General features: G+C 41.3%; 2 protein-coding genes and 1 non-coding gene across 6 annotated transcripts; all 3 read left to right on the top strand.

Moving 5' to 3' along the window:
• Positions 1-14948: 14948 nt before the first annotated feature.
• UBN2 (ubinuclein 2) lies at positions 14949-105397 on the top strand. Of its 4 annotated transcripts, none has more exons than XM_037049099.1 (17): positions 14950-15832; positions 20278-20367; positions 36135-36236; positions 40721-40858; positions 41757-41860; positions 43499-43988; positions 54687-54757; positions 58659-58788; positions 62482-62600; positions 63181-63294; positions 63866-64009; positions 64748-64798; positions 66725-66767; positions 71258-72808; positions 79367-79598; positions 80027-80116; positions 82986-88829. In XM_037049099.1, exons 1-17 carry the CDS (start codon positions 15362-15364, stop codon positions 83033-83035), a joined length of 3990 nt encoding a protein of 1329 aa, XP_036904994.1. In that variant the 5' UTR covers positions 14950-15361; the 3' UTR covers positions 83036-88829. The 4 variants fall into 4 exon arrangements, with proteins under 4 accessions (XP_036904996.1, XP_036904994.1, XP_036904992.1 ...); XM_037049097.1 differs by having other exon boundaries at positions 20275-20367; XM_037049100.1 differs by lacking the exon at positions 36135-36236 and having other exon boundaries at positions 20275-20367.
• Positions 105398-110557: 5160 nt separating this feature from the next.
• On the top strand, positions 110558-110630 carry TRNAR-CCU (transfer RNA arginine (anticodon CCU)). Its single transcript has one exon. It is a non-coding gene; the product is annotated as a tRNA-Arg (tRNA).
• A 419-nt stretch (positions 110631-111049) lies between these two features.
• FMC1 (formation of mitochondrial complex V assembly factor 1) lies at positions 111050-114477 on the top strand. The gene is made up of 2 exons (XM_037049096.1): positions 111050-111329; positions 114184-114477. Exons 1-2 carry the CDS (start codon positions 111192-111194, stop codon positions 114385-114387), a joined length of 342 nt encoding a protein of 113 aa, XP_036904991.1. The 5' UTR covers positions 111050-111191; the 3' UTR covers positions 114388-114477.
• The last annotated feature ends 6742 nt before the right edge of the window (positions 114478-121219 follow it).

Genomic DNA, 121219 nt, shown 5'->3' with positions numbered 1-121219 from the left:
AAATCATATTCCAGCCCCAGATTCCTGAGCTTTCACGACATAAACCTATTACAGGACCGAGCATTCTTAGGCTCGTGAACTATTTTCAGAAAATAGAACTATTTTCAGAAAATAGACCTGTGTTATTATATACCACATTACTATTGTTTCTTTTTTAAAAAAATATTTTATTTATTTATTTTTAGAGGGGAAGGGAAGGAGAGAGGAAGAGAAACATCAATGTATGGTTGCTTCTCGTACATCCCCTGCTGAGAACTGGCCCCTGCTGGGAACTGGCCTGCAACCCAGGCATGTGCCCTGACTGGGAATCAAACCGAGATCATCTGGCTCGCAGGCCCGTGCTCAATCCACTGAGCTACACCAGCCAGGGCTACTATTGTTTCTACACCATATTTTTTCACTATGAGTGTAAGGCACCCCGTACTGCAGCTGTGGAATGTGCAGGGCCATTTCTCTGGGTGCAGGAGGTGCATAGAATAGAGATGGGGCCATGGCAGGGGTCAAAGGCAGCCGAGGACAGAGGACCACAGACCTCAGATAGCCTTCACCTTCTGGGCTGTCGCCAGAGGCTCTTACGGCTCTACTCAGGAAGATGTTCCGTTTTCTTGTTTTATGTTAGACCCAGATCTAGTCGGTTCAAGGCACACATCAAAACAAACTGGCCAGAGTGACTGAATTTTCCAAAATGAAGTTACGTCCTTTTTCACATGCCAAAGCTTTTCTGTTTCCTCAAGATGTTTCTACTTTTTCAATAATTGGTTCTCAGCATCTAAAGTATTAGGTGGGTCAGAGCTGGGAAGAACCTGCTACCATTGTTGGAATCCTTCTTGTGATTCTTAGCTTAACCTCACTTAAAATATTAGGAAACACAATAAGAGAAAAAGGGCAGATGGAACTCCTCGGTGGCTCTTGGCAATGAAATTTGTCTTCCAGTTAATTGCTGTTATTTTCAAATTTCCTGTACTTGAAAAGCTTTTCCACCGATGGTGATTTAAGTGAGTTTTTGTTGAATTTAGCCCTCCCTACATTGTCCTGTCTTTTGGGAAAAAATCTGATATTCCAAAAATAGCAATTCCCAGAATTTTAGACTAATTTTTTTTAAAAAAAGTTTTTAATCTATAGAATTGAACCCCCTACTCCAAAATAAAGCACCCCAAAGACTAGTTCAGAAAAGATGCCGGGCCACTCTAGCTGTGCCGGTCAGAGTAGCCACCTCGGGCGTCTTGGCGGCATCGCAGGACTGCGGACTGATCTGCACAGCTGCTTTTCCTCTGGCGAAGGTCCGGGGACAGGAAGGTCCAGGTCTGGGAGGGTATGGGGTGTGTACAGTTCCCGTCATCGACCTACCGTTTACAGTCTGTAGCAAATACCACTTGCAAGTGAGATAAAACTTATGGTTATTTTTGTACTTCAGAGTAACTCTTCTACTGTCGTGTATTCGAATTAAAGCTTCTTATCTGGTTCTTATTATGATATTCCATGGGTGGGGTGAGTGCGAGCCCTGGGAATGTCACGTGCCCCCTTCGCTTTCTTTCTTGACCCCAGAGTGAAGGGAAAAGGTCAACAAAGTTTGGGGCTCCACAAATTAGTCTTTATAAGAGAGTGAAGTAGAAATTCCCAAAGAATCCCTGTCCATTGAAGCTCACGGTTCCTGCTAAAGCGCATGAGGTTCAGCTCTTTGCAGAGTCGTGGCCCCACCCCGGAAACTGTGTAATCAGCGCACACTCCCGCACCTCACAGGGAGACATTTTCCAGTCACCTGTTGACTGCACAGTGAAGCACATAGTAAGTGGTGGAGCAGGGACTCGTGAGACCCGACCTCCTGCGTGGGTTCTGGTCCCCATCTAACTGCCGTTTGATCACGTGCTGGGCGTACACCGGTAGGTACTAGGTGCTTGGGATGCAAAGGTGACGCACAGTCCTGACCCTTCAGGAGCTCAGCCTATGGGCACACAGTGCAAGGTGCAGACGATGACGCTTGGAACCTGTTATCATTCTACTAACCAGTCCCACCCCATTCCATGTTTTTAAAAAGCAGCTCAGTCTAACAGAAGCCTACACACGTAAACAGTGAGCTGTGGTGGTTGTCATCAGTAGGAACAACGTCTTGAAAGGTAAGAGGCAGCAGTGGGGGTGATCATATCCATGTAAGTGGGGCCCCTCCTGCCTCGTTTGGGAGAAGCAGTCAGAATGGAGCCTGAAACTCAACGGCCAGCAAGATCCCCAGGCTTCTGCCACGTGGACAACACATGCGCCGTCCACCCAAGGGCACAGAGACCAAAAGACTGCTTTCCTCTTTGATGGCTTGACACGTTGCAAAAGGTGCAAGCGGGTGGGTGGTGTATCACATTCGTTTTATCTACTTTCTAATGGCGAAAATGAATTAGTTATGAGTTCCTAAACTTAGGTCTCCGTCTGACTTAGATGAATAGTCCTCTTTCTCTTCTTCATACTGTAAAACACATCTGAGGCTTATACATATTTTATGATTATGTTCAAACCATATTTGGCCTATTTAGGGATGCTCTCAAAGAGCAGAGCTAGAAACCTGGTGATGGGCCTGTATCCCACCCTAACTCTGGACTGCAGGAATATGAGAAGATTATAAGACAGCACACTAAAACGCTGGGTGAATTAATCAGCTGCTGTTTGCACTTTTTTTGCAGTAAATCCCTTTCTTTAAATAAAATCTAAATGCCAGATACAACTAGGCACTGCCCTGTTGGGCAGGGCAAAGGGGAGGGAAGGAAGCAGATGCCACCCAGGCTGCCCTTCACACGACAATACAGTTTACAAACCTCAGATACAGGGAGTAAGTACCTGCTGGGTGTACCTCAGGTGAGAGGACAATGGGTCCGGTTTGAGCATGCGTAGCACACACTGGATGCATTTATCTAAGCTGATTGATCCTATTTTTTGTGTATTCATTCCCCTGCTCATGTATTTTTTGGGTGCGCTACTTACATCCCACTGTGTTCCAGAAGACATTTGAGATAATTTTCTAAAATACAAACAGTCAAAAATGCTTTTAAAGAATAAGGGATGCCAAGGGTAGAGTTACACATAGAATTACTGAAGTTGGACCTGAAATTCACCTTCAACCTGCTTATCAACCAGAGTGTAAAATACAACCAGATGGAAAATCCACAGCCTCTGTATGTGAACAGGGGCCCTAGGGGGAAGAAAAACCTGGATTCTCAGTGATCTCTGATAGTTCATGGCTTCCAAGCTGGATTTTATGCATGACAGCTAAGACGTAACTACGAGCTCAACAAAAATTTCAGGGAAGTCTCTCTGCCCTCTAAACAAGCACAGGTCTTTCCTACTATGCACAGTTAAATAATTAGACATGTCCATCTATTTCTAATTTATTCTATAAACATAAACTCTTCACCAGTTTTTGACTGGAGTAGTTTTTTTTTTTTAAGATTTTATTTATTTATCTTTTAGAGGGGAAAGGAAGGAGAGAGGGAGAGAAATATCAATGTATGGTTGCCTCTCATGAGTCCCCTCCTGGGAACTGGCCTGCAACCCAGGCATGTGCCCCGACTGGGAATCGAACCGCGATCGTGTGGTTCGCAGGCCCGCACTCAATCCACTGAGCTACACCAGCCAGGGCTGGAGTAGTTATTTTTTTTAAATATTTCATTTATTTTTAGAGAGTGGGGAAAGGAGGGAAAAAGAAAGGGAGAGAAACTTCAATGTGTGGTTGCCTCTCAAGAGCCCTGCTCCTGGGGACCTGGCCCACAACCCAGGCATGTGCCTTGACTGGGAATCAAACCAGCGAGGGACCCTTTGGTTCTCAGACCAGCAGCTCAATCCACTGAGCCACACCAGCCAGGGCTGGAGAGTAGCTATTCATGTGGTGGAACTGAGACAAGTCATTCAAGGTTTAAAAATTACAAGTGTTTATTAGGATGAAGATACGGGTAATAGTGGCCAAAAGAATAATTGCCAAGTACTGTAGAAGCAATGAAATGATGGACTGGTATAGCTTATACTTTTTTTTTTTAAACCAAGCTCTGGCCAGTTTCATTACAGAACAATTTTGCATGATTTACTTTTCACCCGTCTCTGTTGGAGCACGTTGCTAATGATAGCAGTCATGGTGGTGGACCCCAGACTGGCCACCGTTACAGAACACACTACTCCAGATTTCCTCCAGGCGGGACAGTGGTGACAAGGGCGACCGGTTTCACTTTGCCTCGTCTGACCATCTTCGGGGTCTGTGTGTGCCCCAGCATGTACTGGCCACTTTTCGTAATGAGTTGGAGCCTAGAGTTGATGGACTCCAGTGACTTTTTCCTACTTTGTGGCCATCTTCCTGACTTAAGTATGGGACAGTCCCCAACCAAGAGCAGCCACCACGATGGTCAAGGTTAAATAGAAGAGGCTAAAGGGGGAAGTGAATTGAAAACTGAAACTGGATGTGTAGAATTTAACGAGGTAGGGGACGAGCAGGTGTCAGATGTTGAGAGCAGCATACATGATGCCATAAATAACATTTACATACACTCAACCTTAACTTTAATTGTTCTTATTCTTTGCTTTCATGTAGAAGTTAATTTGTTCTTTGAAAACCAGTATGGCCTTATTTGTAAACTTGTGGTTTCAAACAACGACCCAGAAATTTCTCTCCTCGAGATATATATATATCCAAGAGACCCCCCTGTACATGTACACCAGGAGAGAGGTACAAGAAGGGTCCTCACAGCACCCCCTGGGAAAAACCTGAGTACGCCCCCCAAACCCACTGGCAGGAGAGTGGACAAATGAACTGCGGTGAAGTCAGAATGGAATATTGCACAAAATGAATGACCTGCACTCACCACAGCTTGAATGAAACTCAGCCATGGATTACTTACAACAGTGACTTTTTGTGAGTTGAAGACAGCTCAAACATAAATATACAATCAGCAGTGAGGCAGGATCATGAAGAACAAAGAGATCAGGATGGTGGTTACCGGGAGTCGGGTAGGAAGGTGGGGAGACAACACAGATTCCACAAAAAGTTGATTCAACGGCAGGGGAGGGTGTGGTGAGTGGGGGAGGGGGGCTGGAGAGCTGTTGAGGGGCCAGGGTAAGGAAGAGCTAAATCTTCATATTTCAGTGCCTTATGATAGATGGAAAAAAGCCTACATTTTTAGTCCTGAGAACCAGAGGAGGCCGAGTCAACTAAAGCATCACAGAGGCCAGCCGTCTTTGCAGAGAGCACTCCAGAGGCCAGCCGTCTTTGCAGAGAGCACTCCGTCCTGTGGCACAGGAGAGGTCGTGGCGATCGGCTCCATGGCTGCTCACCACAGGGAGTGGGGAGAGTAATGCAAACGCCGAGTCAAAGGCAAACCCCTGCCCGGCGGGCCCACAGCCCCGGGGTCCCCTGGCATGCACAGTCACCACCATGACTGGTCCAGGAAAACGCTTCTTCCTCAAAGGTGAGCAACCGAAACAGACAACACGGATAAGGGGCTATAGGAAATTAACACAAGAGAAGAAGGAAGGAAGGAAGGAAAGAAGGCAGGCAAATGGTGGGCAAAAATATCACTAGAAAGTTGGTGGCATGTATATGAAAGCCATATCCCAATATAAAATAGTAAAACCTACAGAAAGGTAGAAAAGAGGTACTTTATTGCCATTTTACCTTTAAGGTATCATTAAGGGTGATAAATCAAGTAGTAAGTATATGAGTACATTTTACAGTACAAAGGTAAAGTGCAGAATGAGAAAATACATAAACTTATCATTGGTCATAGCATATGACTTACAGACAATGTCCAAAGAAACTGAGGATTAAGTGCATTATAAAATAATCCTATTAGAGCGAAAATATAAACCTTCCAAATTAACAGAAGTAACATACATAAAACAAAGCAAACATCCGTTCCTGGAGGATTGCTTTACAAGGCTGAAAGGAGAAAATGTGACATCCGATAATGTGGCATATCTATGCTCAGACACACATCTCACGTCAAAAATGGAAATGGGCTTAGCTCACCTATTAAGTAAAAAAGACAGGCAGACTAGATCCCTCAGCAACACCTAACTCTGTGCTGTTTACACATAAACGCCGACAGTAAAAGATGTGCAACAGTAGAATCGGGCAAATGTAAATGAAAAGAGAGCAGGTGTCACAATCAGACAGGGTTGACTCCAGGTCAAAATCATGAAGCAAGTCAAAGGAACACACTTGGAATGACAAAGGGCCCATTTCTCAATGAAGTCATTAATATAACAGGAAAGGAAATAGCATCAGTATTCAAAAGACAAAAAAGATAAGAGTTTTGAAGACAGTGGCAGATTACAGTTCATGGCAGTGGAAATGAAAAATAAAACGTAAGTAAAGCAGATAGATAAATATCATGATGACTAAGGAATATACTGACAATATAGCTTATACCTTGAAAACAGAGAACAGACTTCCTTTTCAAGGACCCATAGGACATTCAGTCACTAAAGCTGATGGAACATCATGCCACCAGGAAAAGACTGTCAAACAACACACCAGCCACGTATCAACACACTTCACATACTCACTTCATCCCAACAGATTTAAAAAGTATGTATATTATAATTCCTGTTTTTCAAACTGAGCCATAGGATGCTTGAAGGTGCTTGCACGGAGCAAAGTCAAGTTAGTAAGAAGGAATCTCAAATAGAGAATCAACGTCAAGTCATAAAAGTAGTAGTTAATGAAACTAGAACACTAAGAACTCTGCCACCTAAATATTTAAGAAAAAAAGAAAAGAAAAGCAATTAACCAACCACCCAAAACCCCAAGTAGTCAACCAATATGAAGACAAAAATCTTCTCTTAGGTTTTGGGTAAAGGGGAAATCCAAGCTGCAATCGAACTGGATTAGAGATGAAGATCGAAGGACAAGTTGAGGTTTTGAATCCTTATAGTAGTAAACGGAAAAAGTAGCCCTGGCTGATGTGGCTCAGTTTGTTGGGCATCCTCCTGCAAACCAGAAGGTCGCAGGTTCAATTCCTGGTCAGGGCACATAGCTGGGCTGTGGGTTCCGTCCCCAATCAGGGCTTGTGCAAGAGGCAAATCAATCGATGTTTCTCTCTCACATCAGTGATTCTTCCCTCTTTTCCCCTCTCTTCCCCTTTCTCTAAAATCAATAAAGAAAATTAAATAAACAGAAAAAGTAAACATGAGTGACTTAAGTATCTTATCAAGAATAAAAAGAACATTGAAATAAAGACTCTACAAAGAAGAATCAATAAACTCTGAAATTAAATTTAAAACTAGAAAAATCGATACAACGAGTAAGTCAATGAAGGAGTTAGTTCTTTAAAAAAAAATGTATCTACTGAATCAAGGGAGGGGAGAGAACACAGACATACAGAATATTATAGGCCTTGGGTAAATCCACAGGAGTGAAAGTACTGGGTTAGAGAGTATGCACATTTGTATTTTGACGGCTATTGCTGACTTGCTGTCTACCGAGGTTACTCCAGCTCCTGTCTCCACCAGCAATGAATGAAACTGTGTTTCTCCATTCCCCGCAGCAGTGTTACCAATTTCTCTGTGGTATTTGTCAGCCTGATAGATGAAAAATCACATCCCTGTATAGGTTTCTATGTCTATATTTCATTTTGTTTTGTGGGTTAGAAGTGGAATCAGTGCTTTGCTGGAGTCATGAAGTTTTGTTTCTATTAGAAGTTTTTCTTTTATTATATAGGATGGGCCACTTTCTTTTTTATTTAAATTTTATTTTTCAGTTACAACTTACCTGTAACATTATTTTGTATTAGTTTTAGGGGTACAACATAGTGCTTAGACAACTATATACTCTACTATGGTGGGCTAGTTTAGATAATTTTAAACCTACGGTTCAATAAATGCTTGGTAAAATTTGCCTGTGGAACTGTCTGGACCCAGTCTTTTTTTTTATGTTTTATTTACTTATTTTTAGAGAGAGGAGAAGGGAAGGAGAAAGAGTGGGAGAGAAACATCAATGTGTGGTTGCCTCTCATGTGTCCCGTACTGGAGACCTGGCCTACAACCCAGACGTGTGCCCTGACTGGGAATCAAACCAGCAATACTTTGCTTCACAGGCCTGTGCTCAATCCACTGAGCTACACGAGCCAGGACTTTTTTTTTAAGTACGGGTTTGTAACCCTGGCTGGTGTGGCTTAGTGGGTTGAGAGCAGGCCTATGAACCAAAGGGTCACCGGTTCCATTCCCAGTCAGGGCGCGTGCCTGGGTTGCGGCTGGGTCCCCAGTGGGGGCCGTGAAAGAGGCAAAAACATGTTGATGTTTCTCTCCCTCTGTTTCACCTTCCCTTCCCCTCTCTCTAAAAACAAATAAAATCTTTAAAAAAAAATAAATCTTTTTTAAAAAGTGGGAGTTTGCTCTTTGTCAGCAAAATTCTTGATTTCTTCTATATTAATTGGTCTGGATTTTTCTGTTGTTTCTGAAATCAGTTTTATTATACTCATTATATTTTTCCCTAGGATAAGCCAACATTTTGATTCTCAGTCATTTTAGCACACAGTGTCATCCACGATTTTGTTCTGCCATCCTATGAAGTGGACATCAGGTGGACTGCCCGACAGGCACACCCCTTACCCTTTTCTGGAACTGTGTCCTTCCCCAACCCCAACCCCAACCCCATCCACCTCATCGTGAGCTCCTGGAGCAATACCTTCCTCCCGTTGTTTACCTTGGGGTGAGTAGAGATTCTGTGTGAAAGTAGAGATTCTATGGCTCTAAACTAGACCAATCAGGAAAGCTTCTCTATGATGTTGGGAATAAAAGTTTCTTTCCTGTCTTATTCTAGGATAGTCTCTCCAACAAAACTGTTTCAAAAAAAAAGGAGCAAGTACTCGTCTGAAAGGCCATAGTTTCAATGACATCACGTGGGGAGCAGAGAAAGCTAGTCTACAGAGAGCAGGGAGCAAAATGAACCATAGCAGAGAGAGAAGCAGAAATGAGACAGAGACAACACTGTAGGTTTCTAGTTCCTGATTCTGGTTCCATCTTCTTGTGGCCTGATCACATTCCTTCCCCTGGGTTCTGGGAAATACTTTGACATCTGCTTTATAAACTTTTCTATATATTCAACTAGCTTATGATGTTCTTTTATGGTACTTGAAATCAGAGGTCCCAATATTATTCAGTTCTAATTCCTACCCCCCTTCTTTCAAACCTGTTGGGGCAAGGCAGCTCACCCACCCTCCAAGGCCACCACAGCTGGTCTCTAACTCTATGGTCACGCCTTCCCCCTTGTTCTCTTTATGCATATTTTTTAAAATTATATATGTGTTTTTAAAAAGATTTTATTTATTTATCTTTAGAGGGGAAGGGAAGGAGAGAGGGAGAGAAATATCAATGTATGGTTGCCTCTCATGTGTCCCCTGCCAGGAACTGGCCTGCAACCCAGGCATGTGCCCTGACTGGGAGTCGAACAGCGATACTCTGGCTTGCAGGCCCATGCTCAATCCACTGAGCTACACCAGCCAGGGCTTTATGCATATTCCCATTGCCCTTAAAATTGAAGCCCTTGTTTCCTCCACAAAATTTTCCTAACGATTCCACACCTCTTTGATTTCTTCCTTTTCTAAGTGTCCATCTAACATTTGTATATTGGGGGAAGAGCTGAAAATCGTTTGTCCACTCTGCCAAGTAACCCTCAGATCTCAAGCACCTGACTTTCACACAGAATCTTTGAGTCTTCCTGCTTCTGCAGTGTGAAAAGCCCATAGCCTTGCACCATGGTTACAGCCTCACGAACCTGTTTTTAATACCAACTCTACCTTTAGTTTTAGTACTTCATTACCTAGAGTGCAATTTGCAACAAACAGGTTCTGCTCAAGGGAACTGTTCAATGTGAATTCCTTAAAATTGGAAAGCATTCAAGTGTCACACTTAGAAGCTTAAAAGTTGAAGACGATGTAGAATATTTATTAATAAGTTCATTGGATAAACAAATTTGTGGTATATTCGTAAATGGAGTGCTACACAACAAGAAAAAATAAACTACTGATAGTATACAATACTATTGGGTACTAGTATTATTATGCAATAATGTATTATTATGCATACTAGTAGAGTATGCAACCATACAGTACTGCATAGTGGATGAATTTCAAAACCATTATGTTGATTGAAAGAAGCCAACATAATTCATATATGAGTACAACCTTTACCATTCTGTATCCATGGCATTCAGGCCAGTGTGGATGGAGCATCTTCCTATAAACCAAAAGGTCCTGGGTTCAATTCCTGGTCAGGACACATGTCTAGGTTGTATACTAGCATTCGAGAACAGGCAAAAGTAATCTATGGTGATAGGAATCAGACTGGGGGATCCTTCCATGGGGGTACTGAGTGGAAAGGGACAGGAAGGACCTTTCTGGGGTGAAGAAAATCTGTATCTTCAAGTGAGAATTGTTAAAGGGATATATATACAAAAAGAAAAATTAAATGTTGTGTACAGTTTCCTGTAAAGAATGGCTTAATGCAAAAATTTCAAGACATGCAAATATTGCCCTGGCTGGTGTAGCTCAGTGGATTGAGCAGGAGCCTGCGAACCAAAGGATCGCTGTTTGATTCCCAGTCAGGGCACATGCGTGGGTTGCAGGCCAGTTCCCAGCAGGGGACACACGAGAGGCAACCATACATTGATATTTCTCTCCTTCTCTCCCCTATTTATTTAAATAAATAAAATCTTAAAAAAAAACACGAGCAAATATTTAGCTCTGACCGTTGGCTTTAAATCAAAACAAACACAGCTAGATTGTCTCCAGCTGACAGTTAAACCTCTCCTGCCCCTAAAGCCGTCTACTCTGTGTCCCTCCCCAGATCACTTCCGAGTCTGTGAATATACAGTGAGGTAATTTGTGTATATAAACAATATATTATTTCTCCCTTTATTTTATTTTTTAAATATTTTATTTATTTATTTTTAGATAGAGGGGAAGGGAAGGAGAGAGAGTGGGAGAGAAACATCAGCGTGTGGTTGCATCGTATGTGTTCCCTACTGGGGACCTGGCCTGCAACCCAGGCATGTGCCCTGACTGGGAATCGAACCAGAGACCCTTTGCTTCACAGGCCTGTGCTCAATCCACTGAGCTATACCAGCCAGTGCTGTTTTTCCCTTTTAACAGTGTCTTCCTCTTTTTGCATAAATGGTATGTTCTGCATATTGCTTTTTTCACTTAAGGATAGAGATATGTGATATTTAAAACACTGCATATTGAGCACAGGCCTGTGAAGCAAAGGGTTGCCGGTTTGATTCCTAGTCAGGGCACATGTCTGGGTTGCAGGCCGGGTCTCCAGTGGGGGCCACGTGAGAGGCAACCACACACTGATGTTTCTCTCCCACTCTTTCTTCCCGTCCCCTTCTCTCTAAAAATAAAAAAAATAAAAACACTGCATAGAATTCCATTGTATAGATTGATTTATCATGAGATGTACACTAAAATCATTTAAATAAAATATCATTTATGTGTGAAAATATATCACAGATAAAAAAGCTTGACAACATGTTGCCATGGTATAGAGATACAGAGAACCTCACACATTATAGATAGAATTTAAATTCAATACTTTCTATGGAGGCAAATTTATCAAAGTCAGAAATGCACACATTTTTTGATACAATTGAGCCAAGGTGAGTGCATTTCATTTACCTAAGGGATGTTTTATTTTCTTTTCTGTGAACTATTTGTTCCTATCTTTTCCCATTTTTCTATAAGGTTATTATTGTTTCCACTTGGTCTATAGGAATTCTTTATAGATTAGGGAACTTTACCCTTTGTGAAATGTGTTGCAAAGTTTTTTAAGTTTGTCATATGTCTGTTAGTCAAAAGGCTGTTTTCCTGTCATCAGAAATTTATTTTAAATAGAAGTTATCAATAATACTTGTAAATGCCTTCCCTAGTGTGAGATTTAAAATTCCAGCTCATTTTTCTCTCTTTCTCCCTCCCTTCCCCTTTCTAAAAATAAATAATAAGATAAAATTTAAAAAGCCATGGCTGGTATGGTTCAGGGGATGGAGTGCTGGCCTGCAAACCAAGAGGTCACTGGTTTGGTTCCTGGTCAGGGCACATGCCTGGGTTGGTCCTGTGCCCAGCTGGGGGGCATGCAAGAGGCAACTGATTGTTTCTCTTGCATATTGATGTTTGTCTCCCTTTCTTTCTCCCTCCCATGCCCTCTTTCTAAAAATAAATAAATAAACAAACAAATAAAACAAAAATAAAATCAAACCTCAGCTGATTGCTTCTAAAGTTCTCATGGTTTCGTTTTTTACATGTAAAACTTTGATTCACTAGAAATTTATCTTTTCATGAGGTTTGATACAATTTTATTCTTGCCCAGATGCTTCTTTAGTTATCTTAAACCGTTTGTTGAATAATTCATTTTTTCCTCACTGATCTGAAATTAACTGTATATTCAACAAGAGAAAGACAGGAAATGGATAATCAGAAAAATGAACGATAATTATAAACAGGAAATTTACAAAGAAGAAACTTAGAAGACTAACAGGTATATGAAAGAGATGTTCAAATGCCTTAATCACCTGAGAAATGCAGATTAAAATAATGACTTGCAAAAATTAAACCGGATTTGATGGTGGCAAGGTAGTGGAGGCAGGAAGGGATACAGGAAATCACAGGCAGCAATGCAAACAACGTGCAGAGCAGCCCCTCACTCTGCACGTGTGTCCTTGGACCCAACAGTTCTCATTTGAGTTTTTTTCCAAAACACATTTGCACACAGATCTAAAGGGCACATGAGTGTCTTCATCGCTGCACTGTGATGGTGAGGAGGAGCAGGAGGCAATTTGAGTGTCCATCACTAAGTTAATAGGCAAAATACGCTATTGCAGATTACTTCTCAAAAGTTATATACCCAATGTATTATAAACAGAAACACAGATGGATCTAAAAATGTGGGGTTGAGTAAAAAAGGAAACAGAATGAGAAATATAAAAATTCACAAATTAATACTATATGCATATAAAATAATACACAAGCTCACAAAATTTTAGACTTTAGAATTTCTGTTGGAGATACGGGATGATGAGAGAGAGAGAAGGGTCTTGCATAGACCAATGATGGTAATGCACCATAAACTTAAGTATGATTATTTCAACCTTCTACCCTGAAATCAACATTAAAAAAGAGAGAAAGCTCCTCAAAGTCACCAACCATCGCCATCTTCATCTTCTCAGACTTGGCAGTACTGAACACAGTCAGTCAACTATTCTCTTTTTTGAAATGCCTTTTTTCAAAAATCACGTTATTTCTTTAAAGTGTTTCAATGACTCCGTTTTTTTAATTAATAAAATCCAAACTCTTTTCCCCATTCTATGACCTGGCCCCTACTTCCTGCTGAGTTCATTGCTTCTCTCTCTCCCACTTCTTGCTCCCTGGCTCCAGCCATTCTGAATTTTCTTCCAACCCTCCAAGCTCACTCCCTATGCAGACTTTACTCTTGCTTGCTTTCTCCATGATAACCTTTCCTTATGATCTCCTCAAAACATTCTGGTCTTAATTTAAATGTGTCTTCCTCAGAGAAGACTGACACAAGAAGTCAGGAACTGTGATCCATTCTACCAATTTACATTGATTCTGTTTGTCTCTGCTATTGTCAGTGAAGTTTTCCCTATTGTTTCATTCCAGAGGGAAACCATGTTACTTTGCAGGAAAGATGCAGCTAGGACAGAGAATGCTATAATACCGGAGTGGGCAAAGGCAGGTTTACAGAGTTGCATTACTTTACAGACAAATAATACAAATAAATGATACAATTAATAAATGAATAATACAACTCACGTTGTATTAAGCCTACTTTTGACCACCCCTGTACAAAATGAGTGTTTTAGAAGCATGCATACAGCCCCTTTACAAGACCCGCAGGAGAAGTACCAGAAAAGAGAGGTGAATACAGTGCTACAAAGACAATCCCGAAATGACCTCTTGCAGATTCGGAAAAGGAACAATGGGAAAGAGGATACTGTAGGTAAAACAGAGTGCCTCCCCCCCCAACCCCCCAGCCAAAGACAGCATTTTAGAACTGGGAGGGACCTGTGGAAACATTTATTCCATCACCATCTTCCTACAAATAGGGAAAGTAATAGAACAAAAACCTGCTCAGAAATGGTCTGTGACGTCACACTGACTCAAAGAGTCAATAGATGACCTTGTTCTTATCCGGTCAACGGACTTAACAGGATTCCTTTTAGGATGGGGAGGGCAAGCCCTGAAATTCACTTTCTACAGAATGGTTTAAAACGGGTAGTAATCGTAATTCATTTAATAAGAAATCCAATTAGTTTATCAAAATGTACCTAAAAGGCAATGCCCAATCCAGTTTTCTCCTCACCCTGAAATTGATTAGTTAGCATCAACTTTCACGGAGTACGTTCTCTAAAATATTACCAAACCCTCTTGAGAAGTTTGCGATTAATATCAACAGCTCAGGCTTTATGAACGAGCTCAGAACTGTTTACTTGCTTGTTCAATTCCCCAACTGCAAAACGCTGTTGAGCATTTTACGACGGTGTCACACACAATGCCCTCCGCGGCCAGGAGAGAAAAACAGGAGTCGGTCTACGAAAGGGAGGCCTGTGGGAGTCAGCGTGGCGCTTTGCGGAAGGAAGCCGAAGGGCGAGTCCAGTTGGAGTTAGCCATTTCCTTTCTCCCCTCGATAACGTAGGGCTGCCGGGATCCTAGGAGGGCAGGTACACTCGCTAGTCCTCGTACCCCTCCTCGCACCCCTCTAACCTTTCTCCGAAACCACCTTGAATCACCAGCTGACAACCCCAATTCTCTAGAGACGAGAGCAGAAAGCACATGCCGGGCTGGCCCCACCGCCATTTAATAGGTCAGTCCCCGGAACATCCAGACGCTCGCCCTTGGCAAGTGCCTCCGATTTCCGGACGTGAACGGGAAGCTTCTCTGGAGCTTTTAGGAAGCTCCTTCCTTTTAGGAAGGGCGCAGACGGCGTCTTCCGTTTCCACGGAAACAGGTCCTCCGTGACGCCACTTCCGCTGACCTGTCTGGACTCCCAGACTGTTGGGAGGAAAAGAGGAAAACTGAGCCACAGCCACGACGGTGGACGCGAGCGTCTCCGGTCTGCGCATGCGCCCGCTTAGTGGCCTGCTTCTATTTATGTGGGGGATCCAACATGGCGGCTACGGCGATCCTGGCGTTGGCTGTGAAGCCTATTAGAACATAGTGGCGGGGAAGGGGGCACGGTCCGCACTCACGGTGGCGTCGGCGGAGACGGCTGAGGGTGGTGGAGGGAAGAAAAGCGACGAAGAGCAAAAGGAGGGGCGGGCAGGCAAAACACTCGGCGTAGAACCGAGCGCCGGGGCGAGCGAGGGCAGAGGGCCAGAACAGTAGGGATGGCGGAGCCTCGCAGAGTATCGTTTATTAGCCTGTCACCGGTGAGAAGGCGCGAGGCCGACTACCCAGGGGCCGAACGCGAGCCGGAGTACCCTCGCGAGCCCCCTCGGCTGGAGCCGCAGCCGCACCGCGAACCGGTCCGGGCGGAGCAGCCGGTCCCGCGGGAGGCTGCCCCCCGGTCGGACGCGCAGCCCCCGCCGCGGGAGAAGCCGCTCCCCCAGCGCGAGGTCAGCCGCGCCGAGCCGCCCATGTCGCTGCAGCGCGAGCCCCCGCGGCCTGAGCCGCCGCCGCCGCCGCTCCCGCAACTGCACTTGCAGCCGCCCCCGCCGCGCGAGTCGGCTTCCCGGCCGGAGCCGCAGCAGAGGCCGCCGAGGGAGACGGTGCGCTTGGAACTGGTGCTCAAGGATCCCACCGACGAGAGCTGCGTGGAGTTCAGTTACCCGGAGCTGCTCTTGTGCGGAGAACAACGGGTACAGAAGGTTCCTCCCTCATTCCCCAGACCCCGGGAGCCTCAGGACCTGACCGTCTCCCTCTCAGTGGTTTGCACCTTCTGACCCCCACCCTGCGCGCCTTGGGTCGCCCTAGAGGGTGGGCTTGGGGGGGCAGAGGCTGAGTGAGTAGACGAGTGGTTGCTGCTGCTTCCGTCTGCTTCCCAGGGTTGGCCGAGGCTCCCACCCGGCTCCATCGATCCACCCCACCCCCCGCCTCGTGCGCCCAAAGCCGCTCGGAGCCGGTTTTATTCTGCATCTTTCGAAATCTCAGATTAAAATCTGAGGTCCCTGCAAGTTGCGTGGTTAGGTTTTTCGTGTGGAGCTCCGGCTGTCCTTTCCAGTAGAAAGGAGGAGAAAACCTTGGGGGACACGCCCCCCCCCCACCGCCCCGATCAAGCAGAGAAATTGTGTAACCCCCTCCAGGATTACCCTCATCTTCATCTCTCATTTGTTATGCTTGGCGCTGTGGCTGCTGAGATGCACTTGCGGCCGTGGAGGGTTTTTCTTAATTGAAGGAGGTGTAAAAGTAATCTAAACATTTCCAGACTAAGAATTCCACTTTAAGGATGAAGGAGAAGTGTTAGTTATCTGGTTCTTTATTTTTTCAATCTCGTGTTGGTTTTGGTAAACCTTTTAATCTTTATTTTCCTCCGGAGTCTGTTCATACTGTAATTGAATGAGGAGGTGACTCTCCTGTTGTATACGGTGCCTGTTACATTTTCTTATTTGAGTTCATGTCATTAGTTTATAGGTCCAAGTTGGATGGAGTATATTGCACTTGGCTATTGTGATTTTTTGGAGAATGATGGAAAAAATCTTAGCTTTGAATTTTTAAAAACTTCATTGAAAATATGTAGCTATGCCTTTGATGGAACCGGTGAACAATGGAGATAGGAGAGCGGTTTGTTGGTAATCGTAATTTTTATTGTGTATTTGTGATGTTAGAAGTAAACTAAGTAGGGAAATGACAGTAACAGTAATTAGAGAACATTTTCTTCTGTTTAGAAATTGTGTTCTTTACTAGGTTCTGCTTTAGCACAGGTCTAGCTAGTGGACTCCAGAAGTCGCCTGTTTAGTTTTTATCCTCAACTATCTTTATAGATGAAATCAATGACTTCTGAGTTTAAAAATATTTTAAACCACGTCACTAGATTTTTTTCTGTGGCCAATTAATCTTTCGATTATTATTTACAAATATTGTTGTGTTGTCAAATCATTACTAAATGTTTTCAACAAAAATGAATTAAGGGGAGAGATCGTTTTGGTCACTTCGTTATAACATTTTGCCCTTTCAACTCATTTTAGTGCCCCTGTTTTTTATAAATGTTATTCCCCCATCCCTAAATTTTTGAAAATATTAGAGCATTTTCCACATAATTGTATTTCATCTAGTAATCCAAGTCTATTTGCAGTTTTACTCCCAAATCTGTTTAATAAATTGCAAGTGAAAAGCATTGTATTGGGGTTAAAATATGTAAGAATGGCTAGTATTTACTGAGTTCTTCCGTGTGCTGGGCACAGTTCTAAGTGTGGTGCCTAGTTTATCCAGTGCTGTGCAGCAGGGCTCCCGGAGGGAGGCGCCCTTATCTGTCCACTTTACAGAGGTGGAGGCCTATGAGTCTTTGCAACAAAGATCTGTCAGATTTTCCTATGATTGCTCCCAATGAACACATTCATTACATAACTGCAGAAAACACCTTTCTAAAATAAAGTTGCCCCAGACCTGTGAAAGGAAATCCTAGGTAGAGAGACTGTCAAACAGCAAAAAGCAATTCTAATGAATTGGTCTGGAAAGTGACAATCCCCAAAGATGGATTTTCTTCCCCTCAAGGCAAGCCCATCAGTTTTAGGGATGTGGTAATATTTTCCAAGTAGCTTTAACTTTGACTTGTCATTGAGCAACATACTATACATATAGCAGGGTGAGAGCAGAGAGTGGAGAAAAAAAGATCTTGTAAAATGAAGAGAAAAAGATTCTAAAATTTTGAAATAGCCACCTATCACTGAATAAGATGTGAGCTTCAGATCCTTGAGTTGATAGATATAGGAATAAAAATGTTACCCGTGCATACCATCTATTTTGGGGTGTATTTAAATCATCCTCCTTCATAAATACATAATGAACAATAACACCCAGATTAACTGAATGCAATCAGAGTCTTTTCTATACTCTGTATTTTATTAATGAGGAAAAGCACAATTAAATGAGCCTGTGTTGGCAAAATATGACAATCAGAACCTCCTTCCAGGTTGTCAGGACACAGGTTAGCTAAACCCTTAACCTTTGTCACCTCTGTAGTGTGTTGAGTCCTGTCTGGGTGGTTCAGGTTGATGACTGAGGCATCACAGTCATCTCTGTCCTGCAGGATTAATTTGTGCACCACTCCTGGCCGAAGGGAAATAGTACAACTTAGAAATATATTTTGGCAGTAATTGATACACAAGAAATTTTTTAAAACTCTTAGTAAATGAAAAAAAAAAGAGTTAACCAGTTCGTACATTTTTGGACCTTTTTTCATTTTTTTGTATATCCAGAATGATAATTGAACGTTTACTGTCAAAGGAAAAAAGACATGATGATAAGTATTCATGTGATTATACTATTGCAGACTTCTATGGTATTCCATTGCTTTTTAGATTGCATATTTTGGATAACATACATATATAGAAGATTTTTTGAAAATGATGTCAAGTTACAGTCAGAGGACAAAATTATTGCCTCAGTTTTGCCTGGTGGCAGCTGGTTATTTTGATATTCATAATTTTCCCATCATTTTCACCTGAAAAGCACACGGTTTACTTAACAGCCTTGATTGTGGGTAGGGAATTATTTCATAACTGTGAAAGAAAAGTGAGCCAATTTTTGTAAATTTATATTTTTACACAGTCAAGCTAATACGAGATTTACTTTTGATGCCTACATAAAATATGTTAGGATGCCACATAAGGTAATTCCTATTAAAAATTATATATCCATGCATTTATGTTTGCACATGGAAGTAAGACCTGGTACTGGGACTTCACACTGACGTGAAGGAACCATTTGTAAAGGCAAGGCATGGTGGTTGCTCACCGGCCTTAGCTTTAGTCTCCACATAAGGCTGTGCCCCAAGCATGCCTTGAATTTATTTTATCATCAGTCTGTTCCAGCTAGTTTACTTCCTTTCAGATTATGTTTATATTTTCCATTGGTATTCCTATTGGGATAAAGGATTCTGTAAATGTATTACTTATTACAGTAATTTAAAAAATTGAATTAAAATTATTCTAATTATTCTATGATTCTAAAATTATTTCCTTTAAGCTTTCAGGTATATTCTGTCCATTTTTTCCTGTCATAGTTTTTAGACTGATCATATCTCAGCCTTTGTATGCAGAATGAGGTGCCCCAGTTCCAAAGTGTGCAAATATTTGTCCCCTTCTGCATTTTTTCTTGCCCTTCAGGGTCAGCCAAATCTGTATCCAGTATTTCAGCTTGTCACATACTTTCATTTTTAGTTCCTTGAAGATGCTACTTCAGTATGAACATCTAGCCTTCCTTAAAAAAAAACAACAACTAACTTTCCAGTCAGTTGTCTTGTGGCTCTTTGTTTTGGCTTTTCTTTGTATCTTGAAAAGTCATATAAATGGAATGTGTCTGCTAAAATAGTAAACTTGAATAAAGGAGTAAAGGATGTGATTTATCTTTTCTAAAAATCTTGTTTGTTTCGGTTAAAATGAAAAATATGAGATCCTAGCTGTGTGGTGGTTTTTTTTTTTGTTTGTCTATTTGCTTTTTTTTTTTTTTTTTAAGAACATGTATTACAATAAACTTTCACTCTCCCCTGCTGGGTGAATCATGTAGTGTTTTCTGTTTGCAGCGACTTCACTTTTCTCACTTTGAGTAAAAGTGGGACAGATTCCCTGTTATCCATTGACAGGATGTAGCTGATGTGGAGGCTGATACTGGGCCTCAGCAGAAAGCCAGGGCAGCTGTAGATGATGTGATAAATCAGGGCAGATGATTAAACACCGACTCTAAAATTAATAATCTAGCGATCCCTTTAGAAACATTTCTGGGCCAAAGCAGTTAATTTTTGTTAGGAGGATCTCAAACGAGAGTTATAAGTGGGATGTTTTTAACCTAATTTTCTTGGGGATCTTTTGCCGTATTTTGGATGGGGTGACCACACAATGACTTTACAGGTAGAGACAATTTGACTTGTTAAGTTCTTATTCACCAAAATAACTATAGAATGTGCAAGAATCCATTAAAACTGTAAATATTTTTTTACTACAAACCAGCATTTCTTTCTAGGTACTTTTAATGCTTCTAACTGACTAATATTTGGAAAAAGTGACTTACTATTAAATTTAAGGATATATTCAACTCTGAATTAATACTAATACTTCTGTTTCTTTTCCCATTCACTTTAAATCAGAAGAAGCCCATTCACACAGAAGACCCATTTAATGATGAGCATCAAGAGAGGCAAGAAGTGGAAATGTTGGCTAAGAAGTTTGAAATGAAATATGTAAGTATAATAAAGTGTTCACTTAGGTAATTTTATCCTGTTGGCCTGTTTTCTTTCTGTGATTGGCTGAGAGGGCTTACAATGTCCATTGAGCACCTTACCTGTTCTCACAAACTGGATCCAAATACAGTAAATGGTTGTAGGTTTGTGATGGTTATAATAGCAGCCATCATTATTTTATTCTTTCTAGAGTCAGGCAGTTTGCTTAGCATATATTATCTTCAGTCCTTACAACTACAAGGTAAGCACTGTTGACCAAGGTTAAGGAACTGATCTAAGGTCACACAGTGTCAAGAGCTAGGCTGCATATACAGGCCTGTCCGGCTCTAATCCTTTGCCCTTCCCACTGCCATTGAGAATGCTAGTTCAGTGTCCTTGGTGTAGTAGTTCTCAACCCTTCCTGCCCCCTAAGAGTGAAGAGAGTGAATGTGTGTATGTCTAAGGCCCCAGTGATCAGAATTAGAAGCAGCCTGAAATTTCTTTGAAAGTGTTTTGTTTACCTTAAAAATGTATGTACTTTTGCCCTGGCTGGTGTAGCTCAGTGGATTGAGCGCAGGCCTGCGAAATAAGGGATCGCGGTTCGATTCCCAGTCAGGGCACATGCCTGGGTTGCAGGCCAGTTCCCAGCAGGGGACTCACGAGAGGCAACCATACATTGATATTTCTCTCCCTCTTTCCTTCCCTTCCCCTCTAAAGATAAATAAATCAAATCTTTAAAAAATGTATGTACTTTTATTATTCTGTGCCATAGTAGATTGGTGCTTTTTTTGTTTGTTTTTTGGAACACAGCTTTTCTCTCTTTTTTTTTGTATTTATTAGTGAAAGGTGTACTTCACATGGAAGCTAAGCAAATTAAAAGTCAATACTTTTTAAAAATCAAGGCTTAAAAACAAATGCAATATACAAAGAACTTTATTTTTTGAGGCTGCATAATATTCCACTATATGGGCATATCACAATTTATTTAACCAGTCCCCAAATAATTTAGATTTTTTCCGAAAATTTGCTATTGTAACCAGTATTATAGTAAGTTATTAGTAGCATGGCATTAAATCTTGCTGGGGAGTCCTTAGATAGTACTTGACATAGAAAAACCAGTGTTCTGAATTGGTTGAAGTGTGAAATTGAGTTCCAAATAATTAAGGTGTGTCCGGGCACTGCCATGTGCAGGGGTTAAAATGTTACTCTTGGTCTAATCCAGATTAAGGGGCTGTATTTCTTCTCTAGGTTTTTTGTTTTTGTTTTTTAGATTTTATTTATTTATCTTCAGAGGGGAAGTGAAGGCGAGAGGGAGAGAAACATCAAGATATGGTTGCCTCTCATGCGTCCCCTGCTGGAAATTGGCCTGCAACCCAGGCATGTGCCCTGACTGGGAATCGAACCGCGATCGTGTGGTTCGCAGGCCCGTGCTCAATCCACTGAGCTACACCAGCCAGGGCTTCTTCTCTAGGTTTTTATTTTAGCTACTCACTCTCTTATTTTCATTCTCATTTAAGATTTAAAATGCCTTTCCTCGTGAAGGCTTTATGTGCCTAAACCTGAAAGCATGCTGTGAATATTATGAGTATCAAATATATATATTATAAAAAATTATGTGGGAACTTTTAACAAAATCATTAGGCTAAGAAAGACCTGGCTGAGGTACTGCATCCAGCTCTGGGCTGTCCCAGAGGATCACTCTCCAACCACAAGGGCTCATATTGCTGTTCAGGGGCAGTAATTCAGGTGTCTGTGTGTGTATTTCTGCACATGCTATGTATACACATCTATGGATAGTCCTGTTTTTAAGTAAATGGTCTTTTCAATACTGTGAGTAAAATCTTAACAATATGTGACCCCACCAAAATTAAATTTTGTTTTTCTAATTTTTATTTTTCTGTTGAGGAGGAAGAGGACTTCATTATTCAAGGCTTGTGAAACACAAAACTCATATCCCTTCGCATTACTTTTGTTTCCTTCATGTTATAATTCAAATGTCTTTATCATCATTTCTGAAAATTGCTGAAGGTTGCTTCTAGCCCTTTGTTTCTTGGAATGAGAGATGCAATTACTGTTAAATTTTGTGTATAGATAATAAAGTACTTCAGCATTTACACAGGATACACAAAGGGGCATAACAGTTGCCCACTCCTGGAAAAACTTCCAAAATAATTGGTCAGACAAGAGATGTATGTATAACATACACATGCAGTGCCAAGCAGTTCCTATAGAAATGAATGGCTCTTTGGAGATTTGAAAGTGAGTGAAGGGCCATTTCAGTTCTTGAAATCAGAGTGCATTTTGGAGACTTTGGTGCTATAATTAAATGGATCCTTACAATCCCCTGGGAACCACATTTCTCTGTAATTCCTGAAATAGCTTTTCTACCCTTTGGAGGATAGTCATGGGTGAGAAGCCGTGTGTTGGAAGGGAGCGGAGGACTTAGGAGCTAACCCAACTGGACTCTGATCCCGTCTTTGCCATTTCAACTCGGGTGACCTTAGTGAGGACTCCGGGCTTTTTTATGTGTTGGTACCTGTGAGAGGCAATAAGATCTGCCTAGCCAATCTTGTAGCACAAGGGTTTTATCAACATCAGGTGAAAAAATAGAATATTAGTGATTGAAATATTGAAAGGGCTGTCTAACTGTGAAGTACTATTTAATCACTGAAAGATATCACTCTGTTGGAGAACTGCTCTCATTCTGTACATGTGAGTTATTTTTTTTTAAGATTTTTATTTATTTATTTATCTTTAGAGGGGAAGGGAAGGAGAGAGGGAGAGAAACATCAATGTATGGTTGCCTTTCGTCTGTGCCCTGCTGGGAGTTGGCCTGCAGGGAACTGGCCTGCAATCCAGGCATGTGCCCTGACTGGGAATTGAACCGCAATCATCTGATTTGCGGGTCCGAGCTCAATCCACTGAGCTACACCAGCCAGGGCGTGAGTTATTTTTTTAAAGATTTTATTTATTTATTTTTAGAGAGAGAGGAAGGGAAGGAGAGAGGGAGAGAAACATCAAAGTGTGAGAGATACATGGTTACCTCTCACAAGCCCCCAACTGGGGACCTTGCCCACAAAGCAGGCATGTGCCCTGACTGGGAATCAAACTGGCAACCTTTTGATTCCCAGGCTGGCGCTCAATCCACTGAGCCACACCAGCCAGGGCTCTTTTTAACATCTGTGGGATTTTAGCCTCTATTAGGTGAATACCCCACTGATGTTGATCTTTTGGTTCAGGTATTCTGTTCCACATGGCCTCTTGTCTTTGGCCCTTTAGTCACTTTTAACTGATTCTTAACTATTGTGGTCTTCTTAAAGACTACAGTAAATTTCCCTGGCTGGTGTAGCTTAGTGGATTGAGCGCGGGCCTGCGGACCAGAGGATCACGGTTCGATTCCCAGTCAGGGCACATGCCTGGGTTGCAGGCCGGTTCCCTGCAGGCCAACTGCCAGCAGGGAACGCACAAAAGGCAACCATACATTGATGTTTCTCTCCCTCTCTCCTTCCCCTCTAAAGATAAATAAATAAAATCTAAAAAAAAAAAAGACTACAGCAAATTATTTGGAACCTTTTAAGAATATCATCAGGGCAGAAACGACCTGGGAAAAGATAGTGTCCATTGTAGGCTCTCACAAAAGATCACTCTGAAACTACAAACGAAGGTCTTAATTGACCTATAATTCCCTGTCCTGTAGTTCAGGAGTAGAACAGTCAGATGTCCCCAGGAGTTTTGCTCCTGTGTCGGGGAAGCAGGCCAGGTAGACAGAGTGGGCGGCTGTCCCAGACAGCAGGGAGCATGTGCCCGCGCCGTGGAGTGCCAGCGGCCACTCAGCGCCATCCCCTGGTGACTTCGAAGGGACTTGGGCTTGGGTTCCTCTAACATCTCTTTTCTTATTTTATTTTTGTTTTTTAGTTTTTAACCTTTGCATTGATTTTTATTGGGGTGACATTGGTTAATTGTATAGATTTTAGATGTACAATTCTACAATATATAATCTGTCTGTTGCACTGTGTATTCACCAACCCAGGTCAGGTCTCCTTAACATCTCTTCCTTTTAAATGTTTGTTTTTAATTAGAACACCTCGTGGGCTAAATGAAATGCATCCGTGGGCCACATTTTCAAGATTTCGCGTGAAACCTTGGTATACTTGCTTTTCTGTGTCTTTCTGGTATATTTAACTCATCATTACATGTACTTTGGCATTTTGCCCTTTCCCTGCTGTGAGCAAAGTGGTTGGTGGTGTGCGTGGGCGGGGCGCCATTTCCATTGTGGAGGAAAACGTGTTTTTAAAAGTTTCAAAGAACTGAGCAAGTTAAATTCAACTGGGGGTTTCCAGATTTGGGCAGAGATAGTGGGTGATGGTGATGATGAATTCTGTGGTTGATGGAAGGCCCGAGTGGCAAGTTTATGGGCTTTTTGTGGTCTTTGGCATGTGTCTCTGATGCTTGTGCTGGAGAGGAGTCACATGAAGTGCAGTAGGCTGCCTCGTGAGGGAGAAGGGAAGGATGGCCTAGAGTACAGGATGTGTCCTTTCTCCTGAAGCCCTGGCTCTGGGTGGAAGGATTAAGGCAGATCTGGTAGCTGAAAAGCAGTGATAACAGAAATTGCAGGGAATGTAAACTTGTAGAAGGAGCACACTGTATTGAATGGTCTCTGGTTTCTTTCCCTCTTCTGCCCTACTTTTATTGCTTACGTCCTGTTTCCTGTTGTCTTGCTCCTTCGGTGACATGACAGTGCATATTCAACATCAGCTGCTAGGTATTTTTTCGGGGGAAGGGGCATCATGACGTAACATTTACTAAATTGGTTGTTAAATATAAATCCTATTAAATAGCTAAGTCCAAGTTTTGGCATTGCTATTCCTCTGTTAGGAGGAAAGCAGGGTACAGTTTAAGTAGGCTCCCTGGCTTTCCTTATTAGATATTTTTTTATAATTGCCTTCTTTTTTAAAAAAATATTTTATCTATTTTATAGAGGGGAAGGGAAGGAGACCAGAGGGAGAGGAACATAAAGGCATGGTTGCCTCGAGTGCACCCCCTACTGGGGACCTGGCCTGCAACCCAGGCATGTGCCCTGATTGGGAATGGAACCAGCAATCCCGTGGTTAGTAGGCCAGCACTCAGTCCACTGAGCCACACCAGCCAGGGCCCTTATTCCTAGTTTTAAGGCTCCAAATATTTAGGCTAAATATACTAATTTCCGATTTAGTTTTTAGATGTTTTCTAGGTTGAGGATTTTTTTCTGAGGTCATGTATATTCTAGAACAGGGAATGAGGTTGGGTTTGATGGGTATAGATCTGTTCTCCTAGGCCTTATAGGTCAGATGGTTGTAAGATTTTAGAGGGTTTTTTTTCTCTCTATTAACCCAGCCATCTTGAAAGATCATGCTATCCTAGAATTAGATAGAAATTCAGTAATAAATGAAAGCACTTAGCATGGTACTTTGTACCTAGCAGGGGCTCAATTAAAACTGATTCGATCGGATGACCATGTATTGTGCCAGGCATTTATTAGCATTCATGAAGTCACATTATGACTTTCAAATCTACTTACTGTACTGTGTAGACTTTGAATACCACCTTTGATACTTCATTCAGTGTGATTTTGGACTCTCAGAGCCTGGTAGCTTCGTATTTATTTTAAAGGGAAGGGTAAGGGTATTTGATGGTGTGAAACTAACTTCTGAGTAGTCTTGTAAGTAAACAGTTGATCGAATGGAGTGAACATTGTTTTGACTCAAAGACAAAGTATATTCATAAAAAGTCTTGATTTTCTTTCAGTGTGGCTTTTAAAACTGATTTTGTCCAGATAGGTTTTAAAGAATGGCAGTATCTTAGAATGACTTTATTATTTCCCATGAGTGACTTCATGGTAAGTACTACTCAATTGAGTGGAAAGGATTTACATTTTTATACTTAAGCTAATTAGGGATTGCTTAAAAAGTGTCCTCAAATATGGGACTGGCACAAGTGGATGTTAAAAAGCGTCTGTGTAGTCTTCCTGGGAGTTCTAAGAATTCCGTCATTTATTTGTGTTGTTAGTTGGTCATCTACACTTGCTGAGGGGTTACAGCTTTTTGGGGAACTCCTTGGCTCATTTTCCTGTTTGGGCCTTAATGTTGTGTCTGGTCACTAAGGGTCAACTTGGTAGGGCTTTGGGTAAAGTGGTTTGGGCAGACTTGCTACCACCACCACAAAATAAATTCTACTTACAAAGCACAAGTAACCATGTATTTAGTTTCTACAGACCAACAACATGATATTGCACATACAGAAAAAACATAAAATAACATTTTGAAATAAACTAATGGGGGTTGTTAAAGCAAGGAGGAGTTCTCAACTTGAATAATAGTTTCTTTATTTCAGTTACTGATTGTGATCACTTGCCATGACATGCCCTTTGAATTCCTTGGCCTCTGAGCTGAATAGCTCTTCAACTTCATTAAATCCCTTAGGAACAAATGAGAATCAGCAGTTTTTAGGGTATTTGGGGGAGAGCCCTGTCTCCATAAGTGGTGATTATGGAAATCTAGGTATTCTATTTCTGTGCTGTGAAATCAGCTCTTGGCTGTCTTTCCACTGGCTTAAATCTCTACCCTTCCCTATCGGCAGGTTAAGAAAATCAGCAGAGGTGCTGAAAGGTTGGGTTGTGACAGGGCTGGGACAGACAGGGAAGCTCTGTGACCAGGGGCTGTTTTCTTCTCAATTACAAGACTGGAGTCTTAGCAATTAGTGTCCTGCTTGCTCTGTCTCCTCAAGGTCATCAATGAATGTTTGTTATTAGTTAGATTTCTTCATGCCCTGGAGGCAAGAGGTGGTCCTGTACCTAGAATATCTTGTTTATTTTATGTTTTCCAGCTTAACGTTTACAGTGTGATCAGACTGCATTGGCTTGAAACACTGAATATCGAGTTAGGCAGGTACTAATGACTCAGTAATTTTCTTCTGAGTCATAGTCCTAGGGGAGTAGATTTAAAGGGGTTTCTTGATTTTAGATGTAGCAAAAATTCAATTTTTTTTAAATTTGGAAAATACATTGTATGTTTTTATAAGATGGATTTATTGTGTAAACTGTTGGCGTTAACCACAGAGATCCAGAGACTTTGTCAAGACTTAATTCTGCTGCAAGGAGTGTTCTTGCTAAGGATGCTGGAAAAGAGCACTTCAGAATAAGCCTGCTCGGGAGACACTGTAAGATAATCCTTTGCCAATCTAGTTGGAGTTCAAGTCCTTCAGGTGAAATTTTAATAATTGTGAATTAACTGGTTTGTGTTTTTTGGCAGCTGCCAGAAGTTTGGTTCCACTTTATACCATTTGCATGTCACTCACGTTTTGCATAATTGGGGAACTAGAGAACTGAGGTTGGAGAATATAAAAGGGGAGGGAGGGAAGGCAGGGTCAGGGAAATGTGCCAGGTGAGGCTGGAGGTGAGGAAAAGTAAACTAAGGCCAGAAAACTGGTGGCCTCTGTTACGCAGGAAGCCACTGGGTGTGCCTGGCAGTGAGTGCTTGGGCCGAAAGCCGTTGCTGTGGGTAACCGAAGACTGCGCAGCCCTGCTGTTGGAGAGGGAGCGCAGGAGGCTGCTCAGTGGGGTGGGTGTGTCAGATCAGGGTTGTCCAGGACCCTCTTCCCACAGTGGGATGGCACTCGCCAACCGAATGCTGCTGAACGCGTGGTGGGCCAGACCTAAGAAAATTAAATATCTTGAATGGGTGATACATGCACTTGATAAAAATTGAAAAGATATGGAAGGTAATATGATGAAAAGCACATCTTCCTGCCCTCCTCCCAGCTAACTGGTTTTCCCCCAGAGGCGATCATCCAAGTTTGAGTTTTTTGTCCCACAGACCTGTGTGTATGTAAGCACTCACAAGTGTCAGAGATTTTGCTCATGGTGAAGAATGTATAAATACAGGTAAGAAAAGAGGAGAAAATAAAAATCCCCTAATCGTCTCTAAGCCCCCTGCCAGGCATAACCACTGTTAGTAGTTGGATCATTGTCCTTCAAGAGCCTTTAATAATGTGTTGCTTACGTATGTGCTCCAGCTCGGAAGGTTTGTAACCACCGTTTAATCGCCTGAGTAGTGCAGGACTACAGCCCTGTGATCAGAAACAAATTTGAGTACACGTATTCAGCCTGAGTTTTCCTTTCCCACTGTCTCCGGTTACATCCTTTGTCCATTGGTGATAACCGTAGTTATTATCTGTTATGATTCTTTGAGCAATTTATGTGTGTGGTGTTGGCATGTACTGATGTGTTGTGTTTTTCATAAATGAGTTTCCACTGTTGTATGATAGTTGAAAAGGCAATATCTTGTTATTTTTTTTAATATAGTTTATTGATTATACCATTACAGTTGTTCTATTCCCCCCTTCATTCCCCTCCACCCACACACTCCCTCCCCCACCCTTCTCCCCCCTTAGTTTATAACCACGTGTCTCAACTTCTTTAGATTCTATATTTCCCCCGCTATTCTCGCCCTCCCCCCTATTTTCTACCTACCATCTATGCTATTTTCTGTGCCTTCTCCCCCCTTCTCCTCCTCCCACCCCCCTGTTTCTAACCCTCCATGTGTTCTTCATTTCTATGGTTCCACTCCTGATCTAGCTGTCCTCTTGGTTTGCTTTTGTTTTAGGTGTGGTTGTTAATAACTGTGTGTTTGCTGTCCTTTCACTGTTGATATTTTTCATCATCTCTTTCTTATATAAGTCCCTTTAGCATTTCATATAATAAGGGCTTGGTGATGATGAACTCCTTGAACTTGACCTTGTCTGAGAAGCACTTTATCTGTCCTTCCATTCTAAATGAAAGTTTTGCTGGATAAAGCAATCTTGGCTGTAGGTCTTTGGATTTCATGACTTGGAATACTTCTTTCCAGCCCCTCCTTGCCTGTAAGGTCTCTTTTGAGAAATCCGCTGACAGTCTGATGGGTACTCCTTTGTAGGTGACTGTCCCCTTATCCCTTGCTGCTTCTAGGATTCTCTCCTTCATTTTAATCTTGGCTAATGTAATGATGATGTACCTTGGTGTGTTCCTTCTTGGGTCCAACTTCTTTGGGACTCTCTGAGCTTCCTGGATTTCCTGGAAGTCTGTTTCCTTTGCCAGACTGGGGAAGTTCTCCTTTATTATTTGTTCAAATAAGTTTTCCACTCGTGGCTGTTTCTTTCCCCCTTCTGGTACCCCTATAAATCTGGATGTTGGAACGTTTAAAGATGTCCTGGAGGTTCCTAAGCCTCTCCTCATTTTTTTGAATTCTCATTTCTTCATTCCTTTCTGGTGGGATGTTTTGTTCTTCCTTCTGGTCCACTCCCTTGATTTGAGTCCCATTTTCCTTTCCATCGCTATTGGTTTCCTGGACATCTCCCTTCATTTCAATTAGTTTAGTCTTCATATGTTCCTCTAATTTGTGACTTTGTTCCTCTAATTTGTGACTGTACTCTACCAATTCTGTGAGCATCCTGATAAATAGTGTTTTAAATTGGGCTTCTGAGAGGCTAGCAATCTGTTGGTCACTTAGAGTTATTGGCTCTGGGACTTTGAGTTCTTGCGCCATCTTTTGGGCTGTTCGTGCCTGTTAAGTAGCAGGATCGGAGCCCTAGGTTTTCACCAGAGCAGGGCCACTCAGTCGCTGGGTTGTGACGCTGTATGTGGGGGCGGGGTCAAAGAGGGACAATGTCTTCCCTCCGGCGCCCGCCGCTGCGACCCCCACCAGCACCGCAGCCACTACCGTCACCAGGGCCACGCGCACCGCTCCACTGCACGCGAGTGTGCCACCGCTGTCAGCCCTCCACCACTGGGTTCGCCCCCTGGGGCCTGCGTGGTCCATCTCACTGCGCGCAAATGTGCGACCTTGGTCAGTCTGCCCCGCACCCTGACTAGGTCCGGGCTGCCTCCGCTCCTAGGTCTGTCCTTCCCGACCCTGCTCCGCTGCTGGCTCTGCCTCTCTTACCGTCCCCGTTGAACGGTTCGTAGCTGTCGGACTTCCGTATAATTCCGTTTTCTGGTCTCTGGGTGTGTGTTAGTTCTCCAAAACTTTTGTTGTATCCAAACTTGGTTGTGGGAGAAGGCGCAGTGTTTCCACCTATGCCTCCATCTTGACGGAAGTGGAATATCTTGTTATTCTGATGTTGTCACTAATATTAACGATTAGGTTGAACACTTTCGGATGATTAGAGGATTTTAATATCCCCTTTTCTGTGAATAGTCTGAGCTCTGGATGACATTTGGTAAACTGCTTATGTTGCCTCCTATAATATGACGTGTTCCTTGACCATGTTGTTTTAAAATGACTTAACATTGAATGAATGTGTCACAGTATATACAATTTATACCTTTATCATTGTTATGGTACCAGAATTGATGTGATATATGGTAAAGATCTTAAATTTGTATGATCTTTTGAGAAGCATTTTTGTCAGATTAGTACAATTATAATTAAGTAAAGCAATTTAACTTTGTTTACTATCATTGAAAAGATTCACATTTACTTTTTTAATGTACTGTGTATATTAGATTATGGACTCAGAACTGTTGACGACAACCGTAGTTTCCTCTGATGACTACTGGTTGCCTTGAAGCCTTACTGTATTTTGCTGTGTGTAATGTGCATCCACTGTTTTTGTGTGCATTATACATGGGATTATTATGCCCATGAAATGTAATCATTATACCCATGTATAATACACATCCTTATTTTTCCCTCAAAAATTTGAGCAAAAAGTGCACATTATACATGGCAAAATACGGTAAATGTTCCTAAATCTGTAGTTAGACACAAGTCACTTGTACTTCTGCATATGTCAGATTCTGCCCATTACAACAGGACCTGTTCCGTTTTTTTAGTTTTCCCCGGGTAAATCTTATAGGCAGCTAGGTATGCCTAGATAAAGAAATATGTTAGGACAGCAGAAAAAGACCATTTTGATTTTTAAGTAGAAAGCGTCAAGGAGGAAAGATTTAAAACTTTGCTGAGTTGTGAAGGTGGAAGAAGTCAGAGAGGATTAAGAGATTATTCCAAATGAGGGGAAAGGAAGAAGAAAGATAAGCAGTGTGAGGGAGGGTGAATAGGTAGATTGAAGGGATCAAAGGTGGAAAACTAAGAAAAATGTTGGAAAGGTAGTTTGAGTCCACGTGGAGAAAGCGTTTTACTAACCCCTTAGTAAGGGTTTTGGGTTTGTCTCATAATGGGCAGGATGCTTCCAGGGCATTTGGGGCAGAGGAATGACAGGAAATCGTATTTTAGACGTGTTAATTAGGTGATACTACGTAGGATAAATTGAGGATAAAGGTAACACAGGGGAGGCTAGTTAAGACATCTCTTACATTTAAGTGAAACTCAGCAGCCAGCGCGACAGCCATGCGGGATGGAAGGACAGCTGTGGGTGTAGATAACGGTGTGAACACAAGTTTGTGGGGGGAGCGTTTTGACATAGAAATTGTCACAGGAGGCTTTAAAAATCAGCATTATGGAAATATAATCAAAGTAAATACAATTCATCCATTTTAAGTGTGCAGTTTGAGGCCTGGCTGGTGTGGCTCAGTGGATTGAGTGCTGGCCTATGAACCAAAGGGTTGCTGGTTTGATTCCCAGTCAGGGCACATGCCTGGGTTGTGGGCCAGGGCCCCAGTAGGGGGCGCATGAGAGGCAACCCCACACTGATGTTTCTCTCCTTCCCTTTCCCTCTCTCTAAAAATGAATAAATGAAGTCTTTTTTTTTTAAAGTGTGCAGTTTGGTGAGTTTTGACAAATGACACAGTCCTGTAACCACTACCACAGTCATGATCTAGGACAATGTCATCACCCTAGAAAGTTCCCTTTTGTTTCTCTGCAGATCAGCTGCTCCTTCCACCTCTGGCAACTTCTGATTCTTTCAGTCTTTTGTGCCTGGCTTCTTTCACTTAGCATAATGCTTTTGAAATTCATCCATGTGTTGTATGTATCAGTAGTTCCTTTCTCTTTGTTATTATGACATGCGTATCGGGCTGTCTTCAGTTTGGGGCTGCTCTGAATAAAGGTGCTTTGCATACACACACACAATGGAATATTACTTGACCATAAAAAAGAATGAAATCGTAGTATTTGGGACAACGTGTGTGTGGACCTAGAGTGTATTTATGCTAAATGAGGTAAGTCAGGCAGAGAAAGACAAATACCTTGTGATTTCACTTACATGTGGAATCTAATGAACAGAATAAATGAACTAACAAAACAGAAACAGACTCAAAGTGGCTTTATCATTTTGTACCACCCGTGTAGGATAGTTTCAGTTCCTTCCCTTTCTTGTTAACACTTGGTGTCAGCAGCCTTTATTTATTTTTAATCATCAACTTTTTAAATTTTAGCAAATAATACAGTGTGAAGGCAGGTAAATAGGATGTATAACATGAGAATGTGAAGCAGAAGTTAATCTGTAGACAGGTGGCAGTGGGGACAGCTTACAGTTTGGGTATCGAGCAGGGGTCTCTGAGGGGAAAAAAGACCCGGAGGCTCCCCACCTTCTCTGATAGAACTTGAACGGTACTTGGAGTCAGACAGTCCTGGGCTTGAAGATTGGCCGTTACTTTCTGTGTGAGCCTAGACAAGTTAATTGTTCCAAGCTTTAGTTTTTCTCCATTTGTGAAATGTGAAATAACAGGTCATTGTACGTAGTATAGGTGCCAGTGCAAAGCCAGCATTCAGTGAGTGGTAACTGTCATACTCATCGGGTCTGGTACTTAAATACAAGTTTAAGCCCCCATAACTTGTGACTTTCTTGTAAATATCTGCTGCACGTGTTTCCTTCATAACTGGTCTCTTCCCCAACTGTGTTCATTCCTCACCACTGTCGACAGAGTGATTTTCTTAAGCACTAATCTTATCAGGTTGTTTTTTTCCATTCTAACACTTTGGGGTCCCTGTGGGGGGTTAGTTCCACTAGCCCTTGTCTGAACATAAATATTTCTGGAAAGCCCTGATTAGGTCCTCTGTTTAAAAAAATCTCAGCACCACTTACATTTTTCTTTCTTCCATTTATCACAACTGTAATTATTTTAAATTTTTTTCTCCTCTCCACAATACTATAAAATCCATGAAGGCTGATACTTGATAGGTTCTCAGTAAATTTCTTAAGTAGATTGTGTTGTTTTAAATTGCTTAAGGATAAGACTTTGCACTTAAATTTAAATTCCTTCTGATATTTAATGCGTTGTTTTTTTTTTAAGATTTTATTTATTTGTTTTTAGAGGGAAGGGAAGGAGAAAGAGAGGGAGAGAAACATCAATGTGTGGTTGCCTCTCATGTGCCCCCCTACTAGGGATCTGGTTTGCAACCCAGGCATGTGCCCTGGCTGGGAATCGAACTGGTAACCCTTTGCTTCACAGGTCCGTGCTCAATCCACTGAGCTACACCAGCCAGGGCAACTTTCTTTTTTTAAAAAATATTTTAAAAAGTTTAATTGTTGTTCAAGTACAGTTTTCTATGTTTTACTCCCATATTGCATTGCTTTCTTTTTTTTTTTTTAAAGGTCACTCTTTTTTTTTTAAAGATTTTATTTATTTATGTTTAGAGGGGAAGGAGAGAGGGAGAGAAACATCAATGTATGGTTGCCTTTTGTGCATCCCCTGCTGGTAGTTGGCCTGCAAGGAACCGGCCTGCAACCCAGGCATGTGCCCTGACTGGGAATCGAACCGTGATCCTCTGGTCCGCAGGCCCGCGTTCAATCCACTGAGCTACACCAGCCAGGGCCTGCATTGCTTTCTATAGCATGAGTTAACATACTTTTGCATGTAAGCATTGATTCAAAATAAGCTGTATAACTAAATATAATTATCATATTAAATATGGCTTTAAAAATTAGTATGTGTCCATTATGACATTCATACCTCACAGAACATTTAGGAAACATGGAAGAGGCAAAAGAAGAAAATGTGAAAATGTAGCAAAATTTCTTGGCAGATGTTTTCAGATGCTTTCCAAAAGTTTTTCTTTTAATGTCCCAATTTTTAAAAGATTTCATTTATTTACTTTTTTATAAAGAGGGGAAAGGAGGAAGAGAAACATCAGTGTGTGAGAGATACATGGTTGCTTCTCACAAGCCCCCAACTGGGGACCTGGCCCACAACCCAGGCATGTGCGCTGACTGGGAACTGAACTGGCAACCTTTTGGTTCTCAGGCTGGCACCCAATCCGCTGAGCCACACCAGCCAGGGCTCCAAAAGACTTTTTACTGGTATACTCTCAGCAACAGTTTGAACAGTCCTATTTCTTCTCCATTTTGTCAGAGTTTTTTCAAAGTTTGTGATTTGATAGATGAAATTGGTATCTTCATTCCATTTATTTGATGTATTAATTGTGCTCCATCGAGTTGTAATGCTATCTTTTTTATGTTAAATTCTTATATACTAGGTTCAGTTACTTAACATCACTGTCTATTTATCTGTTCATTCTTAACTTCCTGCCCTATCTGACACAACTTTAACTTTAAACTCATATAACTTTAAAGACATTTAATATGTCACAAAACTAGTCCTTTTCATTAGTTTTTGTCTGTGGGTTTTTATATTCTTCCTAGAGCTTTTTCTTTTCTCTTTTGGGGGGTGAAACAGTTTCTCATGTATTTGACTGCTCGTATGTGACTTTTTCAATAAAATAATTCCTATCCTAGAAATAGCTCTTTCCTTCCTTTGACTTCTGATTCTCACTCGTTTTTTCCCAGTGGTAATATCTTTTATGTAAGTACGTTATCAAAACTAGGAAATTGACCTTGGCACAAAAGAGGTAATGACTATGGACTTTATTTAGATATTGGTGTTTGCATGCACTCATTTTCCATTTTCTTGTATGTTTATGTGTGTAATTCTGTAACGTTTTTAAAAAATAATAATAGTTCGGATTAATGGGAAAGTAGCAAAGATAATAAGAGTTCCTGTATGGTCTTCACCCACTCTCCCCTAGGACATCTTCTTTTTTTTTTTTAAGATTTTATTTATTTATCTTTAGAGGGAAAGGGAAGGAGAGAAATATCAATGTATGGTTGCTTCTCGTGAGTCCCCTGCTGGGAACTGTCCTGCAACCCAGGCATGTGCCCTGCCTGGAAATCGAACTGAGGACATCTTATTTTTGTATAGTACATTCGTTACATCTAACAAACTGACATCGGTACATTAATATTCATTAAACTTTATGCTTTCTTCAAATTTTACTAGTTTTATCCTAATGTTCTTTTTTAGTTCCTGCATACTATCCATGGCATAACATCACACTTAGTCGCTTGATCCAGACTGTGACAGTTTTTCATATTTTCCTTGTTTTTGACAGTCTCGACAGCTGTGAGGAATACTAGTCAGTTATTTATAGAATGTCCCGTAAATTGGTGTGTCTGACGTTTTCCTCGTGGTTGTTTGTCATGATGTTTTTCTCATTGTTAACCTAACTGGGATTGTAGGCTTTTGAGAAGAAAAGCACAAAGGTAAAGTGCCATTTTTATCGCAAGATACCGAGGGTACATACTATCAACGTGATTTACCACCGTTGATGTTGACCTTGATCACCTGGCAGGGGTAATGTTGGCCAGGTTATTAACTGTGAGGTCACTTTGGCTCCTCTTTTTCCTACTGTGCTCTTTGGGGTCAAGTCCTTAAGCAAAACTTACATTGAAGGTGTCAGGGACTTAAGTTCAATCTCCTGGAGGTTGTACAGAAATTACTTCATGTACGGAAATTACTTGGGATTCTTCCAGCAGGTACATTTTAACTTTATGGAAACAGCATGGGTACTGAATCAGTCTAACGTATTTGTTCTTTGCAGGGTGGGAAACCCCGTAAACACCGGAAGGATCGGCTACAAGATTTAATTGATATAGGCTTTGGCTATGATGAGACAGATCCATTTATTGATAACTCAGAGGCTGTGAGTAATGTATCTTTAATATAGCAGTAATTCTTTGTTTGTGTGGGATAGTAGAGGTCAAGGGTAGAGTAAAGTAAGTAAAATAGTTCATTGAATGTTTTTACAAACTAATCTCCTATTGATGTCATCTAAATTGTTTCCAGTTTTATGTGCTTACAAATAATTGGGCACCTGTGTATGCTTATCTTTGTGTACTTGAGTAACTGTGTAGGATAATTGCAGAGTGCAAATAATATGTATAGGGTGAAGTTTTGGCAGTGGAATTTATTGATCCAAAGGGTAGTTACATTTTGAATTTTTATTGATATTCCCAAACTTGGGCCAGGTATATTTTGAAATGACTTTCATGTAAGAATCATGTGATCTTGAAGATTGGAGCTGCTGGGTTAAAGTTAATCTGGCAGACATCACTAAAATGTGCTTAATTTTTTAATTGATGCCAAGACTTAACTACAGTGGTGGTAATTCAACGCCAGCCTTTATCACCAGCCTGTTTTGATCAAGCCCTATGGCTTTCCCCCTGGAGTCCTCTTTCTCTTATAAAAGGAAGAGAAACTGAAGGGAAAGGAAAGTGAAATAGAGTAGAATTTACGGACTGTGGGTAGGGTCCTACCCACAGTGTTTCTGTAGGTAGGGTCCTTATGGTCTTCTCAGTGCGCCCGCGTAGTCTAAATGCTGAGGTCACGTCCTTCTCTTCCGCGTGCAGTGACTACGTAGGATGTAGGGACAGCGACACTAAGGTGATGATTATGCTCCCCACACATTAATATGTCTCTTTCCGGTTACTATGGTGCTCGGTTGCATAGAAGACGACAAAGCGTATGGTGGTAGGAGCAAGATAGGGAAGACTTGGAGCATGAGGCGGACTGGGTACCCTGCCATGCTCTGAGTTACTTCGGTGTCCCCACGTGAAGTGGTTCACCAGACCAGGCGGCCTGGTCTGTAGCAGTAAAGTACAGACAGCGCTGTTAGAGTGGAGGCTGTTAGTGGGTGAGCGTGGGCACCACAGGCAGGGAGCAGGTGCTTCACCCACTGTTCTCTGCTACGATTGGCTTGCCCAGCAGAATTGCTCTGAGACTCGAAAATAATGACATGCCAAAAAGCATAAAGCATGTATAAAGCATTAGTATTAAAGTTAACACTATACATAAAGTAGATTTTGAATTCTAAGTAACTCCAGAGGGAACTTAGCCATACAGAAATGGACATTTCATGTACTGAGACCTACATAAACAGCATTTTTAAAATTAATAAACTTAATCTAAGAGTAGTTTTAGGTTCACAGCAAAATTGAGCAAAAGGTTTATTTTCTGTCCTTACGCGTGCACAGCCCGCCCCGTATCAACATTCCCCCACCAGAGTGGTACGTTAGTTACAGTCAAGGAGCCTGCCTTGGCACATCACCAGCCAGGGTCCATAGTTTACTGTAGAGTTCACACTTGGTGTTGCACATTTCATGGTTTTCACAGACATATAGTGACATGTACCCACCATAGTAGTACCAACAGAACAGTGCCACTGCCCTAAAAAGGTGTCTGCCCTGTGTGTCCCTCCCTGTGTCCTGGCAACCACTAACCCTTTTACTGTCTCCATGGTTTTGTTCTTCATAAATAGCACTTTAAATATCTTCTTTTGTAGTGTACAGAATTTTAAAAAAAAGTGTTTCTCAAAGTAGCTTCTGCAGGCCGTAATTGGATTACACACCAATGTAGAGAGAGTAGCCAGCATTTTTAAAGAAAGTGAAGTAGAATAGAACAGGGGCCGTCACATAAAACCTCTGCTAGGATCTGTGGTATTTGTTGTATGCACGTGTGTGTGTGTGTGTGCGCGCGCGCTCGCGCACTGGGTTTTGATGTGTAATGTGTTTTCCACCTGGGTTGTGGTGAAGGAAATTTGAAAACCACTGCTTTAATAAATAAGGATAAATTTTGTAGGTGGAAGTTGTATAAAAGTTACATAGTTAGTTACCTTATAAAGGACAAGGTATATCACTGTTTAATGACAGGAAATTGGACTTAAATTGGAAAATAATGGTGTATTGTCTTTAAGAGATTATTTGGGTCTTTTTATGAGATAATTCAGACATAAAACAGTTATGGTCCAATTAAATGATTCGCTGTTCTTTTCTTGATTATTATATTGCCAATAAGCTTTTACTATTCTTATATTGTTTGGTAGAGAGTGAAAATAATCTGGTTATAATGAATTTTCAGAATCTTGTACTATTTACTGCTATAAATACCTAAAAATAAATGATTTTCAAGATTACTTTTAGTCTCACACTTAGATGCTGTCAAATTTTTAAATGACTAAAAGTGTCCTTTTTTTTTTCTGGCCTACTCCCTGAAAGTATTCTTTATTATTAATAAATAATATTATACCAGGGACGAGTAGCACTCTTATTTAGGTTGTCTCTTAAATTTCACTAGAACTTTCTCCTGTTTTACAGTCCCAGAATACTGATGCTAAGTGATTTGCTCTGGGTCACAATAGCTAGCCGTTGGCAAAGGATCTAAATCCAAGCCTTCTAATTCTCAAATTCAGTGCTCTGTTGCCTCTTAACACATTCTCCCTGAAAGGATAATTAAATTAGCATAGTTTGTTCTTCTGCGGAGTGCTCTGGTAGGGAAAGTTCAGCAGAACACTGCAAAAGACACTCGTGAGCACGCCCACACTTCCCAATAACCTGGTGATGAGGGTGCTCCCGCGTGAGAAACTGCTTGGCGTTGTGGATGGCGAGGGAGTCAGCCAGGGATGCTGCCGTGAACCAATAAAATTACTCTGGCAAAATTCCGGACCTCTCTGAATCTGGTTTTCACTTATAAAATGGGAAAATATTTGCCTTTCTTGCCTTACGAGAGTGCCAGGAAGACCAAGTGAAGTAATGTTGATGAGGAAACACTGAACATTTTAAAGCCGTGAACAGGTATATGTAAGCAAAAAGTGCAGGGGTGTTTATCCTATCACAATTACACATTTTCAAAATAATACAAAATAAGACTCTTTGCACTTTTTTTTTTTTTGACTCTTTGCACTTTTAATCCTTTACTTTTCCTATCACTCCTTTACTTGTAGGTAGAACTGGACCATTCTGGAGATTTTACCTCTAGATTTTCATAGCAGCCCATGGTGTGGAGCAGCAAGAAAGGAGTTCATGCCTTATTTTTTCTTTTCCTTTTCCTTTTCTCACTTCATTTCTTACTGATTCTGTATGATGAAACAGACATTTTTTCTTATTTCCATTTCCATTATCATTTGAAAGCTAAAATCACAACTTTTGTGCAATACTTAGCCTTAATATTCTTATAGTAATAGTAAGTTATATACATTTCTTACCCATGGCAAAGAATTTTCTTTAAAAATCTGACTTTCTGCCCTGGCTGGGTGGTCAGTTGGTGGGCGCATCCTCCCATGTGCTGGGAAGGTGTGGGTGGGATTCCCGGGTGGGGCAGCACAGAGGTGGCCAGTCCGTGTTTCTCACATCGCTGTTTCTCTCTCTCTGTGCCTCTCTTTCTCTCTCAAATCAATGAGCATGTCTTCGGGTGATGATTGAAAAAGAAAAATATTTGACTTTCTTAAAGACTAGTTATAATATAATATGAAGAACCCTTAAGTAGAGCGCTTCATAAGAAGAAGAAACAGGTAGCAGATACATTGTTTCTATTAGATAAGTAGTTGCCTTTTGCTCTCCCACTATAAAAACTTTCATTTGGTTAAATTGACCTTCATTCAATGGTTGCATTTTATCCATCTTCATCAAGAGAAATAACGATGAACTTGAAAATCCAGGCTCAGAGGACATCAGCTTTAAGGATATTCCCCTCACACGTTCAGTCAGATTTGGGCAATTCAAGCCTCTCACTCCGAGCACAGTGCCTGGCACACTCCGCCCCATTCTGTGCTTGCTGGAGGGGGCGGTTCTCGTTCTGCTCACCTTTAAAACATGTACATGCTATTTTTCTTCTAAATGCTTAAAAATTTTTCTCCACTTTAAGGTTAGGGCTAAAACAAAAGAAATAACTTTGTTATTTTTTTCTTAAACACGTTGTTGTGTCATAGAGGGGTTTCTTTTTACCTTTGTTAATTTTTTATAATCTTGTGAATAAAATTACATAGTGATAGGAAATGAAATATGTTATCTGTCTGGACTTTTAGTCGTCTGTTTTAACTTGTTTCAGTTTCTCATCAGAATCATTGCCATTAAGAATAGTAGCAGTGATCCTTAAATTTTTCTCAGCAAAGAAAAATTCAAATGTGAATTTATTCCATTATTCTAAAAGTGCCTTTCTAATAAATACTGAATGGTTAGAACTCATTTTTATTCCAGAATTAACTTTTTCCAAGCTTATTTCACAAACATCCTCATTGCTGTCAGTTTTACAGTTAGGATTTGAGGAAGATGCTGACGTGGTGATTGAGTTTCTTTGGTGTATTTATAGAATTAAAGATACTAAAATGTATCTGAAACTTTTTCTTTAATCTAGTATGATGAATTAGTTCCTGCTTCTCTAACAACAAAGTATGGAGGCTTTTACATCAACACGGGCACTCTCCAGTTTCGCCAAGCTTCAGATACTGAAGAAGATGATACTACAGACAACCAGAAGCACAAACCGCCCAAAGTGAGTTGATTCAAAATTGCATCAGTAATGAGAGCACTCAGTCAATAGGAGACACTTTCGGAATTTTACTTGTGCTTTACACCATGAATGTAAGGAAAAGTAGGGTGCTAGCCGTTGTTTACCTGATGGATAGTTAGTTACATTCTTTAAAGTAAAATTGTGTACTTAAGGGGACGTGATATTTATATCAAAGCAGAATTTGAGTTTTAAAATTTCTTGCTCCATACATGGTCTAACAATCTTCTGTTTCTGGCATGCAGTTAAATTTCTAGGATGTGTTAAGATTTGGTATAGAAGTGACTTTTTAGTAGCCGTTACTTCTCCTAAGATGTAATTTGTAAAACAAATTTTATAGAATATATACATTGTATTTGGGTAATGGAGAGAGTGTCCTTAGAGAAGTGTTCTTTGAAGTGTGGTTCAAAGACATACTTGTACCAGAATCACCAAAATGTTTGTTTAAAAATGCAGATTATAAGGCTGCACCCCATATTACTGAATCCAGACCAGAAATGGGACTGTTCGTGGACCCCCAAGATTTTGCATTTTTAACAAACAATTCTAATGCGGACTGCAGTTTGAGAAAAACACTGGCCTGCATGCTGGACTTGCTGGCATCAGAGAAGAGCCTTGAGCCCTGGCTGGTGTAGCTCAGTGGATTGAGCACTAGCCTGGGAACCAGATGATCCTGGTTCGATTCCCAGTCAGGGCACATGCCTAGGTTGCAGGCCAGTTTCCAGCAGGGGACACATGAGAAGCAACCATACATTGATATCTCTCTCCCTCTCTCCTTCCTTTCCCCTCTAAAGTTAACTAAATAAAATCTTAAAAAAAAAAGAAAAAGAGAGAAGAGCATTGAGACTTACCTAAGTGATGCATTCTTTTTATCATTTTGCAGATTCCCAAAATAAAAGAAGATGATATTGAGATCAAGAAGCGGAAGCGGAAAGAGGAAGGGGAAAAGGAGAAGAAGCCAAGGAAAAAAGTGCCCAAACAGCTGGGGTATGTGGATCAGACGTGAGGGAACCAAGTGCCATAGCATGACTAGCTCTGTCTTCAGAGCGGTACCTTTAGTATTAAATAATGTAGCTTAGCTGGGTCTAATTTAATAGAATATTTATAAATATCAATGGCCTATCAACCTATATTTTGATAATATTAATTAGTAATTAGAAGGTTTGTCATCTTAGAGACTCTCACTGTGTATTAGATCAGGTTTAGAAATTGGTTCATTAAGTATTTTGCTTATTACAACTTTTTACCAATAAGAACCAGTTTGAAAAGATGGCATAAGCACTGAACAAATTATTTTAATCTTTTTGCACTAAAACTAAACTTAGATGCCTGGGGATTGAGGATTGGCACTAGTCTGTGTCAAATGACGTATGGTTGTTTTAATATTTGAAAAGTCATTTATTTTATTTAGCTCTCACTGGTGACTTTAGCTACTGATATTGCCTCTAAAAACCAAGTAGGACTTCTGAAAAACCTTACATCAGTCATCAGGATAAAACATTTGTACCATGTAGTCACACCGATTGCCCTACATCGTGTGGCTTTTTAAAAGAACTAAGGCACAGAAACTGGTGAGAAGCCGGGTGTTGCTCCTCTCCTTAGCAGGGGAGGTGCATCTGCATTTTGGGCTGTCCATGTCCAAAAACTTCCGGGGAGGTATTTACCCTCCTGAGTGTGAGGTTATAGTGACACCTGAGTCATTAAGAGATTGTTCAGACAAAACATGTATATAACTAATGATTGGTTGAAATACTCATTATGTATAAGTAAGCTTCCTTGGAAATAAAAACTATATCTACTGCCTTTCATTGAATTGCTCATTTTCTCAAATTTGTAACCTGTTCATTCAGGAGATGCTCCCCTAAGTACCCGTTGTGCCCAGCACTGTTCTGGTTATGGAGGTGAAACAGTAGATGCAGCGTGGGCCTTCCTCCAGGGCGCTGTGGAGCACGCAGGGGCACGTCAGCCGGAGAGTTCAGAAGAGATTTCTTAGCTGTCTGACGGCCTCACGCAGCTGCTCCTGGACAGTGAAAAATGATCAGCAGGCAGTAGCAGGTTCAGTAGGCTCTAGATGGACAACCTGGTGATGAGTGAGGCCTCACAGATGGATAAAGAGGATTTTGTATTTTTGTATTTTTTGGCAGTTTATAGCACGAGACACTTGGGTTACAAGTTTGAAGGTGTACTATGTGGGCTTCTCTGCTTGTAAGGCAGCTCTGTTCTCAGTAAAAGTACATTTTTTTTTACTTGGTTGATTCTTCAGGTTAGTACTTTGCAGATGTGCTAAAGAATGTGAACATTCCAAGAGTAGTAAGTGAAACCTGCTATGCAGTATACTTCAGTGCACCCGAGGGACATTCAGTTTGTTTCCCTGTTGACTTCATTCATTTTTCTCACTCAGGTGTCCTTTTACCTATCTATCTTTCATAAGTGACGATCCAAAAGATGATGAAGATGCTATTGCAAAAGTATAATTTAATAAGGAACTTTCTCTTCTGCATGTCAAGTGATAATCTCTGCCTTTTTATTTACATGAGGCTTTAATGTTTAAATCATTAAGTGATTTAACATAGTTAATTAATGTTAATTAACATTAACATAGCCTGATTCCTTTTTTCTTTACAGAGTTGTGGCTCTAAACTCACACAAGTCTGAAAAAAAGAAGAAACGGTATAAAGATTCTCTTTCTCTAGCTGCCATGATACGAAAATTTCAAAAGGAGAAGGAAGCGTTAGAGAAGGACTCTAACCCCAAAGTCCCAGGGAGCTTACTGACCACCTCCCTGAATAAGCCCCCCTCTGCCGCCGTAGCGCTGGGAAATGATGTCTCGGACTTAAATATGAACAATGCTGATCCGGACCTCCCCATTTTTGTTAGCACAAGTGAACACGAACTGTTTCAGGAAGCGGAAAGTGCCCTAAAGATTCTAGATGATATCGACTTTGACAGATTACTGGATGCTACTTCTGATGGTAGCCCCCTTTCTGAGTCGGGCGGAGAGAATGGAAACACCACCCAGCCAACCTATGCCTCTCAGGTTATGCCCAGGGTGGTGCCTACACTCCCAGAGGGTTTGCCTGTCCTTCTCGAGAAACGTATTGAAGACCTCCGTGTAGTAAGTGGGGTTACTCTTGTTTTCTTTGTTCGCTCCACAAATATAGTGATAAATGTATTGTTAAGGCAAAAATAATAACCAGCTATCCCAATACCCATGTAAACAACAAACTTAATTTCCTTTTAGTCTTTCGGTATGTGCATTGGACTTTGGTTTTACTTATTTATTATACTTAAGGTATTCAGTATTATTGAATATATGAGTTTCAGGGCTACAATATAATGATCCAACATTTATATGCCTTACAATGTGATTCTCACACCAAACCAAGTCTAGTAATCATCCGTCACTGTGCAAGTTGTGGTATAAATTGATTCTGTTCCCCTTCACCTATTCCCCCGCCTCCCTCCCCGCTGGCAACCCTTGGTTTAATATCTATTTCTGACTCTGTTTTTGTTTTGTTTGTTCATTTGTTTTACCTTTTTTTAAAAGATTTTCCAATAAGTGAAATCATATAGTATTTGACTCTCTCATTTTCTTCACTTAGCATGATTTCCTCTAGGCCCATCCATTTTGTTGCAAATGCCAAGATTTTATTCTTTTTTATTGCTCAGTAATATTCCTGTATATATGTATATACACCTCATCTCTTTTATCTTTTCCATGGACACCGAAGTTGCTTTTGAATTTTAGTGATTGTAAATAGTGCTGCGATGAACATAAGGATGGATTTATATCTTTAAATTAGTGTTTTCAGTTTCTTTAGATAAATATCCAGAAGTGGAATTGCTGGGTGATACAGTAGTTCTATTTGTAGTTTTTTGAGGAGTCTTCGTACTCTTTTACATAGGGATTGCACTGGGTTATACTCCCACCTGCAGTGCCAAAGGGTCTCCTTATCTCAGCGTCCAGCACATGTTATTTGTTGACATTTTGACAGTAGCCATTCAGACTGGTGTGCGGTGGTGTCTCACTGTGGTTTTGATTTGCACTTCACTGATGATTAGTGTTGCTGCGCGTCTTTACATGTGTCTGTTGGCCTCCTGTGTACCTTCCCTGGAGAACTGCCTATTCACGTCCTCTGCCCAATTTCTGATCAGATTGTTTCTTTTTTTTGGTATTGAGTTGTATGAATGCTTATTGTTTCTTTTTTTGGTATTGAGTTGTATGAATGCTTTATACGTATTGCATGTGGGATATATCGTTTGTGAGTATATTCTGCCATTCCGTAGGTTGTGTTTTCGTTTTGTTGATGGTACCCTTCATTGTGCAGCTTAGTTTGATGCAGGCCCTTTTGTTTCTTTGTTCTTTTGTTTCCCTTGCTCAGACGGACCTAGCCAGAAAGATGTTAGCCCTGGCTGGTTGGCTTGGTTGGAGGGGCGTCCTGGACACCAAAAGGTTGTGGGTTTGATTCCCAGTTCGAGCACGTACCTGGGTTGCAGGTTTGATCCCCGTTTGGAGTGTGTATGTGAGGGAGTGATCAGTGTTTCTCACGTAGATGTTTTTCTCTCTCCCCCTTCCTCCTTTCCTCTTCTCTAAAATCAGTAAATACATCCCGGCTGAGTTTCCTATCTTTTTTCCTAGGAATTTTATGGTTTCAGTTCTTACATTTAAATCTTTAATCCATTTAGAGTTTATTTCTGTCTATGATGTGAGGCAGTGGTCCAGTTTCTTTTCCCTTTTTTGCACATGTCTGAGTTTTCCCAGCACTACTTGTTGAAGGACTGTCGTTTCTCCATTGCATATTCTTGCCTCTTTTGTCATAGATGAATTGACCATGTAAGTGAGGGTTTATCTTTAGGTTCTATTGTTTGTTCCATTGATCTTTGTATCTGTTTTTGTGGTAATACCATACTGTTTGGTTATGATATAACTTTGTAATATTGTTTGAAATCTGGGAATGTGTTACTTCCAGCATTGTGCTTCTTAAGATTGTTTTGGTTATTCATGGTCTTCTGTGGTTCCATATAAATTTTAGGATTATTTTTCCTAGTTCTGAGAAAAATATCATTGATATTTTGACAGGGATTACATGGAATCTGTAAATTGCTTTGACTAGTGTGGGCTTTTTAAAAAAAAGATTTTATTTATTTTTAGAGAGAGGGAGGGAGGGAGAAAGAGAGGAAGAAAAACATCAGTGTGTGGTTGTCTCCCACATATCCCCCCCCCCCACCCGGGGAACTGGCTTGTAAGCCAGGCATGCTCCCTGACTGGGAATCGAACCAGCAACCCGTTGATTCTCAGGCTAGCACTCAGTCTACCGAGCTACTCCAGTCAGGGCTAGTATGTACATTTTAATGGTATTAATCCTTCCAATTCAGGAGCATAATATAGCTTTTCATTTATTTGGGTCCTCTCTAATTTCTTTCTCCAGTATGGTATAGTTTTCAGAGTATGGATCTTTTACATGCTTCATTAAATTTATTCCTGAGTATTTTATTGTTTTTGATGCAGTGGTGAATGGGATTGGTTTCTTAATTTCTCCTTCTGGTCATCCATTATTAGTGTATAGGAATGCAACAGATTTTTGTATATTCATTTTGTATCCTGCTACTTCACTGAATTAATTTATTCTAATAAGTTTTGGTGGAATCTTTAGGGTTTTCTATATATAGTATTATGTCATCTGCATATAGTGACAGTTTTTAGTGCTATCTTTATAGTTTGGATACTTTATATACTTTATATTTCTTTCTCTTGTCTGATTGCTGTGGCTAGGACTTCCAGTACTGGATTGAATAGATAGTGGTGAGAGTGGGCAGGCATCCTTGTCTTGCTCCTGATTTCAGAGAAAAAGCTTTCAGCTTTTCACCATTGAGTAAGTTGTTAGCTATGGGTTTGTCATATATAACTTACGATGTGGTAAGTTCCCTGTATACTAACTTTTTGAGAATTTTTATTGTAATTGGGTGTTGAATTTTGTCAGATGCTTTTCCCGCATCTATTGAATTGATCATGTGATTTTTAGCCTTGGTTTTGTTGATATGGTGCATCATGATAACATGTTTGTGGATGTTGAACCATCCTTGCATCTCTGGTACACACAAACCTTGGTTCTCAAATGCATCCCTCCTCGAACAATTCTGCTTTCACCCAAGTTGTTCACAGGAAAAATGTCTTGGTTGTTGAACAAAACCACGGTTCTTGAACATTTCCCGACTCGAACAATTTGAAATCAAACAGCCCCTGGAACAAATTAAGTTGGGGAACAGAGGTTCCACTGCGTATAGCTCACTTATTGTCATATAGAATATTTTTAATGTGTTGTTGAATTTGGTATGCTAGTATTTTGTTAACAGTTTTTACATTTATGTTCATCAAAGACAGTGGCCTTCGATTTTTGTTCTTGTAGTATCTGTCTGATTTTGGTATGAAGGGAATGCTGGTTGAATACAAATAGTTTGAAAGTGTCCCTTCCTCTTCAGTTTTTTGGGAGGATAGGTGTTAATTGTTCTTTAAATGTTTGAAATTCATCTGTGAAGCTGTCTGGCCTTGGACTTTTGTTTGTTTTTCGGATCAATTTTATTACTGATTACTGATCAATTACTGATCAATTTTATGACTAGTATTGGTTTGATTACTGATCAATTTTATTACTAGTAATCGGTCTGTCTAGATTTTCTGTTCCCTCTTGGTTCAGTCTTGAATGTTTGTATGTTTCTCAGAATCTATTTCTTCGAGATTGTCCAGTTTGTTGGCATATCATTGTTCATAGTGTTTTTTAATGGTCCTTTGTATTTTTGTGGTGTCAGTTGTAAGTGTTCATCTTTCATTTCTGATTTTAATTGTTTGGGCTTTCTTTTTTCCTTGATGAGTCAGTCTGGCTATATAGGTTCATTGATATTGTGGACACTTTCAAAGGGCCAGCTCATAGTTTCATTGATCTTATCTATTTTTTAAGTCTCTAAATCATTTCTTTCTGCTGTAATCTATGTCATTTCTTTTTTTCTACTTAGTTCGGGTTTTGTTTGTTCTTTTTCTAGTTACTTTAGGTGTAAAGTTAAGCTGTTTGTTTGGGGTCTTTCTTGTTTCTTGAGGTTGGCCTATATATGGAACTGTTGGCAGTTCCATCTTAGAACTGCTTTTGCTACATCCCATAAATTTGGGGGACCTGTGTTTTCATCGTTACTTATCTTAAACTTCTTGAATTTTCTCTTTATTCTGTTGATTGTTTAGTCTCCATGTGTTTATGTTTTTTCCAATTTTCTTTTTAAAAAAAACAGATTTTTACAATCCTTACCTGAGTACATGCTTCTTGATTTTTTTTAGAGAGTGGAGGTGGGGTGGAGAAAGAGAGGGAGAGAAGCATCAATGAGAGAGAGGGACAGAGAGAAAAAGAGAAAAGCATCAGTTGGTTGCCTCTCATATGTACCCCATTGACTGAATCCGTAACCTGGGAGGCATGTGCCTTGACTGGGAATCAACCTACTACCTTTCAGTTTGCAGGACAACGCCCAACCAGTGGAGGCACACTGCCCCGGGCTTCTTCAGTTTTCTTCTTGTAATTGACTTCTAGTTTCCTACCATTGTGGTCAGAAAAACGTTTGATACAATTTAACTCTTCTTGAATTTATTGAGATTTGTTTTGTGGCTTAATATGTGATCAGTTTTTGGAGAATATTCCATGTGCACTTGAAAAAATGTGTACTCTGCAGTTTTTAGATGAAATGTTCTAGGAATGTCTGTTAAATCAATCTGGTGTAATGTAACATTTAATGTCATTATTTTCTATTAATTTTCTGTCTCTCTGGTCTGCCCAATGATGTTAGAGGCATATAAAGTCCACTAATCCTGCACTGCTGTTTATCTCTCTCTTTATGCCCATTGATATTTGCTTGTATATGTAGGTGTTGTATCTTCTTGGATTGATCCATTTATCATGTCTCTTTTTACCGTCCTCATTTTAATGTTTATTTTGTCATATGTAAATACTGCACCACAGCTTTGTTTTTGTTTCTATTTGCATGCAATATCTTTTTCTATTCCTTCACTTACCGTCTGTGTAGGTCTTTTGATCTGAAGAGAGTGTCTCGTGAGCAAAATATAGATGGGTCTTGTTTTTTATTCATTCAGCTACCCTGTATCTTCTGGTTTGGTTTGTAGGCCAGCTACTCAAGCCACTGAACCACACCAGCCAGGGCTTACCCTGTGTCCTTTGATTGGAGCATTTAGTCCATTTACATTTAAAGTAATTATTGATAGGCATGTACTTCCGTTATGAATTGTTTTTTGTTGTTTTTGTAGTTCTTTTTTGTTACTTTCTTGATTTCTTTTGTTTTACTGGTTTTCTTTAGTGTTTTGTTTGGGTTCTTATTATTTTTGTGGGGGGTTTGGTTTTGGTTTTGGTTTTGGTTTTGGTTTTGGTTTATAGTTACCACGAAGGTCATGCATACCCATCTGTGTCTATAGCAGTCTGTTTTAACCTGGTTGGCATTCAGGTTCAAACAGGTTCTAAAAGCAGTACATTTTCCCACCCCTTCCATACTCTGTTTTTGATGTCATATTTTGTATCTTTTTTGTTTTGTTCATTTCTTACTATTTTGCTACTTTTGCTAGCAAAGGTATAGTTAATTTTGCTACTTTTGTTTTTTAACCTCCAAATTAGCTTTTTAATTGGCTGTGTTAATTCTATATTTGCCTTTACCTGTGAAATTTTTTTCTTTCTCTTTTCTTATTTCTGATATTGACCCTTTCTTTTATATGTGAAGAAGACCCTTTCACATTTCTTATGGATCCAGTTTAGTGGTGATGAACTCTGCGAGTCTTTGCTTCTCTCAGAAACTCTTTATCCTTCTTTCAATTCTGAATGATAACCACGCAGGGTATATGTAATCTACTTCCTTTCTTTTTCTTTTTTAAAAAAAGATATAATTAATTTGTTTTTAGAGCGAGGGTAAGGGAAGGAGGAAAAATGGGAGAGAAACATCCATCTGTTGCCTCTTGCAAGCCCCCAACTAGGGCGCTTGGCCTGCAACCTGACCAGGAATCCGAGCAGTGACCTTTCAGTCTGTGGATGGTGCCCAACCCACCAGTCGGGGCTGTAGGTTCCTTCCTTTTAGCATTTAAAGTTTTCTTGCCATTGCCTTCTGGCCTGTAGATTTTCTGCTGAGAAGTCAGCTGATAGCATAGCCTTTGCTTTTAAACAGAAGTATATATAATTGTACTTACAACAGTTATATACAATTATATGTACAAGTATATATAATACAACGATTATATTCAAGTATAATATACACAATTGTACTTACAATATAGATACAATTGATTGTTTTATTGGGTTGCTTCACCTTATAGCTATTTTTCTGCATAGGTTTTATAAATACAGTATTCACTGGCCTATATAGTCATGTAAAAAAATTAGTGGGCCCTGGCCGATGAGGCCTGGTTGGAGCATTGTCCTGTAGACTGAAAGGTCGTGAGTTCATAGGGCAACCAATTGATGTTTCTCTCTCATATTGATGTTTCTCTCCTTCTCTCTCTCCCTTCCTTCCCATCTCCCCCAAATCAGTAAGCATGTCCTTGGGTGAGTATTAAAAAAAAAAGAGAGTGGGAAGGTGGGAGTATTTAGTAACATTGCAGAAGTGGACCTGCTAGTTTTTACCAGCTAATCCTTTCCAGCCAATCAGCTGCTTGAGTAAGCATGCATTAATAATGTTCCTACTAGGACAGGCTTAAGAGTTGAGGTTTTGCCACGTCACAGTTGGTCCATCTCCAGATTGAATTAGATAATTTTCTTTTGTTTAGTGCAAATTCAGTTTACTGTCAGATTTCTCCATATAATCTCAGAGAGAGATTCTTTTGACTTAAAATAGTGCCAATTAGCATGTTTATATGAATTCATGCCATATTTTAGTCCTCTTTTTTTCTCATTAAAAAAGTATGACTCAGGCCCTGGCTGGTGTAGCTCAGTGGATTGAGTGCGGGCCTGCGAATCAGAGGATCGCGGTTCGATTCCCAGTCAGGGCACATGCCCGGGTTGCAGGCCAGTTCCCTGCAGGCCAACTCCCAGCAGGGGACGCACGAAAGGCAACCATACATTGATGTTTCTCTCCCTCCCCTTCCCCTCTAAAGATAAATAAATAAATAAAATCTTTAACAAAAAAATCTTTAAAAAAAATTAAAAGAAAAGTATGACTCAGAATACAAAACATTTTTTTAAGTTTTATTTATTTATTTCTTTAGAGAGAAGGAAAGGGAAAGAAACATCAATGTGTGGTTGCCTCCCACACGCCCCCTTTCTGGGGACTTGGCCTGCAGCCCAGGCATGTGCCCTGACTGGGAATCAAACCAGAGACCCTTTGCTTCACAGTCTGGTGCTCAATCCACTGAGTGACACACTAGTCAGGGCACAAATATATTTCAACTTAGGAAAAGATTCTCCCATAAACTGATATTCCCCATCTCCTGTGGAGAAGACCCTATTAAACTACTATTTATTTTTCTGGATTTTAATCCATGCATGCATTTGAAAATGTTCTATTATTATTTAAAACAATTGATAATGGAATTGTGATGTATGCACTATTCTCCAATTTCTCCTAGGATTACAGTGAATTATTTAAATCACATTTTAAAATTTATTAACCATCTCTGTCATATTCATTTCTCTTAACTATTTCTAAGTTTTAAATATCTGGTTAGGGGAGTGCAAAATTTATCTAATTTTCCCAACAAACCTGTGGATTTTATTTCTCAATTTTATTTATTTTTTCATTTTCTTATTCTTAAATGTTTTTTACTGAGGTCACAACTGGAAGCACTTGCAGTGAATAAGCCTAATGGGAAGCCTGCAGACTAAGGCAGATCTCTGGGAGCTCTGAGACTTAGCTGACCCTCCCTCAGGCCCACTGCTGATAAAAACCAGCCTTGGTTGGCAGTTTGGTTCTTTCTACACACCCACAAGCCCAACAGAGGGAGCCACAGCTGTGATGGCTGATAGCTTCAAACCAGTTAGCCGGGCCAGTCACAGGCAGTGCCTGCCATAGGTCTACACCAGAGTCATTGCAGATCTACCTAATGCATAGAAACAAACAAAGAGGCAGCCAAAATAGACAAAGAAAAACAGGCCCCAAATGAAAGAACAAGAGAATTCTCCAGAAGAACTAAATGAAATGGAGGCAAGCAGTTTATAAGATACAGAGTTTAGAGTAATGATGTTCAACAGCATTAAATAAGATGTAGAAACCATTAAAAGGACCAGTTAGAAATAAAGAATGCAATATATCTGAGATAAGTAATATACTGGAAGGAATAAACAGTAGGTTAAATGAAGCTGAGGATCAAATCAGCAATTTGGAAGGCAACATGGAAAATAACACCCAACTAGAGCAGCAAAAAAAAGAAAGAAAGAATTTTGAAAATATGGAGAGTTTAAGAAACCTTTAGGACAACATAAAGTGTAACAACATCCACATCATAGAGATACCAGAAGGGTAAGATTGGGCCAGGAATCAAGAACCTATTTGAGGAAATAATGAGCGAAAACTTCCCTAACCTGGTGAAGGAAAAAGATACACGAGTCTAGGAAGCACGTATGGATCCAAAAGAGTTGGATCCAAAGAGTTCTACACCAAGACATGTCACAATTAAAATGACAAAGCTAAAAGACAAGGAGAGAATCTTAAAAGCCACAAGAGAAAAACAGTTACTTACTTACAAGGGAGCTCCCATTAGACTGTCATCTGATTTGATTTCTCAGCAGAAACATTTCAGGCCAGTTGGGATTGGCATGAAATCTTTCAGATGATGAAAAGCAAGGACCTACAACCAGGGCTACTCCACCCAGCAGGGCTATCATTTAAAATTGAAGGAGAAATACAGAATTTTCCAGACAAGAAAAAGCTAAAGGAGTTCATTACCACCAAACCAGTATTACAACACATGTTAAAGGGCTTGCTTTAAGAAGAAGAGAAAGAAAAAAAAAGAGGCAAATAGTTTAAAAGTAAAATGGCAATAAATACTTATCTATAATAAGAAAACACCACCAGTGTATAAGCTGTCTGCAGGAGACCCACCTCAGAATGAAAGGCACAAAGACAGGACCATTGAGCTCCATAGTTTGTGTACACTCCCTCTGCTCTGTTACATGCCATTCATTCTCATTTAATAAACTAAACCGGTTAGTAATGAGTTTCAATCTTGTAAAGCTCTGTCATATTTCAAATACCAGACACTGTCATCTGTCTCTGTAGTAGTCATGCCAGGATTAATGAACACAGTTGCTTCCTAACCTCTTAGTAGGAAATTGTCAGTAAAAAGATTGATTTCACTTACTGATGTCTATGAGTTCTCCATATTTTTTCTTTGAAATATGGGGTGGTGAGAAGATGGGAATTGACTTTGCTAAAATGCTGGTGTTTGTGTGATAAGGGGTTTGTGCATATCCTTTTATTACTTGGTAGCACTCTCTCAGTGGTGAGCCTCTTGACTGTTTTGATTCCGCTTCTCGAGGTTTAGTTTTCCTTCTGGCTTTCTTCTTATATTTCTGCTTCCTGCACACACCCAGTCTTAATCCTTTCTAAGAGTCTCTGAGGCACATCTCGGAAAGTTTCCTCTTCTATTGACAGCACGTAAAATTGTCAAATAACTTGGTAGGTGGACAGAGTCAGCACGTGATGTGCTCAGATTAGTGGGTCAGGCTTGATGTTTCACATCTTGGGGGAGTCAGGATACTCTATCCTTTGTGATTTCCCCAGGACGATTTGTTTTTGGTCAGGTGCTTCAAGTGACAAACATAACAATGAAAATATCCTTGAGCTCATTGAATTAATTTTTGCTTATACCTTGAAAATAACCTTGGCTAATGTTTTCGTTGTCGGTGTGTAATTAGGTGGAACCCACACTGGCTACAGCAAGCCTAGGGTATTTGCACGGGGGGCCACTGTGGTGCAGTTGAAGTCAGAAAACCTCTTGGTCTGAGTCTGGGGTCTATCACTTTGGCAGTGTGATTTTGGGAATATTGTATAACCCCTGTAAGATTCAGGTTCCTGGTTTGTGAAGTGGGGGTATAATACCAGTGTCATCAGTGGTTACGAGTATTTCATCTGGTGATGGGTATGAAGTGTAGAATATGAGACACAGTGTAGACAATAATGTCTGTAGAAAGTGAGACAGCTGCTCTCTGTTATTTTGGAGACCACAGCAAGAATTAATAAAATACATGAGACATCCAAAACACTGGAAGATCTCATATTTAAAATTTTGTGAATTTAAGGAGATTGAGGAAAACTCAATACAGACATAATGGGAATGGTAGATATGCTAATTTTGTTTCAGCCCTCTTTAATTGCCCCCTTCTGCCAGGTACTAAATTGGGTATGGAGGATACAAAGTGAAGGAAATTATAACCCCACCCTCAAAAAGATGATTCTTTTCTTTACTTTTTATTTTTTGGGAAAAAATTTAATTGTTGTTCAAGTATAGTTTTCTGTCTTTTATTCCCATCCCAGCCCATCCCCCCTCTTTTAAAAAAATTAATTAATTTCTTTTTTAGAGAGGGGGGAAAGGAGGGAGAAAGAGAAACATCAATGTGTGGTTGCCTCTTGCGTGCCCCCTTCTGGGGACATGGCCCACAACCCAGGCGTGTGCCCTGATTGGGAATCAAACCAGCGACCCTTTGGTTCACAGGTTAGCACTCAATCCACCGAGCCACACCAGGCAGGGCAAAACAAAGAATATTTATTTAGTCTTTAGTAAATAAATATGGAAACAAATAATGTGTTTATTAATGGTTATATTGTCAATCTTATGTTTCTCCAGGCTGCCAAACTTTTTGATGAAGAAGGAAGGAAAAAATTCTTTACACAGGATATGAATAATATTCTTCTGGAGTAAGTAATTTTCTTGTTTGGTTAAACCTTAAAAATTATTGGAACCTTAAGAATTTACTTAAAAAATACAGTAGGCCTTTGAGATACAAATGCTGAGTGCCTGGCCAGTCGCACGTATCAGCTCTTCCCTTTCAGCCTCCTAGCATGTTTCATGGGCTTCGTTTCTCAGCAAAATGATGCTTCTGCATTTACTGCTTCTCCAGAACCCCTTATGATAACCAAAGCTTCCAGTATCATAACTGCCAGAGCAAGTGACTGCTGTGTGGGTTGAACAGCATTCTAGATTTATATGGTTTTTTTAAATTAACATACATGAAAATATCTTTCTGGGATAGCTCTGAGCTCTCTTTACACTAAATTTGGTGTAATTTTCTGTCTATTCTGTAGACTTGAGAAAAATGCATAGGAATGCTTAAAGCCACGTGGACAGCCGGGTTTAAAGAAGTTGTGGCTGTGGGTTAGGTTAGGGTCCAGTGCGGAATGACAGAAGTTAGGTTAAGGAGGAGAGAGTGTGAAGGCTGATTTGTGATACAGGTTATAGCTAATGTAGGGGTAGTTTTCACTCTTTGTTAGAGTTTGATACTAATAAAGCTGTAGATTCTAAGACTGTGATCTCGTAAGATGTATTTATAAACCTATTGGCTTATACATTTTGACCACTGGTTATAGAAATTGAGTATATAGTTGGCTGCAAGCAGAACTGGGAAAAACAAGTGATTCTAGGGAAAGCAGCAAAATTTACTACTCTGATGAGAATAACGTATTGGTTCAGTAGCATCTTACAGAAACAAAGATACCACATTTCTAATACTGTGATTTCTGTCTTTTAAATATATAAAGGAGACAGTTTCTCATAAGATGTAAAGGATGAATTGGTTTGTTGATTCTGAAAACTATCTTAATTAATTGCAGTCTCTCGTGCCGGACTACCTAAAACGTGTGAGGTCCCACGGACTTCATGAAACGTACAACCTAGTGAGCTGCTAGTGGTGTGCGAATGTCTTGGTCTCATTGTTTATTTTAGCCAGGGGTTTTCAGATTGATTCTGTCTGCCTGGAAGTTAGGCAAATGATTCTGTCTGTAGCGGTTCCTTTTTCCTAGCTCCCTGCAAACCCTAGATTCAGTAAACAATGTAAACACTGCCCCTCGGAGCTGCCCCAGATTCTGTGTCGGGGATCTGGCTAGCTCTTCCTTTTCTTTCCACGTGAACTTCCACAGTTTACTAGATCAGATCCTCTTTGTGAGACTAAGACAGTGGTTTTTTTTTTTATTTTACTCTTCTGTCAGAGGGAACAGCTATTTTTCCCTGGGAGAATTAAAAGACCATCCTTGGGAAATAACATCTCGAATAAACAGAACATTAACATTCTCTTAACAGGCTTCTCTGTTAACTCCTCTCGTGTCTGTCCGGAAACAAGTCCTCTAGTTTCACTTTCCTAACCCGCATCCCTTATACCTCTGGACTGAGTTGGTCTTGTAAGGGCGCGTGGTAGATTGTTTGGGGTAGTTACTCCCGTGAAGTTACCCCTGTATTGCTTCCTTACCCTGGGGAGAAGAGGAGATGACTTTGTTGGAATAGAGCATCCTTTTATTTTTTGTCTAATTAAATTTGACCTGAATCGACAAATATACAGCATGCTGGCTCGAGTTCATCCCCTGTTTCCTCCTTTACCTGAAGCAGTCATTGGTAATAAAATCATGACACTTTGCCCGTTACTCCAATTCAGCCTGACAATTCTGTTCAACAGGTGCTCCAGGTGGGCACTACCAACCCGACACACTTGCATGAGACCTGTCTGCCTCCGCATTATTGGATGCTTCTTTAAGGAGCTCGTGAGTGAGTGATGACTTGAATCTCAGTGAATAAACTTACCAGCTGGTCTCTGTCGGTTTCTCTCTTTGAAATAGAGGTTAACAAAGTGAAGGGGTTGATCGTAAGCCAGAGCTTTCCTTACTCTCTTGAGGGGTTACTTTGCAATTGGAAGAGTCCCTAACAATTTGTCAACCGCATTTGTAAATGCGACAAGTTCCAAGATGGAACTTGGCCTGTTCCATCCACACCAAGTCTTCTTCAGGTAACACTAGAACCAGCCCATCTGAATAAAGTCGTTACTCAGGGACAAGAGGGACGAACACACCTCTTGTCTAGTGTCAGTTAACACATCAGCAGGCTCTGAATTGTTGTATAAGGTAAAGAGCTGTTTGGGATTTTGAGTTTGGGTTATTGTTCCCTAATTCTTTCTTCATTTAGTGGGTTTTAATGGTTGTGTTATTTGGACAATATTGGTAGGATATCTAGAATACTCGAGGAAGAATCTAGGAAATTCAGTAGATTCCAGAATTCATTTGGACTTAGAGCTTTTCTTTTACTAGTGTTTAAACCAATTGAATAAGAAAAATATTTCATTTTTTAAAAAGAGGGAGTTGCTGGGGTAGGAAGATAACGTCATATATCACCGATGGGGAAGTGAGTATATTTCTAGAATCCTGGTGAAAAGAAAGTACCATAGTATTTACAACTCAATATTTCTCAGTAGAGTCTCGTTTACAAAGGTGGCTCTCGCTTCGGCTGTGGCATCCGGTGTTGCGTTTCTTTGACGCTGCTCCAGAGGCAGAGGAGAGCCTTGTGTAGATAGAAAAGTGAAGAATGGAATAGTGAGTTCCCAGCCTATTTACTCAGCAAAACCCAATGTTTGTTCTCTCTGTATAAACAGCAGTTGGTCCCAGTGTATTTTCATTCATTTAGAACCTATAGTGGTCTCATGCTTGTAATTTATTGTCAGAGGTTTGAGGCCCATTCACAGTAACTTTTTTTTAAAAGATTTTTTAAAAATATTTATTTATTTATTTATCTTTAGAGGGGAAGGGAAGGAGAGAAGGAGAAAACTATCAATGTATGGTTGCTTCTCGTGAGTCCCCTGCTGGGACCTGGCCTGCAACCCAGGCATGTGCCCTGACTGGGAATTGAACCGCGATTGTGTGGTTCGCAGGCCCGCACTCAATCCACTGAGCTACACCAACCAGCAAGGGCCCATTCACAGTAACTTTTATGAGTAGAAATCTGCTTTTGGCTAGATTTCACATAAGAGGAAAAGGAGCCTGCTGGAGAGACGGAGGCAGCGCTGAAGAATGTTCAGTAGTACTTCAAGAGAACCTTTGTTTCTCTGAAATAAATGTGAAAATATCTGAAATTCACACTTTTGTTGCCAGGTGTTTTTAGTTGTTTCCAGATCACTTCCCAGACCTTAGAAGATTAGAATTCTTAGGGAAAAAATATTAAAGTAGATGTGTGCAGGATGCGTGCTTAAGACAGTTGTGCACTGCTTAACAGTGGGGATACGTACATTCTGAGAACGAGGTGGTTGAACGGTTTGATTGTGTGCGAAAAGACGTAACAAACAGTCTGGTCTGTAGTGTAGGCACAGTGAGGGAAGCGGGGATGAAGCAGTCTGCGTGCAGCCAGAGAGGCTTGGCCTCCTCTGACTCTGGAATTTTCCAGCACCGCTAAGGAAAAAGTCCTCTTAAGAACCCACTGAAACGGTGTCACTCACTAGTATTGTAATCGTAGGGGTTGAGTGGAGTATGCCGACTCTCTGAGGAAGGGAGCTTTGGGTTAATAATGGAGCTTCTGTGCTTTACCCAAAAATGCAGGCTCTGCCGCTGTCATGAAGAAAATCACTCGCCAGGTTGTTTGGGATTATATAAAGTCTCCTCTTAAGCCGTGCTCATCAAAATTTTCTGTATCATCACTATTTATTAATTGTTTTTTCCTTGAAAAATGCTGTCTAGGAAATCGTGGAAATGTAAAATGAGGAAAGAATCACTTCCTCTGCCTTCTTGCTTGTAGGTGTTCTAGAAAGGACCCCTGCCCTACTGATTTGTTGTTGTTGTTTTTGGTCAGCATTGAGTTACAGCTGCAGGAGCTCGGCCCCGTCATCCGCAGTGGGGTCTACGCCCACCTCGAAGCTTTCGTGCCATGTAATAAAGAGACACTAGTCAAGCGCCTGCGGAAGTTACACCTCAATGTCCAGGTAAGGGGGACGCAGTAGCTGCATTGTTGGTTTTACAGCCTGCAAAGACGCTGTATCCTTTCGGGGCCTTTTGTGTATTAATTGATTTATAGTCGTGTTATGTGTATATTAAGTCATGTTGGATCCCATGAAAGAGTTATTGTTCTATAATTGATAAGTTTAGTTGAGAAATAATGTTTTCTAAGGCATAGATTGTCGGGGCAATAAATTAGCCTGTTTCACAGCTATCACAATTTTGCCTTCGACAAATAATCTGACATATTATTTTAATTTTTATTTATTTATTATTAATGGGCGAGGAAGGGAGGGAGAAGGGGAGAGAAACATCAATGTGTGGTTGCCTCCTGGGAGCCCCCAACTGGGGCCCTGGCCTGCAACCCAGGCATGTGCTCTGACTGGGAATCAAACTGGTGACCCTTTGGTTTGTAGGTTGGCACTATATCCATTGAGCCATACCAGCCAGGGCTTATTGACATGTTTATAAATCAGTTTTCTTATTCCTAAAATGTGTCTATACAGACATTATGCAGACCAGTGCAAGAAATCACACGGTTGCATGTACATTTAAAAAGTATTTAGTGTAATTCAGGTTTGGTAGATTCTCCTCTCTTACAACCCCACTAAATGATTGTCCAAGTTGAATCCTTCCCGTGGTCAGAAACTTTCTTTATTGTATCAGAAAGTTCTTCTGTACTTGAAGCCAAATCCAGGTGTTTTCTGCCCTGTTGATCCTAATTCTGCCTTTGAGTTTTTTCACAAACCTAACCATCTGTCCACTTCATCGCTTTTATAAAGCATTTCTTTTTTTAAAATTTAATTGTTGTTCAAGTACAGTCTTCTGTCTTTTACTCCCATATAAAGCATTTCTTATGTCCCCTTTTTTACTTCATATAAAATGATTTTCTATACCTTCATTGTTCTAATTACTTTTCCTTTAATGATTTGTTTGACTGTATTGTTAAAAGATATTAATAACCTGTAAGTAATAGAAAATAACTTTAATGAGGTTATTAAAAGGGACTTTTTTTTCTACGAATAAAGGTGTTTCATGAAATTAAGGGCAAGAACGCGGCCAAGAAGGATAGGAACTGATCATTTCGATGAACTTTATTTCTTCCTCTCTCCCCACATCTCATATCTGTCCTTTTATGTGCATCCACAGATAAGATTACTTGATTCTCAAGGTGTTTCACATTACAGAAAAGCCACACACACAGTGACTGACTCAGCTCTCTCATCTCAATCCAAATTCCGGGGACCAAAAAAGTCAGACTATAATATCTTGGGCCAACCTACACCTTTCTGGCTGGGGGTGGGGGAAAGTGGGAGTCACACGGGGCAACATGGCTGTCCAAGGTCTGCCATGGTGTGGGCGGGGGCATCCGCGTTACCTCCAGAATCACTGTACTGGGTGCGATCGGACACAGAACTCTTTAGGTCCAATACTTAACGTTAATAACATACTTGAGAAATGTTAGTTCTTTCTCAGTTCAGAGCAGGTTACTGAACAAGTGAAATTCATCCAAGGTCTCGCATTTTGTGTCTGTACCTGACTCCTTCAGGCACTGGCAGTGGGAGCTCACTGCAGTGAGCTCAGACGACACAAACGGGGGCCAGTGCAAAGTGAACTGGAAGTGGGCGAACAGGTTTTAGCACAGTGTAAAATGTTTTCTAAGGAACATGTCAAATTCGCTATTCGAAGTTGTTTACTCTCTGTGTTGGCTATGAAAGAAAGACAACTTTCTTACCCTTGCTTTTCTTTACATGGTTTCATCACACATTTGTAAACATAAACATTGTATTATTTGGTTTTGCATGTTTTTTAGCTTCATAAAAACTGAGTCATACTGCCTTTTTTTCTGCAGCTTGCTTTTCTACACTCAACATTATGCATCTCTGATTTATCTGCGTTTGCATGGGGTGGTACTCCATACAGTTTTAGTGCCCCATTGTATGAGTATATCCCAATTAATTTATTCATTTTATTGTTAACGGGTATTTAGGTTGCACCCAGGAAGATAGTCTCTGCTATGTAGTTCTCAGAAAGTGATCCCCCAAAGTGGATGTTCACATTTTGAAACATGGGATTTTATAGCAGACCTTATCGTATTGCAGTAATGTTTATTAATTGGTATGCCTGAAAGAGGTAAATATTTATTAGTAATAACATTTGTTTTTATTAATAAGGTAAATATTATTAATAAAATAGAACATTTTAATTTGTAAAATATACCTGCCATAGCATGGTAGTTGTATTCCTAAAAGTCCTCTTACCAGAAATCACTTTTTTTTTAAAGTTATTTTTTAAATTTTCATTTTCTGCGCGGGCCTGCGAACCAGAGGATCGCGGTTCGATTCCCAGCCAGGGCACATGCCTGGGTTGCAGGCTGGTTCCCTGCAGGCCAACTCCCAGCAGGGGACACATGAAAGGCAACCATACATTGATATTTCTCTCCCTCTCTCCTTCCTCTCTGAAGATAAATAAATAAAATCTTTAAAAAAAATTTTTTCATTTTCTTTTTTTTTTTTTTTAAAGATTTTATTTCTTTATTTATCTTCAGAGGAGAAGGAGCCTCAATGTATGGTTGCCTTTCGTGTGTCCCCTGCTGGGAGTTGGCCTGCAACCCAGGCATGTGCCCTGACTGGGAATCGAACCGCGATCCTCTGGTTCGCAGGCCCGCACTCAATCCACTGAGCTACACCAGCCAGGGCCCAGAAATCACTTTTTAAAATAAAAAGACTTTATTTATTTATCTTTAGAGAGAGGGAAAGGAAGGGAGAAAGAAAGGGAGAGAAACATTGATCAGGTTGTCTCTTGTACTCGCCTTGACTAGTGACCGAACTTGCAACCCACGCACGTGCCCTGGCCGGTGAACTTTGCAGTACGACACCCAGCCCACTGAGCCGCACCGGGTAGGGCCCGGAATCACATTTTCAAAGCAGTCATGACAGTGAATAAAAGCAAAGTCTTAGAATATTTCTGCACCTATGACATTAAGAAAAGTGTGTTTTAAGTAGCTACATGTATTGTTACTTGCATGATGAAAATAATACATTAGTCAATTAAAGCTATCAGGTGCAAATTTACTTGCTTTTCTTTTTGCCCTGAACTCATATGAGGAAGAGTCTCCCAGTTCCCTTCTTCATTTTGGCCTTACCTTGCATTTTTGCTTGCAACATAAGTAACAATTACCACCAGTAGAGGAGAGAACAGGGTGCCAGCCAGCATCCTGTTGATAGTCTTCCAGACCAGATCGTGTGTGGCCGTGTTCTGTAGCAGTGTTTCTCCCTGTGGTAATGGTCCCCCATCATAACAGGGGTTAGCTAGCGTGGGCCTGCTCGCTGTAGATTTGGTTCTCTGTGTAATCACTTGTGTTACTGGTGAAGTGTCCATACAATGTATTGACCAAACACGGGGCATTTCCGAGAGTGTAAAGGAGCACTATTGATACTTATGCTGTAGCAACAGGCAAAAACTGAGGCTCTCCTGGCTCTCTGGGAAGTGTGTCGTGCTAATTTCACACCCAGCGTGCACTGTGAAAAGTCAGTGTTGTGGAAGAGGTGTCTGTGTTTAACCACATTAACATTTCAGGTCTAGGATCTCCAATGTGAATTTCATCATCTAAAGATCTGCTTGCAAAATAAGTTTTGTTAAACATGTTTGAAAAAACTTGTAGTTTGCTTTTTTCTCAGGATGATCGTTTAAGAGAACCTCTGCAAAAACTGAAACTGGCTGTCAGCAATGTCATGCCCGAACAGCTGTTTAAATACCAGGAGGACTGCCAGGCTCGTAGTCAAGCTAAGTGTGCCAAGTATGTGCTTCTTGTATTTGAACTGCCTTTTGCTTTTGAGTAATATTTTTAGACCTTAGGGGTCTTAAGTGGACTTCATCACCAAGTAGAAATCCTCATATACCAGTGAAATGGTATATGTGGTTCTTTATACCGTATGTAGGTGTTAAACCAGTAGGTGAGTCTTTATCAAAATACGTAAAACTTATCTATTAAATGTTTTCTGAATGACCTTGCTTCCCACTCAATTGCTTTGATGTTAAAGGCACATAGGCTGCTGATTTTGTGTGTGGGTGTGACCAAAGCAAGAGCTGACACTGCCCTGACGTTTCACACACTGGCCAGCTTGACTGTGGTCGGACACACACATATTCTGAACTAGGAGATGAGTATTCATGCCTTTACATTACAGTGTGAAGACCTTCTTTACCAAATGGCTCCCTAACACACTTGAAATTCACAGTGTTATGTGGAAAGGTAGATTCCCCATTTACCTTGTCTTCTGAGTTAACATCCAATTAAGTAATTCAACAAGTTTCTTGGGAGTGTATTATAGGCAAAGTTCATAAAACTTTGCTTTATGAAATGTTTTTTTTTTTAGGTTGCAAACAGATGAAGAACGTGAGAAAAATGGATCCGAGGAAGATGATGATGAGAAACCGGGGAAGCGTGTCATAGGACCGAGAAAAAAATTCCACTGGGATGACACCATCAGGTAAGACTTAACCAGAGCCCTCGCCTTTAACTGAGTGGTAACGGAGAAGTAAAGTTTCGCATAAAAAGAAGCTCCGGTGAGGTGACTGGATAGGGGGTAACCAAAGATTTGTATGTAGGAAAAGCTTATTTAAGAGAAGATTAATATGGTCCTCATGATTTTAGAGTGCTATCACTTATTTTTATAAGAAGGTTTTTTAAAGCTAATTGTTGAATTATTGAGTAAGTCATGTACTGGTTTCCAAAGGTGAAGGACTCAATATGCTTGTATAGTCAGTCACCTTTCTTAGCAGCCCAAGTAAGGGATTAGTGATAGGACAGCCCTTTTCAGTCCTCGATGCCTAGATTAATAGTATCACCGGAAGTTGTTTGATGTGGGGATTTGGCTGTAGTGCAATGAATGATATATGTTGGGCATTATTTATCTTCATGTCATCTTCTGAATTTTTCAGATAGTATTCTTTATTATTGCTGTCAGATTTATGTGCTTTTTAAAAAATCTGTTTCAAGCTTAATTTTCTACAATTTTGCAGTCAGATTTATATATAAATATATATTTTTAATCTGTTTAGAACTTTGTTATGTAACCTTGTTGAGATCAAATTGGGATGCTATGAGTTAGAGCCAAATAAAAGCCAGTCTGCTGAGGATTATCTTAAATCCTTTATGGAGACAGAGGTGAAACCATTGTGGCCTAAGGGCTGGATGCAGGCAAGGTAAGAAATGTGACATCCTAGCTTTCCTTTATCTACTTTCTTACTGCTGTTATTAGAGATACCTATATACATACACGACATTCATTTTGCTAAGAACCTAATGTGTTTAAAATTCTGTATAGTTATCTTGGACGATCTCTGCTTTAAAAACTTGAAGCACTGAAAAGACTAAACATTTGGTCACGTGGCCATAAAGATACAGAAATATACATAAGGGTGTTTTCCTAACTGACCACTTTTTTCCTTTTTGTACTTGAATTTGCTGGTTGAGAAAAAGGGAGGGGAAAGATGGTTATGAACTTAAGGCGGGGAACTCGACATGGGTATTCTGAAGATAAGTACTGAACAGAAGGTTTAGAGTGTAGAAAAAGAGACATAACCTTAGGTTCTGTTGGAAGTAGTCATTCTAGATTGGTATCTCAAAAAAAGCTAATTTAAAGTTTAAAAGTCCAATTTAGAGTTTAAAGAGTTAGTAATAGGCTTAGCTACCTCAACCTGTCATCTTAAACTGTTCCATTTAAATCAACAGAAAACATCTGGCAAGCTGTTCAAGATTCAGTGCAGTTGATATAAAACTCCTTGTAAGATAGATTATTGAGGTTACTGTATTATTACAACTTTTACTCAGTAAATTAGCAAATAATAGCCTGTTGAAAATCATATGATTAAAATGATAAAGCTATTATCATATTATTTATCTACTATGAAAAGTTAATTACGTCTTTTTAATTTTTTCAGAATGCTTTTTAAGGAAAGCCGGAGTGTACATAATCATCTTACTTCTGCCCCGTGAGTAAATTCAGACTCCATGTTTCTTCCTTTAATTTTAAGCTGTAGTAAACAAAAATACCATTTATTAAATGCTAGTTGAAATCCATTTAAATGTACATTTAGACAATTCCATGTTAACACTGCCCTTTTTTAAAAAAATCATTTTTATTGTTGACTACGTAGACATCAGAACACACTTATCTGTTGAGTAGTTCTCAGGCTCGTCTCCAGAAACCTGAATCCATAATGTGCCGTGTGTGGGCCTGAGCTCTGCCAATCAGGAGCGTGTCAGCAGTAGGCTCTCGTGGTTCACTTTGTTCTCGGGCCTTCTGTGCTTCCGTTCTTTTGTGCCTTTTCTCTTCCCCTTTAATGACCTTCTATGTAGGTAACCTGTAGCTGTGTGCTTTCCCAGACAGTTCTGTATACACACCTGCACTTCCTTCCCTTGCGGAGTGTTCTATTCCACAGAATTAACCTAGTCTTCATGTCCGTCCGCCTGTCAAAACCAGATCTCTCCTCATTGCTGTGTTTACTAAAGAAAGGTCTCTCATCCTCTTGACAGGCAGTAGTCAAAGGACAAGTGTTTTCTGTGGCTTTACTTTGGAGTGAATACTGGTTAACAACACAGAATTTTATTTTTGCCTGCAACTTAGGGCTAATTCCCTGTACCCTAAATGTGTAGTATTATAGACAATAAAATATAAAAATCAGCAAGTCACTGAAAATTTCCTGAGCACTCTACTCAGTATTCTGGGAGGAGGTCTGGTTAGCATCCTCTGAGGTAACATTACAAGATTTCCCCTCTCCTGTGTAAGTTATTGATACAGTGGATGGGATTTTTTTACAGCTGTTAGGAATGACACTTTGTTAGTGCACCATCAGAGATGGTTGAAGCACTTGTGGTTTTCCATTCTTATTCTCACGTCTTTAGTATAAATTTGGGGTAGTTTGGTTTCATATATTATAGGTGCGAACTTTGTGCAAGTGGTTTAGTTATCCTATGGTTGGGGGAATAGATGACTAATTCTGTGTTTTGTACCAAAAAGTAGGAATCTGTGGGGCGGGCGGGCCTGCAAGTCTTTTTGCACAAGTGCTTTTTATTCTTTAAAATAAACAAGCAAAAAACTGCCTAATGAAGCCATAGATTGGCCTTTTTAAGATATTTGTTAATTTAAATAATGATATTTAACAAGTGAAATACAAGTACTCAGACAATATGAGGTATTTTCACTTGTCAGCCCTTTATTTGTTCAAACATTTGAGCACTTTCTCCTACTGTGGGACTTGTAAGAGGTTTTTAATCTTTCAGCTTTTGCACAGTGGTTCCCAAAGGTTTCATTGTATTTTTTCTGCCCCTCTGTCCTGTCAATTAGAAATTTTTATTTGAATATTTAAGTTAAAAATAATTTCCTTTAAAATTTTTTGAAAAAGAAACAAAAACCTGAAACTAAAACAATATTGTGTGTCAACTGTAATTTAAAAAAAAATTTCTGCAAAAAAATTTTTTTTTTTAAATCTTACAGATTAAAAAATATTATTTACAGCTTCTTGGCATGATTTAATTTGAGGTAGAACTTTCTTGAAGTTCTGTTTTCTTATAAAAAATTATAAATTCTTACCACTTATTTGAAGGAAGAATCCTTAGGCAGTTTTTTTAGCCTATTTTGGGTTATTTTTATTTTATTTTGAATATTTACATTTAACTTTTAAGAGAACTTTATCATTGATATTTCTTCCATATTTTGGTTTAGCCTTCTAATGAATCAAAATTGGGAGGAATGTCGCTGTCTATTGACATATAAATTGAGCATTTACACATAGTTTCTTTCCTCAAAGAGTTTTCCAAATTGTATTACCAAAACAATTACAAGATGATGTTGTAATTTTCCAATATGTGCCCCAACTGCTACTGAAATGCCCTCCTTTTTACTCTTTGTTCTTTAGGGCAAAGAAAAAGGTGATTCCTGCACCTAAACCCAAAGCGAAGGTAAGTGTTAAACCAGACCCCATTACTTTATGTTATGGCGGTGACGGTGAAGGTTGAAACTTGTTTGTGAAATGGGCAGGGTGCGTGGTGTTGCGCATAGGCCAACAGGTGTCATTGTACTCTTGCGATAGGTGTTTTCAGACTTTGTAAAAAGATTCTAGAACCATTGTATTTGGGGAAATAGATGACTGTGTGTGGGGGCGACTTTCCTCGCACGTCCCCCCATGTGCCACAGATGAGAGTAGATATGACTAAGACATGATCTGCTTGGGGAGGAGAGGTGGCCAGTTTCCCAGAGGAAAAAGTCCTCGAGCCCCCTCCTCCAGGGCCTTTTATTGGGCTCTAATACACAGGAATACAGGGCAGCGAGGATCAGACAGTAGATAACATTTCAGAGAAATCTGAGGGCTTAGTCTGAGACGGAGTCTGTCTGGAACAGAGTTTTAGGGTTTCCTGCTCTAACCCTTAACATATGAATGAAAGCACTCTTAGCAGAGCAGATTTCACAGGTTTATCAGGAAGTCTTTGTGATGCTAGATTTTTCCCCAGGACACGCTCTAGCAAGGCAAGGAGCTGCACCTCTCCCATCAGGTATTCAGGCTTAAGGGGATTAGAGCCAGGAAGCACTTCTCCAAGAGGACATGGGGACTTGGGCTTTGTCAAAGCCGGGAGGCGGGGGGGGAGGGGNGGTGGGGGGGGGGGGGGGGGGGGGGGGGGGGGGGGGGGGGGGGGGGGGGCGAGCGTCCATTGCTCTTTGTTGCAGCCCCCCTGAGTCCTTCCATGATAGCCTCCCAAGTGATCGAGTCTGGCCTAGGTTGCCCCTCCTCTGAGGGGTCTTACCAGTCGAGGACTTCCGACCATGCTTTGGGAGCAGGGAGAAAACTGAGGCAGCGTTTGCTACCAGAGACAAGCTTTGTCTCCTTTGGCTTGCATTCCAGAGGTAGTCGCTCGCTCATTCTTAGCCATGGTGGGTAGAGTTACAATTCCTGAAACCAGGCAGAGCGGTCCACAACCACTGTATAGCATTTGAATATTTTAATAACTTGTAAAGCTTAATATTCAGAAGTGCTAGATAAAATATAACAAATAACCATGAAAAGCATAGCTGAGGTTGCAAGTACATATGACAGATCCCTAAGGCCCCAAACAAGGAAGCTGCCGTAGCATCGCCTGCTTCTGAAGCTTTGCTTGCCTTTGGGGGCATTTGCTGATTTTCATCCTTTACCTTATGTTTTATTTTTAAATTTCTTCTCCGAGTGCAGCAGCCCTGGATTCTCTTGGACTAGTATAGGTTGAGAGTTAGAATGAAGCTCTGCATGAACCTGAGACCCTCAAAGGATAACATCTTTAGTAGAAGGAAGGACTAGGAAAGAAGTCTGCTCACCAGCAGAAAGGTTAAGAAACTTCCTTGTCTTAGTCCAGGTTCTGGATTAGGGGAAGATGGTTCTCCTCGAGCATTTCCCTCGATTTAAGAGTTTAATTTATACTACCTGTGTGTTCTTGGAAATAATCTGAAAAATAATCTGAAGTTATTAGATTAATATTAATCTAGGGCAGCTGGCACATCCAGTTCTCGCTAGAAGAGTATACATCTCAGACCTCAAAGGCCCGCCACGGATACACCGCGGCAGATCTGAGCTCACCATCTAAAAATAGAGAATACGTGAGGAAGTCAGGCACTGTGAGTGAGTCAGCAGATAACAACCAACAGAATCCGATCTCTACAAAGTGATGCCTTTATTGAGCTTAAAATATAAAGTAATTTAACTTTAAAAATTTAAAGAAGTGGAAGAGGAGATTTAAAGAAAACCTGTTAAAGTAGAGCAGCCCCAGCTGGGTGGCTCTGTTTGTTAGATCGTCATACTGTACGGAGGGTTTGGTTCCTGGTCAGGGCGCACACTTCAGCTGTGGGTTCCATCCCCAGTTGGGGCACATACAGGAGGCAACTGATTGATGTTACTTTCTCACATCGATGTTTTCCTCTCTTCCCCCCTTGCCCTCTCTCTAAAATTACACATATCCTCTGTGGGGATTAAAAAAGAGAAAAGAGCCCTGGCTGGTGTGGCTCACTGGTTGAGTGCTGGCCTGCGAATCAAAGCCTGTTCGATTCCCAGTCAGGGCACATGCCTGGGTTACAGGCCCGGTCCCCGGTAGGGACCATGTGAGAGGCAGCCATACATTGATGTTTCTTTCCCACTCTTTTTCCTTCCCTTCCCTTCTCTAAAAAATAAATAAATAAAATCCTAAAAAAAGAGAGAGAAGAGAGCAGAGTAGAAAAAGAGCCAAGTATAAAGTCTAGAAGTGAAAACTATAATCATTTGAAATTAAAAGTTTATTGAAAGCCCACCTTCTTTTATATTTTAGACTTTCCCATAGCCTTCATCTCTTTGAACAGATGAGTTTCTTTACATACGAGATTATGGCAGAAAGTCAGAATATTTATTACTCTGTGGCCTTCTTTATGTTTAAAGGCTTTTTGAATACAGAGTGAAACTATCCTCTTTTTCTTAGTAACGTGCTTTGTCCTCTAATCTAAATAATACTGAACCAACATTTTATTAAATCTGTTGAGTTCATGCTTTGTTTTGACACCTAATTTTTAAATTCCTAATACCCTCATCTGAGGGTTGTTTAAATTTTGATACATCTATTCAAACATGATTAATTTATCATAATTCTAATAATGGAAGTGTTAGGTGCTGTAGGGAAGTCACTGTTTTGTTTGGGCTTTGTGGTTAAATTACTTCCCGGCCCCCCCCCCCCAATGTGCAGACTTTTTTTTTTCATCCTGCCATCCNGGTTAAATTCATTCCCGGCCCCCCCCCCCCCAATGTGCAGACTTTTTTTTTTCATCCTGCCATCCCTCAAATACCTATTTTAGTTAGAATGTAAGGAAATGCTTACAGTAGACACAGCAGAAAAAGTAAGAAGGAGGAAAGTAAAAGTATCTAGAAATTTCTACCTCCTCAGAGGAAAAAGCTCTCACCTTTGCGGCACACGTTTGCCCCCCCCTCTGGACCTTTGCCTCTGTGTCTCCTTCCATCCATCTCTCCCCATTCATTTGTCCAGATTGAGGTAACCTTTCACATTAAGTGGAGTAACCTGCTTTTTTTGACTTATGTCCTGAGTAGTTTTTTCTGCCGAGTAAGTCTACACAGTACAGTAGATTTAATGTTATTTTTACAAAGAGAAAAATGTTAATGAAAAGGTTACTTAAAACAGCAATTTTGTACTGGTGACATGCAGTATTGTTCCGGCACACTCCCCCACCCTCCGTGTCCGCACTTTTTGTAAGTGGAGCGTTTGCCGATCCTGTAATTGCACGGCACCTCAAAGCAGTTGTGTCTCATCTGCGTTAACCGTGCACACTAGCAGACAGTGTTGACCTTAGTGCCATTCCGCTGCAGACTTCTGAGAGGCAGTGCGGTTTTCAGTCGAGGCTTTTAGAACAGAAGCCTGGGAAAACGGCTCAGGGCGTCAGAGTGTGACGGCCTCCCTAACAGCTTGTTGGCTTAGTGCCTCGGAAGGTGGTGGTAAAGACCCTTCCGCCCCATTCTCTCCCTCTGTGGTGAAGGTAAGCGCTGTGGTTGTATAATCAGTGTGTAATGCCAGGCTTCGGGTTTGGGTTTGTTTGGGTTTGTCTGAAGAAATTTATGGAAACTTTGAAATAATTTTTATGTAATAGTTTTATTCTTAATCTTCAAAGGGATACAAGTAAACACTTTATATTTTTCTCTTAAGAGAAGGTTACTTTTTAATTCTTTTGCTATTAGAATATTTTGAGCTGTATTTTAATTTTTCTCTTAATTTTAAGAAAGTGACTTTTTTTAAAAAAACTGTTCTGTTAGATAATTCATAGTTTTAATTCCTTATTTTCTTCTTTGCTTAGCACAGCAGACCCTTAGCATGGTGGGTCTAAATAAATATATGTTAAAAAACCACAAATGACTTCTGTAATGAATAGAAAACATACTTTAAGTGTGTTCGTTTTGATGTGCCAGTTGCTCTCTACATTGGCCACCGGCGGCTGCAGGACAGGGCACGTAAGGAAGCAGGATGTGAGCGGCTGTGTCTCAGCGAGACATAGCCCCCAAGGCGGGTGGAGTCTTAGGGTAAAGGCAGAACTTCTCGATGCAAGGAGGGTCGGGTGGGTTTGGAATAGCACCTGTAGATGGACCCAGGTGGTTGGGGGACGGGTGTTTCATCAGCAGTGCGACTACTATGTCAGCGTCTCTTCAGCTTGGCGTCAGCCTTAGAATGGCTCACTGAGTGTGGTGGGTGTGTGCAGTGTGTCCGGTCATTAGGCTTATGAGGACAGTTCGGTCAGGGGCTCTGCCCTCTAAAAAGTGGCTTGGTTTTTACAGTCTTTGAGGAAGAGTTCCAGCACAGTGTTAATCATCAGGAGAACTCCTTAGTCTTTTAACAACCAGTACTTTCTAATTTTTTCATTAATTATTTTATTTTTTCTAATACACTGCTGTTTGCGCTAGGAGTGTAGTCCGAAAAAGGACCAGAGAACTCCTGCACCCCTGGCGGCGTCAGCTGGTGGTCCTTCAACGAGCTCCAGCACGTCCGCCGTGGCCTCCACCAGCTCCTGCTCTACTCCAGCCCAGGAGACCATCTGCCTTGACGACTCACTAGACGAAGACCTTTCTTTCCACCCCCCGGCACTGGATCTCGTTTCGGAAGCTCTAGCTGTTATCAACAGTGGAAACAAGGGCCCTCCGGCTGGCTCAAGGATGAGCATGCCAACTGCAAAACCTCGTCCAGGACTGAGGGAGGAAAAGTTAGCAAGTATTATGAGCAAGCTGCCACTGGCTACGCCCAAAAAACTAGATTCCGCTCAGACTGCACATTCGTCAAGTCTTATTGCTGGTCACACAGGGCCAGTACCAAAGAAACCCCAGGATTTAGCTCATACTGGCATCTCTTCAGGCCTTATTGCTGGTTCTTCAATTCAGAACCCTAAAGTTTCCCTAGAACCTTTGCCAGCCAGGCTGCTTCAACAAGGACTGCAGAGGTCAAGCCAGATTCATGCTTCTTCCTCCTCCCAGACCCACATCTCCTCCTCTTCCCAAGCCCAGGTCGCTGCCTCCTCTCACACTCTGGGAGCATCAGAGGCCCAAGATGCTTCTTCGTTAACACAAGTAACAAAGGTGCACCAGCATTCAGCTGTCCAACAAAATTATGTGTCTCCATTACAAGCAACCATTAGTAAATCACAGACCAACCCAGTGGTGAAATTAAGTAATAATCCTCAGCTTTCCTGTTCATCCCCACTTCTGAAGACTTCAGATAAGCCACTTATGTACCGCTTTCCCTTACCTACTCCCTCACCTGGTAATGGTTCTCAAGGGTCCCACTCCCTGGTTTCTAGGACAGTACCTAGCACCACTACCTCTAGTAACTATTTAGCCAAGGCTATGGTGTCGCAAATCTCCACCCAGGGTTTCAAGTCTCCCTTCTCAATGGCTGCCTCCCCGAAACTTGCCGCATCTCCTAAACCTGCCACCTCCCCTAAACCCTTGCCCTCATCCAAGCCTTCTGCCTCCTCCAAGCCCCCTCTGTCAGCTAAGCCTTCAGTATCCACTAAACTTATTTCTAAATCCACCCCAACTCCCAAGCCTACTGTATCCTCAAGTTCTTCCAGTCCGAGTGTACTAGTCGCCCAGAGTAGCCATGCCAGCGGTAACAACCCAGTCCATAAACAGCCCAGTGGAGTCAGCATCAGCAGACAGTCTCCTACCTTGAATTTGTTGCCCTCTAATCGCACTTCAGGCCTTCCATCTACAAAAAACCTTCAGGCCTCTTCAAAGCTACCAAATTCATCATCCACTGGAACTGTTGGGAAGAATAGCTTGAGTGGAATTGCAATGAATGTACCTGCCAGCAGAGGTAGCAACCTTAACTCAAGCGGAGCCAATAGGACGAGTCTGTCTGGGGGAACAGGAAGTGGAACACAGGGTGCTTCTAAACCGTTGTCTACTCCACATAGACCATCCTCTGCCTCAGGGTCTTCAGTGGTGACAGCCAGTGTGCAGGTATGTATGTTACACACTTTCATGGGGTGAACTGGAAGATCGTGTGACCTTCCTTTCCTTTGGATGAGATGCAAGTCATTTGCAGCATCTGAGAGCTTACGGGGCGAGGGATGTTCCTGATGCTAAAGTCGCAGTGATGGGGATACTTGGACGGGGTTCTTTTGGGGATGTGGATTTTTTTTTTAGTAAAGTACCACATGCTTGCTTTTAAAACTTTTGTAAGGCATAACTAGAATGCATATTGAAAACTATCTTACTAAAGTTTAGGACAAAGTAAGAACTTATGAATTTAACATACCTTCACTTGTCTCCTGTCTTTCTCACCCTAGTCCCAACTTTCTTAATCAAATTTTTACATTCATATTATTTTTTCCTTTAACCATTTGTCATTTTAAATAAAACTTTTATTTTGCATGAATTTTGCAATTATTCATATGTAATTCTCTTTGTCAAATTAGTATTAGTAATCCTTTTCTACCAGAGTTTCTCCGTGTTTGAGATTTTAATTTAAATTTATCTCTCAGTTAATAGAAGTACCTCACACAAGGAATCTTTTCCAAAAGACTGGCATGAAAACTCTTTTACCTTAGCTTCATTTTAGTGCTGCACAGTTCAGTAGTTACGAGTTGTCTCCCTCCAGATTTTGTGAATGCTGTTCCACTGACCATTTGTGTTTAGGGCTATAGAGGAGTCTCAGCTCATTTCCATTTTTTGTTCTCTTATCAGTAATGTGTTTCTTCTGCCTACATGCTGATAAGGTTTCCTCTTTTTTTGTTGAAATTCCAGTGTTTCCAGAGTTTGGCTTAGTTTATTTTGTTTTCAGTAATTCTGTACCAAGAACATGGTAACTGTCAGTCTTAGACCTGGCTAGGTTTCTTCAGCTCAGATGAGGTGGGCAAAAGGAGATTTGGTTGTAAGTATGTGAAAATAATACTTGGTTGTAAGAGTAATTTTACATTATAATAATACTTGGTTGTAAGAATACAGATGAGGGTGGGCAAAAGGAGATTTGGTTGTAAGTATGTGAAACACAGAGTTCATTTGTTCATTATCACTTGCTAATTATTTCTGGTCCCTTTGGCCTAGGAGTTTTGAGAACTCTTCATTACTCATGTATTTCATCTCTCTGCCTTCCATGTCATCTGCTCCGTGTTCATCTTTCTCCCACTTCTTTGTATTCTGGGACTTTCACATTACTGATTTGATTTCTTCAATGTTTCCCATCCCTGACCCTCTCCCAGCCCCAAAAAGAAATACATGTTCACTGTAGGCAAATTCATAAAAAGAAAATAAAAGTCACCCATTCTACCACTATTTATATTTTCCTGGTACTTTTTTATACTTTTTACAAGAAAGTGAGTTTTACATAATCATCTGTTTCGTTAACAGGGTTTAAAGAAAATAAAATATTTTTATGATGTGTTCTTAGGTTCTTAAATATTATTTGAAAATATGACTTATTGATTTATGGAATTCTGTTCTCTAACAAAGTGCTTTGACATTGTACTGTGTCCTGTTTATGTGGAATATGAACATTTAATGAAAGAATTTCCCCCTGGTATTCAGGTTCTGGACTCCTCAGAACAAGCTACGCATTGGGTGTTCAGTGTACACTTAAAACCCCAGTTATCACTGTGCCATTATTGTAGGCTTAGAAATGAATTTATTCCAGATTTCTAATATGGAACAGAACTCAATAGCTGATGCTTTATTAATTGGAATCTGGGATTAATTGATGCTTTATCTACATAATTTTACTCTTACCGGAAATACAAAAATAGCAACAAACAAACTGATTAGGAATTATATGTTAAAATGTAAGTTATTACTAAGGTTTGGATGTTAGTCCACATTCCTGTTTGGATTACCTTTATTAAAATGTTGATTTTTTTTTTTTTGCCCAGGCTAGTGTGGCTTAGTGGATAGAATGCTCACCGGTGAATCATAGGCTCGATTCCCAGTTAGGGCATGTGCATGAATTTTGGGCCAGGTCCCCAGTAGGGGGTGCATGAGAGGCAACCACACATTGATTTTTCTTCCCCTCTTTTTCTCCCTCCCTTATGCTCTCTAAAAACAAATAAATAAAATCTTTAAAAATTTTTCAAGTAAAATGTTGATTTTTAAAAAATTAACCTTAAATTTGATCAAAGGAATATTTGAGAGGATTACAACAGAAATGGCAGTTTTCTACCCCATATTCTCCTCCTTAATGCCTCCTACTTTTAACTCTTAACTTTTTCTCTGTGCTTTCAAATAAGAATGAATGGAATACTCTCTATTTATTTATTTTAGTATTGTCTTTGACTTCTCATTAGGATAAATGAGGCTTTTAGCTCCCTTATATTTTTCCTGTTCTTCTAAAAGAGTAAAATAACAACTTTTGATTGCATTCATGACTGTAAAATATTGTCTCTATTGAGCTAAATATCGTACACTATGGTGTCATTTGCTTATTATAAAATTTTGGCTTTTTTCTTGTAGTTTAAATTTTTTTCACTTGTCTTTTTTTAAATTCAACATTAAGTCTTTTTTTATCCTCTGTCATGTCTAGAATCTAGCAGTTTTATTTTTTTTCCAGGAAACCTTCCTGGATTTGATCATTTATGCCAAAAGAGTGCAGATTCTTGGTATACCAGTTGTTTATCTGCTAGTTTGTCAGCATGAACCTACCTGCAAAGTTTGTGTTTCTAAAACATGCTCCTTCCTGGTTTTCTGTCTTTCCAAAATGACTTTATGATTTGGAGACGTCATTGTTCCTACCTTCATATCTGATTCTTTTTGTTCTGTCTTACTGGTTCGAAGAAAAGGTCAGTAATAATTGCATAAGGTTGTTTCTAACTTTTGGTGAACCTAAGGTTCTTTCATTTTTTTAATATAGCATCTCATTGAAGTTTTACCAGCTACCTTGTGGCCTCTAAATCCCCTCTCTCGAGTACTAAAAACAGATATCCTATCTGTGCCTGCAAAGCATTTAACTTCTTTCTGATGAAATATACATTTTCAGCTGTCTATTCATTTGCAGAGTGAAAGTCACAGGTCTTGAGTTTAACAGAAATTAAAATCTTTCTGGGTTCAGATTATTACCTCTACCTGCTTTCTGCATAATAATTTTTCACCCAAGGCATTCCTCTTCTTTCTTGCCCTTCAACTTACAGATTTTCTTTGAATTCTGTCTTTGCCACTTTATTATTCCCCAAATAACTTATTTAATAAGCAGATGTTTACTAAGTGTTTGATTATGTGCCAGGCACTGTCCTAGGTGCTGGGGAAATAGGGTGAGCACCGTATTTAAGCTCCCTGGTCACATGGAGTGCATGTTCTAGATAGGAGGACACGGAGAACACAAACAGGTGCTATGAGAACGTAGAACGGAATGGTATGATGAAGTACGGTTGTTGCCAACAGACAAACGGGTTGGGGAAAGCCTCTTTTGAGGAGGCAGCATCTAAGCTGCGAGTGGAGTGAGCCGATCCGAGCCATTTGGGAATCAGAGAGAACAGAGTCCAGGTGAAGTGGATGGTAGGTGTGAAGGCAGGACAGGGCCAGACGTGTAGACCCGCATGGTGAGACTCGGGAGAGATGGGTAGGTGATGAGGTGGGAGTCCCCCAGAACCCTGTGGTGAAGGACCTTGTGGGCCACAATGAGGACTTGGGAATTCATTCTGTGCGCAGTGGGAAGCTATCGGAGGGTTTTATTATACAGGGGAGTGCTGTGGTCTGATTGTATTTCATATGATCGCTCTCAGTGTTGTAGAGAGCGGGGTGGGGGCAGATGCACTCACCAAAATAAAACACGTGGTTAAGAAGATGTAATGCCAACCACAGGAAGAGAGAGCAGGGATTCCTTCGTTTTTTCTCCTAGGAATGAAGTGTGAACATCCTGGAAAGTAGCTTTGATTATCGGGCATTATTCTGAGCTATTTGCCCGCTCCCTGTTGACAGCTGCTCCTGTGTGCTCCTGAGTGATGTTTTGAAAGGTCTGTGTCTTCTAGCAGACAGAAGTCTAGACCCATGTAACATATGTAGTCTGATACTTCATTGTAGTGTCATAAACAAATTAGATACTGAAATTTCGACAGTACAGAAATGTTCATTGTGGCATGGACCATTTTTTTACTGCTCACGCTCAGTTACTTAATTTCCGAAGTTGCCTTAATTTATATTTTCCATCTATTAAATGCTTCAGTTAGTCTCCAGAAAAGCTTAAGAGTTCTCCTTATTAGCAGTATTTATTATTTCTCACCAGGGGGTTCTATTTGGGGTATAATTGCCTTGAAGTGTGTGCCTCATCTTAACCTGAGACTCTAGAATTATGATTAAAAAGAAGAAAGTTACTGTTAATTGTTAAGTTGGTACAGTGTCCTTTCTATCCAAATTGTTTCAGTGTATTTTTATTTGTAACCTGTTCTTTCCTTAATGCGCCCATTTTGTGTGCTGTGGTTGGCACAATAGAGAGAAAGACTGGAAAAGAAGAAAAATAGTCAAGTCCAAGCATAAAGGGCTTGGACGGGGGTTGCTTACTATAGTGGTTCAGAGCTGGAGCTGGGAGCTGGAGTGGGAGCCTGAGGTTCGAAATGGGAGGGGTAAGAGGGTGAATGAGTTAATATAGGCCTTAAAATAAAGCACTTTATTTTGTCATTTAAGTAAATGACAAAATTTATACTTAAAATTTATACTTAAATGTTGGAGGAAGTTGTGGTTAGAAAAAAAAAGAATGGGTGTGTTCCCCATGAGTTCACCTGTCTTTCCGTTTTGATGCCTAAAAACTAAGGCATTGAGCCTGAGTGGCAGATAAGAGTGAGACCGTTGACGGTGGCAGTTAACATTGTAGGAGATGGTGAGTTCCTTGTGGACGTGTAGGATAGGTACCCAAGTGAAGTTCTTCACTGAACTTCTAAATATGTGAGATTGACATTGAGGTGAGAGGTCAGGAGTATGGTTATATATTTGAACGGTTAAAAGTAAAGGAGCCCTGGCCAGTGCAGCTCAGTTGGTTGGAGCGCCATCCTGTACTGAAAGGTTGTGGGTTCGATTCCTGGTCAAGGCACATGCCAGAGTTGCGGGTTCCACTTTATTATTACACCCCCCAGTCTGGGCACATGTGGGAGGTAACCAGTCAGGGGATGTTTTCTCTTCCCTTCCTCTCTTTCTAAAAGCAATGAAAATGTGTCCTCGGGTGAGGACAAAAGAAAAAGTAATTTAAAAGTAAAGTATATGAAGGAGATAATGGAAGTGGAGGCCGTTGGAGAGAGATTGGAAAAACCAGAGTGGAAGGCCCCTGGAGGATGCTCTGCAGTTTTTGTTCAGCCGTAGTAGCACGGACTACTGTGCTTGTAGTATGTAAGGTGGTGTGTGAGTCGGGGGAGAGCACCTTCATTCTTGGTAGAATAATCAACATGTAAGCCAGACTGTAGCTAACAAGTAGAATTTTTGGCCAGCAGAGTTCAGAGTTGGTAAAATAAAGCTACAAAAGAAAATTCCTGATTGCAGAAACTGCAATAGATCATGTCTGATACTGAGGGAATCTTATTGTAATCTTTGATCAGTGTACATGGAGAAGAAATAAACCAAAATGGAGAAAATGTATATATAAATAATTTATCAAGGAAAGCTCATCAGTGTTAGCATATTTCCGTGTTTTTATTCATGAACATAACACTAAAACCCAGGGAGGGAGTGTCAAAACACCTGCTAATTCACCTTTACCTTAGGGAGTCTAAGTTCAGAAAAGAAGTAGAAATGGAACCCGGCTTTCAGGGGTTAAGGAGAGACTAGGTAGTGTGGACAATCCGTCGTTCAGTTAATTCGAGACTGAAAGAAATAAAAGTAATTCCTGTGGTTTTTAGAGGTTGAGGAAGAGCCAGGAATAACCGGTTATAAAAGGGGGAGATAAGAGTTCTCCGTACACGAGCAGACAGAGGAAACACGGAAAAGGTGCAATACCAGATTATCTGTACCAGGAAATTCTGCGTAGGTGGGATCTGTGACGTAGGCCAGGACTTAGGTCATCGCTCTCGGGGAAGAGGAGGGGAAGGCTGATGAGAGGAAGAACAAGGCCAGGACAGCCTCTCCTCTTGAAGGTGTCATGCTGAAAGTGAAGGACATGACTTAGGGGCGCTGAGAGTGCTCATCTGGGGTGCAGCTGCAGGGACTGTGCCAGCGAGGAGGGCGAGGCAGTAAAGTGACCAGGCAGATTCAGAGGCCACACTGAGTGGTGCAGGGCTGCGTACTAGGGGTTCAGTTGTCCAAAGTTCAGAGCTGGAGCTGGGAGCCCGAGGTTCGAAATGGGAGGGGTCAGAAGGTGAGTGAGAGTTAATATAGGCCTTAAAATAAGTTCAGGAAGAGTCTAAACTGGTGATGAAAAACTGAGTATAGAATTATTTCCAAAACCAATACTGGTAGCTCTTTGAAATATATTGTTCATCTCAGTCTTCATTTCTGTCTCAGTTTCTGTTAGGGCGAATATAAAACACAGTCTTGTGCCCATGAGGATATTAAATAAGTCAATTCCGGTTAAAGATTTGATTTCTTATGTATTTTGACCCCTGGTTTCTGCAGTCCACAGCAGGAGCATCATTATTGGCTAATGCCTCACCTCTGACTCTCATGACATCACCTTTGTCTGTAACAAATCAAAATGTGACTCCTTTTGGGATGCTGGGTGGCCTTGTTCCAGTGACCATGCCCTTCCAGTTGCCCTTGGAGCTACTTGGCTTTGGAACGGACACAGCTGGAGTGACAACCACCTCGGGATCTACCTCAGCCGCTTTCCACCATAGCCTAACTCAGAGTAAGTGGGGCCCTTTTGTTTGCTTGGCTACCTCGTTTGACAGGGAACCAACTCCATACTATTGCAAGTAGTCCCGTTGGAGTTAGTGGAGATTATGGAATTTCTTAAAGAAGAAACGCAATTTATTTTACTACGTATGAGTCAAATTACTGGACTCTGAGATTTTATTTATAATTTTTAAATGAACCACTACACCACATTTATATCGTAATGAAATTTGTAATGTAAGAGGGAGTCAAATTTGCTTGGTCTTTGCGTACACATAGACATTTATGTATGTAAATGTTTAAATGTGTGTGTACTCTGGTTTAAGAAGGCCTGTGAAGTCAGGCTCTGCTTGCGTTAGACAAGTTAAAGCATTTTCATTTTGACCTAAGAGGACTCAACCAGGTTGAAGAAGGTCACTGACGAGTCTGTTTTCCTCTCAGATTTACTAAAGGGTTTACAGCCAGGAGCTCAGCACGCAGCAACACTTCCCCACTCACCTCTGCCTACACATTCACAGCAGACTTTTAATGGTAAGAAAGCCACCTGTTTCTTCCTCTCTGTTGTTTATGTAGCTGTAGAGATTGGGCTGGAGATGTTTTCTGGAAACAATGTGAACGGAATGACAAAGTCTGGACGGACAGATTCTCCTGTAACTGAATCCTCGTGAGCAACAAACTCCTTCTAAGAGACAGGAAATAAGTCAGTGAGATCTTGTGTTGCCTGTGAAGAGAGCAGGGTTGAAGGAGTCACACAGAGGGTGACAGCGAAGTGGGTTTATACGGCGATGTGCCAAAGTCACGTCCAGGAATTGTAATAGTTTACGTTTATGGAAAGCTTCCTAAGTGCCAGGTAGTCTGGTGACTGCTGACATGCATTAGCTAATTCAAGCTGTACCAGAAGCCTGTGGGTGAGAGAACAGTCTCCATCTTACCAATCACGAGACTGAACCGGAGGCAAGCAGCTTGCCCAAGAGGAGGCACGACAGTGTTGGGTGTGAGATGCGGACGCAGGAAGTCTGACCCCACAGGTTGCATTCTTAACCATCCCAGTTTGCAGTCAGTCAGTATGATCCAAACTCTGTACATGACAGACTTGCAGCCCAAGCGGATCTTCCCGAAATTAGACACTGGACCTAACGTGGTGGCCTCCAGGTTACAGGCGGGCTCTCCTCAGCAGTGGACCTCAGTGGACTGCTGATAGTGTTCTGAAGGCTATTTTCAGCACCTTTGAGCAGAAATAACTGCTTATCTGCCCTCTTAACTTTGGGAGTTGCCTGGGGCCGCACTCTTCTTTTTGGCCACCATGGGGAAATGGGAGAAGGTGGCAGTCTGCTGGCAGCAGGCTACAGTGAGTCCTGTAGCAGACCTGAGTGGTGAGAGTGAACAGAGACCCACGGCTGTGCAGGTGGGGGCGCGAAGGGGGCGCAGGTGTGGCAGTCCTAGTCTTCTGAGCCAGCTGTCGCTGCTTGAGGAAAACCGCCCTATGACTAAGGCAGTTGCTGGCATAAGGAGTCCAGTGTAGGGCTTTGTGTCCACTGGCATGGACCAGTCCAGCACAAGACAAGCAGGAATCTTGTGGGTCAGCACGGCCCAGCATTCCAGCTTTTGTATGAATTCTCCTGCCGTCTGGGCACCTCCACTGGGAAAAGGAAATAGCACTCGGTGTTTTCCAAGTAATTGTAAGGAAGAGTTGACAACTTTTTATGTTAAAGACACTTAAAAGTGTAAGACACTGAATGTGAGAATTAAGCCTGGATTTCCAAATTCCAGGGCTGCCGCTTGGATCGAGTGAGTGCCTTGACTGGTTTCACCGCCACTTTCCCTTACTTGTTCGGGAACTGGAGGCAACAAAATATTTTTAATGGGCTGCTTGTGAGAATTTAATGAAAACGATTTACTTAAAACTTCTCTCATGGAACCTTATACATAGTAAGAATTCAATTAATGTTAATTGTCTGACTTTATCTAAAGACAGAGGTCAGTAAACTTTTTTTTATGAAGGCCCAAATAGTAAATATTTTAGACTTTGCAGGCCATTTAGTCTCTATCACAGCTACTCAACTCTCTGTAGTGTAGTGAAAATAGCCATAGACATGTAATAGGGGTGTGGCTGGGTTTCAGTAAAACTTTATTTATAAAAAGAGGTGGTGGGCCATATTTGGCCCTTGGTGCAAACCTTGGTCTAAAGACTCATGGTCCAGTTAATAGGAGTATTTTATTTTGCTAATTAACCAAAGCTGCTTTGAGCAAAATTCTGCCTTGCCAATTTATAAATTTAAATATGCCTCAAATTGAATTACTTCTCTCTACAAATGCAAGTATGTGATAGATACCATTATAAGTGGAAAAGGCAGTCCTTAGGTGTTGTCAGTGTGCGAAAGACACATCCAGGAATTGTAATAGTTTACATTACAATTGCAAGGTTATTTTAATAGTATTCTGTTTATACAGCTTTTGAAATAATCATCCTATTTTGTTGCTATATGTTTTCCTGAGTAGGGGCAGGTTTTTATTTTGTTTGTTTTACCAGGTTAATATAGATACCACATGAGTGGACCTAGCAGTGTGACTTTTGTGCTGTCCTTCAGGCTGTAGAGTGCTACCGTGACACAGTATTTTGTTCTTCCCACCTGTGTATCCCTTCCATGCCTCCCGTCTTTCTGTTAGAGGTGGCAGGGATGGGTGGGGTCTCGTGTTCCTCATGAAGGCAGTGACCTGTTAGAGACTTACCTCTCTGTATATGTTTTTGGCTTTCAAAGTCACCGGGTCCTGCCCTTGCCCAGCTGCAGGAGAGTGAGCAGCTTCTCACAGTAGACGTTAGACAGCCGTAGACAGAGCTGGAAACCCTTGTTGCTGTAGCAGCCTTTCAGGCGAGGACCAGAACAAACACTCAGCTGGACGTTTCACTACCGGTGTGCCCCTTCGCTAACACGAGGAATTGAGAATTAATTATCAAATGCTACGTGTTGGCAAGAAATTTAATTTTACTTAATATAGGTCGGCAAAAGAATGAAATTGACCTTGTCTTGTAAAGAAATCAAAAGATGGGGTACGTCCCTTGAAGGTGGGGATTGTGTCTTTTATGTTCCTGCAGAGCCCCCCCATAATTGGCTGTGAAGTAGACACAATAAATACTTGTCGAAGCAGTGTTTGTGGGACACTGAGGACGGGTCGAACCGTAGTTGTTGGAGACAAGAGGGTCATTCTTGTTGCGTTTCTATTGCCTTTATGTTCCTTCACCCTCTACAGCACTCTATACAGCTTGTTAGCTATTAATGGTTATCTTTTTAGCAATGTCATCCATATGAACATTAGGAATTAATTACTCTTTTTGCTTTGCTTTTTTAATCTATTTTTAATCTCATACCTACCCATACCAATTAAACATCTCTTTTCTTAGATGGAGGCCAAAGTAAAGGGGACTCTAAATTACCACGGAAATCTCAGTGACTTCCCAACACGCAAAGGAGATGAGACCCTCAGCTGGCTGATGGAATCTACCTGATGGGAAAGCACTCATGTGGTCCTAGGGCTGCTGTTCTGTCGATGTTTACATTCTCTCGTCCGAGCACTGTGGTGAGGAGGAAAAAGCAAAGAGAACGTTACTTGAGTTAAAGCCAGGTGCAGGAGGAAGAAATGATTTCTTGCAAAGTTTAGTGACCTTTGGTCTCTTCTAACAAAAGACAAAGTTACCATGTTACTTGTCTTGAAAGAGACTCAGTTGTCAAACCCACAGAAGTACAAATTTGGTTTTTCCCCGGGGGAGGAAGAAAGAAATTGAGGATATGGGTAAACTCCATCCATCCTGGGGGTTGAATCTGAACACTCGTAGACATAATGGATAATAAAAGGCAGTGTGTCTGGAATCGGGCCAGTTTGTCAGGAGTAAGGAGCGTGTCTATTTGAGTGGACTGTGGAGCAGATTTGCCACACAAACAATTAACGACTCTGTCTGATGCAGACCGTAGCTGAGAAAATGCTTTACCCTCAAAAATCCTGAACAAACTTGAATCTTCTCCAGTGTGTAGCAACTCGCCATGTAAATCAGTGGACTAAGATGCTTCAGGAAAGTTATTTTAGCACAGTGATATATATTATTAAATCATCGAGATTTTTAAAAGTCAAGAAATGGAGCCTATTGCTCTTCATAGACAAAATTTAGGTACCCCCTTTTTGTAAAAGGGTCGATTTCATCTTCCATTCAGAAGCAGATACTTAACTCTCTTCTTCAGGTGATTTGTGCATCTGGTATTGACTGGTTAATTCTTATTTCCACTCTTGATGCTAAAATGTGACTGTGTTCACATTTTTCTCTTGAGAAATGGGGATCTTTGATGTAGGCTGCGGCTTTGGTGCTCTTAGCCCTTGCAGGTCTACCACTGTGGACTCGGCTTCCCCCAACTTCTGTTCTTTTAGCTAGTGGTACTCCAGGTGACTTTTACATGCTGATGTTAGCAGGGGTCAGTGTGTACTCCATATGCTTCTTCACTGGCCATTCAAATAGCATATATATATATATTTTTGAATTTTTAAGATAGTATTTTAAAGGGAGAAATTGCATTAGAATCATGGTGTGTGCAAGGGATTATTTTTTATAATAATCACAGTGTATTTTTACTCCCTGTATCCAATGTAATGAAGCTGACTGGGAACATTTACTAGTCTTTACTCTGTATATTGATATGTGAGTAAACCTGCAGATAAAGAGACTCCTAGTCATTATGGCTTCCTTATGCAAATAACATACTCAGCAAAGGATGTTAAGGGAGAAATTTATGGTTTTGTTTAGATACATTTTACTGATTTTTTTTTTTACACCTCATCAGTCTAGTCTTTCCCTTTTTTTTTCTCTTCCCCTTTTTATTTAGGCTTCTAAATGTTTTCAGACTGCATCCAAGAATGGTGTCAGCTTGGTCCATTCATAGTGACGGACTAACCTAAAAACAGCATCAGATCGATAGTAGCGATATTTCTTCAGTGTGTTTTCACTACAAATCCTGCCACGACTGTTCCGTTGATTCCAATAAGAGTGTTAACCAGGCCCTTTTCTCCTTTTATCAGAAGTAGTCTCACATCACCCGCAGGACTGTGCCCACAGATCTGTCCAGTGCTGTGTGCCTGTATTTTGACTTCAAAGTCACATTGGCTTGCTTCATAGAAAAATGTTAATAACTGAAAACTTCAGTTCCCGGAGCTTGTAACATTAAGGGCAAAAGATTATTGCAAAGGAATCATTGATATAGTTACTTGCCTCCAAGAATTCAGATTACCGTCACTGGTAAAACAAGTAAGACTATTTTGTCAACCCTGGTAGGTATTTTGGGGGAGGATATTAGGATGTTGCAGAGGGGTTTGACTTGAATTGAGTATGTTGGATTAAAATCTGTTTTTTTAATTAGGCAAGCTTACCCAATTCTTGAATTATTCCAGTGTGTGGCATGCTTCTTGTTTTTATCTAATTTGGAGAAAAGGAGGAGTTTCCCCCAGCACTGTGGGGCATTCTCCTGTGGGGAGGTGGCCTTCGGTTCACTGTGGCATCAGGAGAGGAGCCCCAGTGCACGCTGCTCTCTTCCTGCTGGTGACTGTGCGTGTGTTCATTTGCGTGTGCGCGTGCGTACACACTCATATATAACTTCATTACTGGTTTAAGTCGAGAAGTGGTCATTTCATGTTCCTAACAAATCCACCAGTTCTGATTCGTGCCATGTGAAGACCCCCGGTGCTTCTGTCATCGTTAGAGAAGAACAGGATCATCAGCCCTCCCCTCAGTACCGTTTTATAACTAAGCATTAAAAATAATCTGATGGGTCTTTGGCTCTGAGAAGTCCATGTATATGGAAATTACGTTCCGTTCTCTTCGGTCTTGATACCTTGGGACCTGCTGCCAGATCCCTACCTCACCCCCCACCATATCGTCACTAACTATGTCCCTGTCAACCAAGACTGCCCTTGTTTAGGTTGTACAAATGAAACAGACATCCTTATATTTCTTAATAGATAAGTATGATCAGCAACTTCCTACATGTAAATACAAAACTATTTCTTTTCTAGACCATAACATTGAGAATGATGTCACCTCTCTTTATAGTTTTTCTTACTTAAAAACAAACATATAAATTGGTTATTTTTTAGCACAGAGACTTGTGACTCATACTGTATTTTTTTGCACTTATTTTTTAAAGTGGTGAGTAACTGAAAAGGATATAGAGCAATGTGTATTTCTGAAGAGCATTAGCAACACCCCAATGCAAAAATAATCAGCACACTTAATTATGTCCCACTCAGCGGGATCCTTGATTCAGGAAAATGAAGCTGTTTGTTTTCAACTGTCGTGTATTTTAAATTGCCTTCACCGATAGATAAGCTGTTACTGTACTTACAAGGTGATCCTCAGTATTCACAAGCAATAATGGTCAGCTGGGCTGTCTTCCAGACGGCAGTGCTGAGCCCCTGCTGGAGACTGTTTGCGAGCAAAGTGTCAAGCTCACTCAGAGCCTCCGAAATCAATGCGAGCAATAATTCCATTCTAAATCAATGAGAATTCTTTTGACTGTGCTTCTCAGATCAGAGAGGAAAAGAAATCATGGTTTTAAAAGAGCCCGAAGAAAAGGATTTCGGGAAAAGAAGTGAAGTTAATCTGAATTCACAAAGTCTGACACTCTGAGGAATCGGAGGATTGTGTTGGTGCGTTTTTTCACACCCGCCACCCCTGTGATGGATGCCATCAGCCCAGGGAGCGCCCCCTGCCGTAGAGGTTGGATAGGGCGATTTGAGCACGGTGGCAGGAGGAGGAGCCGGGCGTGTTCGATGGCTGTGGGTTTGACACCTGTTTGAAAACAACTGATTGGAAACGATTTTTAACCCAGATTTTTTTCCCCCCAAAGCAGATCTAAATTGTTTACTGCCCAGGGTTGGGAAGGGCAGGCACCTCTAGTCTTTCTCCTCTGGTTGCTCTCTGCCACCCCGCTTTTCACCCTTAATTGGCTCAAGACATTTTCTGAGATGGAAACTCTACTGGTTTTCAAACTGCCATTGATTATGAGAACTCTGTGTCCCTTGGGGTCATCTCTTAGAACTCCAGTTACCTATCATATTTGCTGCTACGTTTGTACAATGAACTCTGCCTGTATCGATCGACTTTAACCTGATTCACAGTTCTTTGTTTCTCAAAGGTTTTGTCATATAATTTGACCCATGTATAGAATAGGATACTTTATTTTAGGAGTGTACCATAAAAAAGCACACTGGTCCCTGTATTCTTTTTATCATCACATAGGTTCTGAATTTGTGTTTGCTTGTCTAGTTTGTTGGTATTGGTTTTGCTTTGCTTTGTTTTAAGTTAGAAATAGAATTGTGGGAAAACCTACGATCAGGCCAAACTTGAGAATTCCCCTCAGCACTGGTTTCTGCAGCCCTGCGTTCTCTGAGGGGCACTTTACCTTTCTGTTGTTGGGCATGCGTGATTGTGTGTGTTTTGTTTCGCTTTTGCTTTGGGGGGCTTTTGTTTTTGTAACAATGAAATTGAAGAAAAATGCAGTAGTGAGTAAATGATTATGAACATGTTATACACTTTTATTTTATAAAATCTGAGGGGAAAAGTTTCTCTCTCTGTAAATCATTTCTTAGCTTCGGTAAACGCTTACATTGCTCCTCTAAAACATGCTCACTTCTGGCCTTTGTCTTTTTTAAGTGCCTTTTTTTCTTTCTTCCCCTTGTCCCCCCTTTAAAACTGTTCTCAGATACCCTAAAGTATAGGCTGACAAGTCAGGGGGTTCAGGAGGAAGAATCTCGGACTCGCCAGCATCATGCCATGCTGTGATGCTTTCCTTTCTTTACATCTGTATGGAGACGTGTGCAAGATACATGCATACATATGTACATATACATGTACACATGTGTAATATATATGAGAAACTAATCGCTGCTGTACCATTGCATCGTTTCTGAACAGTCCCCTTTCAGTGCTTGCAAGACTTCGGCCTTGCGTATTCCACGCTTCCAGTCGTGCGAAGGGACGCGTTGGGAATTGCGGTGTTGCATCTGAATGCATTCGCAAGGTGGTTAGCAACTTTGTCAACATTAAAAATGTATCATGTTTTCTTCTGGGAAAGGAGTTTTGAGCAATTCATATAGCTGCATTGCAGATCTGTCAAAGGTTAATAAATTTAGAAGTAGAAAGACTTCAGATACTTGGGAAAACACGTAACCTAGAGCATTATTGAAAGATCTTCAGTTTTCTTCTCGTTTGCCAGATAGTGACATTTGGCTTGATCTGCTTTTATGGTTATTTCAGTTCTTCCCTTGAGCAAAAATCACATCATCTTTGGTATCTAAGATTCATCCTTTTTTGTTGAAAACATGTGAGACATGTTAAGGGGGACTGAGTTGAACCAATCTTCAAAACCCAAGACAGGTATCTAAGAAGTACCCCCTTTTAAGTACATTTGAATCGGAAGGGAGACTGGTGGCTGAAAGGAGAAGGCAGAGGCTCCTGGGAGTGTCACCTGATAGCCAGTCTGCTGGGAGGCGGCCTCGGTTCATTCCGGTTCCTCTTGGGTTACTGTGCTGGGGGGTGTCATTTAACCTTCGTGCCTCAGATTACCCACTAGGATACTGGGTATAATTACGTATTCACCTACCTCCCAGGGAGATCAGAGACTTTGCTATTTGAAAAACACTTCGAGTTTTTTCAAATGTCCTATATAATTACAAAAGTATTATCATCGTCCTGTAGAATGGGTAGAAAAACACCATATGATTTTTAAGTTTAAAAACAAATCACTGGAATTCTAATTGAGGTACATATTTGTTATTTAAGCGTATTATATTTGTGGTGGGGTAAAATGGTCACTTTGAGATTAATACGTGGGAAGGGGGAAAAGCACTACATTTCTTAATCACACATAGATCTTTTTTCTTTTAACCTTTTATGGTGTTATTACGTGTGATTTTTGCCAAGGTTGTGCAGCTGATGCTAGGTAAGGTTTGAGTGATAGGACATTGGAGTTGATAAATGATCCCAAAAGTTTTATCTGCCTCACTTTTCCATCTTCTCCATCTGATTTCCTTATATTAGTTGTTCAGTGATGGATAACTAAGCTTTTAACTTTCTAAGAATGAATGGGAGTCTCTTCATTTTTTTAAAAATTGGAGATTGTGTACTATTCCTATAACTATAGGTTTATCCATTTCTGCAGGGTGCACTTCTAGCCAGTGTACCTGTGTAATTTATGCTTCTTTTACCCATGAAAGAGTGGAAGCCATCAACTGCTCAGGTGGTAGGAAAACAGGAGAGGGCAGGCAAGACCACTTCCTAGTGGGGCAGGGGTGGGGAGGCGGGGGGGTGGCAGGAAGCAAGGTTTGCCCACTCCGAGGGGGAGAGGAAGATCGTTTCATCCCACCTCCCACCCCAGCATAGTGGATAGGAATACATAGCATTTTCCTTTTATTGTTTAAAACAACAGGAAAAAGTGGGTGCTGCATTTCTAGCTGAGCAACAGTTGTTGGGGGGTGAGTATGGATTTATATTGTAGCACGTACTCTGGGTCCGGAAAGAACACGTAGGGGTGAAGAACAAAGGACCCGTGGGTGAGCCAGGAGGCAGCAGCAGGTCGCGAAGACAGAGCAGACAGAGCATTGTGGCCAGTTCCCAGGCTTGGCTGAGGCTCGTTTACGCTCCAGTGATGGCACATTTTTCCTTAGAAATCACGTTTTGTTTTTTTATGCTTTTTGCAGCCAAAGGCCTTAGGCCTTAGTTAGTAGCCTCTGAGTATCAACTATGCAGATAAATATACTCTTATTTTCCACATTTTTCATTCTTTAAATAACAGATGTTAAGACTTTTACCCAAAGAAATAAGGCATAAGGGTTTTGTTGGATGTGCGTTTGTTCCTCTAGGGAAGTTAACAGAAGCATAACATAGAGATATTTTATGTGTTCTTCTGTCTTAAAATGTGAACCTTACAGTGAGAAAGTTCCGTGCAGACCCTTTCACGGGTGCAGAACTGGAGCGAGCATCCTGCCATTCCCTTGGGTGGTGGAGAGAGGCCATCCCAGTGTTCAGTTCTCAGAAAGTTTTAGATTCTGTGGCAGGTGGCAGGTTTGTAGAGCTGAACAGATTGTCAGACTCTAATTAAAAAGAGCTTTGAAGACTAGTGTTGAAGTTTTGTTCCTTACCTTTGGATTTCACTCTTCTTTCCTTTTGTTTGTGCTCTTCAGTTAACTGCTTCATCCTCCAGCTGCTACACTGGAACGCGAGCCGCGGGGTGCCCCTAGCCCGGGAGCAGCAGCTCGGCTGTCTTCCCCTCCTTGTCTCGCTCACTGTGGCCCCGTCCTGTGCCCCACTGAGCTCAGAGGAGAGACTGCAGCCTGTTCCCCACGGCTGTTCCCGTCCCGACACAGGCTCAGGGAGGGGCTCTAGGACCTGGAGAACTTGATATTAAAGTACTTTTCTCTCAGACACTCCCCAAGTACCATTTGCTTGAAAGTAGCTATGCGTGAACTTTATATACTTTCTCTATACTGTAATACTTCTCTTTCTTAGTCTTTCTTATATACTTTACGTTTAGAGCTGGCTAATTCTTAAGTTTCTGACGCTTTCCAAACTGCTAACCAAACAGGTCAAGAATCCTTTCAGAAATCCCAGCAGTATAGTTGAAGGAGTCCATGTTTCCAGGACTTAGAGTCATCATTGAGAACCAGAATTTTTTCTCTTCTCCTTTATATTAAAAAGTAGATTTCTCCACTGTATAGTGTAGTAGCTGCATTTCATGGCTTCCTCTTGATACTTTTTGAGGTTATTCCTAAGCAGTGCAGGCCTCTGTTAGGGGCTTCTCTCAGTTCCCTGCCTTGCTTATTTGATACTTCTCCGGAGTAAACTTCATTTGCAAAGGTTGAAGTCAGACAGGCCATGTGAGTGAATCCTTAATATCAGTTTTATGTTCCTCAGAAAACTGTACACTATTTGCTGCCATTTTGCTGATAATAATATAATTCCCTCTTTTATCTTAAATCTAGTTTTAAAACATTTTATAGTGAAGCACTAATGGAAACCTATTAAATTCAAAAAAGATGAGTGTTACCCAAGATAACTTGAAAATGCTTCTGTCTTAGAAGTCAGCAGTTGCATCCAGCCTCTGAGCACACGCAGGAGCTGGCAGTAACCAAGTCCGGCCAGTTGGCGCGTTTGTCTGCGCGACAGCCTGCCCTTAATCTGTCCGACTGCAGCTACCTTGTGTTTTCTGTCCCTGCAGCCGTGACCCGCCCTCAGTGTTTGCTTCTCTCTGCTGCTGGCAAGGGGCGTGTGCTCTGTTCCAGCACCTTGGGTTTCCTTTCCCGTACCTGCAGAATCCCCGGGGGTTCGTTACCCCAGTGTGGGCTCGAGGCGTTCATAGAGAAGTTATTCTCAGTTAATACAGGTATTACTGTTCTGTATAGTTAGTCAGAAAGCCGGCCAACTTTTCAGGTCCTGTCTCTGCCTGAAGAACTAATTCCATACACCTTCTGAGACCTTTAGATAAACAAGGGGCCCTTCCACCAGTAGAGGTGGGTTCCTAACCTGCAGAGAATTTCCTCTGATCCATGGCCAGCCTCCCGAGAAAGGATTCAAGCTTTGTACTGTTCTTTGCTGGCTGTCTCTGAAAAATTAGAGTTTATTATAATATTCAAATTAGATTATAATTGAAAGTATGAAAAATACAAACTTCTTAAGAAGAGTAGGCAGATCTGAGACTTGCCATTGAGCTTTGCTTGCTACACAGTGTCAAGCCTGAGAAAAGAGGAAAAGAAACTTCTGGCTGGCAAAGACGTGTCCCAAATAACGTGTTCATAGAGTTTATCAAGGTAGCTAAGTGATGGGTATTTCCTCCCTTTTTTACTGGCAAGAAAGTTTATTTGCAGCTGTAAAAATTATTGCGGGACTGCAGACCCATTTGTTGTAGCCGATTGGAAATAAGGATTTTGATTCTTAGTCTGGCTAAGCACATATTTCCAACCTTTACATTACAAATTTTGATGCGGGAAAGACTTGTGTTTGGTAACAGAAGGAAAAACAGGACTCATTTATACAGTGAACGTTCACTCTGTAGAGGAACTTCCCTCCAGTTGCACATCCGCCGCCGCCACCGCCGGCAGCCACCTCCGCACCTGAGCAGGTGGCGGCGTCCCGGCCAGCCCGGGGGGAGGAGCCTCCGTGTGGCTGCTCCTCCTCCGGGCGAAAGGCGCTGGCTACTGTGTTGCATTTATTTATGGGAGGTGCGTTTCCGCTAACTTGAAGGGATATACTGTATTCTGAATAAGTGTGTGACAATATTTTGGGATTTTCTTTCTTCCTTTAAAACTGGACCTGAACACAGCTTTGAGTTGCTATTTGTAATAATCTCAGGACCTGAAAGATTGTAGCATTAGTGTGTCTTAAAAATTATGTACTGTACCAGCCATGGATTTTTGTAAATATACCTGTCTCCCTTTTTTGTATTATTTTAGTAAAAAATAATAATAAATTTAAATAAAAGGGGGTGGGGATGACATGTGAGTGGGTGTGGGTATGTATGTGCGTGTGTTTGTATAAGGCTCTTTGAGATGAACTCTGGTGCTTGTTGAATTTCCGGCTCTCATCGGAGCAGGAATATGGACAAACTGCTGCTACCGTGCCCTGCACTGAGCCTAGGTGTTTCCATTTCGTTTGCCCCAGTGGTCAGTTAGACGTGCTGCCAGGAAATGGCCATGAACTTCAATCCTTCCCACTGCTATCTTGCATTTGTATTCTGAGGTCTGCGCCCCCTTTGGAAATTCATGGTAAAGCTTTTCAAACTTTGGGTGGTTCACTGGTCTCTAGTCTTTGGAGACTTATTGTCACTATTTTCTGAGAAAAAAGGAGGACAGGTAAAATTCTTTTTAACCAAAGTCAGTCACACGTTTCCTAAACTCCTGATGAATTTTGGGTGTGTGAGAGGGCCCAAACATTCCTAAGTGTAGATCTGTGAATTTAGTAAGTGAACCCTATGGATGTACTCCTCCAGTGCAGGGAATTTTTTTCTTTTTTTTTTCTATTTTTGCAACAGCCTTGCTCATATTCCAGTTGTAGCTAGTAAACCCCTGTTTTAAAGCAGGAGCCTTATATGATTTAGTGTAGATGTTTCCTGTCTGACCGTCGTGACAGGGCCTTTTACATGAGTGTTTTTCTTTTTGTACGTGTTACGTGTTTGTTGTATTAAATAAAGAGGAATGTACATACTCTTCTCGTGTGTGCTTATTATTGGGCCACCTTGGGTCTTAATATCTCCTTCTCTCCGCAGGGGTTGCGTGTCTGTCGTCTGTGTGGCACTGTGCCAGGCACTATGGGACACGGAAGCCAGGGGCACGGCCCCTCCCAGCGGTGTGTTGACACACAGTTCGCGGTCACATGATGGGTTCAAAATTTGTCACAAAGGTGTGGTCCACAGCCACCTGACATTTAGTTCAGAACGAGGGAGAAATTGGACTGGAGAGATCTGGGGAGACTTTGCCACGTGGATGGCAGTTGAGCTAGGCGTCCGAAGATAGGTGGGGTTTGGCCAGGAGGAAGGAAAGGGGCCAGTGGGCAGGAGGAAGCTGGAAGGAGACCAGGCTGCCCTGAGTGCGCGTCGGGGTTGGTGGGGGCCAGCGCCTGGGAGGCCTGGAAAGCGGGGTCACCGGGTCCTTCCTTGGGCCTCTGCGGGGTGGGCATGTATTCCAGGATGCCAACGGGGTCAAGGCCTGAAATGGGAATTATCTGCAAAAGCCTCACTTGTACAGCACTTCTTCTGGAAAAGTATTATTAAGAGTAGAAAAGAGAATTAATTCAACCTTAGAAATCTAACTAGGGGATGGGAAAAGGATGAAGGGCTGGAAAGCAGCTTGTCAGAAATTGAACAACGTCTTTTGTAAGTGTAAATAGAAAAAAGGACACGCCCCCAAGTATAAAGAGTGGTTGTGTGAGCCATTTTTATTTTTCCTTTCACTGAGTGTATTGTCAGTACACTGTCATCAGTGTGAAGAGTTTCAAAAAGGCATGATCCTCATGCGTGGGGGCAAAGGGTAGGGGGCAAACGCCTTTATTAGAAAAACGAGTAATATTTGAGGACTGTGTTGTGAACATGTGTTAGGAGTAGTAGCCTCTTAAGAATCATGTGCTTGAATAATTTGACTGCAGTTAACTCTGCTGTCACCATCTTGTAAATGTATATTAACATTTTTGTTTAGTTTTTTGTATACTAACATTTTAAAGGTGCCATTGTTAAATGAGGTTTTTTTTAACCCATAGTTTTCCTTTCTTTGATGCTGGGATGCTTTTGTATTACACTTGTAATAGTTCTGTTTTATTTTTTTTTTAAGATTTATTTATTTTTATTTATCCTTAGAGGGCAAGGGAAGGAGAGAAGGAGAGAAATATCAATGTGTGGTTGCCTTTCATGAGTCCCCTGCTGGGAACTGGCCTGCAACCCAGGCATGTGCCCTGACTGGGAATCGAACCGCGATCGTGTGGTTCGCAGGCCCACGCTCAGTCCACTGAGCTACACCAGCCAGGGCAGTTCTGTTTTATTATATTTATTTTAAAAGAAGTTTTTAAGAAAAAAATCATGGCCCAAGGAGTTACAGAGTTCAAGTAGGAAGCAGGTAGAGAAATGCAGCCAATTCCATACAATTGGATGAAAGTCAAGTTGTCCAAAATACGAGGTAGGTCAAGAGAGTATAGAAAAATACTTGAAGCAACCCTGGCTGATATAGTACAGTGGACTTGAGCACTAGCCTGCAAACCAGAGGGTCACTGGTTCGATTCTTAGGGCACATGCCTGGATTGCAAGCCAGGTCCCCAGCTGGGGCAGTGTGAGAGGCAACCACACATTGATGTTTCTCTTCCTCTCTTTCTCCTTCCCTTTCTCTAAAAATAAAAATAAATAAATAGAATATTTAAACTCGCCCTGGCTGGTGTAGCTCAGTGAATTGAGCATGGGACTCAGTGAATTGATTGCGGTTTGATTCCCAGTCAGGGCACATGCCTGGGTTGCAGGCCGGTTCCCTGGCAGGCCAACTCCCAGCAGGGGACCCACAAAAGGCAACCATACATTGATGTTTCTCTCCTCCTTCCCCTCTAAAGATAAATAAAATGTTTTAAAAAAAAAGGAATATTTAAACTCATGAAGCGGTAGTGTGTTTCACACTTGACTGTGTAGGCAAGGAGCCGTCTCAGACCTGAGCTCTGGCACAGAGAAGTGTCTGGCTGGTTATGTGAGGGTGGCTGTAGATGGAGAGGAAGCAACATTAACAAACTGGTGACAGAGCTACATTGCTTTTAGAAATTTATTCTAAGGGGGAAATAACCCTGTACAAAGGCTTCTGTACAAGGATATTCGGCTTAATGTTGCTCTTAACAGTAAAAGTTTGAAACAATCTCGTGCCATGTTAGAGGGGATTGGTTAAGTACATAAAAGTAATATTAAATAAATTTAAAAAATAAGATATGACCAAGATGTGCATGTATGAAATAAAAGAGCAGTTAGAAGTACAAGTGAGCCCTGGCTGGTGTAGCTCAGTGAATTGAGCACAGGCCTGCAAACCAAAGGATCGCGGTTCGATTCCCAGTCGGGGCACATGCCTGGGTTGCAGGCCAGTTCGCAGCAGGGGACTCATAAGAGGCAACCATACATTGATATTTCTCTCCCTTTCTCCTTCACTTCCCTTCTAAAAATAAATCAAATCTTAAAAAAAAAAGAAGTATAATTGTATTTAGGCACAGGAAAATACTCAGGGTGTACACTCCAAAATATAAAGAGTTGTGTTAGAAGTGCTTTTTCTTCATCTTCTGACTTAAATGTATTTTCACTGAATGTGGATAACATGAATAAAAGTCTTTTGTGTTTTTTTTTAACTTTTAAAAAAGAAACAGGTGAACTTGACTGAAGAAAGGGAGAAAGAAATGGGAAGGAGACTCTTGTCTCATCTCTGGGAGAAGGGCAAAGAATTTATTTCAGCCCTGGCTGGTGTGGCTCAGTGGATTGAGTGCTGGTTTGGGAACCAAAGGGTCACACTGATTCAATTCCCAGTTAGGACACGTGCCTGGGTTGCGGGCCAGGTTCCCAGTAGGGGGCGTGCGAGAAGCAACCACACATTGATGTTTCTCTCCCTCTCTTTCTCCCTCCCTTCCCATCTGTCTAAAAATAAACAAATAAAGTCTTTTAAAAAACAAAAAAGAATATTCCATTCACTCAGACATTACTAGATCCCAAAAGTGGATCTGGCTTGAAGGGGAGACACAATGAGTAGCTTGGTTTAAAAGAAAGGATTTTTGGAAAAAAATGATTCTCGAACTTGGTTTTAAAAAATAGGAAGTACATGGGCAGACACTGAGTGCAGAGCATCTCGTTCCTGCCCATGGTGTCCCCATTTTCTTCCTCTAGAGCACCCGCTATTACTGGTTTCTCCAGTTCTAAGTATAAATATGTATGTGACTTTTAACATAAGTTTAGCATACATATCTGCTGTGCTATACCTAGCATTTCTTCCAGCTTTCTTTTTGTACCTTGTATTCTGCCGTTGAGGTGTCATGACGACTTACTGTATTCATTCATTATTGATGTGTGTGTCTAGATCACTGTCATAGGTCAGACTGCGGCAGCCTCTGTGTGTTCACAGTCTGTGCCTGTGTATCAGATGGACAGTCAGAAGTTCATTGTGATTGGATAATAAGGACCTAACACTATAGATCTGAAAGCCTGTCTAGAATCTGTTATTGCTTCATATCGCCCGTAAGCTTTGAAAAGTACATGAGAAAACAAATCTTTTATTTAAAAGACTTGAAAATTGGACATAAAAGCACAAGAGGTGATCCTGGGTGTGCTAGGAGCTGAGTTACGTTGCAAGTGAGATCGTGAGATTCTCGAAGGACAGTGGCGACCCCCTCGGAGGCCAGTATGCTGTGGTATGTCACGGGTGTCCTGATCTCAAAAAGGATCGCTCTTCCCCATCCGTATGTGCCTTGACGTAGCTGGCTTTTTCTGTGTCTGTATATTTACCTCTGTGTCCTTGTGTCTGTCCCTCCACCATCTCCCCACTAGCTTTTCTAGCAGTGTGACATAGTGTGAAGGAGAACAGACTGACATTAGACAGTCTTGAGTTCCCAAGTCCTCATATGGCGCTGTGGCCCTTTAGACAGGAGGTCCGCCTGTTCCCTCATTTCGACAGTGATAATACCTGATGGCGGGGTTTGTTGAACTGGACAAAGGATGGAAAGCACCTAGCATAGTGCCTAGCACACAGAGCTAATAAATGGTGGCAACTATTCTGTCTCTCTTCTGCCTTTTTCCTTCTTGAATTCATGCTTCCTCTTGCTCTCCTGATTTCCCAAAACATCTAAGAGAAGCCATGGTGTTTTTAAAACCTCTTTTTTAGTTACAGTACAGGCACGAATAAACAGCAGTGAAAATCCATTCATTGCAGGTATCAGACTCCTGGCTTAACAAGCGAAAAGAAAGTGCTCTAGGCCCTGGCTGGTGTAGCTCAGTGGACTGAGCACAGGCCTGAGAACCAGAGGATCGAGGTTTGATTCCCAGTCAGGGCACATGCCTGGGTTGCAGGCCTGTTCCCTGCAGGTCAACTCCCAGCAGGGGATGCACGAAAGGCAACCATACATTGATATTTCTCTATTTCTCTCCCTCTCTCCTTCCTCTCTTTAAAGATACATAAATAAATAAAATCTTTTAAAAAAAAAAGAAAGTGCTCTAAAAAAATGGCCTATTAAAGTAAAGAAAACAGTAAAGGGAATCTTGGTTCATATAACTGAGTAGTCTAGAGGACCAGCTCATTCAGGTGAAGCTTTATCCGGTGATTTATGTCACGGAGATCCTGCCCTGTCTCTGCTCTGGCATTCCAAGCATCAGGGGTCACCGGTAGCCTTCTGACGACCTCCAGCTCCTCCTTCAGAGCCCGAAGGCTGTTCTAGTTACACACTGTTTATAGGTGTTCTGTCCAGTTTATTTCTCCTTTACTACACCTCACATGCAAAGCAGTGCACGAATGATGTGTCTCACTTCATAGGATGTGGTCATCATCACTCGGTGCAAGAACGCATTCCCTCTTTTTATTATACGCTAGTTTCTCCTCCCATAGTCCCCATTCCCCTCAGGCCACAGGCACCCACTCTTGTTTGATATGTGCCCTTTGTTATGCATGTATCCTTCTAAAATAAGCAGTGTTATTTTACGTGTGTGTGATTGAAATGTATACACATGGTCCCGTGCTGTAAATTTTACTCTTTCCTGCCTTTCTCACTTTTCTTAAATTTATCCATGATGCTACATGTACATCTTGTGTGTTGCTTCTTATCCCTGCCTGGTGTCCCACACTGCATCCACCACATTTTACACAGCCACTGCCTAGAGGTGTGTACCTAGGTCGCCTCCAATTCCTTATTACTGCTGGATCTAGGTTATGAATTACCTGTTCATCTCTGGTCCTTATTCAATTTCATTGTCGTCTTTTTGTTACAGATAGTAATCACTCATCAGTTTTAGATGTGCCAGATATTTTAGACTGCTACCTGTCTTTTAACTTTGTGATGTCTTTTATTGAACAGGAAACATTACCTTTTTAATGGTCAAATCAATCTACTTTTTGTCTACATCTGTGTTTTGAAGGGTTTGTTATGGAAGATTTCCCTAGCCCTAGGTCACAAAGATATACCCCTACATTTTCTTCTACCACCTTTATAGTCTTGCCTCCCCACTCCTTCACTTACAACCCAGCTCTTGTCCCCCTTTGCAATGTTGGGCAGCTTAGGAACCCAGCTTTGTTTTTCTGCAATTAGTGAGGCAATTTTTCCCAGCGCCATCTAGTAAGTCAATACTTTAACCATTGATTTTTGGTTCCATCATCATCATATGTCAACATTTCCTCTGTGCAGGGGTCTATTTCAATCTTTATTCTGGTCAGTCGTTCTGTTTATTTCCATGCCAGCATCCCAGTACCACGATATGTTTCAACACTGTAGACGGACAGTGTGCTTTAATGTAGCAGTTCCCCCCATCTGTGGCTTTGCTTCCTGCATTTTTAGTTACTCATGGTCAACCACAGTCCGAACTTAATAGACAGAAAAATCCAGAAAAAGATGATTTGTAGGTTTTGAGTTGCACACCTTTCTGAGCTACATAATGGAGTCTCGCACTGTCCCGCTCTGCGGGGATGCGATTCGTCCCTTTGCCCAGTGTACAGTACCTGCCCATTAGTCACTTAGCTGCCACAGTGATCAGACTGACTGCCGAGGTGTGGCAGTATTTGTGTTCACGTCACACTTATTTTACTTAATAATGGCCCCCAAGCTGAAGAGTAGCGATGCGGGCCATTCGGGTCTGCCAGTGTGCTTAAAAGTGCTTCCTTTAAGTGAACAACACATACGTATGTCTAGGAAAAAACACAGTATATGTTGGGTTCAAGTCCTACCCCCTGGGTTTGAGGCGTCCACTGGGGGTCTTGAAACCTATTCCCTTTGGAAAATGGGAGACTGTAGTAAGAAGAGTCTCCCTCTGCTCTTCTATGTTGACTCTGCTCATTTTGGATTTTTACCCTTTTATACAGTATAGAATAAAATCTTCAAATTTGGTTAACAAAACAAGCTGACCCTGGCCAGTGGCTTGGTTGGAGCATCATCCCATACAACAGGAGGTTGTAGGTTCCGTTCCCGGTCAGGGTACATACCTAGGTTGTGGGTTCCATCCCTGGTCGTACGTAGTGTGTTCAGGAGGCAACCAATGGATATTTCTCTCACATCAATGTTTCTTTCTCTCCACCCTACCACTCCTCCTCTGTCTCCATGTTTAAAACCAATAAACATCCTTGAGTGAGAATTTTTTTTTAATCAAACCAAAATGTTTATTGGGATTCAATTTTATTTGTAGAGTAGTTTAGGAAGAATATAATCTATACTCTGTTAAATTACCTCATTTGTGGTATATTCAAATCCTCTTTTATGTCTTCTAATGCACCTTTTAGGAATGGTTTGTTGTGTTTTCTCATGGTTTTGCTGATATCAAAGAATGCTCTTGGTTTTGGAAATTGAGTTTGTATTCAGCAACTTTGCCCAAACTCTTATTGTAATAAGTCTGATTATTTTATGAACTTTTCAGTGGAGATGATCCAATCTACAGATACTTCACTGTAATCTCCTCTCCCCGTTCTCTCACGTCTTATGTTTATCGTAGGCTTCAGAGCATTAACCTGGCCCCTATATGGCAGGCATTTGTGGTTTTTTATTTTGATGACAAAATATTTAAATCTTCGCCACTAAATATGGTGTTTATACTAGATTTTTGATACATAATTTTTTTGAAGTTAAGATAGTTTTCTAGTCCTGATTTTCTAGGAAAATTAATCACAAGTGTGAGTTGAATTGAATTATATCAAGTACTTTCTCATAACACCTGTATGTGATCAACACTTGCAGAAAATTTCTTAGAAATGTATTCATAACACATTTTTATTCTTACAATCTCTGTGATATCTGTATTTGTTTTCCTGTTTTCCTGTTGTTTTGTTTACACACATCTTTTCCCTTCATCAGTCTTGCCACAGGTTTGTTCTTAATTTTTCAAGGAGCCATGAATTTTATTGGGTGCATATATATTCATTGTGCTTATATATTTTGACCCATTTTTAACTATTATATAATCCCTCACAATTTATGATATGTTTGCCCTAATATTAAATTTGATATTCCGGCTATCTATATCCCGAGTAAGATTCCATTGTGTAAATATATCACATTTTTATACCTTATTTTTCAGCTGATAGACACTTGGGCTGTTTCCACTTTTTGAATACAGAGGTGAGAAAAAGTAGGTTTACAGTTCTGAGTACGTGAACAGTTTTTTCTTGTATTGTTATTTATGAATTAATTGTATTATTTCTTAGTATTGCAACTATAAACCTACTTTTGCCCTCCCCTCTATAATGGATAATGCTGCTACGAACATTTGTGTATAAGTTTGGTTTTTTTTAATTGTTCAAGCACAGTGTCTTGCCTTTTGCGTACAAGCTTTTGTGTGATGTGTGTTTCGCTTCTCTTGGGCGTGTACCCAGGAGTGAAATGGCTGGATCTCTGTGGTAACTCTGTTTAATTTTTTGAGGAACCATCAAACCGTTTCCCACAATATCTGAAGCATTTTCCATTCCTGCTGGGGTGTAAGAGTTGAAGTTTGCACACATCCTCATCGGCCCTTACTGCTTAATTACAGCTGTCCTGGTCGATGTTCAGTGACACCTCATGCCTTTCATTTGAATTTCCCTAATGACTAATGGTATCGAGCCATCTTTCCATGTGCATGTTAAGTACTTAGTATATTAAGTATAATTTACTTATATAAGTATAAAATGACTTCTTTCAGGAGAGTTTTCAAAGAGTCTGTGCTGTAAATTTCTAAGGCCTTGAATGTCTGAACCTATCATCTTTGATTCCTCACATTTAAATAATACTATCTGAATATAATCTATTTTTCTTCAAAAGTAGAAAATAAACTTCATTTTTTTGGCCACCAGTGTTTCTGTTAGAAAAACTAATGTCAATCTAGTTCTTATTCTTTTGTGGACTCTCTGCCTCTTCTCTCTAGAAGCTTTTAGAATTTTGTTTTATTTTTAATGTTCTTCAATTTCACCGTAATGTGTCAAAGTTTTGCACTTACTATATTTATTCTGTTTGATGCTCCACGAGGCCTTTGAATTGGAGTTCTTGTATGTTTAATTTTTGAAAGTTCCTTATTTCTTTAAGTAGTCTCTTCTCTATACCCATTTTCTCTTTACCTGGGACTCATATTTAAAGGTATCGATACTACTATTATTATTTGTTATATGTTCATATATTCCATCTCTTCTCAGTACCTCCTGGGAAAATTCCTTGAACAGATCTGAGTCATTTTTCGTTTCTCAGCTTTGGAGCCATTCTTGGTTTATTCAGTCCATTAGTGGTTTTGATCACATTTCATTCCCAGCATTTCCATTTGCTTCTGTATGACTGCTTGTTCCCTGTTACTATCCTCGTATCTCTGTGAGGATCTTTATTATGCTTAACTTCTTGATCTGTTTTGTTCCGTTCTGGTTTGTCTAGTACAGTTTGTTCCATTTATTGTCTTTTACTGTGATTGCACTGCTCAAATATCTGATTATTTGCACCTGTGAGCTTGTTTTTTTCTTAGGGTTATCAGCTTGCTTAGCTGGTGGTGTGTACCAAGGGGAGAGGCCGAGGTCTCGAGCATCAGGGCATTTCCCGCAGCCAGGTCCTAGGCACCAAAGTCAGACCTTGAGCCAAACTGTGTGTCCAGTCCTGCGCTTTATTGTTTTCTGCTGACTTTCGCACAGTGGCTTGTTTCTCTGTGTTTGGTGATTTCCATATCCCTGCACTTTGGAACTTGAGCTGTGGGCATTCTTTGAGACCTAGATTTAAAGAGTTTTCCTCTAAAGAATATTTGAGTTTGCGTCTCCCACAGTCTGGGAACATTTCCAGTCCAGGACCACTTCAAACTAAATGTTCAGCTTACAGATTTCAGGGCCACAGGGATAGGAAGTGTTTCAGCCACGAGTGCATGTGAGTGGTTACTGCTGGCGGTTAAGAACTCTTGGAGAAGGTTCCCCACCCGCCCCCCCCATCTTGAGCTGAGGCTGATTCAGAAAAGTCTCTTGGTGAAGACAGTGATATGTATATATTATTTTATTCCCAGCAACAAGGTCAGCCATTGGGTGTTCCAACATTTTGCAAGAGTTTATGATCTGACCTCCCACCATGCTAATCTGAGGCTTTTTTCCTTATGACTGCAAATTAAAATCCAGACTCGAGGCCACCCGAAATCAGAAGATACCCTCAAACCAAATGGTTTCAGTGCTCTTACCCATTCCTCCTCCTCTCCGACCTCCTGTTCTGGCTCCCTTCATTCCACTCTCAGCTCAGTCATACTTTGAAAAACTATTTTTGTATATTTGCTAAAAGTTCACCCAGCACTGTAAGGCATTTTATATATTGAGAGATATTTCTCTGTACATTTAATCTCCCAAAATGTTACACACAGAAGTCCTGCATATATTTTGTACAAAAATAATACATCTATAAATAGATAATACATAAGGATTAATGTGATTAATGTAAAATTAGAATTGATCATTAATAGATAAATATTTAGTAGTTCTATGCTAGCTGTGTATTTACACCGTCCAATTCAGAAGTCACTGTCCCATGCCCCGCCCCCCGCCCCCACTGCATCAGGTGTCCTGGTGGAGAACAGGAGTTCCATAAGGAGTAGGGGTTGGCAACAGGAATTTGTTTACTAAAACCGGACTCTTTCTGTGTCAGTTTCACCAGAAACCCCAAAGGCTGAGAACAAAACAGTAGGTGCCCTGCCCGTCCACACACTCTAAAGGGAGGAGGAGCTAGACCACCTTTGCACCACATGCTAAGAGATTGTGAAACTGGGAAGCGCTAGCTCACTGCTGGGGAGGATTAGCGCGGCCGCCACCTGCAGGCTGTCCAGAAGTGTGCTGGGCGTTGTCCTTCTCCCCCAGCAGGAGAGGGTGGGGGTGCTCCCTCTGCACCTCATGCCCAGTGAGGAGAGGGCACTTCCAGAGGACCATCTGGAGAGCTTGCCACATCTGTGGAGTTTGAGGGACACGGGGACTGGTGGTGTCTGATGCACTCCTCCAAGTCTAAAGACAGACTGTAGGTGGCTAGCTCCTTGAGAAGACGGAAGAGAGAAGGCTGCATCAGCACCACCTTGCATTCTCAGTCTTCCCGAGTTCCGGTGGCCCCAACGTGCTTTCGAGAAAGGGAGCCAGGCTTGGCCAGTTTAAGAAGGAATCCAGCGGAAGGGACACCTAAAGGAAAGAAATGACCTCAGTGGAGGGGAGGCTGCTGGACACTAAGGGGCTGGGGCAGGAATCTAACTAGACAAGGTGTGGCCTGCAAGGGAACAACAGGTGAGCCATCCCCAGGGATGGAGACACTGGAGAACTCACAAGGAAGCGCCCATGAGAACAGCAGCAGCGTGGGAATCTGCTCCTACCAGAGGACACAAATGCATTTTGCAATGCTATGAATCAAGTAAGACCTTCCCTATTCCTTCCCGCGCTGTAAAAGGACAGCAGCGAGCAAAGTGGGGACGAGATAGTGCGTGAGGCATAGAACAGACCCTGGCCATGAACCCTATTCTCCCTTAGATTTCCAGGCTGGAGGAAGGGAGAAGTTTGAAATTAACTGACACTCAAAGTTTTGATAGGATACTGGATGGGACTTGCTGACACCTAGACAAAGAGACTATTTTTAAAATGATGATGATAATGATGATAACCCTTTGTTAGCTAAGAGAGGCTGGAAAAGCTGATCAGTTTCACCCAGGCATAAGAACAAATCGTGACAGTAGGTTTCTGGGGGCGGCCCCGTGAGAAAACAAAGTTGCTCTCTGTGTGGCTTGTTCCACAAGCAGGCTGCCCACAAGAAGCGGACAGAGCAGAGCAGGGAGCTGGAGAAGGTTGGCTGTGCCCCGCAGCCCTCACTGCCCACTTGCCGTCCCCTGGCGGCCAGCCTCGGTGACAACAGAGAGAAGCTTATGTAATACAGACTGGAATTGTTTAAAACCAAAGAAAAAAGGCTAATTGCCCTGCTATTTCCTGGAAAAGCTGTGTGAACCACCCACGTTTTCATTTTGGAGAGAAAGAACCCCAGGAGGTTTGCAAGCGGCCATGGTGGGAGGAAATCAAGTGCCCTCTGCTTGCGTCCAGCAAGTCCAGCCTGCTTGTTAATGGTCACACTGACTCCAAGTCTTTTAATGCACTGCAGTTTAATGCTACAGGATGTCACCAACAAGGTTAATTTGATTAAAGACCTTTTAGTAGCAGAAACTACTAAAGGTCAGGCAGGTAATGGGAAGTATGCGTGAAAATGCTGTAAACCATACAGATTGAGAGAATTTTGCTGCAAAGTATTTACAAGAGTTGTCAAACTTAAAAATTAATTACCTGTTTTTCTCATACAAAGCAGGCAGGTCTCTCATTTCATGGTGAGGCTATCGGGACTGTGCAGCTGTGCAATCTAAAGTCTGCTTTTTGGCAGCCAGCGATCATTCCCACATCCTTCTGTGCTACTTTGTGTTACAGGAGCTAGAATTACGGAAACTACATTTCCCAAATGCCTTTGCCTTCAAGGTGATTTCTTTCTGCCAGCGTATTCATGTGAGATTTCGTAGGTGGGAAGAAAAAGTGGCAATACTTTTTCTGTGGCAGCACTTAGCAAAATGGGTAGGGCAAGGTGGACTGAAAATTCTGCTTTGGCCTCCTAGCAAGTGGCCTCCTATCAGCCCCCATTTCGGTACCCCGGCGAGGCAGCTCTGATCAGCAGTGGAGGTTCCCTGCACTTCTCTGATCTGGGTAACAGCAGCGGCCTGCTGGTACTCTGGCCTTCCAAACGTGAATGGCAGTGTCCCCCAACTCCTGCAGTCCTTCTGCTAGTGCCCCGAGCACCTCGATGCCCTGCACGTGATTCCCTTCTGCTGGAAAGGCCTACAAGGGTTTCTCTCTCCGACGGAGCCCTGATGGACACAGCTGCCCAGCTGATATTTTGAGAGAAATGGACGTACTTAATGGGTCCCTTTCAGTTGAAAGTAATTTTTAAAATTTGTAAGTGAGGCATGAACTGCCTTTTTAAAAGAAACTCATGTGATGAAGAAAATTGAACATGGATGTTTAGAAATATTTATTACTATGTGGTTTTGTTGCCCAAAATAATGTGTTAAACTGAGATTTTCAAAATAATGAAACACTGAATTACATTGTTTTCAATAAACAATAATAATCTTTCTTTACTGAGAAATTAGGATTTTTTTTACTGTTAATAAATAAAAATATTTTCAAAATATTGTGTATTTCATTTTTAAAGCATTCTTATTTCTATTTTGTGTATGTTTTAAACGTACATACTGTATTAATTCAGTAGTACATGTACATGATTTAAAAATAAACACAGCCTGGCTGGTGTAGCTCAGTGGATTGAGTGTGGACTGTGAACCAAAGGATTGCTGGTTCGATTTCCAGTCAGGGGACAGGCCTGGGTTGTGGACCACATCCCCAGTGAAGGCCACATGAGTGGCAACCACACATTGCTGTTTCTCTCCCTTTCTTTCTCCCTCCCTTCCCCTCTAAAAATAAATAAATAAATAAATAAATAAATAAAAATAAACATAGACCGTGGCCAAGGCACAACGTGTGTCCTGCTGTGAACACACAGAGAAAAGGTTAGACAGCACTGCTTTAGGACATGCATCCGTAGCATCCTGGCTGACGGTAAGGCGTGCCTACAGATGTATACTCTCTCACCCTCTTTGACTAGTTCTGGCTCTTTCCCACCAAAATTTACCCCAAAGTCCCATGTGCACAGTGAGGTGGCTTGTCACTGCTGTAGTTGCACAGTGGAGACTGGACACGGTGGCGTCTGTTCCCACATTTCACTGGGTATAGAGAGCTTGTCCGCAAACAACTCTTCTACCTTCAGAGTGCCTGAAGGACAGGATGGTGGCCTCACGACGGCTGGGGAGCAGGGATGGGGCCTTCCTACCTAACGCATCCAGTGTGGATGGGCACTGCCCCCGCCAGCACTTGAATGTGCATCCGCTGAAGATGCCCTCACGTCATTTGGGTCTCTGCTCAAATGTCATGTCATCAGTAAGGACCTCCCTGAAGACATGATAAAGCATCAGGTCCCAATTCCCTGCCCCCAGCTTTCTTTTTCTCCAAAGCACTTAATCACCATTTGAGAAGTGCTGTGTTACTTATTTGTCCACCTGTCTACAATGGAAGCTTCATGAGTGTAGGAAGTTTTACTATTTTTGTGTTCCTGGCAATTTGAAAAGTGCCTGACTCATAGCAGAAGATCAATTGAAATTCACTGAATGATAAAATATTTGCTTTGCCAGCCTTCCTTGACTATTACATGAAAACATGACCCTGGCATGCTAATTAGAAGTACTTGCCGCAGAACATGACTCTTAGGTGATGACTTAACCCATTCTGGCACAACTGAAAGAAGCCAGCTCTAGGCAGTGTCCTGGAACAGCAGCCTTTAAAACATCTTTAAATAGGCTTTGAGCATGTTCTTCCTCCCTAGAGTACACCCACACCTATCCCCCTTTCTTTTTCCTGAGCTCCAATGGCCCTTCTTTAGCCTCTGTAACTCATTTCCTGAGCCCATGCAGCCCACCTGGCTCACCTTTTCTACCTTGGGACTTTCTAAATAAACTCTCTTATAATTTGAAAAAAAAAAAAAAGCTTTGAGCCAGATTGCATGGGGTCAAAGAGCAGCTCTCCACTGAGCAGCTGGCTGAACCATGAAAGTACTCTGAGAGCGCTCCCACATTTGTTTTACTTGTCAGTTTATTGGGGTGACGCTGGTTGACCAAATTATAGTTTTCAGGTGCTCAGTTCTACAACACATCATCTGTACACTGCCCTGTGTGTTCACCACCCCCCAACTTTTGTGAGTGGGTAAAACCAGAGTGCTACCTCCTAGGATTGTGGTCCAGGTCAAATGATCTTGTTTCACTACCTGTGAAACGCCTTGGGACATGGCTTGCAAACCTCGGTTATATAAGGCCAACAGAAGTGTTTTTGACAAAGTGTTATTTCTCCCTGGCTGCTAACATTTAAAACTTACGGCATTTCAAAAAGCATTCTAGATTTACAACTTCTCTCAAAAAATCAAAAGCAGCCCTGGCTGGTGTAGCTCAGTGGATTGAGCACGGGCCTGTGAACCAGATGATCGCGGTTCGATTCCCAGTCAGGGCACATGCCTGGGTTGCAGGACAATTCCCAGCAGGGGTGAGTTCCCAGCAGGGGATGCACGAGAAGCAACCATACATTGATGTCTCTCTTCCTCTCTCCTTCCCTTCCTCTCTAAAAATAAATAAATAAAATATTTAAAAAAAAATCAAAAGCTCGCCCTGGCCAGCGTGGTTCAATGGATTGAGCACCGGCCTGCAAAAAAAACGAAAGGTCTCTGGTTCAGTTTCCAGTCAGGACACATGCCTGGGTTCCAAGCCAGGTCCCCAGTTGGGAGCATGTGAGAGGCAGCCAGTTAGCGTCTTCCTCCCTCTCACATAAAATCTTTGAAACAATGCAAAGCTCTGGGACTACGCTCCTGCTTTGCAACGACAGATAGCTCCTTCAGAGGAAGGGGGAACCCACCTGGCCCGATGCATTCATGTGTTACCTGCCTGGTCTCTGCTGTAGGGTTTGAGTTTGTAGCCCTGCACTAGGAACTGAAAGATTTCCTAAAGCTGCAAAATTTAAGTTTGGCTAACTTGTCTCTACGAAACTTCAAACTGATTTGGTTTTTGATGGCTGCATAGTAATTCCAAAAACATGGTTAAATTATTCCTAAACAACAGTCCTCTTATTACCTTCAATGTTTTTTTGGATTGACTGGCTTTAGCTGAGCAGTTCTCCAGGCCACATGATGATGGCCAAGACTGCAGTTCTCTGGGGGTGCCAATGCATTGGGACATTCCAAGATGGTTCACTCAGCCCTGGCTGGTGTGGCTCAGTGGACTGAGTGCCAGCCTGGGCACTGAAAGGTCAGGGCACATTCCATGGGTTGAGGGCCAGGTCCCCAGTTGGGGGCATGCAAGAGGCAACCTATCGATGTACCTCTTTCTAGCACACTGATGTTTCTCTCTTTTTTCTCCTTCCCTTCCCCTCTAAGGTAAATAAAAACTCAAAAAAAAAAAAAAACAACCCAAAAGATGGTTCACTCCTGGGGAGGGTAATTGGTGCTGTCAGCTGAGGGTTCAGCTGGGTGGTCACCACAGTCCTCCAAGTGCCCTGAGGTAGCTAAATAAGTGCCTTTGACAGCATAGTACCTAGATAAGAAGCAGGAAGCGAAATTTGCCAATTTAAATCCTGGCATTCTATACAAGTCTCAGAATATCACTACTGCTACATTCTTTTGGTCAAAGCTAGTCACAAGGCCGGCTGAGACTCAAAATGGGGAGGGGTGGGTGGGCAGGAAAGTAAGTGTCTCCTCTTAATATAAGGAGCAACATATATGTATATATACTAGGTGAGGACTGTTGGGGGGCAGCATATCTATGGAGATTAGTGGCTACACACAGCCAGTATTTTATGATTACCTATTTACCTTGATGTTAAGGCTTAGGGTGGGCCCTGGCTGGTGTAGCTCAGTGGATTGAGTGCAGGCCTGTGAACCACACCATTGTGGTTCGATTCAGTCAGGGCACATGCCTGGGTTTCGGGCCAGTTCCCAGCAGGGGACTCACGAGAGGCAACCATACATTGATGTTTCTCTCCTTCTCTCCCTCCTTTCCTCTCTAAAGATAAATAAATAAAATCTTAAAAAAAAAAAAAAAGGCTTAGGGTGGAAGAAAAGCCTCTTGGCAGCTCAGTAAAAAAAGATTCAAAATTACTTCTCATTGCCTCTTACCACAACACATCAACAGTTATTGAAGACCTACTGCCTATAAATTCTCCTACTTACTCAGGGCTGGTTTAAATTTACTACGTTTTGTTTCTAACAAATTTTTATCGAGAGGAAAAACTGACAGTATTCTTCCTAACCCCTTCTGCATATTTGCCTTTAAAAATCAGATACTTGGAAAAAATACTAAAAAAAAATCAGGTACTTAGAAATTACAGGTTGACAATATGAGTAACAGGGAGAGATTCTTTCACATTAAGTCGTAGTTTCCTCTTCTGCTGAATCTGGAAGTGTCAGGATTCCAGCCACAATATGAAAGGTTTCATAAAGGTTTCACAGCTAAAGCTGGTGAGCCCTGATAGGGGACCTGGGAAAGACCTTAGAGAGGGAATTCCTGAGTCTGAGCAGTTGCATCTTTGGGTCATGTGGAAGATGACGCAGTTGAGACATAGGTAACAGCTGCAAAAGGTAAAATTATACACATAACTCTAAATACCTAAATATATAGGTTCTCTAAATATCTAGAGAAGCCCAGAGGAGGTGAAATGAACCACAACGGCCTAGAGAAGTGTCTGACCTAGACCTCCCAAGGAAACTTGAGGCCCAAAAGGTCAATAGAGATATTAATACAAACGGTTTTCAGGCAAAAAGGGTTAGCAAGTGTGGGAAGAAAGACAATGAGAGAGGTTCAGACAGCTGAAGGGTAGGTGAGAGGAAACAGAACATTGAGCGTTTAAGGTTGAAGTAAGGGTCAACTTAGGGTCCAATAGTCTGAACTTTATACTACGGACACTGAGAACACCTTCGAGACGGTCATCAGGGGTTAAGGAGGCTGAATTTTAAAGAAACTTATCCAAGTTATACACTTAGGTACAGAACCAGAAAACAACTCCTAATTATTTCCAACTAGCTAATCCCTAGTGCACTAACTCCCCGTTGTCTCAAGTTTATTACTGAACCGCCGATTCACAAGACGAGACCCACGTTTCTACCTCATCACCGGCTTTGCGGAAATGGCCTCAACCTTTCAACCGGAAACAGAAAATGACCGCTGTGAACGCCCCCTAACGGTGGGCTAGAAGCAAAGTAAGTCCGAAAGGCTGCAACACCGGAAGGGGCCGGCTGTTTCCGGTGAAAAACGCGACCGAACGGAGTCCTAGAAGGGCGAGTCTCGGAGATTCGGCCAGTTTGCCCAGCGTGCTCGGCTCCGCGACGACGTAAGCCTGCTTCTGCGCAGGCGCGAGGAACAATCACGCAGGCAAATACGTATGCAAAACTGTGCGCGCGCCCGTTCTCGGTTCGGCGCCACGGTGCTGTTCCAGGGTGAAGCGTTTGGAGTTGTAACGCAGCCTTTTGTTCTCTTAACTACAACTCCCAGCATGCTTCGTCTCTCATATTGGTACTAGGTGTGGTGTCCCAGGATAGGTTAAAAAATAACCTTGGTTAAAATGACGTACGAAAGAGAAAAAAGTTGAATACGTTACCTAAGGGCTTCGTTCACAGAAGCCCCAGTGGCCTAATGGATAAGGCATTGGCCTCCTAAGCCAGGGATTGTGGGTTCGAGTCCCATCTGGGGTGAATAAGGTTTTTCCTTTTCAAAGAATAATTGTAACGATTTACCAACTTAATTTTACTTTAAAAAAATCGCCTAATGTACGTGTGACTTTTCTGGTGTTAGGTTACAATTTACGGCCATCACACTCCATTCTCTCCTTCTGATTTGTGGAAGTTAATACGTTGAATTTTGTTATCCCCTCTAAAAATAATATATTTTCGGCGTGTTGTTTCAGATCGATTCCCGCCAGGCTTTCATTACGCGAGGCTCAAGAGGTTATCAGCTAATGGCATTTTAAACTCAATCTGGAAAGGACTTTTCCCTCTCCTAGCTTGTTTTTTAGCTCGTCAGGAAGGAAACCCTCGGCTTCCCTTTGCTTTTCCCTGAACTCCTTAGGGATCTGCTCGGCGTTTGACTAATAAGGCTCCGCAGAGAAGGGAAGTGAGACTTTCCACTGTTTTGCAAGCGAGGAGGGGAGCCGTTAGTGTGGGTCCGACCGTACCATTGAGCGGCTGGGCTTGGGGGGTGAGGCAGGTAGAGGGGAGTAAGGGCGCCGTAGGGCACCAGGCTCGGAGCACTGGAAAATGGCGGCCCTTGGGTCTCCGGCGCGCACTTTACGAGGCCTTCTACGGGAGTTGCGCTACATGAACGCAGCCACTGGTCGACCCTATCGCGACACCGCGGCCTATCGATATCTCGTGAAGGCTTTCCGGGCACATCGGGTACGGAAGCCTCTGTCCGGGATGGGAGGGAAAGTAGAGAATGGGCGGGCGAAGACTGTGCTGGGCCGGTGCGCCCGCACGTCTAGGGCCGACCCTCCCACCCAGTGCGATTCAGGCCAAAAAACTCCCAGGCCCTTCCTAAGTCCACGGCCTCAGCCCAGGGGCCGACCTAGGGCGCGCGGGAGAGTGCTGTCGCGAGGGTGGAGCCGTTTCCAAGGATTTCATTGGCTGTCTTTTGCACAAACCGGGGAGAAAAGTCGAATAGGGAAATAAGGAAATACAGGTGGAAAAGGTATATGAACCTGGTGGACAAGTATAGGGCCACTACCTACGGGATTTACCCACTCTACCCGCCCCTTCCCTAGTAAAGCTACTCTCAGAAGCAATTTTTGAGGCAGAAAGAATAATGTGTAGAATACAGGGAGCTTCCTGAAGAGCAGGAACTGTTTTCCTTGAATTCTACCCCCTACACCGCTTTAAAAAATGGTGCCTTGTAGAGCGGAACTAGAAACTTGTAATGATGTTGTACTGTCAGTTACGACATTAACTTGATATACGACATTACGTTTCTTATGTAGCTGGATAGAAACATGGGAAGCCATCATTGAGAAGGTCCTTTGTGAAATCCACATGCCATATCCCCCTTAGGCAAGAGCAGTAGAAGAGAGTTTCATTTTTTAATGAGAACTGAGACAGGGACAGCGACCCTTTAAGCGACATGTAAAAGAACAACTCAAAACTAGGTTGCCCAGTTCCCATACAAGTCTTCCATCAATGACTGCCTTTGAAGTTAGGCGTCTAACTTGAGAGAGATTGCAACGCATCTCAGAAATTATAATACACTGGAGAGTCATCTTGGGCTCTACAGAAGGAAAGTTATGGTCCTTCAAAAAATGTAGGAAAAGTAGGAACTATCAACCTAAATGTTGAATTCCTGAGCCATGGAAGTTAGAATACAAAATATCAGAACTAAAATTCAGCTGTTAGAAGGCTACAATGGTAGAGACTTCTAGGAACTTGGCTAAAAACGAATTAAGTGCACATGGGTTCTGTCTTATGTTTACAGTCTGCCCAAGGCAGCCTTCTGACCAAGCACTTAGAATAAGTTAAGTGCTCAGGCAGTATACAACAGGGATTCCTAGTATACAGAAGGAGTAGGCTTTCAGAAGGTAATTCATTAAGCAGGAACTTAAGGATAAATTGGAGTTAGCAAATGGGGACTGGAAAAATGAGGTCTAAGTACATAAAGAAGCTGCACAACTGAAAGTCTGGAGGTGAGAACTGGCAGCTGAGAATGGCTGAAACTCAGGGTGTGATTGCTGAAGTGGAGACAGATGAGGTAGGTGGTAGATAGGTCAATCTAAGATTTTTAAGATGACATGTTTATAGTTGTTCCCTGTGGAAGCATTATTACCATCCTTCAGAGAGGCTTGGTAATGGCTGTAAAATTCCTTGGCAGTAAATCAGAATTTTGTGCTATAAATTCCAGAAACACTGCTTTGTGGAAAGCACGTAAGGATGTGGGGAATGGTCTGTCCTGCTGGCTCAGAGCTAACGCACTAGACATCCATGCCCATTTTGTCCATCCTTTCCCTCAGCTGTCAGAGTTCCACTGGGGAGAAACCTCCCGTTTCTCCTTAGGGAAAATAAAGCTTTCTATTTCCTTTTCTCTCTCTTGATTTTTTTACTATGTTATATTCCTGATTGACCCTTCTCTCCAGAATCCTCATGATTCAGGTCTAGCTAAATCAAGAACAGTATTCTCTTGTGCTATACCAAGGGAGAACTCCTGTTTCAGATCCTGTCAATTTAGGTTTACATATCAAGTGGACATGACCCTTTGTTGATGTTTGACATTGGTGTTTACCTCATAAATGTTTAACTATAAAAAGTTAAATTAATTAAAGCAGATGAATTCTATTTTTGAGCAGCGAATGGCATTTTCACATAATGTGATCTGCGGATCTTAAACTTTCTGATTTTCAGATTCTAACCCTAGATATTTAAATAAAGAAAGGGGATTCTATAGGCAATGGTGCCAGATTAATCCACAGTGGACAGGCCCCTTAAGTCACTGAGGCCATGCACACATCTCCATCTCAGCCTCCCCACCCCTCTCACAGCCACAGAGCATGACAGTGGTCAAGTGAAGGACAGTGGGCTAACTTCCTTCATCTGGAAATTAATTATGAGGAAGACAAAATTGACTTTAAGTCACTGAGGACTTCAGAATGCCTCTGAAGTTTCCATCTTCTGAGGGCCATCAGAATCCAGATTTTTCAGATGGATACATCCACTGTGAGAGTAAGAGTGACATGAATGTATGCATATGACTTTTAGATGTAAAAACTTCATTTGGTTATTATTGAGGACAAAGCTACTGTTTTAGACAAAATACATTTTAAATTTTCATTGAAGTGAAAGGCATATGCTACATGAAGCAAAGGCCACAGTCATACAAGCAGCAGCCCTTTATTTAAGGGAAGAAAATTCTCCGTCTGTGAGGTGACACTGATGATCCCACCTCTGTCGTTAACAACCACCCCGCCTCCCTGGGCTTAGTTCCCTCATTTGTGAGATGAGAGAGTTGAAACTAGATGACTTCTTTCCAGTATTAAAACCTGTGCTCATTCAATGAAATACTTCAGTGAAACTTTGTAAAACTTCAGTTAACTAGAGGTCAGCTTTCCTAATTACCAACAATTACAGAGCTCCTCTAGATATGTATTAAGTATACACATATACACATTTCTATTTCCTTTTCAATTTTATTTCTCTAGAATGTTGATTCAGTCTTACTCTGTGGCCTTTCGCTGGGCTGTTGATAGAGGACCTGCCTTTGCTACTTCTCCAGGTCACCAGTGAGAAGCTGTGCAGGGCCCAACATGAGCTTCATTTCCAAGCTGCCACCTACCTCTGCCTCCTGCGCAGTGTCCGTGAACATGTGGCCCTCCATCAGGAATTTCATGGCAAGGGTGAGCGCTCCGTGGAGGAGTCAGCTGGCTTGGTGGGTCTCAAGTTGCCCCAGCAGCCCGGAGGGAAGGGCTGGGAGCCATGACAATGGAGAAGTTCCTCGGATGCAGCCTTCATACAAGAATTTAATTATTTCTGTCATTATGTATTTATCATTAAATTTTCTTTAAAGTTTGGGGATTTTCTCTAATTTTGTTGGCCAGGTGTTTCTTAAGGAGGTTTCATCTTTTCCCTCAGTGAATTGATTGAACTTCTTACAGCAGGCTGATTGATGTTCTGGATTTACTTTTAAAACTCTTTATCAGTGTTTTTTTTTTTAAAGTAATACAAGCCTATTGGTAAGGAATTCAAATGGTATACACATAAAAACCCTCTTTTCTTTTTTAAAGATTTTATTTATTTTTAGAGAGAGTAGAAGGGAGGGAGAAGAAGAGGGAGAGAAACATCGATGTGTGAGAGGAACACCGATTGGTCGCCTCTTGTACATGCCTAACCCACGACCCAGGCAAGTGCCCTGACCGGGAATTGAAAGCTGGATGACACCCAATCACCCGAGCCACCATTGGTCAGGGCAAAGCCCGCTTTTCCTTCCCTTTGTCTCTCCCCACCCCCATCCCCAGGGGGTACCTATTACTAATAGTGTGGTGTGCATCTTTCCAAATACTTCCTATACACATACAGACGTACGATTATACGTAGATACTCTATTGGAAGTACACTAATATCCTGGTAGGAAACGGGTGGCACAGTCAAACAGGGTTACTGAGGAGAGTTAATGAGATGCATAAAGATGCTGCCTGAATTCAGATCAACGGGATGGGCTAACAACAGTGGGGTGCTATTGTGGGGTGGGCAAGAGTAGGTTAATAATAAATAATAATAAATTAAATAAATAAAACAAAAATAAATGTCCATGTACTCACAACTGTAAACCCACTTTTGCCTACCCCTGTATTACTTCCTTGGCCTGACAGAGGTGACTGTTCTGTGTAAGATCATGGTCTCCACTCAACTTCAGGTGTCAAGGAGGACGACCAGGGAGAGGGAGGAGGAAAACACTGACTTCTCTCTCCTTCTGCCTTCTAATCTTCATGTTAGATTGCTCTTCCTATTGAATTTTCTATCAGAGTGAAGGGCTCTTCCATGAACTTGGCCGACCAAGTAAAAAAACTGGGGCTTCATTCTGTATTCCCCTCTTTCTCCACATCCAATCAGCCGCCAATTCTTTTGCAGTGGCTGACATCCTTCTCCCCCCTAGGTCTTCACTGCCTCTGACCCAGTTCAGGCACTGATAATCTTTTGGAGTATTAAACTAGTCTCCTAAATGGCTCCCTTGTTTCTAACATCCTGAATTCCTCAAATAAAAAAATTTCAGGCCCTGGCTGGTGTAGTTCAGTGGATTGAGCATGGGCCTGCGAACCAGAGGATCACGGTTCGATTCCCAGTCAGGGCACATGCCTAGGTTGCAGGCTGGTTCCCTGCAGGCCAACTCCCAGCAGGGGACGCACGAAAGGCAACCATACATTGATGTTTCTCTCCCTCTCTCCTTCTCCTCTAAAGATAGATAAATAAATAAATAAAATCTTTTAAAAAAAGAAAGAAAAGAAATACTAATAGGCGAGACAGTGCAATGATTACAATAAAACCGAGAATCTTAAAAAAAATTTTTCTATAAACTATCAACAGTTCTTTATCTGTGTCCTTTGTGGTATATGTCAGAGTCTTCTGGTATTATAATTATAGGCATGTTTTATGTAACTTCTTTTTCCTGGACCATATGGTTCCTAAGAGTAAGGATCACATGTCACTCATTTTTGTTGTCTCGAAAGCACCTGCTACAGTGACTTAAACACAGCATTATTCAATTGTTGTTTCAAATGCATGGCTCAGTTAGTTCTACTCATTAGAAGTAGTACAATCTGAACAGAACTATTTATAAAGCACTGCACCATCTCTTCTAAATTAACATCAAAATAATAGTATTAAGAGGTCTCTGAACAACTTAATTTACATAAATAAATGACTTGTTTTGCCAATAAAAAAAGAGGTCAAACAGCACTTATTCAATTAAACAGATCAAAAACTAGAAATGTTATTTTTCTTTTTAATCCTCACTTCATGATGTTTATAGATTTTTAAACTATTTTTTAAAAGATTTTATTTATTTATTTTTAGAGAGTGGAAGGGAGGGAGAAAGAGAGGTAGAGAAACATCAATGTGTGGTTGCCTCTCACATGGTCCCTACTGGGGACCTGGCCATCAATCCAGGCCATGTGCCCTGACTGGGAATCAAACCAGAGACCCCTTAGTTCACAGCCTGTGCTCAACCACTGAGTCATACCAGCCAGGGCTGTTTATAGACTTTAGAGAGAGAGGAAGTAAATTGAATTAGGGGGAGAAACATCATTGTAAGATAGAAACTGGTAAGTTGCCTTTCAAATGTGTCCCCACAGGGGATGGAACCCACAACTTAGGTATGTGCCCTTACTGGGAATTGAACCCACAACCTTTTTTTCGTGTATGGGACAAGACTCCAATCAACTGAACCACCTGGCCAAGGCAAAACTATACATGTTTAACATACTTCTCTTCCCTGTTCTGTTTCATTGACATGGTTTTGGGTTGGCCAAAAAATGTTATGTTTTTTCTGTAAAATAAAAGACACATTTTCCATTTTCACCAGTAACTTTATTGATTTGGGTATTTTGAGTATGTTGGCTGTCTCCTGCTGTTGGCTTCTAGTGGGCAGAGGCCAGGGGTGCTGCTCAGCACCAACACCTTCCAATGTGTAAGACAGCCCCACAGCAAGGAATTTGGCTAAAATGTCAATAGTACCAAGAAACTTCGCAAACCACTTCTGACATCTGATCAGCCACAGCACCTCTATATACTGCACAAATCTTTTTTTACATTTCAGTTGCCTTTCTACCTTTCTTGAAATATTAATATGTCAAAAATGTAGCATATTTTCTTCCTGCTTCAATATTAAATGGCTAGACAAAATTTCACCGATTTTGATGTTTTCTAAAAATGCACATTGATATGACAGCTGTCATAACAGAATCTAACAAAACTCTTTTGAATGAAGTTAAAGACAACTAAGCATTACTAGAGCCATTGCAAAAAAAACAATGGACTCTGGCCAACCCAATATATCACCCAAACATGTTTTGCTAAAAAGAAGGAAGCAAAAGGATTTGGATGGGATGATATTTTCATTTTTTTGTTGTTACAATATTATATATGCAATAAATAACATTTTATAGAAAGCAAATGGAGGCAGAACTGCCTAACAAGAAATATTTATTATTTATTATGGTGCTGGCTGGTGTGGTTCAGTGGCTTGAGCACCAGCCTGTGAACCAAGAGGTCGCCAGTTTGATCTCCAGTCAGGCACGTGCCTGGGTTGTGGGCCAGGTCCCCAGTTGGGGGTGATAGGCAACTGATCCATGTATCTCCCATGTTGATATTTCTCTTCCTCTTTTTCTCCCTTGCCCTCCCTCTGAAAGTAAATAAATAAAACCTGAAAAAGAATATTTATTATGGGTTTGAACTCCTGTAGACCTAGGTTTTAATCCCACCTATAATTTACCAGCTGTGTAACCTTGGGCAGGTTAGTTGACTTGAGCGTGTTCCCTCTTCCATACAACGGAAATGCCAACCAGGTGATTGTAATAAATGAGAATAACGTTTACATGAAACATTTGCATAGTACACAATAAATGCCTGACACAAAGAACATCTTCTTTTCATCTTTTTACTACCCTCTCATTCTTTTATCATGAACCCTCCTCTAAGCCCTATAGCCACCAGTCTTCTTAGAGTATAGACCAGTTATATCTTGTGGTTTAAAAATCCGTTTAGACCATTTTTGTTGCTCTGAGGTAATCAATCTGTACCTTTTATCAAGAATTAACTGAACTCAGTGTTTGAAAGAGAAAGAATTGTTTCTGGTACGTGAACTGTATTGGTAGTAATCTTTCTATGCTAAGAAGGTCCCAGAATTAGGGAATCCTGCCATTTTGGCACTGTGTTAACTTACTACTCTATTTTTCATATGGTACCTGCTTTATTACATTCTTTGACTTTGCTCTCTCCTATCTTTTCTACTTTCAACTGCTTCCTCTCACTGAATTCTATTAGAATTTAGCATATATTCGCCAGCCTGCAAACCACACAATCGCAGTTCGATTCCCAGTCAGGGCACATGCCTGGGTGGCAGGTCGGTTCCCTGCAGGCCAACTCCCAGCAGGGGACGCACGAAAGGCAACCACACATTGATGTTTCTCTCCCTCTCTCATTTCCCCCTCTAAAGATAAATAAATAAATAAAATCTTTAAAAAAGATTACAAAAAAATAATTTAGCATATATTTAGAATAACTCAAGACTTTTCCAAGTGCAATAAATAAAAAATAAATCCAGCCCTGACCAGTGTGGCTTGCTTAGGCGTCCTTCCACAAAGTGAAAGGTTGCTGGTTGGATTACCTGTAGGGGCATAAGCCTGGGTGGTGGGTTTGGTTCCCAGCTGGGACACATTCAAGAGGCAACCGATCCATGTCTCTCTCTCACATGGATGTTTCCCTTTCTCCCTCCCTATAAAAAGAAAGTCTTTTTAAAAATAAGAATAAAAGAACCCGCACCCGGATACATCTCAATAAATTTCGGAAATTCAAAGGCAAAAAGAACAAAATTGGAAAGCAGCCAAAATCTTCAAAGGAATGACAGAGAACTGACTTCTTGGGGGCAATGGAAGGTAAAAGGCAGCAGGAAAGATCCAATCCATATGCCAAAAGAAAGTAACTTCCAGTTGAGAATTCTATATCCAATAAATATGTTCATCTGGAATTAAGAAAGCCAAAATAAAGATCTTTTCAGATCAACAAAAGTGTGAGAGGTCTTAGTCAGGTAGCTCAGCTGGTTAGAGCATCGTCCCAATATGACAAAGTTGCAGGTTCAGTCCCTGGTCAGGGCACACACAAGAATCAACCAATGAATGCATAACTAAGTGGAACAACAGACTGATGTTTCTCTGTGTCTTCTTCTCTATCCAAGTATTAACCAGACCCGACCCTGCTTAGCTTCCGATATCAGAAGAGACTGGGCGCGTTCAGGGTGGCATGGCTGTAGACTCTTTCTCTCTAAAATCAATCAATAAAAATAAAATGGGAGAGTACCTCACTAACAGGCAAGCACAAAAGCAAACAAGCAGGGTAGGCAAACTTCTATAAAGAGCCAGATAGTAAATATTTTAGTCTTGCAGGCCATATGGTATGGTATCTGTCACAACCACTCTGCCGTTGTAGCGCAAAATAAACCATAGACAATAGCAAATGATTGAGCCTGGCAGTATTCCAATGAAACTATTCACAAAAATAGGTAGTAGGCTAGATTTGGCCTGTGGACTGGAGATTGTTGACTCCTGTCCTAAAGTTTAAACTTTGGACAGAAGAGAAATGATCCAAAATGAAAAGGCATTAAGAGGAAAGAAAGTGGTAAATAAACACTGATTATATGAAACATGGTTTTTAAAAAAACCTAGGACTAAAACACATCATAAGAGCATATAACAAGAAGTTAAATGAAGTTGGTTTCCTAGGTTCCCTGTGTTATTTCTTGGGAGGACATGTAAAGGTATTGATGAAATTAGACTTTGATACATTAAAGATGCCTGTTGTAACTTCTAGGCTAACCATTAAAAGAATAAAAATGGGATAAAACTTCCAAACTACCAGAAGGGTAAACAATGGAATGATCAAAAGGCAAGCAAGAGCCCTGGCTGGAGTAGCTCAATGGATTGAGCGCGGGCCTGTGAACCAAAGGATCATGGTTTGATTCCCAGACAGGGACATGCCTGGATTGTAGGCCAGTTCCCAGCAGGGGACGCATGGGAAGCAACCATACATTGATATTTCTCTCCCTCTCCCCTTCCCTTCCCCTCTAAAGATAAATAAATAAAGTCTAAAAAAAAAAGCAAGCAAAAAAGGAAATATTAAACAAAACATTTGACACAAATAGACAAAAACTTTAAACCCAAACATATGACTGACATGACTGACATGAATATAAAAGATTAAATATTTCAATTAAAAGAGAGTGAATATCCGACTATTTAAAAAACAAAAACTAAATGTTTTATAAGAGATGTAAGCAACCAGAAAGGTAAAAGACAAGATTAAGACTAAAATCTCTTCACTAACATAATTTTTCAACACTTAAGTGTTTTTCCCTTCTTATGGATATCATATAAATATATAATAGTACATACCTTTGGGACACATTAATTTGAACATTTTTCTTTTATTGTACGTAATTTTCAAAGGATGACATTCCTAGTATTTGGAGTTTTAATTTTAAGTTAACTGAATAACTGAGTGGAAAAGCTATCTTGTCAGTTACCAAAGGCAACGTGATTCCAATTTTTTTTGCCCAATATGCATTTAAAAGGATCCAGGGTCAATGATTGCTATTTCATGTTAATTTTGTGTTGATCGTGCTAATAAAGTTTAAGTTCCAAGGCGATGTATATAAAATTTTAACGAAACAAAAATTTTACCATTATTTCCTTTCAAAGTATTTAGAAGTACCTATATCTCATCTTGAGGAATTAATAGTTTACAAAAAGCAGTTAAAGCATTGGGGCAAGGCTTTGGGCTAGGCATTTTGTTAGCTCATTTAGGCCTCACAACAGTGCTAATAGTTTCTATTTACATTAAACATGAAGTTAAGAAACAAATTGCTTAAAGTCCCACTATGGGTTTTGAATCCTGGGTAACGGCAAGCTATGAACACAGGCATTTTTCCGTTGCTGCTGATTCAATGAAAAGAAAGGCCTTATCCTTCAAATTTCTCTTAAGCAGGAAAAAATTCTCTGCAAGATCATCTCTCCTTTCTTAGAATACTGTTTAACCTCCGCAGT

This window comes from Sturnira hondurensis, unplaced genomic scaffold (genome assembly GCF_014824575.4).
Source record: "Sturnira hondurensis isolate 20B ecotype Veracruz unplaced genomic scaffold, ASM1482457v3 Scaffold0006437, whole genome shotgun sequence".
Classification (NCBI taxonomy): domain Eukaryota; kingdom Metazoa; phylum Chordata; class Mammalia; order Chiroptera; family Phyllostomidae; genus Sturnira; species Sturnira hondurensis.
The sequence above is the reverse complement of the archived record's forward strand: the minus strand, read 5'-3'. Positions and strand labels throughout refer to the sequence as shown.

Bases quoted from the DNA above. Each gene is read 5' to 3' on its own strand.
- UBN2 (XM_037049097.1), top strand. From the start codon at position 15,362: ATGGCGGAGCCTCGCAGAGTATCGTTTATTAGCCTGTCACCGGTGAGA. The intron at 43,989-54,686 runs GTAAGTGGGGTT...ATGTTTCTCCAG, and splicing joins GTATTGAAGACCTCCGTGTA to GCTGCCAAACTTTTTGATGA. The intron at 64,799-66,724 runs GTGAGTAAATTC...TTTGTTCTTTAG, and splicing joins AATCATCTTACTTCTGCCCC to GGCAAAGAAAAAGGTGATTC.
- FMC1 (XM_037049096.1), top strand. From the start codon at position 111,192: ATGGCGGCCCTTGGGTCTCCGGCGCGCACTTTACGAGGCCTTCTACGG. The intron at 111,330-114,183 runs GTACGGAAGCCT...CTACTTCTCCAG, and splicing joins AGGCTTTCCGGGCACATCGG to GTCACCAGTGAGAAGCTGTG.